Raw genomic sequence first — 130175 nt, 5'->3', positions numbered from 1 at the left:
CGTCTGCCAGATGTCAAAATATCTTACACAGTGCTTTGCAGTGATCCATAAAATCAACATGACTCTAGATAATGTCTGAAACATGAAGTGATGCATTGCATCGAACGCCAATGAACGGTTTTGGTTTTTAGAAGTAGGCATACCCTGCTAACAAAAACATAGCTCCAACAGTTTTTCAGCAGGATACTTTTTTTGAGTATTTTCCACTCAAAATGGGACATTTCAGTGCTGCTACAGTATCTATTATGGAAATGTTATTTACATTATATAATTATAAAATATTAATTTCAGATGCACTTGTCCAAAGCCACTTCCAAGGCCTTTGACATGGATATTTAATTGACTATCATACCTACGCCTTCATGCAACCATTCTTTGGGTGTTTTTCTGCATTGAAGTGCAATAATTTAGTTAATTCCTTACAGCAACATTTCCTGTTGATTTTCTTAAACATAAATGTTGTAGCAGAGTTTTGGGTGGGCTGCAAGTAATTTCCTGACTGCTCATAGAATGTGTGATGGGGTATTGTCCTGCCACAACAATTGTTCTTATGAAAACCTATTGTACGTCTGTATCTGCAGACAGTGACACGATGTTGCTGGGCAACTTGTCATAAGGTAGCATTAAAGGATTTGGAAATCTAATTCTGATCTACAGGTACATTACGGTCATTCTTCAGGGAGTATACCATTGTATGTAGCAAATTAGTTCATATTACATCTTTGCTTAGTTTCTCAGTCTGAAGGGCCACTGTAAATCAGATAGACAGGTCAGTATGGAAAGTGCCATGGTGGGGAAGTTAACCCCAAATGGCACAGGGGATTGTGTATGGTTTGACAGTCCACTGCCCTATGCACTACATCACACACAGTGTGTGTATGAATGGGCGAATGAGAAGCATCAATTGTACAGCGCTTTGGATAAAGGCGCTATATAAATGCCAACAATTTACTTCACCACTACTTGTTTTGTTTGAGGGTGTGTGATTCAACTGTATACTCTGCAACATATTCTGGCTACAATATAAAACTGTCCACATAACGTCAAAAATAAGTTCTAAAAATAGAATATAACCCAAGATATGCCTATACAGTATACGTATATACATAATAAAATCACGTGGTGTTTCAGCCTGTTAAAATCATGATATTGTTAACACAGCATCTCATGTCTGGGCAATGAGGTCTCTGATGCGTCACTTATTTCCTTTGTTTCTACGTTGGCCTGCAGCATGGGCATACTCTGAAGAATACATTAGAGTGTTAAAAATGTATTTAAAACAAATTAAATCATGTTGCAGCCATATGGTATATTTGATAGGGTTGCACAAACAGCCATGGCATCTGTTGGCCTGTTGGCCGGTCCTGACCACCTGGTGCCATCGCTGGTACAAATGTGTCATGAGACAACAGTGTCTGGGTGGTCATAAGGATAGAGAACAGCTTCTTTTGTCAAGTTTACAATGAGAAACCCAACCAGTGACCCAAATAAACTGTCTACATAATCAGATATCTTTTGGCTTGTGCATCTGAGATATAACTTCAATTGCATCACTAAAATATGCATCTGCTACCTGATGGACGATAATAAAAATAGCTTGCCTTGCTTGTTTTATTGCTTCTTTGTTTTTCATTTGCATAGAGTGTCTAACACTTATTGTAGGCAAATGCAAGCAACAACCATGGCAATGGCCTGTAGGAAAGAGCAACATATTCTGTAGTCTGTCCTCAGGTTCCCACTCCAGGTTCTTAATATTGACCCTAAAAAAATAGATTGGTATGATGGGAAATAGACTGCCAAATAATTACAAAGGTCAAGTGTTTGTTGGAAAATAATGGCAATTGAATTCTGGGTTTGTGATTTAGTGGTACACATACACACACTTGGTGCACAAAAATCAGTCTAAAAAGTTAATTTGGATTAGATTACTCTGGGTCTAAATATCTGGTAGGTTTTGTTTTGTTTTGTTTTGTTTTGTTTTGTTTTGTTTTGTTTTGTTTTAGAGACATACAGTTAATTGTACAGTAAGGGGATCATAACCATAATCAAAGTTTTCAGGTAATTTTTTAACCAGAGGATGAAACCCTTGCAATGGCCTGAAGGATAAAGATAAGGTACATGATTTGTGTAACATTGCATTGAACCTTGCATTGTCTCTCTATGGGTATCTATGCTACCAAAAAAAAAACTCAATTTGTTATACAGATGGATATTTATTGAAGCAATTATAATAACCTTGATCCAGGGAGAAAGATTCATATCTTCATTATATATTGATAACTTGTGAAGCATTCATTTGACATATTGTCTCTCATACCCTATCCCATATTATCAATATTGCTAATCAACAAAGTCGTTTTTTATTATTTCATCTTCAGATTAAAAATGGTGTTATTATAAATCATAAATCGTTTGAGTTGCTTGCACAATTTTCAAAATGAGTTTTAGTGAATCACCACAGTTCCAGCAGTTAAAAGTAATTTAACTAAACCAATAATACGGTGCACAGTGTTACATTTTCATTTCATAATGTCTGCTCAGAATCATTGCATGGCTAACCACCCCCACTATAGCAGAATGTGTAACATATTCATTTTTTGAATCTGGACACATTATTAGTAAAGATGCCTGCAGCTGCATTCTTACCATATATTATTTTCCTGTGTATTTTCAAGATTTAAGTACTGGGTGTAATTCAGGATAAATTAAAATATATCTTTTTGTTTCCCATATTCATGTTTTTCAGGTATGAATGTAGTATTACTAACAAATTTTGCAATGTGCATTTCTTACATTTTGGTCATCATCATATTAATGGCTGAATACAAATTTAGAGATTTTGCTAAATGGGTAAATTCATGGTACTACATAAAGATGAAGATATCTTCATCAGGTTTGTAATGTAAAAAAGAAACAGGCTAGGCTAGTTGATGAATAATGGGCAAGTAAAGACAGAATCCTTTCATTTTTTACTGAATCTACTCATTTCTAATGCAAGCTGAATATGTAGTCAGTCAATGGACGAAGAGAGTCCTGGAATATGCAAACTAGACACTACGCATACTTTATGTGGGGTAGGGGTAGCAATTGGCAGAAATGAGACGGCATTTTCCCCTCCTCCATACACTAAACTTTCCTGCGGTTTGGTATTGCAGTACAGCTTGAAGAAACCACAATTAAAAGGTTCACCACTAATGTCCATGAGTCAAAGGAAAAATGCGTTAGCATCATACATACAGGGGATATTTTTGCAATGAAGCCCCCAAATCACCTTCAACCACAATACACAGAGGGAAAAATCATGATTACAGTGTAAAAACAGAATAAATGGAAATTAACAATTCAAAATAATTCAAGATATTAATGTTCTACACTTATGTTGAATATATCTTTTTCTAAATATCACTTGTAAATGTTGTTTTTTAACTCTGCATTATTTTATTGTTCTACAAGCAGTGTTGTCTCTTCATGCATTTACAGTACATACACTGGTTGCTCACACTCTGTACTCCACATCGTTTTTAGTGCAGAATACATAATGTAAATAATAATTCAAGGTGATATGAAAATATTTTAATACTGAAAAACAGTATGAAAGCATGTAGCCTTCTATTTCAGTAAAGTATTATTTTGTTCATGGGGCAAATGGGTCAATAATGTGGATTATATGTAATTAAAGAGTGGGTTTCTGATCACATTAATGGATTATGGAGTATTAAGGCCTTCCTGGGATTTAGTAACAAAATCCCCAAAAGGCACAATAGAACACAAAACCAGTTCTGGCTTTCTCTATTAAATTCCCAATACCCTAATCACTTTATAATCAGGACATCTGGAGGGTAACTAATTACAAGAGGATTGTGCAAAGATATGTTGCATTTTCGTTTATCATTGCATATATTTTGCGCCTCTTGAAGGCTGACATGCAAAAGCTGTAAATTATTTGTAAAGGAAATATCATGTAGGAAGCTTGGATTAAAGCTTCCTTCTAGTTTACAGTAGCTCTATATGGCTAACGACCAGCGTTTCAAAGCTATCCATGACTAAGTGATTGCGCCAGTTCTTGGGTAGGCCTCCCGCTTATTTGAATTGTATGAATTGAGGCAGGAAAGGATGGGGGCAAAAAGAAGCTCATTTTGAAAGACCAATTTCTTTAGGCCAGATCATTCATAGCTCCTCCTCCTCCATCCCAGAAAGCCTCAGACATTGCTGAGCCTGAATATGCATGGCGTTTTCATGTGTAGTACGCACATTTTTGAATTAGGGCTGGATTTGGCTGGGGGAGAAAACAGAAGGCCTCTCGCCTCTCTGAATCAATAGTTCCTTGGCAGCTGAAGTTCTTATTAGCGGGAACAATTTGGAGGGCTTGTCTAAGGGGGGAGCAGCTGCTGTTTTCAGGGCTTCCTCTGCAATCTCCCTCCACCCCCAAAAAAATACTAAAATCCCAGACTGTAAATTGAACCTGGGTGCAAGCAGAATGTATTACAGTGACCACCCAAATTCACCCCCAGCCTCAGGGCCAAAACACCTACATACATGGTATAGGGAAATAATAGTCTTATTAACAGTACTTTTTCTTTGTTTTTCATGTGATGAGTAGAACTATGTCACGCACAGTAGAAAATCATTTTGTCCAATATTACTAATCAGGCGAGACTAATACTAATACTTTGAAACTCATTAATCTATTAATGAGTATCAAAGTATTATTTCCCTCACAAACAATGCAGGTATGAGAAGAACAGAATAAAATATTCATAGTCATAATGTGTATGACAGGAATTTGTTAGCAACCATATATACGCATACACATATAAAATATAGCATTTAGCATTTGTGTACTGAGACATTTTTTATTTGAAAAGATCTGAAATATCGTAAGTTGGGAAAGTCTAACATCATGTAATAAATTTGTCTATGCCATAGTGCATGACATATGGCATCATTGAAAATTCTTTTTTTCTTTTTTTTTTTTTTTAAGGATATTACATTTCTTAAGTAGAGAGTAAACAGGGGTGGGCCTTGGGTGAGGACTCCTAAGAGGGGGCCCCTGTCGTGATTAAACCTCCAGATGGGACCCTAAGAAAGCAGCCTGTTTCTATAAAAGCAGGCACTGCATTAGCAAGCTTCCCTCATCATGGCCATCTACAATATCTGCCAAGGATAACGATATAGGAATATTATGCATATTCCAACCTGGGTTGTTACAATGGCCAGCACAACCTTGTGAAGTGTCCAAAGCACTGTGCAGGGAGTCCTGCAGATAAGAATGGAATTAATGATTTACACATGGTGCTTATTCCAAAAGCAATATGTTATGCAAAAGAGCACCAGCATTGCACTGAGTGTAAATCCACTCACATTTGTGATGGTATGATGGGTCATGTTTCCCACATTTCTTAAATTATGTTTTTTGTTTTTTTTAATGAATTTCTTGTTATATAATAGCTTTCACAACAGCTGTTTAAGTTATGCCGTACAGACAGGACCTCTGCCAATGGTATTTCAGTCTAACTGCAGGGAGCACGGTCTATATTTTTCAGCTTTACGTTGATATACGTATGCCTGCCAATTACATCCTCCAGAAATAGCTGTACATTGCAGGACCAACTGCCAAAAACAACCAAGACTGAATGTGGGAAACTCATGCAGTCAGTAATACCTCGGACTGCATGACTGATTTTTTACATGAATAATCATTCAAACCATTTTTGAATGTACTTCAAAATGAAGACGCAAATTTGTTTTGTTACATTTGTCATTGAAGGCATAGTACTGAATATGTCAGGCAAACATTCCTCCTCTTTAAACTGAGTGAACATCTGAAGAAATATAACTAGGCTACAGCTGTGCATACTGAAAATCAACATAATGTTCAAGTGGTAAAATGTCATATTGTAATTCATTGACAGTAATGACTCATGTGCATGCAACATCTATTTCAGCACATTATCACTATTGTAGATCCCTTAGGGATGCAGTGTGGGTTTGGGGAAGAAAATCAGCATTGTTTTAATATGAGACATATACATGAGATTTAGCTTCAGCTTGCATTAAATAATATAAGGCATGCAGCTCAGTGCTAATGTTGTTTGTGGTGTCAAACATGGCAGGTTCCATAATCCATACTGAACATGCTGCACTTTAGAGGTACAGCTTTGCTAATGCAGCTCTGTGTGTCACTATAGGCAAAACAATATTTGTATTATTGTCCATGTGGACAGGATGCACGGAATTGCATGGAGATTAGAATGTTTTAGGAGCAATAGCTGCGGGATATTTTGCTAATGAAACTCATCACTGGAGTTCGCTGATTCACAATGACTTACAAATTGAATCTTACATGTGGAATAGCTAAATGAAAAATCATTGGCGATACATACTGCATGCTTCATGGTTTCAATCGAGAGACTTGACCATATAATCGTTCAAATGCACCAGAAGTTTTTCATTTATACTAATGCGTCATTCATTTTTCTTTTTCCTGGGGAATAGAGGCAATGAGAAAGAAAAGGCACACAGACTAGCATATTCTGACCACCAAGTCCCTTTGTATTGAGCTCTTAGTCACTGGCACAATGCAGCCTGTCATCACTCTCCTGTCGCCCAGCCACACAGAAAACACACTCCCACTACAGACAGCTGCTTGTGACATCACCAGCTTGTTTTGAGAGGGATCTCTTCAGTGTCAGCTGCAGGTATCAGGCAACAGTTCTGTCAGGTATTCAGTCCTTTTTACATCCTGTGTGCTTCAAAATGAGCCTCATCGTTCAGCCGATTGTACTGTAATATCATAGTCAAGCAAACGTGACCCTTGAGCATCTCACTTTCTCCCTCCTGCAGTAGAAACACTAACATGTAATAATTTAATTTACTTTTTTTCACATTAATTCACATAACTCATCACCACTCATTATACTTGATTTTTATTTCCACTTTTAATGCTGGACTTAGGAAACCGGATAGATATTGTATAAACATGTTGTCTATATCTTGAAACTGAATAGAATGATACAGGGATTTTGATATTGTAATCCTAATTTTATCTTTTGTGTTATGATACATTTTTTAATTAGTCACTGAATGCAGCAGTACATACATATAAATCAATGGAAACAAATTAATTAGCCCCCTGTAGCAATTGTAATTATGAAGTTTGCTTTACAGTGGTTGCCAAGTATGATCATTTTCTTTATTCCTTCCATGGTGCAAATTATTGTTCAGTTGGAAAGTACAGTTCTGTTGGAAGGTCTTTGCCCTGCACAGTGTAGTACACCAACTGCTGTATGAGTCAGGACATGGAGAGCGAAAAGCTCATCCCTCGGTGTAGTGTGAAATGGGGCCTGCCTCCCCCTCCTGTCTCTGGCAGGGCTTACTCTGACTGGATAACCAAATGTCGAACAGGAGACTTCAGCCTGAGAGAAACAGCAGCTTTCCGCTCCAGAACATTCCGCTGGCTGTTCCTGCGAGCCTCTCCAAAATCTTTCTTTTTCAATATAAACCGGAGGACTCCAAAAGCATGGCAGAAACCACAGCACTGTAAGCTATGAAGAACTCTGGCTAATTGCACAAATGACAAAACACCTTCTCATGTAGATTTATCTGAAGTGAAACAATGGGGATGACACAACCAAGCGCACTGGTTATCGGTCTGCTTTTGCACGCCTTGGCCCACTTTGAGTGTTTTTGCAGGCAGCGTTCTGCTGAATGGCTCCTAGCCTTGATGGTGAGGAAATTACACTGGCTCTGTTGCACAGTCACCTCTGAACCCTGAGCGTGAGCCAAGAGAAACACACAGTATCTGACCATCTGGGTCTGTTCCTCTAAAGAGCAGCTCCAGCTTACAGCAACAGGATGAAAGGAAAATTACACTGCACTGCTTCCTGCTCCCCAGTCATTCCTTCACCATTTTCAATCTGACCTTCCACATTTACACAATTAGCTTTCAAGTCTATTTTTACTCATCATGCTTCATTCAACATCAAATATACATTTTGAAAACGAAACCTATAAATATAAATGCATGTGCCTTTTGGAGGAATTCTGTATCAAATCAACCAAAATACATTATTCTCTAACATATAACAGTGATAATGACAATTATGATGATGATGATACAATTGTGAAGCTATTATAACTTGTGATTTTGTAAAGAGAACAGAACCACCAGAGAAAGTGAAAATTTGACTGGGGTCCGATAGTTTTGACAAAAACAACATAACATTAAATGTGACCCTCCCCAGGTCTTCTTGAGCCTCAAACTGTGGCATCAGCTCACACCCAGGACACTGTCTCCTGTAGCTTCTCAAATCCCTTCCTGTTCTCAGGGAACATTTCATTCTGTCAGAATCATGTTTGCCTTTCAGCCAAATCATGTTTGCTGTAAGTGCTTCCATTTCACTCATTACAAGACTTTCCTGATTATAAAGAATGAGTAGGTGGATTTGATGTTATTATTTTAAGCTAATAACCTGGGTTTGGTTTTCACCTTGGAAGGATGTGGTTTTCAATGTGCTTTCATAATTAATTCCCCAGTGAGAAATGAGTTCACTGACAGAAAGGTAGGCAGAAAGGTTCAACAATTATGTAGTTTGTCTAACATCATTCAACAGTTTCTACCTCCAGACAAACAGCAGTTGGAAAAAGGTTTTAAACCTATGAATTCTATGGAAATGGTGAAATGCTAACCAAAAGAAATTTACATGGGCGTTTCATTATAGGAAATAACAGGACTTATCATGCTTAGTGATCATTTTGTGCAGCAAACACATTTCACCCAAGGCTAAATTGAAACAGGTGGAAAACGAGGACTGGAAATAGTGGCAGTAGAAATGGGTAGAATTTGCTTTGAATGGATGCACATACACCAAGTAAGGAATGGAAAAAGAACTACGCAGCTGTGCAGTCACCTGTGCAGTCACCTGTGCCACAGGAAACATGCTTTTTAGCTGCACTTCTTCAACCATGGCACAGTGCATTACGAATGCTCACTTTATTCTGAGCCCGAATACACATCCAAGGCATCCAAAACAGACACCTCAAAACACCTTACACTGTATAGCAAAAATCTATTCTCACATAAGCAGTATGATGAATATGATAATTTTTTGCCTAAATATAATAATATAATGCTACATTGCAACATAAAGTGCCTGCCCAAACAATTTCTAAGCTCCTTTTAGGATTACCTCTAGAATACGTAAAGAAATATGAGATTTAGTATTGTTCATTGTTTCGTTTTTTTGTGGCTACATGTATTAAGAGAGTAATCTTATACGTCATCCTATAAGAATGTGGGAGAGAATGCAATGGGCAATGAATGAAACCATATCAAATAGTGCTTAGATAAAGAAACAGGGTTCAATTAGCAGAATATTCAGATATTAAAGCACGCAAATTCAACACCCTTAGACCTTAGAAAGTGTGAATGCATATGTACTCAAGTGAATATATACTTTACCCATTTAATATGTCAAATATATTTTATTTCAAATGATTCGTAGGCAATTGAATTCAAGTATTTACACTGTATTTTGGAAATGTTGCAACAATATTTAAAAGAAATACTGAATTCAAAATTCATGTTTTTTGCTAAATAGACATATGGACATAGATATCTTTTGTGTACCATGGATTGAAAAATGCTTCGAAAAGAACAATCCTTAAGAATATGGTTAGTTGGTCTGGGTTACAGAAATGTTCCATGACATATAGCGGGCAATTAAGTATGTGTTAATTACACTTAATATTACAAAATATCGAAGCATATATCAGTCACATTGATTGATAGGCTTATCTCATTTTTTGGCTCCTGTTCCTATTCCACTATGTCCATATTATATTTATGCATTTCAGAAACTGTGGGTCAACTACTATGGCCAACAGTATTCCACAAGTGTTTGCAAATCTGTGAGTGATTATATTAGTGAAAAAACCATTTCCAGATGTACTGTAACAAAATACCCTATTCACAATAAAAAAAAGAAAAGGAGGGACATCTTTGAGCCACGCAGAGCTCAACACGCTGTGAAAACAAACCTACCTACAGCTGCTGATCAGACTTGCGTATGCTTATTGGTCAATCAGACACATCACATCCTGTTACAAAGATGTCCCCCTACACTCATCAAACAAAACTATAGGAAGTTAGAGAACACTATTGCATCAGTGTGCATTAGTTGTATAATATTACACTAGCACCAAAACGTCAATAGGTTTATTTAGGTTTGTCAAAACGGCATAATACATTTATAAATCTATCTGGATTTTGATGCGATGTGAAGAGGAATAACCAACCAACCAAGCCACTGTATATACAGGCATGATTGACAGCATATGGATGCTGCTCTCAGCAGCAAAGGCATAGAACTCAAAATGTTGGTAACATGAAACCAAAAAGCCACTGATATGATGTTGGTATACTGACACCTTGTGTTTGGCCAACATGTCCCCCTAAAGCACCTGGCTCACAGCACATCAATAAGACAATGGCTCTCTCAGCAAATGCCGCTCTGTCCCTTTTGCATCCAAGGAAGCAGTCTGCTGAACAAAAGCGATCTGCTGAAATAAACACAGCAGTTCGACAGGAAGCTCGGGAGTTGTCAGTGTTGGGAGCAGTGCCTGGGACAGGGGAAGAGGGAGAGAGGGACAGGGAGAGAGGGACAGGGAGAGGGACAGAGGGAGGGACAGAGGGAGGGACAGGGGGAGAGGGACAGGGGGAGAGGGACAGAGGGAGGGACAGAGAGAGGGACAGAGAGAGGGACAGAGAGAGGGACAGGGGGAGAGGGACAGGGAGAGAGGGACAGGGAGAGGGACAGGGAGAGGGACAGAGGGAGGGACAGAGAGAGGGACAGAGAGAGAGGGACAGGGAGAGAGGGACAGGGAGAGAGGGAGAGGGACAGAGAGAGGGACAGAGGGAGGGACAGAGGGAGGGACAGAGGGAGAGGGACAGAGGGAGGGACAGAGGGAGGGACAGAGGGAGGGACAGAGAGAGGGACAGAGAGAGGGACAGAGAGAGGGACAGGGAGAGAGGGACAGGGGGAGGGACAGGGGGAGGGACAGAGGGAGGGACAGGGGGAGAGGGACAGAGGGAGGGACAGGGGGAGAGGGACAGGGAGAGGGACGACTCGTCAGGTCGACTACGCGCTGTCCGAAGGCACCAGGTTCCCAGTGGTGTCCAGCTGCATGCACTTACAGGTGCAGGCAGAAACGGGGCACTCTGTGTGGTCTCTGTGGGGAGCAGAGAACGGTGCTGTAACTGCCATGCAGCAAAGCCAAGAAATGCTCATTCATGGGGTTTATTTTCTTTTCTTTTTTTTAGACATACTTGCACGTTTTATTTCTGTCCACATTTATGTATCGCACAGTTATTGTCTCAAGTGGCATATTACTTATTTACTGCTTTATTTTAAGCCTAACTATCTACATTTGGGTAAGAAATGAGCTACACACGAGAGGCAAAGTAATAATCCTCACCTGAACCAGCTGAGCATGTGGCCTGCGTGGCCTCCATGGCGACAGTTGTGGCACCAGGTGAACCAGTTGTTGAACTGGGCCAGCTTCTTGTCCTTACTGAGGTCCACCTTTTCGTCGGACTTACCCGTACCTGGACATACGCAACAATGACCATCAGCCTCAGCACTTAAAACGGCGTCAGTTCAAACTTTCATACACCGAAATGCTACGTGGATAGTATTCGTTTTAGCTGTCAGACGGAGAGAAAGCCGTCACACGCGAGTGCGTTCGGATTGGTCGGTACCTGGGCAGCTGGACACGGGCGTGCCCATGTTCATCAGGCACAGGGCGCAGCGGGGGAGGGGCTTGCGGCACCCCGGGCAGCTGGTGACCTTTGACTTGGTGGGTGAGCCGCTCACCCCATACTGGCTGAAGCCACGCCCCTGGTGCGGCATCGCCGAGCAACTGTAGGAGATGGACTTCCCACAGAAGTTACAGCTCACGAAAACCTGCGGGGAGAAACGGGTCACTCGTCACAAAAGAGACTACATTCATTTTCAGCGATTCAATCAACATTTTCACGTACAGTATTAACAAATCTATTTAAAAACTGCAGAAATTCTTCTTACATGGGATTATATAAAATAACCTTCGACTTTTATGGACTATACTGCACTACCATGCTTAAACTCATTACATGTATATTAGACCAAATTTATCATGCATCATTGTAGCTAATCCAACCTGCTCCGTATGTTATAATAGCCTTCATATGCACTACTTTGGATTCAAGCGTCTGCTGAATAAAATGTAATGTAATAATGAAATATATAATATATCCACAGGGCCATGCCTGTGCAAGGGGCTTTGAGCTGGGGTCCAGTTTGCTGCGGAGGATGTCAAACTCGGCTCTCTTGTGCCAGAACCTCCAGGCGTCCAGCAGGTTGCGGTAGTTCTCGATCCAGCACTGAACACGCGGGTCCTTCACCACCTCCCCAGGAGAGCCCTGACAGGGGGAGAGCGTGACAGTCAAATCCCACACGGAAACACACAAAGAAGCTCAATGAAGACCTGGAATGACCATTCGCATACAGAGTGTGACTCCAGAGACCTTGATTGGGAAGTACTTCATCCAGTTTCCCTCACTGAGCAAAGAGAGTTAATGAGAGTTAACTTAACTATTAAATAAGACCGGCTTTATACTAGTACCTACTTCTGTCTTATAACCTGGTACTGTCAATCTCACTTTGCCTTAGTCATTGACCTGGGAAGAGTACTTGCAGTGGTTGTTTCAAGAGAACAGCTGCTTAAATGCGCTGAATAAGTGCCCATATGAACAAGCACCTGGTCAGCAGCAGACAGGAGCTAGACAGATGGCTGTCTGTATCAGAGTCCAGCCCGTTACCTTGAGCATGCAGAAGCTGGCGGTCTGAACGTCCCCGGTGCGGTCTACATAGCTCTCCATCAGGTCCACCCCGTCCTTAGTCAGCCCTGTCAGCAGGATGCCCTCCAGGTTCCCCGCCTCCTTCATCTCATTGGTCAGCTTCTCAATGTAGCGGGGCAACTGCGCAGAACCCACCAAACAGCTTTGGCCTCAAGAGCTGAGGACACTCCCCATGCAATGTTACAGTAAGGCCTCTATTCACTCTGCTTTTTGCTTGATTATGTTTTATTGTCACTTCTTTTTTTATATGAATATTCTTTAATTAGCTGAAGGGATTACCAAAATACTGAAAACAGTATTTTCAAGTAACAAATTAAATAGAAGACAAAGCATACCATCAATGGCATGCCTCTCCATTATGTGAAGAAATTATTATCAACAACTGAAAAAACATGTTTGGAGGTGCGTGGTTTTTTTCGAATGAAAACAGGGATGGTTCTTCTGAGAATGCGAATCTCACCTGGGAGTCACTGAGGAACATACAGGCGAAGGCCACCCTGTCTCTGACTGCCACACTGCTCTCATACTGCAGAGGGGAAAGAAGGACAACATGGAGTCAGGGCCACCAGTGCTACTGCTTCACCGTCTCGTACTGAATTAGGGAAGCACTGCATTAATAGAAGGAAGGGCCAAACAGATACTGCATTTCAGCATCCTGTTATTTGTCCCTATGGCTTCCTGGAAATGCAGAGGAATTACACCCCTACAGTGAGACTCTGATCCTAATGTAACAGCTGCTGTGCTGATCTCCCACACAATATCCCGATGCATACTAACATGTAATAATATGTAAGTCACGTATGTGTGTACTTTCAAAACTGCACACCGTGTTCCTCAAAGAGCCACGCTAATAGACAGAGCTTTCCCGAAAAAGGCTACAGCCACAGGTCTGTCCCAAAGCAAAACAGCCACGTCTCCTTCCCAGAAAGGTTGAGTCCCTGTGCGTTCCCGCCCCGCCCTGTGTACCAGCACGGCGTCATAGGCCCCTGGCTCGCTGGTGAGGAAGGCGAACATCACGCAGAGGTAGGGGTTGTTAAGCTGGAGCCTCAATGAGCTGCACATCTCTCTCCACAGGGAGTTCTTCTCGTCCGTGTATCCCGACAGCGCCATGGCAACCACGTTCAGGTTCAGGTCCCCTGTGAGCGGGAGGCGCAGGTTAGAGTCCGGCTGGTACGGTTCAGAGAGCTGCCAATCATCTGTGACATCAGCGCTCACCTTCATAACATAACATAACCTTGAAGGATGTTTATCACTTACTTATTACATACTGTGTGGTGGGCTGGCGTACAGTACGTCTCTGTACAGTAGCATGTGGGTGACACCAGTACACATACAGACAAATGTTGGACCCTCATACATACTGACAGTCGTATTCCAACCCCCACAGTACAAAGCGGCAGTGCGTGCTGAAGGCGGAGATCATAAGACTTGAATTACAGTAGGGTGGCAGGCAGTGCACTTACAGTCCCTGTGTACACACCTTCTATCTAATTACTACCACTGCCATTCATTACCAGGCAACACTCGCAGAATGTGCAGAGTTGCCATAGGAGCAAGGAGTGGTGCCATATCAGTAATAGTTTGAAAACCTGCCCTCACAGTGAACTTGAGCCACACAGCAATAGATCCGCTTCAAAGCAGTTCACTGCCTGTTCTGTGAAAGAGATCGAGACTTGCAGAGGACATTGAAAAGGGCCGTCTTGTGACACAGCGTCCACCCTGTTGGATGCGAGCACTGGAGTAATCATGGAGTCAGACCCACAGACGGACAAAGAGAGCTGCAGAGCGTGGGCATCTCGTTTCACCTGCGGTATGCTGTTCGTCAGAAGGCCCTTCGGAAACAATGCGCTACTGACGTAACTGTAACTTAAGCATGCCCACGGAATCATCAAATAAAGACAATTATTTTTATTGATGAATACAATGTTAAAAGAGTGATTTTGTACCCCAGTTCCTTCCCAAACTCAAATTATTTGTTTGCCTGGAAAAGGAAACAAAATCCTCTGTAAGACAGTGAGGTTAAAGGTGTCCCGTTACTGACAGACAGTTAAAACTACAGAGAATCCAAGCAGGGTGGTACTGTCGATTAAGAGGGGAATGCCCTCTTATGAAATCAAACTGCATATACAGTCTGTAACATTATGTACATTGTAAAGGAAGTATCCGTGCATTTATCAACAGGAGTCAGAAGGTCTCATTACATAGGGAGTGCCATCAGATAAAGCAGATAAATTACTTATTTGTTGTTCTTTTGCCATCACTGGAAGCACTGACGAGGAAAAAGAGGTGTCAGATCCTGGGCTCTTGATACACACCATTATTGACTTAGAGTGAAACCTCAGTTTAGTATCCAAAACCAGCACACCCGAAATGCTCTCACAATGTTACTGGAACGTTTTATCAGTGTTATAACACAGCCGTTACATTGCGGTGAGAACGTGCTGCACCTCTCCCTGTCCCTCCCTACCTCCCTGTAAACCTTAACTGTTGTCTTTCTGTGATATTTAATTGTGTATTAGGATGTTTAGTTTAGCTAGGTAAGCAGTGTTTGGCTAGGTAAGCGGTTTATTCATACATTTGCGTGTTGCGGTATTACGATTTAAATAATATATATTTTTTAATTAATCTTTTTTACATAATTATTATAATTATTTTTTTTTTTTATCTGATGATCAAATAGGCCCTGGTCCTTATCTTTGTTGTGCAGGTAGCAGTTGTACTTCCCTCTAGGGTCTTATCCCTGGTTATGGGTATGCACTTTGCACTTTGTTGTACGTCACTCTTTGTTGTACGGAGCGTCTGCCAAATGCCATTAATGTAATGTAATGTAACGTTGTAAAGCAACCTTTCTCGGAGGACGCGCCCTTGTTGAGGATCTGGATGGCCCGGCGGATGTCCAGGTTGAAGAGGGCGACGGCGGCCGCACGCTCCCACTCGCCCTCCTGCTCCAGGGACTTGAGGAAGGGCTCCACGTCGATCTCCGGGCCGCGCCTGATCCAGCCGCACAGCTGCAGAGCCAGGCTCCGCTCCTCGCTGTGGAACCGCGCCGCGTCCGTCTGTCTGTCCGAACCGCTCCAGCACCGCCGGCTCTCCGTCGTGCCTGCAGGGGGCAGCGTCGGGGGGCGGTGGGAGAGGGCTTTCGTTGCGCGTCAAATCTCAAACTTGTGAGCCGAGCTCCAGTGGACATTGGGAGTTAAATTAAGCAATGCGGCACTTGGGGCCCTGCTGTATGGGAATACAGTCACGGCTACGGTGGTGTTGTTAGGCACTACAGGAAGTGAAGTGCAGGCAACCCCCAGGCGACCAGACTGTATTCACTATGCAACACTCAAGAGACGCATTGCGTTTATAGGAACAAATATCTGATGACACAATATTACTTTGCTTGGAATACTACTTGTAAGTAATGGTTTGTGTGCAGAGTGATACTGTTTTCAAGCAGTCTGTTTGATTAACTGTATCATACTTCATTGGAGAATGCTTTCTCAGCCATTCAGCCTCACAACAACCCGTTCAATCATGATAATAGATCACAGATAAATAGATCAATAGAATACTAACCAGAGGACGACCTGACAATGTTCTTGATGCCAGAATACACCAGAGGCTGCTTGTTCCCCTGCTGCTTCTGCTCCAGATCCTCAGTGTACTGTTTCATAAGTGATACTCACATAGGAAATTTAACACCAGACCATTAAAACAACTGTGATATTTATCACGGAAGCACAAAACCCTTTTGATTACGCCACCTACGCCCCGCTCGCTTGTACAGTGTACACGTGTAGGAATTTAGAGATGCCTCGAAACACCAACAACAAACAGAATGACAGAACACCAACACCAACAACAAACAAAGTGTGTGAAAAACAACAGATGGCTCACTTTCGAGAGAAACAGCGCTCCGTTCTCGGCTCGAGTTTTAAGCGCAAACGGGAGACGGTGGGGTTAAGGATATAGTAGAGCGTGTACCACAGGGACTTGAGCTGCGGGTCGTCTCCTCCGGCCAGGAGGTGGTTCCTCCACACCTGCATGGTGTCGTGGCCGTACCGGGACTGGGCGCGCTGCCTCATCTTGGTGGCGATGTCGCGCTGGGCCGCCCCGCCCTCCCCGCCCTCCTCCACGCACTCGTACAGGTGGCGCCCGCACGCCCACATCAGCGAGGAGGTGGAGCTCCAGGCCAGCGAGATGCGCTCGAACACGGTGAAGTCGGTCATGGCGCGGTTGGGCGACACGGCCACCATGCGATTCTGCGAGGACGGGTGCCAGGCGAAGCTGCCGATGACGGCGTCGCAGGGCTGCACGCTGCGCTCGATGATGGTGGGCTCCGTCTCGTCTCCGATGGGCGTGGGCGCGTGCTGCATGTCGTACAGACGCACGATGTTGCTGTCGCGCGTCAGCGTGGCCAGCAGGCCCGTCCGCGTGGGGCACCAGGCCACCTTGGTGAGCGGCTTGGGCTGCTCGCTGAGCGTCAGCACGGGCTTCTCCAGCTTGCGCAGGTCCCAGATGGCCACCTGGCCCTCGAAGAAGGAGGCCACGCGCTCGGGGAAGTGCGGGTCCACCGTCACGCCCTGGATGGCCTTGGTGTTGACGAACATCTTCTGGCTGGTGTTGCGCAGGTCGAAGATGGCCAGGTTGCGGTGCATGCCGGCCAGCAGCAGCTTCTGGTCGCGCGGGAGCCAGCAGAGCGACAGGCAGGCGTCGTTCTGCCCCAGCTCGTACAGCGGCTTGGTCACCACCTGGCCCGAGTCCGTGTCGCCCGACGTCAGCCGGATCTTCTCCGTGGCCACGGAAGCCTCGGGGGCCAGCTTGCTGCTGATGTCCCAGATGAGCACGGAGAAGTCGGCCCGGTGTTTGTCCAGGCCGGCTGCCAGCCAGTTGCTCTCATTGGGGTTCCAGGCGAGCGTGTTGCACTGGCGAGCGTGCTTGGGCACAAACTCCTTCCCCATCAGGTCCTTGCACTTGGTGTTGTGGCTCTGGCCCAGGCTGGTGAGGACCACGCGCCCGTTGGCCTGCCCCACCGCCAGCAGGCACTCGGGCTCGTGCTTGGGGTACCAGGCCACGCACTTCATGTAGGGCGTGTCCGAGTTGATGGCCAGCAGCGTGGCCGCAGTCTCCTCGGACAGCGGGAGCACCCCGGCCTTGGTCTCAGCGCTGCCCACAGATTCGATCCGGTACAGGCTGAGCTCCGAGTCACAGATGACAAAACGGTCCACATGATGTGGAGACCACAATATATCTGGCTTGGAGCCACTCATTATGCTAATTAAAAATTAGATGCTATTGCCAGGGAATCTTCATTAAGGCTACATCTTTATATCTGGGAAAACAGTGCAGGGGCACAATTATATTTTCTGTTTTCAATTCACATGCTAACAAACATCAACAATGTTACATGGGCAGAAAGTTAGTAACTAGCTAGAATGTTGCCCGGTTAAATTCCCAAGTGGGGCAAGGCTAATAATAGGCTTACACGTCAGCATAGTAGAAAACCATGCAAGTTTTAGCAAATGTTGAAACATGGACACAACAAAAAGGTGACAGGCATGAATATAGCAGTCTGCTAAGTCAATAAATGTAATATTGATACTAAATAATTACTTAACGACAATAAACAAAACACTATATCAAGGGAAATTCATATCCGATCCATAAGGGAAATATGAGGCTACCAAATCTCTTTATGAGAATCTTCTACCTGTCAAGATACGAATATATTGGTTATATAGCTAACGAGCGAAGTGACACTGAAATAAAAGACCCACATATGATGAGTATTTTCAATGCTGTCAAAAAGAAACACTTGATTTTGTCAACATTGGCACTGTCGCATTGGTTAGTTCATGTTATTCAACCTTACAGCAACTTGCCTAGCTAGCTAGCAAATATGGATTTGCTTCGGACATGAGCTGGCTAGCTAAATATTAAAAGAATATCGGAGATAGAGGACAGCAAGCTAGCTAGCTGCAGATGTACAGTTAGCACTACCAACGACTTCCACTTTTAAAAGAATAATTACCTACAAACTAGACCACAAGTCTGGCTAGCCAACTGAAGGTGAGCAATCTAACCGACTCAGTTGTTTGATGTCAAGACTGACAGGCAAGTGCCCTGTTGACATCCCACAGCTACTTACAAGTGCAAGGATACTATCGTAGCTAGCTAGAAGATATATTGCAGAACACTGTATATTTACCTTGTTTTCGTCTCTGCATTGCAATAGCAACTAGCTAACAGCTAAAAGATAACTAAACTGGCTATTCACGACTAACGTTAGCAAGTTAGGCTAGCTAACACAAGCTAGTCAACTTAGCTAAATACCATTCAGTATATTCGTTCTTAGCATGTAAACAATGCTATGCAGCGCAATGGTATACACACACATATATACATCTAAATTATTACTTATATTATGTTTAATTTCACTTTTTTATTACATCCAGCACTGCAATAAACGGTGTGTTACTCACACAATTCGGGTCAATGAAAAAGGCCTCCACCTGTTGCTGTGCCACACAAAAATAATTCCCCGGAAACTACGAATTGTGTGCAAAAGGATCCTATAATATTTTTCTCAAAATATTTAATGATTTGGCGCCATCTGTTGATTTGGAGTAAAATTGTAAATTCTAAAAGATTGTCCAAAAGGGGGCGGCAAATCGATAACTTTCTGAACGTGGATGTGTGTGCCTGCTTTCAGCGCTATTTATACGTTTAAATATGTTGTATTTTGTACATTTAAAAATGTATTGTTGTTTGTATTAATATTGTATTTATACAATATAGTACTTGATTTGTCCTGTCATTCCTTTTTTGTCTGGGCATCTAGTTACACGTTCAAGAGTATTACTGTGCTTCACGCAGTATGTTTATAGACCATGAGTGTGTGACAATAGACCTGCTAAATATTTGTAAAAATTTGCATGGAACATTGACAATGATTTTAATGATGATGATGTTTTTTTTACTCCGAAAATAAAGATAAAATATTGTGCTGGTTCTCTTCCCTGAATGGTGTATGTGGCAGACAGACTGCTAAAACAACATGCACAGCAGACAGGGAAACGGCAGTCCTGATGCCAGAGGAGCAGGAGAATGGCACAACTGCACATGACACTGCATAGCTGCACATAGCTGAGGAACACCACTGTTCCTGAAGCCTTCCTGATGTGGTGGCTGCTGGATGGTCACTGTCGTGTTTCAAGTGCAACAAATGGGGATCCAGATTGCTATTGCATCCGGTCAGTAGGCACACATGCCGGTAACAGAAATGATTTTGGGCAGCCAAGTTGGAAGCCTACTGTTAAATGTAGTACTCTAATGAAAAAATGAAATAAAATAAATTAAAAAAAAAAAAAAAAAAAATATATATATATATATATATATATATATATATATAAATAAATAATAAAATTAAAAAATAAAAATAAATAATATATATATATATATGCAGCTTTATTAAAATTCTTCTCTTAGCAAAACTACTTGTGTGAAATACACTGACTGAGCACTTTATTAGGTATTTATTAGACTTCTTTTTTAGACTTCTACTGCTGTAGCCTATCCACTTGCGTTGTGTGTTCAGAGATGCTCTTCTGCATACCCCTGTTGTAATGTGTGGTTATTTCAATGTGTGGTCACTGTCACCTTCCAGCTTTGACCAGTCCGGCCATTCTCCTCTGACGTCTCTCATTAACAATGTGTTTCTGTCCCCAAAAGCTCCTGACCCACATCTACATGATTGTATGCATTGCACTGCTGCCGCACAATTGGTTGATTAGATAATGAATGTAGAATAAAGTAAAAATGTTCCCAATAAAGTACTTGGTGAGTGTATGTCATACAAATATACTGAATGTGTGAAGAGGGCTTGCTGTCCTGATGTTAAGGGAGCCATACTGTACATCATACAGTTAGTAAAAAGGCTGTATTTGGCTGTTGGGTCATTCAGTCATTATTGTGTCATCACCCTTCCTCATGGGCGTGACTACATGACTACAGCATTTCAGCCTGAAATCCTTGTTGTGAAAAACCATTGTGGAACTCAAAGAAGCAGACTGACATTCTAGTCACAACTGGATTAGTTTAGACCAGTATCTCGTCTAAGCTGACTCAGTTCCGGTGGCTCCCTGTTTTTTTTTTTTTTTTGGATTCCTGAAGTGGGAGGAAGAAAACCCCTAGCATATGCAATCAGAAATGTTTTTCTGCATGTACCGTTCCTGTAACCTGCTCTTTTACAATGAAAATAGCCAATAACAAACCAAAGACTTGCACCCAAAGAATATACATACTGGGAAAGTTATAAGTAAGCTTGAAATATACTGTATACTGTATGGACCAAATCACATATTTAGACAGCAGTCACTGACTTGTGACTTCAGATAGTGTCTGTAGTATTGAGTGAGTGACAGTTTAAAGTGCTTGGTTGTTACAGAAATGCCGTTGGGGATATTGTTTTTTTTACTTGAACTCAGCAGGTTCGGATAATTTGCTACACATCACTGTGTAAAATGGCAGGAAAACATAAAAGACATTCCCAGCACTGACAGTTTGATGGGCCAGGTCCAGACCCTTCCACGATATCAGTTTGCAATTCATGCTAAAACATAATATGCTGAAGCATACAAAAATCACAAATGCATAATTTAGATTAATTCACACAGATTTTCACTAAATAGTCTATCATGTTCCTTCATAGCACCCAGATCCACTTGAAGGTATTCAGCATTGGTGCTGCATAATTGTTCAAGTATTAGAATTTAACTCATGCAGGTAAGCACAAGATGACAGTGGCAGTGCAGAGAGGAAGCAGAAAGCGCTTAGTAGAAGCCTGCCAGTAACTGAAATGAGTCCTGGGTGAATTGCTGCAGTAAAACCAATTTAATGGTAAATGTTGGCAGTGTATTTATTATTGGAATTTCCCTTAGTGAGTCCAGTTACCAAGTGAATTTTCCTAAACATTTTAAATACGTAAATTGCATGAACAAACATGGTGTTTTCTCCAGAGTAGTACAAATGAATTTCAGAAAGCAGGTCATAAACATGGACCATAAACATCGTCTACATAAACATGACAGGTCTATGTTTTTGATCACATGTTGAAATGCTGTAGGGGTGAAAAGTGTTGAGCTGTGATGCAGTATCTTAGTAACATCAGGATATCAGCTGGTCATTCAGCCTGTTGGTTAGGTGGCAGTTGCTTTGTGGAACTATGTGCAATAAAATCACCACTATGTCTGAACTTGTCACAATACTGCAACTGCTGGGTCAGAAGCAATGTTTTCCACCATGGAGCATGTTTGGAGATCAGGAATGGTGCCTCCTAATCATTGTAATTATTATAATGGCATGGTGCATAGGCACAATCACCAGGAAACAATATTTTGCTCATTTTGCTTTTCATTCATTCCGTCATTAGTTTATAACAGTAAATTGAACCAATATGCTTCATTAGATTCCCCTATACAGTGTCTATGATGTGATAAGATATTTCCCTTTGCATTCATTAGCATTTGCATTTACCCTGAATCTCGGACTTCTCCAAAGTAGAGGCTGCTTCAAATGTATCATTAGTTTATACTTCAGGGCTAGTTGTGAACGGTGTTGGATTCATGCTGCATGGCAACCATTTCTGTCTGATTCAAATCCCTGAATGAAAAAAGAAGGTATCAGTATTTTCCATTCTCATCCCGAGCAGAGGCCTCAAATGTGGAAAACATTCATGTTCCACTTCCCAACAAGGAACATTTTGTAAAAAGACATTTGTAGCCAAAACCCTGCTTCCTCTCAATACACATGAATCCTAAATCCACCCACACAATAGACACACAGCCAGCAAACTTCATTTGTAACTGAATTGCAAACTGTTTAATTTACTTTCACTGAAAGCTTGTCTCAGACACATAATCCACATGAAAGTACCATGGAAAACAAGATGTAAAGTATCACCAGAATGTCTTACTTTACCAGCGGCAAGAGTCTTGCAAGCTTCTAATACTAATGAATCTAAGTCATATATAAGTATATTTTATGTGCCAAATTGCTCACCATTTCAATACTACGTCAGCAAAGCTTCAGTGCTAGGCTACCACATGATTTTCTCAAACATAACACGCAGCGAAAATACTCACACGTAAGAACATAAAGAACTTTGTCTGGTAAAGTATTGCACTCATAAAAGCCCACCCACTCACACTATTTCCACTAGTCAATGCTCCAGTACACGTTTGACACTGCCTTCCACCCTGCTATTACATTTGCCAGTTATGGACAGGGGAAAGGTCACACAACCTTGTACAAAACCAAATGTTTTACTGGAAGTTTCCTGATTGAACTTGTTTATTTAACACGCTTAACATACTTGTGCTTTAACACTGAACCTGTAAATCTGTTTAACTTCATCCATCTAAAGTAGCTTATGAAGTATATTTGATTTCTCAAACAGAAAATCTGATTCATACAGCTCTGTTATATTTTCTAGGCCTATTGAATTGCTTATTTGTCACGCCAGCATCAGTCAAGTAACAATCCATTCATACATTTCACAATGAGGAATATAGCTGAGTAGGTACTGTCAATAATGTTCAATATTCTTGAATCCGTCCTTTGAAGAAAATATGTCCCTTTGGACTAAGTTGTAGAAATGAGTTCTAGCAACTGATATATATTTCAAATTTGGGAAATAACCTAATTCAAACGGCACGCAACACTCTTAAAATAACAGTCTTGTAATGCAGTCTTTTGTATTGTGGGAAAAAACGTCCGCCATCTGCAGTAGACCTTTCCCCCCTTTTTCTTGTTTTCTTGATATCACAACGAAGATAGCTGTCCGAGGTTGCGCCCTCCTTCTGCGTAATGAACAACCTTCATAAATATTCATAGATGTCCATCCCTCCGTGAGAGTTTGAATCGTGGAGCGCACTATTCCAGCCTTGGAACTACACAAAAAGAAAGTTGGTTCATTACATAATGTAATTCACCGATCAGAAGAATTTTCTTTAAAACGTCTTGTGGCTAAATGAGAAAAGAGGTAAGATTTGAATTTGCAAATATGTTATGCTCTCTGTACACTAACTCAGATCAAGGGTATTTTAACTCTTATGATAAATATATATTTTTCTCTATCATAGGCTATATATTCTGATAGTACATATCCCCGCAGACGGTACATTTACATTTTTGAATCGTGTAAAAATAATCAAATTGATTCGAAAATGTTGTTGGTGCTGCTGCTACTGTGCACTGCGCTAGTTTTCAGTTTACTGTAATACTGCCACTAACCCAATAAGCTACACTCTTTTTTAAACAGTGACACAGTTTGCATGATTATTATTATTTTTTTAGTTTGGACATTAGAATTCAATCAATTTCAGTATGGCACTGAATTTAGTTCGGTTCGAAGCTTGGGGGGCGTGGGAGGGGGTTTCAAATTCACCTTTGGGATTGCGCGCATGACCACGTAGTGTTTACCTCTCAGTACTGTAATGGGCACAATTCATTCTCACAGCAGTAGTCTACTTCATGTTACATTACTTTTGAGCAGACGAAGTGTAGCCTGAATCGAGAATCTGAATTTATAGTCATACTAGGCTATCTCATCATCTGATTTGGTGGCAGGTGGTTTCTTGATTTTTTAACCAATTTATTGGCCACGAAGTACATATTTCTGCCTTACACATGGCTGAACAGGAATTTTGTAACAGGCAAAAAATATTTTTCACGGCTCCTTTAATGATGTGAAAATATTTGTTGAGCCCTGTAAAAACATTTAAATTCGATTTGACATTGCACATTTTAAGTTGGCTCAACTTTGGTTATTTGGATTAGGGCCTACGAATTCTAAGCTTTGGTCACAAGCCTTTTATATTGGTTTGGTAACCATACATAAGTTTTATTGTGCTCATATTGTGCTCTTCAGCTAACAAGACTAATAGTTCCGGACAAAATACTTATTTTTGCAATATAAATATTTGTAATAAAATATGTATTTTTTTGTGATACTCCTTTCAAATACAAAACCTAAATGACCAAATTCATGTAACTTAACAATTTTGTACTGGGCCAGCATAAACAAATAAAGGTGTTTATGGGTAAAAAATAAACAAGGCATGGCAAAAATTCCATCCATCCATCCATCCATTTGCTACACCGTTTGCTCCTGGTTGAGGTTATCAGGGCGGCTGGGGCCAAGCCCAGCATGAGCTGGGAGGGGCCAGCCAGGATTTGCCGATGGTGCCCTCTTTCTGTGAGGTGACAGAGCTATTCTCTGCACCACTGTGCTGCAAGGTAGTCCGTTTCTGAGATACTCAAACCACCCTGTCTGGAACCAAAAATCATTCCACGGTCAAAGTCACTTAGATCACATTTCTTCCCCATTTCGACATTTGGTCTGAAAAACAGCTGAATCTCTTGACCATGTCTGCATACTTTTATGCCTTTAGTTGCTGCCACATGTTTGGCTGATTAAATATTTGCATTAACAAGCTGATATACAGGTCTATATCTAATAAAGTGGTCACTGAGTGTATATTGCCATATTAGATATTCACTGTATAATTCCAGGCAATGCATTGAAAATAAGGATTATAAACTTCAAGCTTTGCAGTGTTCTGTTCAATAAATACTATGCTGTCTGCTACAATGTACTACAGTAACTACTCTATGTAATATTTCTCCTTTCAAGGGTGGAGATTGGAACCAGGGGGTAACATGGCTAAAGGTGTGGCACTGTGCCTTTTACTGTTGGCCCTTTCAGATGTGGCCAGCGTTCAGGGGAGAAGAAAGAAAGGACAGAGACCAAACAGCCTCATCGTCAGGGATGAGGGACACAGTAAGACCACCTGCGTTGAGATTTGTTGAGATTAAGAAACTAAATGTCAAATCGAATAAATTCTAGAGCAGTGATTGGGAATGTGATTATATCCATTTCTTATCAATATACTGTACATATACTGACATACACTTCTGACAACTTCACAAAACTTTTCAACCTTTCATGTTTTTTCAGTCTTTAAAGGCATGATGTGCACAATGGACATTGCCTTCATCTTGGACAGTTCGGAAAGTGCAAAGACAAGCCTTTTCAGCAAGGAGAAGGACTTTGTGCTGAGCCTCAGTAGTCAGATCATGCAGATGCAGCTGGCTGGCTGGAAGCTGAGGATCAGAATGGCTGCCCTACAGTACAGCAGCTCGGTCTCAGTGGACCACAACTTCCTGGACTGGCAGGACTTGGACGTCTTCCAGAGTCGCGTCAGCAGCATGGCCTACATTGGCCACGGCACCTACACCTCCTACGCCATCACTAACGCCACACAGGTGTTCGCCCATGAGACCAAGGCCGATAACATCAGGGTGGCCCTGCTCATGACCGATGGCGTTGACCACCCTCGGAGCCCCAGCGTCATCGCAGCTGCCGCAGAGGCCAAGGGCCACGGCATCAAGCTGTTCACCATCGGCCTGTCGGACCTGGCACGGGAGAGCCAGAACAGTGCCAAGCTGAGGGCTATCGCTAATACCCCACCCCAGCAGTATGTCCACAGCCTGACGGACAGTCTCCTGGAGGAGAAGCTGCTCAGTGAGCTGGTGAGTTCCCTTACAGTGGACATTTTTCACTATATACCAAGTCACAGTGCAGGATTCTACTGGACCAATCAAGAGGTCAGCCTAGGTTAGTTCTTATCCACTGGTTTAAATGGCATCCTACCTTTATGTAGAAAAAAGTCCTTCAGCCAGCCCATTCTAGAAGAATGTAGAGGAATGACAGCATAGTAAAATTAAAGTGAAAGCCATAAAAGAAAAGTGTGGAACAGCTGTAAGTTTGTGTTTGATAATTAGTGCTATGAGTGTGTCAGAGGTTCAAATTACTAACCCGTGAGGCGGTTAAGAGGTTAAGTAATGAAACCACAATCGCGAAACATTTCAAAATAAGAGTTTAAATACAGATACATTAACGTTGGAAAAAATGCAAATACATGTATTTGTAAGAGGTGGACTTGTATTGTTGCACTGCTGTATAATTGGTTATTACATTTTATTTATTATTATTTACAGATGGAAATCTTGATGAAGAAGCTGCACTGTTTGGGTCAAATATTTAATTAATACCACTTTTAATAACACATTTTTTTCCTTTTTTAGTTACTTGGTGAAGGCTCATTTTACACATGAAAAATCACCAAAAGAAATTCTGCTGTGTATTTTAGAAATGTGTTAGAAAGGTGTGTTACAAATAATAACCATTGAAGGTTATGCTGTGAGTTGTATGAGTATGAGTTGTCCTGGACACATTTGATTGGGCATAACAAATAGTGACTGATGTTTCTGAATAATGGAAGCAGTGGCCAGTTTTTTATTTATTTATTGTCTTGCAACTTCCTGAAAAATGTATATTTAGTGACAGGTCTAAACAATATTTGCATGTTTTTGCACTGTAGATACTACATTACTTATTTGAGAACCTGACTCAGGTCACTTACTACTGAATGTAAAATTTGAACCCATGACCCACAGGAGAGAAGTAACTTAGCTCAAGGATTTGTTATGGTGTGCAACTCTGAATGTGAAGCTAAGTGAATCAAAGTTCTCTAGTGAAAGTTGGACTGTGTTCTTCAGCACATTGTTACAGTAACTATGTAGGAGTTGGGCTTAGAAACATTCTCCAGCATCAATGCTTGGATTGTGTGAAACTGGAGAGCATTTCTCTTCAGATTATAATTTTCCATAAAAACACTGGACTATCTTGAGATTTATAAGGGGTCAAGCTCTGTCTGGACTGAGACAATAATGCAGACTGTGTCACCCCAAAGACATCTGCATAATATCTCATATCTGCGTGCTTTTTGACTCAGATAACCTTTAGAGCAGGATGCCCTGGATTCATTCAGAATATCCTGAATTTCCAGCAATCGACTGGACCATTGAAATGTGTTGTTTAGTTGACAGTGCTTTTAAGACTTATTTATCTTTTTTTCAGAATGTCCTTGCCGTTGAAGGAGTGAGTATTCAAACATAATAAATATGTTCTGTACAAGTATACTTAATGGAAATTTCACAAATAATAAATGAATAATATTTTGTTTTCATACTTACCATTTCTAAATTCTACCATTTTCCAGTGTCCACAGCCACTGGCCACATGTGCATGTGACAAGGGGGAGAGAGGCCCTCCTGGTAATCCTGTGAGTTTCTCTATGTTTTTTATTTCAGTTTGTAATGGGCCTCTGCCTTCACAAGAAAACAGTTTCATTATGAAAGTTGACAGCAATGCCCACATTCACATAAACACAGAAGCTCATGGAACAGTAAGAGTACCGGTGTGTTTCACTTTAATTCACTTGAATCTGCGCAAACATTTCTTGCAAAGCATCAAATCTATGGAATCTGATATGATGACATACTCGCACACAGATACTCCACTCCACACAGAAAAAACCTGACTCCTTATGGGAAAGCTCTTGAAAGCAGTTCTTAAACGAAGAGGAAGCATTTTTTATTCCATATCCATTTTTTACTCTTATATTCTGGTCACTATGGACAGTAGGACCCCGATTACAGCAGAAAACAAGCTGACACTAGAAGATGACTAAAATGGCTTCCCACACTGCAAGTGTACCATGCCACTGTCCCCTTGCCAACCATTAAATCCTTTATTTTCATAACCCAATTTTTAAAGAAAATAATGCTTTGGTGTATGCAAGGAGGGCATTTCAGTGAAAGCAAAGGTCAAAAACAGGATTAGGAACAGATAAACATGCTGTCCAGTGTTCATTTTCCCACATACAAGTGACAATATTGAACAAAGAGATAAAGGGACGAGCAGGTGCAAACCCTTGTTCGTTCTGACCTGTAGGATGTAGTAGACATGTCATTAAAGTACAGTCCTAAGGTATTATGTTTTTTATTACCATTACAGAAGTTGTTTGAATGGAAATGCATACTGCTTGTAATCATTACAAATTGCATATTTGATAAAGACAAATATGTAAACTAAGCAATGCAGAACTAAATAGAAATACACTGAATTCAGGTAAACCACTCAATGATTTCCAGTGAAATTCCCACCTACTGCTGGCACAGACAACCCTACTAGTGGCTAGTATTGTCTCACGACAGTGGCAGAGCCGCCTATAGCCCAGTGGCTATGGTGCACGACTGGGACCCGCATGGTTGGTGTTTCAATCCACGGTGTAGCCACAATAAAATCACCTGCGTAGTCTAATCAACTGTAAGTCAGTTTAGATAAATGCGTCAGCCAAATAGCAGTATGAAACATGGTTCCTCAGTACACTAATAAAACACAGGGGTTTTGTAGATAGTGCAAATGTGTCAGACGCTAAGATATTTTCAGGAGATTCCTTTAGTTTTATTTTTCAGTAGATTGGCCAAAGTGCTCTTTCTTTGCTGTTTTAACCATTTCAATTTCTCTTTCCTCTAGGGTAAAAAAGGGGATCCAGGATACAATGGCTCTCCAGGTTCAAAAGGATCCAGAGTTAGTATGAGTCTGTGTGATTATCAATATCTACTAGATAAAGCTGCCCTTATTCTCTCAGCGTATTTCTAATGGTTTAACTGTTCTGTTCTGCTCTTTTCTAAAGGGTGAACCTGGTATCAATGGCCGTCCAGGAATTGAAGGCATTGAGGTGCACCGTATCATATGTACACTTTTATGCTTTCCAATGGTTATGTGTGTAGGGTGTTCTATCAAGGCGTGCACTGCACATGGTATGAATGTTCACTCTCGGAATCAGTTTAGACTGTGCAATGATCAATTCAGCAAAACATTCCAATGAAGAATTATGTCAATCTCTACAATATATTATCACTGTATGTGACATCAGCACTTTTCTGCAAATGTCTGTATATAAAAAGAAATCAAATATAAGTAGCATTTTAGAAGCATAAATGGAGGATAACCATGATAGGGAGTTCACAATCTGTCATACATTTCAGTCAGAATTCACGGTAATACAGTGAGCAGTGTGGCAGTTTCTCATGTGATGCTGAAACATGATGCTTCTTATTCAACAGGGAAGGCCTGGTTTTAAAGGTGAAAGGGTGAGATTCATAATACATATTTTGCCTTGTGCTTATATCCTTTGTGATATGTGCTTTCGCTATAGGTGTTACGATTGTATGTATGCCCTGGTGTAAAATCCAGCTCTCACCAGCTGGAAATGACCACCTGTTGAAATGGCAGCTGTTTCAAAACATAGCATAGAGCTGGTCAAACCATGTTGAGTATGGAGCTCGTTGAACTGGTCAATCAGCTAATAGCTGTTTCAAGACGTAGCTGAACCTATTTTTTCAACAGGGTATTGTTGTAATTGTCTGTACAGTGTCACTGTGTGAATGGTGCGATTGTGTGAACATTGTCCCTATATGAGCTCTACCATTGCTTATTGCCACTCATTTTGTGTATGCTGCCACCTTGTGCACTATGTATGATAGCGTACACTGTTACTGAGTGTACACTATCACAGTGCGAGCCCTGCCATTCATTTTAAGTATGTTCTTCCTTTATAATTACTCTGATTGTGCGGGTACATTGTAACTGGCAAACAGGACTTTTAATTGTACAATGCATGACCTGTTTCAGGGGGAAAGAGGTGAATGCGGTTCCCCGGGGATAAAGGGAGATAGAGTAAGTTTATTAAGTCCCCCGAGTGCCCTTACATTGTTCCAGCCATATTGATGAAGGAATAAAACATGTGAATCTTTCCTTTAGGGCCACGAAGGACAGCCAGGGCCACGAGGATACAGAGGAGAGCAGGTATGCTGTTGTATCATGTATTTTTGTGTCTGCATTTCAGGAATATGTTTTTTTTCCTTTTTAATGTTATTTGCCATGTATACTGTATTACATTTTTTAATAAAGTGCAGTATTTTATTTTAGATACTGTATCCGATAGCAACATCAGTGATTTCAGTACTATACTATGTTTTTAGAATACTTTTTTTGCTCTCACCAAAGAAAGTGATCTGAGAAATGAGGTGTGGTAATTGCGAATGGATGTAGGGGAAATGAGGGATTGAAATCAACACAGATTCAATGATGATGAGTTATTAGAACCAACAGATAATGAATACCATTTCCTTGGAGCACGCATAAGAAATATAGTGAAAAATTAAATTGCAGCAAATCGAATATTCAAAACACCACAAAGGAAATAGTGAAACTAACAACTGGAAAGACTGTCATCTACACAGAAATGTAGATGACAGATGTGCACAGAAAATAAATTGTTTCCTGGCGTATGCACTTGTGCACTTATGGAATGTGAATTAGGGATTATAGGTAATCCCGATACTAATGTCAATATCTAAAGCTGTGAAACCAAGCTTGTAGTATATTGTTCTTTTTCAGGGGCAGACTTTGTCCTGTAGGATTAGCCCTGGGACAGAGTTTCTCAGCTGCCTCTGCCTCTTCATACCCTCCAGCATTGGCATGGGGACAATAGCCTCCATTTGTTGCACTAGCATTTGGTCTTGTGGGCAGTGCCCTGTTCCCAGACTCTATAATATCCACTGGGAGTCATTTTTATGTAGACAGGCCATAAAAAAAGAAAAGAAAATGTATTTAAATGAATCACACATTTTATAATGACAATTAGCATTTTTGTAATGCTCTTTCTTTCTCTCTCTTCCTCTTTCTCTTTCTATTTTTTGTCATTAGCATCACTCATATTAAATTAGAATATATGAAAAGATGATTGAATGATTTTTTTAACAAGAATTTACAGTAATGATCCTCTTTCTACTGCTATCCAAGATGAATCTAGACAGTGGTTCAACACAAATCTGGCAGTTCATGATTAATTTGGTTCTCTGTCTGACTCTGACCCAAACTGACCAAACAACCTCTGATTGGATGAAAAAGGTTATGTTTAAATTCGCCTGATGCAAAAGTCCAAACCTGCACAGGATCCAACATAGATCCTATACATCCCCAATTTTAAACAACATCAGAACAAGCTATCAGCGCTATCAAAATACACAGCAATTCTGCAGATTTGACCGCTTATAAAACACATATAAATCCATTATATTGTAATCAGAAGCCAGTTTTTGTACAATGACTGTGATTCCCATTGCCAATGTAAAGACAATTATAGCTTTTTCCCACAATTTCTGTTTTTACTGCAGGGTCCAACAGGTCCACCCGGAGATCATGGTCCTGAGGGACAAGCAGGACCCAAAGTAAGGAATTTTAGTCTGAGTCAAAAATAGACAACATTTAACACTCAACAAGGAAACATATTCACAACAGTCTTTTTGACAGTATTAATGAAATTATTCATGCACAGAAAAATACATGCCAGTTCTTGGTCATACCCGAATATCAAAATGTGCCCAAAAAAAAAAGAAATCCTGAAATCTAAAGAATATTGGCAATGAGTTGCGACAAGAACAAATGCCTATTATATGTTTTTGAAATGTCGCAAATGTCAGCTTTGTAGTTCCATTCCAAAAGGGAATTCACAGATCACCAGGCCCCATTAAGGCTACAAAAATAACTATATCTCTCTTTCGTGAGAATGTCATATCTCCAAGACTGGACTGCAGTTCACTGTAATGTCATTCAGTGCGTTCTTTATGTTTAATGGTTACTGGGAATTCTCATTTCTGAGCTGAAAAGAACGACTATGCGATATTCTTGTTTCAAAATTTGATTATTTACAATTTTCCCAAACAGCACATATAATAATGCATGGCAGTAGAAAATTTCACATAGAAATGGACAGTGGAAGACATTGATGTGTTGTTTTTCATCTCTAGATGCTTATGGGGGCAACATTTTAGACCATGAAACTGCATTACAACTGGAACAGTTTATCGCATAGCTTAGGGGTAACTATTCTACTGTACTTCTAACAGACATCTGCAGTCTAGAAATTTAAATCTGAGGTTTAAACTCCTGGGTTGATTGTAATTGCCTTGTTTTGTCTCATGGCATACTTGATTAATGAATGTGCCTCTTCATGCATCATATCTGTGTGTGAGTGACTAATTCAATCAGGTTTGGATCAAACGTCCTTTACCAATAAGACAGGCTCTATCGATTGTTTTATGCAACAGCTCAAAACCCATTTTTGTCATCTTGCTTTCAATGAATCACGCCTTCTTAATTTTAATGCCAGTGTTATTATAGTTATTATATATTATAGTTATTTTATATTGTTTATACTTGTTCTTCTTCTTAAGCTTTTAAAAATATTTTATTATGCTTTTCATATTTTATTATTATTATTATTATTATTATTATTTTTATTTTTTTTATATCATTATTATTAACCCCTGATTTTGTACCATTACATAGGGAGATCGAGGGCCCAAAGGGGCATCCGGACCACCTGGTGACGTGGGCATCGGATTCCCTGGCCCAAAGGTGACCTGGCCTCTGTGGTTTGAAATACAGCATGTTTAAAACTCAGTGACCTGTGATATGATGGCTTTACCCATGTCTATGACAATACAACAGGGAATTTGAAAGAGTTTATCCAACTGATGCACCTGGTGTGTCTTTGAATCGATGTAGCCCCCTCCCCTCCTAATCTGTGTCTGTGTTCCAGGGTGACAAAGGGAACCAGGGAAGGCCCGGTCCCACTGGCCTTCCAGGAATAGGGGAGCCTGGCCTGTCGGTAAGCTTTCTGTTCAGGTATTCACTGAAGCATTATTATTTTAGTCTCCCACTTTACTATATCAGGCTCATACTCACAATAGCATTCAGATAAAATGTGCATTAATGACCAAATATATTTCAATCATGTGTGTGTATGTGCGTGCATGCGTGTGTGTACATTCATGTTTGTGTTTTTGTGTGTTTACTCATGTCTTTGAGTGTGTGTGTGAACTTGTGTTTTAGGGCCCTCCAGGGCCTCCTGGAATACAGGGAAACCAAGGGGCCCCAGGAGAGGGTCTGCCAGGGCCCAAGGTACAGTGGTCCGCCATTATTATAAGTAGCCTTTATCAATAAGTAAGCATCTTAATAAATATCTTCTAATGTATGTACTTTTTGGAAATATTATCTGATGAATACAACAATGGTGTTCAGTGGTGTATGTTTCAGATTAGCATGAGTATACTGAATAGGCACTATATTTGCATTAATGATCTGCCAGCCAAAGCATGACACAGGTGAGAGCTACAATATACAGGTAGTATTTGTTGTGGATGACATAAACCACTCTGACTACTTCCTCACAGTGTCTGTGTTTCAGGGTGATCGAGGGTACGACGGTCTCAGAGGAATGCGTGGTCTCCCAGGCACAGGATTGAAGGGTGAAAAGGTAACATGAGGTTGTTGAACTGAGAAATTTGTCATCTATAATCCAAAAACACGGTGACTGTAAATACTAAGTACATTTCATGGCATTTCACTGCAGTGCAAGTGAAAATAAATTGAATCTTAGATCATGGGATGAACTGGAGTTGAAAATTATTTGTCTGTTTTTGTCTGTTCTTTTTTCTAAATTGTCACCAAAATATTTTTATTAATTACATTGTTTAACCTTTGGCTTTGTCTAGGGAATCACAGGCCCTTCAGGATTGCCAGGACCAATAGGGTTTCCTGGAACAGGGATTCAAGGAGAAAAGGCAAGATGAAAACTTTGAAAAAAAATTAAGATCAATATCAATTTACAAAAGTCTTCTGAAATATGATTATGGCATGGAATACATAGTGCATCTCTCTCCCCCTCTTTGCTTAGGGTGATCAAGGACCAGTGGGTCCCCCTGGCCACAGAGGAATAACAGGGGTGGGCTTAATTGGTCCAAAGGTGAGTCTGTGATCATTATTTATTTATGTATTAACCTTTATTTATACAGGGAGGGTTGATGCTCTTTTGCAGCAACACCCTGTTAATGCCCACACCAATAGAAACACAAGTAACAAAAAGCCTTTCCCTTCACCCTCACGGTTTCCAGGCAAACATAACAAACCAACACAACAAACTAAAACAACAAAGACAAAAGAAAGCAAAACCAATTCAGCTGCATGTTCTTTCAGAAGACAAAACAAAAACTGATTCGTTCACACAACCCAGGTATATGTGCTCTCTCCGCTGGTAGGCATGACCAACACAAAATCCACTTCACCGGACCAAATACCACACACATGCTTGGAATGTTCTGAGCGAGGTGTGTTCCCATATGCTTTATTCACAGGGACAACAGGGCTTTCCAGGAGAACCTGGTGCCCCAGGAGAGAGAGGAGTTGGAGAGCCAGGACCAAAAGTAAGCATGGCGTTTCATATTCTAAGGAAAAATATCTGAAAGATTATTTTTAAAACTCCAAATCATTTCATCTGAAGCAGTCGTCATTCCCACGTGGCAATATGCTATATACAGTATTGAATATAATAGTTTACATGTCTAAAAAGCTTAGACATAAATTCAGTGAATACATTATTAGGTGCATCTGATCATTAACACAAATGGCCTGCTCTTCCCAACAGTGAATTGTGGCTGCAACTCAGTATATAAAGCATGTAGGCATGGTGTTTAACCAACTATTAAAATGGGCAAATCACCATGGTATAATTTTCACACACTACAGTCTCTAGAGTTTATAGAGAATGGTGCATGAAACAGAAAACATCCAGGGAGCAACAGAAGACCACTCTGGGCTCCACTCCTGCCAGCTAAGAACAGGAAGATGAGGTTACTGTACGTACATGAAACTGAAAGATTAAAGATTGCTAAGATGTTGCTTGGTCTCAATTTCCGCTGTAACATGCAGATGGTAGGGTCAGAATTTTGCTTAAGCTGCATGAATCCATGGACCCATCCAGCCGTGTGTCAGCAGTGGTGGTGTAATAGTGTGGGGAATGTTTTCATGGCACACATTAGGTCCCTTACTGCCAATTGAGTATCATTTCAATGTCACAACATACTTAAAGGAAAACACCAACATTTGGGGAAATATACCTTTTTTCTGACTTACCCACACTTATATGAGATGTTCGATTTAATTTTTGTGCATTCACTGGCTCAATTTCCATGTTAGCGAAACATGTTAGCTTGGCATAAAGACTTGAAGCCTATAGGAGTCAGTAGACTACCTCCTTCTAAGTGAAGAAATACACCTTACAGCAACTTTGAAGCTGTCTTATTTACATGAGGTATCGTGTATTTGGAATACACGAGCAGGATTCTTTTTAAAAAACGAGAGAGGGTGAAGTTAAAACTACCAGAAGGTGCACAGATCACTGCGCTCAACCAATGGAAGACAGAAGAGGATACATGTGTGTTCAGCGGTTATAGTTCCTACCATCTAACTTCTCCGAAAATGTCCCTCGTTTACATTTTTTCACATATTTCAAATACACATGATACTTTGTGTAAATGAGACAGCATCGGAGTTCATTTTGAAGGGGGTAGGCTACTGACTCCTATAGGCTTTAAGTCTTTAGGCTAAGCTAACACGTTATGCTAACATGGAAATTGAACTGGTGAATGCACAAAAATTTAAATGAAATCGAACATTTCTCTGTGTCTTGGTAAGTAGGAGAAAAACAGATATTTCCCAAAATGTTGGTGTTTTCCTTTAACTATATTCATCCCTTTGGCCACAGTCTTTACCACTTCCAGCAGGATAATGCGCTTTGTCACAAAGCATACAGTACATCATCACCAGTTGGTTCCACAAACATGACATTGATTTCAGTTTACTCCAATGGCCTGCATAGTTCCCACGTTTCAATCCAGTTGAGCACCTTTGTCAACAGAAGCGTTTCTGCTGAAAAATCTGCAGTACCTGTGCTGTCCAGTCACCATGGACCATAATTCCTAAGGAATATTTCCAGCGCATTCTTGAATCTATGCCATGAATAATTCAAGCTTCTCTCAAGATAAATGGGGTCCTACCCTGTACAAGAAAGGTGGACCTAATAAAGAGGCCTCATCCTGTTGAGAACACATCTTCCTCCTTGCATTGGTGATTGGTGATGATTGTATATGTTGTAAATGTGTTGATCCGTCTGCTGACTGTTTCCCTGGGGGGGTGTGCCAGGGTGACCCTGGTTCAGCAGGACTATCTGGGATCCCTGGTGTTCCAGGAGAAGATGGCACTTTTGGAGCCAAGGTGGGGATATTGAAACTGTCATACTCAGTAGTCATTTGTGATGTGTTGCAAGATCATTATTTAATGAGCCTATAAATACCATCTTCCCTCAGAACGTTGTTGGTAAATTACAAAATCTTTAGTAGAATTAAAAGCAATATTATGAAAAGCAATACTGTGAATGTGAGTCATGGAGATAATGTTCCAAATAGTAAATGTATAAAACTTTCTAAAAGCTTTGAAGATATTTGCTGCATGAATATGCAATCATTACTGGCCAGTCTAAATCAGGAACAAATAACCATTAGACAAGATGAACACTAGATTTAAATGGAAAGTAATTGATGCATTAATGTGTTTTTTGTTGATGTATGAATGATTTTCTATTTTTATGCATTTTTAATGCATCTGCAATGTATAATTTAAGCATTACTTTGAGACTACTTTGAGTGGATGGTTTTTTGTTCCTGGTCTTTTAGCCATTAGCTTGCATCTCATAACTATGGCAAGGGCAGCAATGAACTGCATAAAAGAGCAATATGTTTTCCTTTCATCAGACAAAAGGATGCATGTCACGTCTGCTACATTAACTGCACTTTACATATGACATGCTTCATTGTGGTGTCATATGTATCGACATAAATGAGATGTTATTAGATTAGTTTATAGGTACTTTCGTTTAATAACCCTTGCAATTCCCTTGTTTCTTGAAATACAACAGGGTGAAACAGGGCCACCTGGTCCCAGAGGCCCAGATGGCTCACCTGGCAAAGGAATACCTGGAGAAAAGGTATCCATATTCTGTGGCAATCCATATATTGTTTGTCAAAATACCTATACAGTATATAAAACCGTTCAAAAATACTAATTACAAATCATACTGTATTTCTGTCATTTCACATTTGGATCTATTTGTATATTTCTCAAATAATACTTTAATTGGTTGTTGCTTTTTTATTATCTTAAAATTACATGGCAATATATCACCATAATATTGCAAGTGTTGCTTCTCTACTCAGGGCGATCGAGGTGACAGGGGTCCCAGGGGCCTGCCAGGGTCCATGGGGGCCGTGGGGCCTGCAGGGGCCAAGGTAAGCAAACAAGGGCCCTACATAAGAGCTACACAAACTTTCAGTTGCTGTACGAAAAACCTTCCTAAATGTCACATGGAAAAATGATTAAAAGGTATCTCAGACTTACTGTAGGCTACATAAGAATGTGTGGCACCACCACTTCATTATACGTTGCCATAATATGTTGATTTGATAGTTTACGGTAATGACATACGTTTGGCAATAGTGTTTCTGAATATTTATGCAAATACATATGAAAGAGACAGGGATGCATTGTCCATAAATGATATAAACAACAGTAACATTATATTCATTGTAAACCAAACAACAAAAATGTGAAGGCTGTCCACTGGAAACAGTCCTGTTTGCTGGAGATATTTCAGTTTTTGTTCCATTCAAATTATTTACATAATTAGATCAATTATTATGTTTTACAAGGCAAATAAATAGCTGTACGAGCTGTTTGCATGTGGTGTTGGGCGGCCTGTAGCATAGTGGTTAAGGTAAATGACTGGGACATGAAAGGTTGGTGGCTCAATCCCCAGTCTCGCCAAAATTAGATCCGCACAGCTGTTAACCCTACATTGGTCCAGGGGAGGATTGTCTCCTGCTTAGTCTAATCAACTGTAAGTCGCTCTGGATAAGAACGTCTGCCAATTGCCATTAATGTATGGAATGTAATGTGGTGAATGCTCATGAAAACTGAAATGCATTCTGACTTTGACCAGCTATCTCAAATAATAGGGATGAATAAAATGTAAATGTAAAAATGTAAACTATAATAGGTTTAAGCATCTCCATAAACAAACAGTAAATTATTGTAAAATGCTAAATGTGTTAGTAAAATGAACAAAAGAAGTCCAAATCAGTTCGTTTAATCAACCGTAAGACATAGTTATACATTTTTAGAGATATTCTGTAAATAACATATAGGATGTTGGATAAACAAATAAGAGAAAAGCCAGACATCATAAATCACGTTGATGTTTCCTATATTTGTTTATTTCAATTGATCTGGGAAATACATGCATCTCCTTAGGAATTGTGCTCATGTTGTCCACATGATGGTGCTGTTAATGTTCTTACGATAGCCTTGCCTCTAAAAAAGAAGCCTGATTTTACAGCAGATTTTCAGATAAAATTAGAGGTATCTTTTAGAAATTAAGAGTGAAGAGTTTCATAACAAAATGCTGTATATTGTTTGAGAAAAAGGCACATTTCTGTTACTAATAATTTGGGGCCTGATAGCTCTATCAATCATAGATGTTTTCACATTGTTATCTCAATTCAAATTTGGCATTTATCGCGTTTTGCGGTGAAACTTGAAACATTTGATAGTTTATATTTAATATTTAAACACTAACACAAAGAGTAAGTGCTTTTCTTGAAGATTGAGTATTTCAGTTGTGCTGTTGCTACCAGTCTAAACACCATGGATACCATATTCTGGGAGAACTCAGAAGGACAATACATTTTGAGTTCAGTATCATGACAAGATACGAGTGAGTGATACAGTTTGTATGTTGTCTTGCCTGTGCTAAACAAAAACATTTAACTGAATTGTGATTGTGTACATGTATAGGGAGAACCAGGAAGCAGTGGGCCAATTGGAATCCCTGGGGCGCCTGGACGGGGCATTCCTGGTGCCAAGGTAGATTTTGTATCCATCTACCAGTAAAAATAGTAATTAGAATGTAATTATGTTGCCTTTTGTATTTTTGTTAATTGTTTCAGTTTTGTTCATCATTTTCCGGGGTTCCACACAAAACGAGACACAGTACAGAGCAGTTAGTCCCCAAGCATCACAAAGACTAAAAACGAGTGAAATATCTGCCCTTAAATTGACTTACTGCATTAATGGTGCCAATGCACTGTATTATGCAGTAAGTTAATGTAAGTGGCAATCTCTGGATGATCACCCAAGAGACTGTAGAACAGTGGTGCCCAATCATGTGCCATGGAGGGCCTAGACCAAGGTTATGCACGTTTGCAGCCCATTGCTACGCCCGCTGATTTCACTGATTAACACACCTTCAATCACAGAGGAGGGAACTAATTAGTGAAATCAGCACTGCCACTGCTGTAGAATAAATTATGTGACAGTAATGTTCTTTAATTTATCATATATATATATATAATCTACCCAGAGTGTGAAGAAAAGTGATAAAACTCTTCGTATCATCATAGCACTTTGGTTCTAATGTAGAGGAAGATTTTCATGAAAGTTTGTATTTTTCCTTAATAACAATGATTAGACTTCGGTAAAATATTATCATCAAAAGCAAGCCAAGCTTAGAGTAGCAGTTCCTCTTAACTGGTGCAGAACATTTGAAAAATAGTCTGAGCATGTGTTGCTTGTTTGTCGATAGGGGGACCCTGGTCCCATTGGACCAGCTGGACATGTGGGGGAACCAGGACTTGGGATAACTGGACCGAAGGTAAATTAACATTGAGGTCACTTCACAGTCACCTTCCCCAAGCAGAAATATAATATGTGATGCTACTCACTTACTGATATTCCTCCTCCTACTGTCATTGTCCTAATATCTTTCTTACCCTCCAGGTTTATTTGACTTTACTAGCTACCTAGTCCTTCATCCACTCTGACTTCAGGCCCCCACTGCTCTAATAGCGATTTGTTTTTCGTTTCTGTATGGAGTCTATGTGCCTGTGTGTGTGCCTGTGTTTGTGTGTGTGTGCATGTGTGTGTGTGTGCCTGTGTGTGTGTGTGTGTGTGTGTGTGTGTTTGTGCACTCCACTGCATTCATAATCACCAGTCTGTACACCCGGTACAGTGTTTGCGCTGTTGAGGTATCATCAAGTTTCATGCTGAGAAATAAAGTTCAATGTTCAATGATGTTAAAGACTGAAGTTGGTCTGTTTTGACCTGAACATAACACAACTGTTATAAAATAGGTTAACAAGAACAGAGCACATTTCAGAACAATTGTACTGTACATCTGTTCAGTGTTTACCACCTATTAACATTTACTAAACTTTTCTTAGGGAGAGCGAGGATTACCTGGACCCATTGGACCACCTGGGGGGAAAGGAGATGGCTACCCTGGTGCACCGGTTTGTTACTGTAGATGTTTTAACCATGAGTGTTGATATACTTAACCATTTGATCATATTCATGTGCTTGGGGATGACAAAAAGGACGTTTTAACTTGAATTTAATTTGAATACAAAAAGATTTATACATACTGTATATCATATGGACATGAGGGCCATAGTTATGTCCCTCCCTATAGCACTGGGCTGGAAACAGATCTCAACCATTCTGTTTGTTCTGTTGAGCTGCTTGATAAGAAATGTAGCTTAATACATTTATTGTGAAGTGTTGGCAAACCATGGATGGTTATGAAACTCTGTGGCTATCACCTTCTGCCCACATAGAAATAAACAGCCCACCCGGAGACATTTAAAGCATTCCTACTCTTTCTCATTAAATACACAAACTAGTAATGGATCAAATGTGTTTTGTGTTTACTCAGGTTCCCATTTTTCGAATATCACATTTTGTGATCCGAAGCCATTCAGTGTGCTTATATGCAATAATAGAGGAAATCATAAAGGGGGCGAATACTTTTTCCAACGAACATCTTTTGAAATGCACATCATACAAGGAGTAAAGGGATGAGGCGGGGCATGATGGAGTACAGCTGCATTAGACTGCCAATGGACGAGATGTCAAAGATGGACATGTGTTCAAGACACGCAATATTCATTGTGTGATTAATAAGCAGTGTACTGTACTTATCCAAATGGACCTTAAACCTAGCCAAGCTAACTGATGGTAAAGACTCAGGTTTAGCATTGTGATGCTGAGCACGATAAATGTGCTAATCATTCAATTTTCATGAGCTGTGCATTCTCATGCTAACCTGCAGGGGAATCCAGGGTTGCCAGGACTACTGGGAGAACCAGGGCCTGAAGGCAAAGGATTACCTGGACCAAAGGTAAGAGGGCCAAGGAGTGTCTCATATGTTTTTGTTTTATGCCTGCAGCTTTTTCTCATTTCAAAAATGTAAATGATAAGAAATAGAGAACATTTTCAGTTGTCAAGTAATTAGCGTTGAATATAATAATGATATGCCACCGGCCTCCTGGTCTTTATATTTTAAAGTGCTTCAGGTGTTTTTCTCCACAGTAATTTTGATATGTGTGCCAATATAGTTGTGAACTCTTACTCTAAGAAGCTGTTATGAATCACAGTAAAATATACACTCTGTATGACTGAGCGGGTAATTCAGTCAAAGCTAAAAGCCCTTCAAATAAAACAAATAAAATCTCTGGACTGAGTAAGCTTCACGAGGTTCAAGTAATGCAAGGTATTATGAATTATTAGTCTTCAGCACACTCCAACTTATTTACCTGTCCTACCCACTTTTATAAAAGTCTTTATTTGTCCATGCATTCCTTTATTACCATCTAGGACTGGGTAACACTTTACAGTAAGGTTCCATGAATTGGCATTAACTAATGTAGTTGTTAACTAACTACTACTGAGAAGTTAATCTACTACAGCTCTGTTAACGTATTTGTACATCATTAATTCATGTTAACAACTAAATTTGTTATTAGCAATTCATATTGTAATGTGAAAGTAAGTTGTATTAGTTAATGGTTAACTAATTATAACTTAACAACTAACCAACACTGTGAGGTTGGAACGGGGCGGAGAGCCAGACGCGACTGAGGGAAATAACCCTTCTAAGCACTGACACTAAGCCACTAAATCCTGGGAGGGAACAGACAGAGCTACCCAGAATAAAAATAATAAGGTCTTCTCCCAGAACAGAGGGAGGAACTAACCCAAATAGAAATGCAAATAGAAATGAAGCCCAAAACGGCTGGAGAAAATAAAACACCCCTTCGAAAACCAGGGCGGATAACCCAACCAAAAGCAAGTGCTAAATGCTTTGCACTCACGGTCGCAGACCGATGAAGAAAATAAAGTACAACTTAGCATGAAAAGGCTAGGCATGAAAATAAAACCATGAGATGCAGCTCAGGACAAAAATTCAAACCAAAATATATACCAGGGACAACGTCCCCAATCCCCGACTCACACGAGTCCAAAAGAAAAGAAAAACCAGAACCCTAGAGGAAGGCGTGAGTGAACACAACACAACCAGCTGCACGCCTTCCTTACCTTTAAACTTTTTTTTAACTGATTAGAGAAATCAATACCAGCACCGTACCTGACTCGTAGATTCACAGAGTCTACCTGGTGCATTACCGGCTTAGTGCAAATTCAAGATTGACACCAAAGCGTAGGTAGACTGTCAGCACAGCCTTTAAATACCCTGAGCCAGCACCTAGTAATTAACGAGGCACAGGTGCAGCCAATGAGGCCCCTGCCCTCTGGCGGCCTCAATCAGCAATTACCTCCTAACCATGACAAACACGTAACGAATATGTTGGTTAGTTGTTAACAAATGCATTAACTAATGAAAAATGTATTTCATGCTTAATTAATGTATTTGTCCATCATTAATTCATGTTAACAACAACATTAGTTGATGCCAAGTTCATTATTGTAAAGTGTGACCCAGAACTGTCAAAGCTTAACTCCGGTTCCTGTAATTCTACAGTAACTGAATACTTAACCCAATAATATCAGCTAATTTCATTATTTTTTATTCAGTAAACCTTGAAAAAAGATTTTCAATGATTGACAATGATCACTTCTATTTATTTTAAGGACCTTGGAATGAGAATGATTTACAGTCCTGTGACTGTGCACTCAGAAGCATGCACTGATCATTGGGAGTATCAAAAGTCCCATGGATGATACTGTTTTTAATAAAAGGTTTTTGCTTTGTTTTCTGTTGTTTTATTTTGTTCATTAGGGAGATCGAGGTTCTCAAGGCATAGCTGGACCCCCTGGACCACCAGGAATTGGGCAGATGGGTCCTAAGGTTGTAGAAGACCACATTCAGTACTAGCAGACCTGTTCTGCCCTCCTAATATGCTTTGATTTGAATTAAAATGTGTTTGCTGCAGAGTTAATAGAAAACACCAGGTTTGAGCGAAGTTCAATAGCTTGGCGATACAAAATAGCAAAATGTTAGCACTTGTGTCATAGACATCAGTTAAAGCAGCTGTTCTTCAGTCATATTCCACAAGGTATGATATGGACAACACTCAATCCTTACTGGTACTCACCATTAAAATAAAATACAACTATTGTTTCACCAATACTGCAAGTTTGTGTTAAACGTGCAAGACGTTTATTTCATACAAAACAGCAAAACAAAATGGTAGATTTTTTTCAGGCAACTATATTTCCCTTTAACAGCATGTTAAACAAACCAAAGCAGTTTGGTAAACACATTTTTCTGCCTGCAAATGCTCATCAGAATTGGCCCAGGTAGATGTGGGAGAATGTTTATGCTAATAACTGAAGTACTGCATTAACATATCCAGGGTTACACTGGGATAAAACATGCTAGCTTGCTGACAAAACCAAAAGTATACACTGTTAGACATTCATTTGTTTAATATTTGTTATCCTGGCTGCTGGACATGTTTGACATGTTTGTGTTTCAGGGGTCTGTTGGCCAGACTGGCCCACCTGGTCCTCAGGGTTTACCTGGAGAGGGAATTCAGGGACAGAAGGTATAGCCTGGTCATAATTTCCTGGCCACAACTTACTGTATACTGTGCAACAATACAAGGAGCCTGGTTAATGTATTTTGCGTGTCTGTGTTTGTGCCTATGTGTGTGTGTGTGTGTGTTTCATAGTTTTTATCCAAATAAACAGTTGCATACTTTTTAAATAATTGGTCTGTGGTTGATGTTTTCAGGGGGATACTGGATTCCAGGGGATCACAGGCCCCAGAGGGCTCCCAGGAGAGGGCCATCCTGGAGAAAAGGTTTAAGAGATCAAGTTTCAGTAGTGATGCTCTCAGATGATGCTCATGACCCTATAGCTGTTACCACACTGGCATAATAAAACAAATCCTCCTTGCTACACAAACAGAAATTGGGCCATAGTTTGTCTTAACCCATCTACAAACTCTGGAAAGTGCTATCAAGAAAATATTTATAGTGTGGTTCAAATGTTGACCCAGTTGAGGAACTTGGCACAACTGTGCACCCAGATGTCCTACAGTGTATAGTAATAATGATCTACCATAGCATCTACTAGTGAGGTAGGGTTAGTCAAATCTTATAATGATCAATGATAAACCATATATCTTACCCGAATCTGAATTCTGCACTGTGATGTAAAACTAATTGTACATTATGTATGTAAGTGAATATCTATCTGTGTTATGTGTACTCAATCTCTATGGTGATTACATATAACACAGGTGTATGTAATATAATACTCAACTCTATAAAGTTTCATTCAGTACAGTACGTTCAGTGAAGAAACTTTCAGGGGCGACATTAGTAGGTAAGTAACTGGTGTTACTTTGCAGGGAGACAAAGGATTGTCTGGTGACACAGGAAGAAGGGGGGAGAAAGGACAACTAGGAGAACCAGGACCTACAGGACCTGAGGTATGACATCATATTTACTCACTAAACACTGATGGTGTATTTGGTAACATATTCTTTAGCTTAAACAGATGGTCAGCTCCAGTGTCCCTTCCATCCTCTCTACCTCTAAATGCAATCACCAAAAAGGTGGTTCTGGTTGCAATAGGAGATTGTGGCCCTCTGATACAACTTATATTTATATTTACAATAGAGATACCGCTTTCAATTTTAATTTGATGATTTATAGAATCTTTGTTGATAGGACCCAGTCTAGTCCTCCAGAAGCCTTGTGGCAAGAGGGTCCGTTGTGCTATCATAATGAAAAATCACCTTCTCCTGCTATGCCACAAGACCTTAGATAAATTTAAAAAATTGCCCATCACTTGTCCTGATGGAGATAGGTTGGGCCCTGCAGTGATCCAGGTATCTCTTGCGTATGAGAACCACAATGTTTCGTGGTTGTTTTAAATCAATGGACTGTATCACTTCTGAACCTGTGACCCGTCTGGCCACAGGCTTCATCTGGCCTCTGGAGAGTGATTGTGGGCAATAATAGGACTCACAATAATAGTCAGTCCAGAGGCAAAATGTTTCTAGAGTTTATGTATCATATTCATAGTGAAAAACAAGGAAGGATCAATTCAATATGTTAACTAAATTGATAATTACAGGGTATGCTTGGACAAAAAGGGGAACCTGGTTTAACGGTAAGTAGCCATACATTAATGTACAAGTATGTTATGGCTTATTTATAACTTTAAAATAATTTTGATTGCCAGTGCCAATTATGATTATTAATGTTTGTTCCCTTTTACACAGAGAGATGAAGTAATCAAAATAATCAGAGCAATCTGCGGTATGATATATTTCTATTCCTACAACATTTAAGTATTCTATCGTCCAAGGAATTGGAATTTCCCAAAGCCAGTTTCCTTTTTTCCTGCTATATTTTGCTTTCCAACTGCTCAGGAACAATCACTAATGGTTTTTCTCATTTCCGTTCAGGTTGTGGCATTAAATGCCGGGAGAGCCCGCTTGAGCTCGTCTTTGTCATCGACAGTTCAGAAAGTGTGGGCCCTGACAACTTCAACACCATGAAGGACTTTGTAAACGCACTGATCGACCGGCTGTCATTGGGCCGGGATGCGACGCACGTCGGCGTGGTGCTCTACAGTCACATCAACGTTGTGGTCCTCAACCTGCAACAGCACTGGCACCAGGACGATGTCAAGGCGGCCATCCGCAGGATGACATACTTGGGTGAGGGCACCTTCACAGGCAGTGCCATCCAGCGCGCCAACCAGATATTTCAAACCTCCCGCCCTGGCGTGCGCAAGGTGGAAATCGTCATCACGGATGGGCAAGCAGACAGGCGAGACTTGGTGAAGCTGGAGGACGCAGTGACAGACGCCCATGAAGCCAACATCGAGATGTTCGTCATCGGGGTGGTCAACCAAAGTGACCCCTTTTACTTAGACTTTAAAGACGAGATGAACCTGATCGCCTCTGAACCTGTTGAGGAACACGTGTACCTGATTGAGGACTTCATAACACTTCCTGGTATGTTGTTCTAGGTGGTTAAATTGTTTGTTTGTGTGATTTCTTGTATTAGCAGGTTATTTTCCTGCTTGTAAACATGTAAGCTAAATGTATTTGTTTTGAAATGAAAATATTTAAAATATATCTTTAAGGCACTATAAAAATGTTCTTCCTCGGAAGGGATGTTTATATCCTTGGCTGGGCAATGGCTTCCCTTTAATAGACCAAACTACTTCTGACAGGCCACAGACATCACAATTAAACCTGTGAGGGTACGTAGGTTCCTAAGAGTCAGAGGTCTCTCTTACTGAAGAGGTTCTTCAAGTTGTCTCTCTCTGTTGCCCAAAGACAAGCTCTAGTGGAGGTTGTCAGTTTGGGGCAGCAGGTGTGATGAAGCTTGCAGGGAAAGAGTACAATAAAAACAGCTGGCCCATGAAATACTAAAATTCAGCCCTCAAGCTACGATAATGGAAGTGCAAAGAATAGTTCCTGCGGTGTGATACAAAACAGCCAATCTCCTACATCTAATACCCTATGCATGCAATGACCCTCTGACCCTTAAAACCTTACCCCTCTTCCACGTCTGCAAAGGATCGAACCAATACATTACTCTGAGTGTGCTGGAATCAATATTAATTCCAAAGGCTGAATGGCTGGTGCTTGTGGTCCTTTTAGCCCTGGAGAGCAAGCTGCTGACCCGTATCTGTGAGCCCGAAGACACCTCACTGTTCAGCTCCGTCCCCAGCTCCCCGCAGCCTCCAGGAACTCCCACCAACTCTGAGCTCTTCCGGGAGACACCAGAGAGGACAGACACCCCGACTTTCACTGGAGATTTCAACAGGCTATATAAAGAGGTGAACATACTATACATCTACCATGCTACTGTAGTTTTAAATAAAAGGTTCAATTTCTATTGGGATATAGAAGAGAACTATTTCAATGTTCACTGCTCACTATCAAACTGTATCACAAACATTGCTCTATTGAAGGAAGGAATCCATGTGAAACAATTATGAGGCAGAAGCGAAGGGGTATTATTTTAATCTGGAAGACTTTAGAATGCATTAGACATTGAATAAGATATCAAATCTGAAATTCTTTCACTGTTAAAATTTAATTCAAATGCATAAAATAGCAGTAAAATTATAAGAGCTCTTTGTTTACAAAATAGTTTGGAAAGTTGGTAAATAGGCTACTGCCTTATATAGAGTATTTGTTGTTTACTTTCAGTGTTCACTTAAAATGCTATTATAGCATCTCTGGTAGTCATTCATGAAGGAGCAGGTAGTGGATTTGTGTGGAATGGGAGGGTTGGGAAGAGATTAGGAGCAGTAACAGGAACCCAAGGACTTGTGAACAATAAGAGTCTGCCAAATGCAAGTGTGAACAATGTCACAAACAATCATTATTGTTCAATGATTTATATGAAAAATAATCCTTGATTAAGATACCCAATGTCATTTTACACGCCACAGTGTAAGCTTTTCAGTTGCAACCATAGCAACACCCAATACTATATTTCTTGCAGCATAGCTAACATTACATTTCCGGATGTTGTGACCTTTGGGTCCGAGAAAATTACTTATGAAGTTTCAGTGAGGGCAAAACAGATTCAGTGAGGACAAGGCACAGTATGATGAGTTTAAAATCTTGAATAATTCTGTTATTCAGCCAGGACACCCAGGGGGACCAAAAAAGCCTATGTTCTCGCAAAAGCCAGACATCAGCAAGAACAGCACCGTCAGCATTACCAGAAAATTATCATTTGACGGAGAACCGATCACCAGCCTGACAGACCCGTATCCTCTGCTGCCGGATCGAGTGAAGCAACACTTACCCAGTGTGCCAGTGACGGGTCCTCAGGCCCCTCCCAAATGGCATTTCACAACAACACAGCCACCCCCCGCTCCACAGCCTGAGCCCGTGCTACAGAACAGACCAGGTAGCCTCCATTTCGCCTGCTCTACAGCCCCACTCGCGTTGCCCCCTTTCACATCTTCTCTCCAGATGTTAACACAAACAAATCATGTTATCACAAAAACTCTAATCTTTGATTAGCATGCTAAAATTAATGGAAGCATATCCAAATAGTTCAAAGACGACATCCACTATTATCCCTGAAGGATCTGGTGTCTTTTTGCTCTGAGAGGTAGGCAACACTATATACCACACTGATTATTGTTCTAAGGGGGCATATTTTTGGTAAATGTTCCAGACATTGCCATCATACTACAGCTAAAAAGACAGTGACCTCCACTATTATTGCAATGTAATGTATGCTCAAAAATGGTAAAATTATATTATTTCATATAAATACATAAAATTGATTTTATTTCAGCCAGAGAAGAGGTTAACAGGCAATGATTTTATTTCCCCAATAAGCAAGGTGTCAAAATTATTGGACCCCATATAATAATATTGTCAGTGCTTGGTGCAATATTTTGTGTACCCTCCCTGTGTAAGAATAAACGGAGTGGTATTCTATAAAGTTTCATTAGCAATCCTGTTGGAGGATCTTCTTCCCAGTCAAAGTATTGGACTGTGCACAACTTGGTGCTGGGTGCTATGGTTAAAATAATTATATTTTAACATATGCCTGTATTTGCTATATTAAATATGGGAAGTACTTTTAAAGCCTTCCTCTCATCTGTAATGTCCCTAGAATCAGAATGTTACACAATCCTTACAAACATCTTTGTTTTTTGTTTTTTAAAATCTTTTTTTCCCTTTCAGATGAAGGATGCACACAGGACTTGGACCCTGGTCCCTGCCGACAGTACGACGTGAAGTGGTACTATGACTCAACAGCAAACTCGTGTGCCCAGTTCTGGTTCGGAGGTTGTGAGGGAAACGGGAACAAGTTTGACAGTGAGGACAGCTGCAGGAAAGCCTGTGTCAGAGTATAATGATGCAAGGAGCCATTAGTAAATATGCATGGGTTTCAGCAAGCCATTTCCACATTCTTGAAAACAGGCTTTTAATAGAAGTCAAATAATGCGGTCATCTTCAGTTTTTCTATAAATATTTGTCAGCTAAGTGTACATGTTTATGGATTACATTGGTTACCAAGACTGATCATTAAATAAGTTTAAGATATGTACAACACTGCGGATTTTTGCACCGCATAACATACTCATAGCATAGTGTTCATCACTTGTATACATTGTCTCCATAGTATTTGTAGGATTTAACAATATTTTAACAGTGCAATTACATTTATTTATCTGTATTGAAGTAACCGGTATATTCCAGGTGGTCAGAATTCAAGTGATCAGTCATGTTATTCATAATATTTATAATTCATTAACAATGGTTACCCATGTTGTAAATATTCAATGAAGTGGGGACATTCAGTTGGTTAGTAAACCATCTGATGATTCTCAAGTTACAATAAAACAAGCCATTGCTTAGAAGTATGCCATTTATTATCTGCTTTCCAACATTACACACACACACACACACACACACACACACACACACACACACAATGACATTTCAGTGACCTTTGTTTAGGTGGATTTCGGTCTTCATCTCCCATTCCTACAAACAACTTCTCTTTATGCATTATCACAAATAAGCATCACCAGTAATTGAAACGGGTCTAAATACTGTAATTATTTTCATACAAAGAAACCTTTTGTCAAAAACAGGTCTTTTCAGGTCAAGGAAACATTGGCTTGCTGGCACTAATGAAAAACAATTAATTGCTGGTTATCCAGGACTATAAGTTTTGATTAAAACAGTAAAATTAACAACACTTTTTTATAGATTTTTTCAAAATCCCAAGGAACAGAATATCTCCTACAAATGTACCAAACCAAACAGAAAACCAATACAATGGTGTTAATAATGGCATGATTTTAGCAAGACATACATCAAATTTGTATTTCATACCTTCGTTTTCTCTGAATTATTTTGTAGTGAATCAGGATTGAATCTGTATTGATAGCCATATGGGCGAAGGTGATAGGCAAAATATTCCAGTACATACATGTCATTTGGGCTTATGTAATGGAAGGACACTGCAAGATCTGAACAGCACTCAGGGCCCTGAAACAAAACAGATCATATTATTTATTAGTATGGACACCGCTTACTGAAAGGTCCATAACTTAATGCAAGAAGGGACTTTGTCAAATTTGTACATACCACAAAGGCTTTAGTATAGACAACTATTACAGACAAACGTAATAAGACCTAGATTTCGGATATGGCACTGTATGATGTAGACCATCATAGCAATGCAATAGGTTTATTATAAATAGGAGTCATGTCGGTTTACTGTGCACCTTTCGTAGAATTACCCCATTTTAATACTTACCTCAACGGAGCGGTAATAGCTATAACCCCAGTACCAGGATTGTTTACGGCCCAGGGTCTTGATTAAGTGCTTTTCTGGAGGAAAAGGGTGAAATGTTTCCCTTTTCTTTTCGTCCCTGGAGTCTGCCGCTTCCACTCCCATCGTCTGCATGCATTTTCCCAAGGCCATGTCCTCAACTGAAGAAAGGTGGGTGCATTTTCCCACGCGGAATCCTTCCACGAACCTCCTGAGCGCCTCTTTGCTCAGAACGTAGCCAGCCCCTCCGCTCATGTAGCCCTGAGGTACAAACGGTCTGAAACGACGGCCAAAATAAATGGGTCGTTCCGGGTCATGCTTAGAAAGGAGATAGCGAAGATTGTCCAGCACAACGTAGGTGTCGTCATCGGCTTTCAAAAACCAATCGGCATCACCCAAGTGGTTCTTGTGAATGTACTGGAAAGCTCTTATCGTCTTCCAGTAGAGTTGAGTTCTGCCCTCGGACACATTAAGCCCCACTGTAGGAAACTCGGTCTCTTGCGAACTCATGAACAGCACTTTATCACATCGCTTGGTCCAAGTGGCACGGACATGCCTTGCCTTCTTCTGCAGATTCTTAGGTGCCGTCATTACCCAGCACAATACTCGCACTTTGGGAAAACGGTCCTTCGTGAGTATGGTCCCTCGTCGGTCTAGAATATGTGTACAAACATAATAAAGCACAATAGTTTAGCCAAATGAAAAAACCAGACACACGCATTCAACTTTATTTGCACTTCAAGACTGGGCTACTCAAAAACCTATAGGTTTAAGCACACAGGCTTAAATTTTTTATTTTTTTATTAATCGATTTTTTGCTTAACATAATTTGCGTTAGCCTACTTTCAGGTCTGTGTCCCCCTTTGTAACAAATAGATTTTGTGCTTATTTGTAACACAAATGTTACTTCGACACGAAATGTATTGAAAGTAGCTACATTTTTGAGAGTATGAACTTCTATTACAGTAGCCTATGCCACTGGCTATGTGCGTGGGGATCTGAAACACAATAGGCATGTTACAATTCCATGATGTGGAATGTATTAAGTTAAACTAAAACAAGCGTATAGTTTGCATTTAGATCAGTGGTGTCCAATCTTATCCTAAAAGGGCCGGCGTGGGTGCAGTTTTTTGTTTTAACCCAGTAGTAACACACCTGATTATACTAATGAACTAATCGTGGTCTTTAATCAAGACCTTGAGGAGTAGAATCAGCTGTCGTAGTCCTGTGCTAAAACAACAACCTGCACACACACCGGCCCTTTCTGGATAAGATTGGACACTCCTGATTTAGATAATTGCACAAGTAGGTCTACCTTCGGTTGGTAGTGAAGCGTCCGCCCTTGGAAGCTCCATGATGGGAGGCTCCGTTATTTGGTTGCTCGCAGTCATCCGAAAATAAGTGTTAGTTTCAAAGTTAGTTTGTAAAACAGAATAACTGACGATAAAACCAAAGGAAAGTCCACAGACAAAAAACGGTAGTGAAGACATCTAAATAATAGAACTGGTTTGATAGTATGTGAATTGAAGCATCCAAGGCTACTGCAATGGTCAGTCGCGTTCTAAAAGAAAACAGAAAGCTTTGTAGACTAAATCCTTTGATGCTTTATTAAATTAATTATGTTCAAAAATCCTAAAATAATTAAGAACAGGTGCCAGTAAATCACAACATTGCATATACCTGCGCTCAACAGAAAATAATGATCTAATTAGAAATACCAATGGCTTACCGTTAAAAAAAACCTATCATTACAGCTTTGGGAAAGTAGCCTGTCTTAAAGAGCCCTTTATGCAGTGTCTTCATTTGGGTAGGCTCAGGTCTGGCGTTTGATCTACCACGCCTTAGGGCAGAGGTGTCAAACTCCAGTCCTGGAGGGCCGCAGTGTACGCTGGTATTTGTGGTTTCCCTTCAATCAGCGTCCAATTAAGTCCTTGAGAACAAGGTGGGTGGACTCTTTAGCCAATGAAAGCCAATGAAATTAATCTCTCGTGCTGACGCACACCAAAATCCAGCAGACACTGCGGCCCTCCAGGACTGTAGTTTGACACCTGTGCCTTAGAGTGATGAATATGAACGAATCTGTCAATAATCAACCAGCCTTATTTGCACAAGCCTACCGGTTGACGTGATTTTCAGAAGATACGACTGCTTTGCATAAAAATAGAATTATTAAGTAGGCATAGGCCTATAGGGTCCCTTGAGTTTATACATAATCCCTTAGGGATAAATTAACGCTGGAAATGTTGCTGGTTTATATGGTTTTGTTCCATAAAATTGCTACAGTACAAACTAGGTGTATCAAGGGCAAAATACCATAATCTATTTCTTATACCTTGAACTTAAATGTACAATTAAACCACTGATGAAATCAATTTATAAAGCATGATTGTTCAGGGGTATGGTCTTTTGTGCAGTCTTCAGATTCCCAACACCACAATTTGAAGAGGTCAGTCACAGATAGGCACCAGCATACTCTGAACTGAAGCATATGCCATGCCGGGAGACAGTGGTTCTTGTCTTTAAGCACATACCCTTTGCAACTGCAATATATCTTCCCTTCTCTTTTCTTTCTGAAATAGTGGTGTGAACTCTCAGAATAAAATTTGTTGTAGAACTTGATTTATAAGATAAATATTAAATAAGATATATGACCTTTGGAAAATAATAATGTGCAATGTGAGATCTCACAACACTATACCCAAGTCGTGTTAGTTTAGTGGGTGGTGGTGTTAAAGTGTGATTGTCACATCCTGTACGACTACGTACATAAAATGGTTTACTCAGTTGAGCTTGGTTCCACTCAAGAAATTTCCAGCATTTGTGCAAATAAAGGTGTGTATGTGTTTGTGTGGCAACTAAACTGGGGATGAATCGGTGGCAGGTTGAGAAAGCTTGGTTGGGAATATGGTCAAGACAGCAGAGATATGTATGGTCAGTGACCACTTTAGTAGGTACACAGCTTGTTAATGCAAATGTCTAATCAGCAACTCCATGCATAAAAGCATGCAGACATGGTCAAGAGGTTCAGTTGTTGTTCAGACTAAATATCAGAATGGGGAATAAATATGATCAAAGTAACTTGGAATGATTGTTGGTGCCAGACAGGGTGGATTGAGTATCTCAGAAACGGCTGATCTCCTCAGATTTTCATGCACAGCAGTCTCGAGAGTTTACAGAGGCTGGTGTGAAAAATAAAAACGTCCAGTGAGCAGCAGTTCTGTGGGTAAAAGTACTTTAATTATAGAGAATGGGCAGATTGGTTCAAGCTAACAGGAAGGTGATGATAACTCGAATACCAACAGTGGTATACAGCAAAGCATATATGGACACAAAACACATCTCTACCCTGAAGTGCATGAGTTACAGCAGCAGAACACTGGGTTCCGCTCCTGTCAGCTAATCACTGAGGCTATAGTTGGCTTAGACTCTGGGAAGTTGAAAATTGGGGTGGCATGCAGATAGGGTGAGGGTCCATGGATCCAATTCTGCCTTGTATGAATGGTTCAGGCTGCAGGTGGTGGTGGTGTGGGGAATGTATTCTTGTCACTCATTAGACTCCTTAATAGAGATTGAGACAGAGTATTTTTGCTGACCATATACATCCCTTTAGGGCCACAGTCTACCCATCTTCTGATAGCTACTTCCAGCAGGATAATGCATCATGACACAGCACACACCATCTTAAGCTGGAGTGTGGCAATGAGTTCAGTGCACTGCAATGGCCTCCATTGTCAGCAGATCTCGATAGAGCACCTTTGGGCTGTGGCGGAACAGGTGATTCACAGCAGTAATGTGTAGCCGTCAAGTCTATAGCGACTGTGTGATGCTATCATGGCAACATGGGGGAGGAAGGTCCTACCCAATACTAGAAAGTGTACTCTGGTCGCAGATCATTTTAACTTAAACAAGGTTTACCACTGGCTTCTCATTGTGCTGTCCTTAAAACCACTGGACTGAAGATGGTGTCCGTGAAACACTTCCTACTTTAATTAATATACTGCCTTTTTAGGAAATATTCTCCTAAAAAACATGACAAATTTAAATAGCATAAATTGGCATTGACCAACAAAAAAAAAATGTCCTAACTTCAAGCTATGAAGTATTCAATGCTGATCCCTTCTAAGCAAACGTTAAGTCCTAATTTAAATAACTTATTTTGGGGAATACTTGGAAATGCATTGTTTACATGATTCGTAAGACAAGTTGTAAATGTTGTTCCTACCTAAGAAAAAATATATAAATATGAGAAAATTGGTGAATTTGTGGCGGCACCGATGGTGCAGTGGGTAGCACTGCCGCCTCACAGCAAGGAGGTCCTGGGTTTGAATCCCTGTCGGCCGGGGCCTCTCTGTGCGGAGTTCTCCCCGTGTCTGCGTGGGTTTCCTCCGGGTACTCCGGTTTCTTCCCACAGTCCAAAGACATGCACGTTAGGCTGATTGGAGAGTCTAAATTGCCCGTAGGTATGAGTGTGTGAGTGAATGGTGTGTGTGCCCTGAGATAGACTGGCGACCTGTCCAGGGTGTATTCCTGCCTTTCGCCCAATGTATGCTGGGATAGGCTCCAGCCCCCCTGCGACCCTGATCAGGATAAGCGGGTTCAGATAATGGATGGATGGATGGATGGATGGTGAATTTGTATGAGTGGCTCTTAAGTGAAGCCCAATATCTTGGTCTTAAAGGGAAGGGACCTTATGTGTAATGTGGGCACTAGATGGCGACAATACATTTGTATACTGTAATGAGCGTAAATATCAAGATGAAAGAATTGAAATATATGAAAAAGCACTATTATTCTTCAACATGTTATGAAGAAGAAGACAACACAACAAAAGACTGAGAGGCAATAAAATACATTCACTCGAACAAGAGATTATTCTAATGATTCCATAATAATAGAAGCTCATTGACAGTGTATAAATCTTCTGGATTTATAGCCCTGCTTACAAAATATGTGAAACATCACAAAAACATCTGTCAAAAATGGATTCATAGGTAACAAAAAACAACAGTTTAGTGAGCACTTTAGTAATTAACAACTGAACCTTTATCGGTTGTTGCATTGTGAAACATTTCTCAGATACAGCTGGATAATTGTGGAAAAAAATGTCCATACCAGTTGTACCTGACTTTGTGCAGTTAGAAGAACAAGAAAATTATGCCCATAATGTTGTACAGTTGTATATTCTCCATCAGTAAAGCCATCTCTGCATGTGCCTAGTAAGGTACTGTACCTAGCTTAATTTCCTGCAGTGAGGCTATGTGCTTTGAATACCATTATAAATTGTGAGGGGGAGGTCATCTCATGTTCTACCTGCAGGTATAATTACTGTGATACTGGGGGAAATAATTACAGCTTCTACTCCTCTAATTAAGTGAGCAAAAATTATAGCTTCAGTTCATAACATTCCCTTTGTCTATCTCTGCGGTGACATTATATAACTGAGAGGAATTCACTTTTTGACAGATATTAGCAGCTTGACGCTGCATTGACCCGTATAGATTTGCATCACAGCTTCTGTAAGAAAGCAACAGTGTATTGGTCTGGGTAGCAAGTGACCCAGGATCATGTGAAGGCGATTGAAAGACTGTGGGTTCAGAAAAGTGGATTTGAAGGCACCAGTATGGATGACTGCATCTGTTTAGACATGAGCTACTAGTCACCAGTTATGTATTGTACACTCACCGAGCACTTTATTAGGTATTTATTAGACTTATTTTTTTAGACTTCTACTTCTGTAGCCTATCCACTTAGTTATAAAGAGTTGTGTGTTTAGAGATGCCCTTCTGCATACCACTGTTCATGTGTGGTTATTTGCGTTACTGTAACCTTCCTGTCAGCTTTGACCAGTCTGGCCATTCTCCTCTGATGTCTGTTATTAACAAGGCGTTTTCTGTCTGCAGAATGGCTGCTCTGATTGTTTTTTTTTTCAATTCTTTACGAACTCTAGAGACTAGTAAGCGTGAAAATGTGCACTTTAACCACCTGTGAATTATTTGATTACAAATCTAAAATTGTGGACTACAGAGCCACACCAATAAAATGTGTTTGTCCGAAACATTTTAGAGTTTCATATATGTATATATAAATAATGTTGTGTATGTCAGCTGGATAGCACAAGAAACCACAGCATGGCATATAAAGTGTGACAGTATTTGCCTGAGTTTCATGGTCAAAACATATTGCCTCTAACCCCACCCATGGCTACACAGGATGTTTGTTACTTTTAATTTGGATATTTAAATATTAAAACTTTTTTTTTTATCTTTGAGCAATACTGGCATGGCCTCAGGATATTATCACTGATGTGTTCTCCCAATGTGTTATTCATGTTGGATTGGCACTTTTGAATAACCTATGAGTTTACACTGCAGCAGCTCCTTCAGGACTGTGTGTGACAGCACTGAATCCTCTTATTTTAATCGGTGCTTCACCCTTAAAAAAGCAAAGACAGCAGTGCCAGGAACAGCTGCCAAGCAGGAACGCAAATCAAATCACTTCAATCCATTTACTGAAGAGCTCCAAAATTTTTGTCATCCATTGTACAAAGACAGGGAAGCACCAGAGGGGAGCAGCCCCATCAGAAGCAGAGCCTGTAGCCAATCACCGCTCTGCATACCGTTTCATCCCTGACGTATACTGGATCAGTGGTCTGAGTGGGCTACATGACTGACTTATAGGCAATGGGGCCAGATGTGAACTGTCCTTCAGAAAATGGTCATCTAGCTTAACCCTTTAAAATAAAAACCATTCAGAGCCTGCAAGTTGCAGAGCTTCATACCATCCTTATATACCAGTAGCAGTCAAATCCAATTACAGGAAGACCAATAATATTATAATATGAGACCATTCAGCAATACACAACTGAATTAATCGATTAAGGCCATGCCTTGATTTTTATTGGCATAATGGCTGTGTCTACTGTAATTAAAATTAAAATGCCCAAGTGACCCTTCCATAATTGTTGTTGTTGCTTTTACCATTTCAAACTCCAGCTTCAACATTGTGTACATCATACTGTGAAGAAGTGACATGAATACAGATGACTGACTGAGATTAGAGTGAATGTGAAACACTTCCAAGAGCAGTTCAATATAATCTGAATACATTGACCAGTTTGGTTTCATATGCTTCAGCACATGATCAGCTGCCCCTTCTATGTATGCAGGCACGAATGCACACTCAAGAGTATTCTGTGGTGTGTCCGTGGCTTAGTGCCTGCCTGTATTGGCTGCTACTTGTGTTGCATTGCACTGGAGAATATGATAAGCAATGGTCTGTAATCCAGTCAGAATGCGAGGTTAGGACAACAAAGCTCCGAAAGGTCAATGATTGGATGCAAGCGGTTTCAGGAAATGTGAATGAGCAGCAGCCCAGCGTGTTACTGGAGTCAACCAAGCCGACCAATTAGATGAACCTCAAAGGGGCTGAGCTTTCAGAAGTGACAGTGGAAAAGAGGAAGGCATTGAGAAGTGACGGACCCGGAGACACTCCCCGAGGCACGAGGAGGATGATTCATTCATACATGACATTAGTCACAGGCTTTCCCTCCCTGCGACACTGCAAGTGCTCTGGTACTCCAGGATAGACCATCGCAATTACATTAAAGTGCTTTTGAGACACAGCTCAGAAACAAATGCCCCTTCAATGTTACGTTCCTTCTCATTTGTTTTAAGGACAAAATTATAGCCTGGTACACAAGATGCTGCAAGGACTACCACTATTCTTTGAACAGTGTACATTACAGTATCACAGGACATGCAAGTAGATCTATCAACCAAACCATTTGATGAAAAAAATATTATGGATGATCATAGCAAGTATTCTGAAATAAAGCTTTATTCAGTTTTCATTCATCATTGACATTTACAATCATTCAAATAAAGAAGAAGGTCATCAGTTTTCCACTAAAGCATTACTTATGGAACACAAGGTAGGAGTACATCACAATATAACCAGGGTTACTTGAGGGGTTGGGGTCCTGCCCTTCATACAAACCAAAGTACAATATGGTGTTGGGTCCACTCATGTCTAGCTGAAAAATAAAGAATAAATAAGCATAAGAGATTTCTCATCCAACAAAGCCTAAATTGGCACAAAAAAACACAAATCCTGTCATTGACAGCTGCAATCTACCAGATTTCACAGGTCTAGCGTATGGAATCTTCTGTTCCTGGCTGCATTGTGCAATGAACCAAAAAAGGATTGAACAGAAACAATGAGGATTTGCATTCCTACATTCCAGGATTGGGGTTTCCTCCTGAACTAGGACACTGGACACCAAAGGGCTATAAACAGACGCAGCAGTGTGAAGAGACTCGACAGCATCAAATAACATAACTAAAGATCAGAACACTAAATATTTCTACATTTTTCTCCTCAATTAAGAGAGGAGCAGTGTTTAAGCCAGTTATTATAACTGGATGTTGAAATCTGGAAACAGAACGTATTGGTTTTACTTCTGAACCTACGTTAAATGTAAGAAACTGTATGAATGCAAAATGTTATTTTTTTAATGGTAATGTTGGGGGGGGGGGGGGGCTTGCTCTTTCAAGAACAAATGGTTCTTTCATCTCCTGGATAATGCAGGCACACTGCAGTCCCTGCTGTTTCAGTAATGCAAATTTCACACTTCTAAGCAGGAATTAAACAGAGCACTTTATTGTGCCTTGGAAAAAAACCATGTTAAATAATGTGTTTGTTTGTTGAGCATCGTTACTGCCCCTGTGGCTATAGTAAATATTCAAAAATAAGACTGTAAATTTGGGCTTTGGAGACTTAGGCAGCTCAAATTCAGTAATGACTCTCCCTGTGCCTCCTAGTTTCTGAAGGACCACTGCGGCTTGACAACTCTCCTATTTTAAAAGGATAATTTCATGCAAATACTGAAGCAAACGGATATGAGCACTGGGTGGAATGTCTCTTTTGTTTGGCTGCAACCCAGTGGGATCTGAATTGAAAGTGAATAATTCACAAGGCCACAAAGCAATGCAGGACCACATGAAGGCCACAGTCATAGATGTATGAAAGATCCTGGTTTCATCTGGAAAAAAAGGCGACTTTACAAGTTTATTTACGATGATTAAGTTTTTATGAGTCCTTTGAGTTCTAAGCAATGAAAAAATGTTTGAAAGCATAATATGAAAATTTCAGAGGGGTGTATCAGTGGGGGAGAGTGGGGTGGGCTGCCACATGTCATATTTCTCCCCACCCACATTGGGACCCACTGCTTTGAAAATACGGTGTTACCCAGCTAATGTCACTCATCACTGTCTTTCAGATCTTATATCAATATGTAGCTAATACCTATCTCTACTAACTACAACTAAGGCATTTCTAATATCTTTCTAATTATGATATCTTCATCCATCCATCCATCCATCCATTATCTTAACCCGCTTATCCTGAACAGGGTCGCAGGGGGGCTGGAGCCTATCCCAGCATTCATTGGGTGAAAGGCAGGAATACGCCCTGGACAGGTCGCCAGTCCATCGCAGGGCACACACACCATTCGCTTTTTCTAACCTTTCTTTAACTCTCATGACTTTGCTGGGCCTTTGGAATTAAAGTTTGCTGATCTGAAATTATATTTTCCTATACCCCCTACACTGCTGTATTCACTCTGGCTTATAGAGGGCTGAGCGGTGTCTCTCCTCTGCCCACATCTTTTCCAAGGCCACTTTTCAAATCATTCAAGAGGAAGTCAAGAATGTATTATTTAAAGTCAATTATTGAACCGAAGATATCATTGGCACTCCACTGCATGATTATTGTACTTTATACAGTGAATGATCGTTTTGCCTTAGAAAAAGCGAAATGATTTAATGTGATTTACTTGGAAAGGAAACTCAGGTGGTTGTAATAGGTGTTTATCTAAAAGCAAAATGTGTTTTGTGCATTGTATACATTTTCAAAAATGTAATTAGATACTCCAATCCAGATTTACATCACAGAAGAGTATTTGTCAGGTGCAGTAAAGATTGGAGTATTTGTTCAGAAACACTATGCACAGAAACCCTCATCTGTATTCAACGAGCATGCTGACGGAGGCAGTGGCAGAGGTTTATGGCTGAATGCACTTGCCATTCATACCGGACAATCTTGTTTTTATGGATGTCAGACCTTAAGGCTGCGAGCAGATCATCTGTTTTATTTCCCTGCGAGTGGAGACATGAGATATGGTCTGCGTGCATGCGGTAAATCCCAATAACCTAAGTGCAGCAGCAAAAGGAGCAGCCCGCTCCTCCTAATTAGGAGTGTGTCTGTTTTACAAAGCTGTGAGCCTCATAAATATCATCTCATTATTGCCATTTTAGCTTGATGTGCCAGAGTGCATTAGGAAATGCACAATACCATTATGGCATAAATCAATTGAAGCGGATTCATTCTTAGCACCAGTTTCAAACATCTGCATTAGGATGTGTCATTTGAAATGGCACCTCCAGTTCCCCCTCGGTCCAGGCCTTTCTCAATTCTACTGATGACAGCACATTTTCCTGACCCTTGAGAGTAAAAATAGCCCCGAGGATCTGAAACGTTTTCAGTTAGAGTACATTCTGCTGGCAGTTAAACACGGCAGACACGATGGCCACTGGATAGTAGCTGGCAGGTACTGCTGCTGTGAAACCATAGCTGTGACCTGCCAACTCTTTGCTCTCCGTCCTATGCAGGACGTCAACATCTCTCATCCAGACCAGAAATATCGTGTCCAGGATCCCCTCCAACCCCTAAACAATTACCCTGTTAGAATATGTTTCATTCAAGCTGACAAATATTCATATATCACACCCATATATAAACACAAGTCGTTGCGGGGAAGTGAACAGGTTGGGTATTTAAGAGTGAGACTTGAGTGAGACCTCATATGTTGGTATGAGGAGGTAGAGTAATGAATTTGAGCACTACTCCGATGAAATAACATGACACTTCAGTTCTACAGGTCTGCTTGCCACAGTGAACATGCAATAACACAAGAGGTCAGCGGGACACCAATGGACTGTCTGCGCCTAATTAGGCAGCTACATTAGTCATGCCCACCATGCTATGAGTGTGAGCATGATTTCCACACAGCAAAGTAAACAGTCCGGTCACTCTGTTCCTGTCACACTCGTAAATACTATAGATTACAAGAATAGAACTAGACTGCTAGGTCCCAGCAGAACTTATGTAATCATTTCTCACAGAAAAGATTATCTCTGATAGCATTTCTCATATGAAACAAGTATAACAATTTTAATGATTCAGCTTCCATTAGTGTTTCCTATTGGGATTTACCTTCCCTCACTTCATTCGAATCTTATTAAAAAATGGTATTTTCAAGCTTGCAAAAATCTCTTGTAAATATTAATCATATATATATATATTTGGTTTTATAAGGATATAATGATTGTAATCTTTTAAGCACACATTCTATAAATTCTAAAACAATACAGTCACTCTGGACAAAATGAACGTTGTGCAATCTTTAATTGCCTTTTCATGAACGTCAGTAGTATATACTGTCGGAGGAGAGATTGACTTAAAATGAGACAGCATAGTAAATGAGACTCGTTAAAAAAGGCAAGAGACAGAACAGAGAGTGAGTGTGATGAATTGCACAACACTTGTCTTACCTGGCCAGTGATGTCAATTCTCCAAGGATTGACCTGAAGCCCATCACACCAGCCGCCACGGCCGTAAAGCCAGGTGCCGTGTTCGTTGGGCACGGCTCCCTCCTGTGCCCGGACCGCACACCCCAGGGGAGTCCCTATGGTCATTCAGGCACGCACTTCACAAAATGTCCGCCGACTGACTGGAATCATTTTTCAGTGCCACAAGAAACTAAAGAAACTTTACTCTCAAACAGGCAAGTATTCATATTTTACATCAGTGAGGGGTAATATAAATGTTAGTTATTTTCTATGAGTCATCTAAATGTCAAGGTTATGCACACTCATGTAGTAAATGCAATCGCCAAGCAACAGGTCATCCAGGCAAACAAGATACCAACCAGAAGTGTTTGATGCTTCTTGATGTTGATTAATTATTGATGCATGAAAAGCTTACAGAACACCAATACAACCTGCAATGGCCCATATCTATTTTGAGAATGTTCTGTTCTGACACTCTGCAGTTACGAGAGCCAATAAACTGTTCTCTAACCTCTGCAAAACACCACTGCAATCCTTAAAATGAGGCTTCTGAACCTGTCCAGGGCAGTTAAGGCAGTTGTCTTTCAGAAAAAGTGCACTTTTAATATGGGCATTTCTCAGTGTCTTACAAAACCAATCATACTCCTGTGCAACACTGCAGCCTGTCTAGGGCACTAAGTAATCAAACTGAATTTAACAGGTGAATGTTGCTAGTTTTATTAGTGCCAATTACTTTATCAATTCAGATTATTGAGGTGGTGCAAAATTGTTTGTGATGGCTTGATAAATAGGCTATTGGGACCTCGAACTGGCGAAGGACTAAAGTACCATGTGTGAAAACAACTGGTGGCCCTACTCATGGAGGCCGCATCATAATATTTCATTGCATGATTGTATGTATTTTGCACAACAGGTTATATGTGCTGTTTTTTATAAGTGTTATTGTGGAGTGAAAGCAGCCAAAATGCCACAGAATTACTGCAGAAAATGTTATTGTTAACAGTTTTGTCTGCCAACAAGGCTTTTAGATTTTTTTTGTATGACAAAAAGCAATTATGTCCAAAGTCTCCCCAGGTTAGGAACATAATTATGTTTACAGCAATTTCCATTTCATGCTAAGAAACATCAAAAAGTAATTAACTTGTGGGAAGTTTAGTGCCGTGAAGGCCATGCATGGCCTGCAACTTTGGCTTCTTTGTCAGTTCCATTGTTATGCATTATCTCTGCTTGCAATACAGTTCCAGCTGAAGTCATCAGAGATCTCTCTTTTCTCTCTTCACTAAGCTGAGCAGACCTGGCAGCCTGCACACTCCAACTCCCTCAGCCCCCTATGCAATATTGAGTCACTTTTTCTACATTCAATTCCAGCAAGTAGTCATTAACCTAACGCTGTTTATTACTTATTACTTAGTGCATTTTAAAGCATCTTTTCTTTTCCAGTTTGGAATCATTATCTGTGAGTCACCACTACAGCACCCGTCCCAGTGAAGTGCACATGCTTCTCTGATGCCTGCAAGCTGGAATCTTCTTCCAATGAGGGAAAGATAACTATATCAAACCACAGCTGACTCCCAGTTACAAATTTAAAGCATTCTGTAGATCCCATATATCTTGGAAAGTGATCCTGATAAAGGATAACATTTGAATCAATTTTCTTCATTTGCTTGCCCTGCTCATATCCTAAGGCCAAAGCTTTCCCTGAAATGGGGGGCTATATATATTACAAAACTAAAATTGTAGAGTACAGAGAGCTTTAAATCACTGCAAGATATAAGCTCAATTTTGAACCTCATAGCTTTTGTATGTTAACAAAAGCCCTTATTCCCTCCCCTCGTGCATGTATTCACCCGACACCTGATGATGACTAATTTAGCAGACTGGAACTGTGTAGGCTGAAATGTTACCAGGCTCACCAGCAGAGTCGAAGATGCGCGAATTATTGACCACGCCATTGACCAGGAAATGATGCGATGTCACACAGAACTCAGCACAGTCGTTCTCATCACTTCCATGTCCGGTGATTACAGCATATATCTCCACCTGGGGACCAGGGAAGAAGATCAAATGAAAAGCCAACAAGCAAAGGATGTTATCACAGCAGCAGGCAATAATTCATTCATGATATTCTGCTAGTAAAAAAGACCCCCTCTCTCTGCCACTGTAAGTTCAATTATTTCCATGAAATATGCTCTATTCCGTTTCTCAATGTGTTGCTGATCTTGTCAGGTTAAATTACAAAGCATATTTGTTCAACTGTTCTTGTAGAAGACATTAAAAAGATTTCACAGATAGAAAGGGGTGCCTTTTTCCCCAGTGAAAACTCAGGAGGGACTGCTGAATGTTACAGTGGCAGATGCATCTTGACAGCCATTACATGGTGTATGATGTCAGATTTTATCTTTATTGCATTTTCTTCATAAAAATGTAAGCATAGAAGGGAGGTTGGAAACAACTGCTTAAGAGTATTAGATGCAATTTACATTTCTATGGAGAGGTACCGTAATGCGGAGGCAATTCCAATAGATGGGGGAAGGGTGTCAGATTCAGTCCAACCACTAAGGTCTTTAATCTGAATTACAAATGTATCCGAGTCCAATTCCTCAGCTACAGACTGCTCATTAAAGGGACTGTATCACGCTGGGTGTTTTGCAGTATTTCAATAAAACATCACTCTAGACTCAATATTCCTGTGTCCTGATGCATATAAAACTATAAACCGAAGATACTGTTGTGTGCCAAGTGCTTTATTGGAAACGCCTTACCCTGTAGGCAGCAGTAAAATTACGATAAATTAGTATTTTTTAATAACATGAAAAGATCCTTATTTCATATGATTGTACATTTGAGTTGCAACTGTAACTGCAAAGGTTGTTTCAGATTTTACCACCATTTATACAGACCCAGAAGGACCACTGCTCCAGGTTTTATGGCCTGTTGCTCAGTGCACTGAATAATGGATCTGAGCATTTCTGAATCAGTACTGTCCTGGGCTGCTGAGGTTTAGCTAAACGCGGATAATTGAACACGTAAAGAGATAAAAGGCACTTGTAGCTGCCCAAATTGCACTCCAGACAAGCGATCACTGAAACTGCATACTATTGCTTATCTAGTTAGAAAACAATACCAGTTCGCTATCAGTAACAATAAGCAAATTAGCTATTACTAGTTAGCTTCCCGAATTTACAAATATCCACCTGAAACACAACGTTTGTGCAATCGCTACTATGTTCGTACTGCTTATATTTTATCGTCAGTGGATATTTGTAAATTTGTCAAGCTAACTACAGATAATTTGCTTGTTGCTACCGATAAATAACTGGTATGGTTTTATAATTAGATATGTAGACTTTGCTTGGATAATAAGCAATAGTATACAGAGTTTCAGTGATCGCTTGTCTGGAGTGCAATTTGGGCAGCTACACGAACAATCTGAATAAGCCCCCATGCCATTGGCTGTGGCAGTTACAACCAATTTTAAACCAATGAACTTGAATTGTTATACAGCTGTACAATGTTTTGAAATAGAGTGACGGCCCAACAAATGTATACTTTGAAACCCAAATTTTTACCTATTGTACCTTTAAGCTCTACCTTAATGTTTCAGCATGTTTCCCGAAATGTTCTTAGCCAAGTATACCTTCTGTAAGTGATACTTTCGAAAGGTTGGTCTGGACCACTCTTTGTTTTGTTGGAAACTGTAGTCCTAAAACTGGAAAATAATGTTTCTTTATTCAGCTCCACGTCCTGTAACAATATCTCAATTTCACAGAAAATTGTGAATTACACCGGTAATTTCATTGCAATCAAGGTTGATTTGCCAGAAGCACAAAATCATTTAAGGCACCATGACAAAAATATTAAAATAATGGAAATAAAACATGACATACCAAAGAGGGCGTATGGCTAGGTGGCATAGCGGGACAAGGTCCGATACCACAATCTGATATCACTAACAATAACCGTAGGCCTATATATAATTTGGCGAAAATTATATATATATATATATATATATATACACACAGTAGGATAATTTAGTTTGTATGTTTTTAATTCTATGAATAAGTTCCAACCAGTCGTGATAAATGCAATATTTTAAAGTGTTTTATTCATAAAGAACACCAATTTCTCTCATAATGCAGTCAAGCAGTCGATGCATGGAGTGAATAAACGAGTCGTCAATGGGCCTAGTAACGTTTCATGTAGAAGCTATGCTTTAAGCAACCTCCAAAGGGATAGTTCGAAAAACAAGCCTAGAAAACAAAATAACTTTAGTAAGGTATACCTTTCAACTCTTTGTAAAATGCTAAGAGACACCGTTATTGGGAAACGCAGCCCAGGACAATATTACCTGTGTGTATTTATACCATCTGTCCCTCTGGAGAAGCCAAATGCCAAAATATAATGTCAATTTTCCAGGCAGATGTATGGAGTAGGCACTGTCATTTACACAGATATGAAAGATATCCATCCATCCATTCTCTTAACCCGCTTATCCTGAACAGGGTCGCAGGGGTGCTGGAGCCTATCCCAGCATACATTGGGCGAAAGGCAGGAATACACCCTGGACAGGTCGCCAGTCCATCGCAGGGCACACACACCATTCACTCACACACTCATACCTATGGGCAATTTAGACTCTCCAATCGGCCTAACCTGCATGTCTTTGGACTGTGGGAGGAAACCGGAGTACCCGGAGGAAACCCACGCAGACACGGGGAGAACATGCAAACTCCACACAGAGAGGCCCCGGCCCGGGACCTCCTTGCTGTGAGGCGGCAGTGCTACCCACTGCACCATCCGTGCCGCCAATATGAAAGATATTGATAAATTGATAAATGATATTGGCTATAAATAGTTCTTACTTTTTTAGTTGAAGTTGGCACAGTGAACTTGATTGGCTGGTAGCCCTGGTTATAGTCCTTATCAAAGGTTCCTCCATTGTACAGGGGCATCAGTGCGAATGGGTAAGGTTTGTCAGAATATTGACCTGGGGAAGGTAAAGTTGTATTACATTACATTACATTATTGGCATTTGGCAGACGCTCTTATCCAGAGCGACGTACAACAAAGTGCATACCCATAACCAGGGATAAGTTCGCTGAAAGACCCTAGAGGGAAGTACAATTTCAACTGCTACCTGTACAACAAAGATAAGGACAAGGGCCTTTTTTTTTTTGAACAAACAAACAAACAAACAGAGCAAAAGTGACCAAAGTTAACTATCCAAACACTGCTTACCTAGCCAACTAAAAATACTGATACACAAAGCAAGTCACAGAGATAACAATTAAGGTTCACAGGGAGGTAGGGAGGGATGGGGAGAGGTGCTGCTTGAAGAGGTGTGTCTTCAGCTTGCGCTTGAAGGTGGGGAGAGATTCTATAGTTCTGACCTCAACGGGGAGTTCGTTCCACCACCGTGGAGCCAGAACAGACAGTAGTCGTGAGCGTGAGGTGGAGGTTCTGAGAGGGGGAGGTGCCAAGCGGCCTGTGGAGGCTGAACGAAGAGGTCTGGCAGGGGTGTAGGGTCTGATGATTTTTTGCAGATAAGCTGGGGAAGACCCTTTAACTGCTTGGAAGGCTAGCACCAATGTTTTGAATTTGATGCGAGCCATGACAGGCAGCCAGTGGAGGGAAGTAAGCAGGGGGGTGACGTGTGAGTATTTGGGAAGGTTGAAGACCAGACGAGCTGCTGCATTCTGGATGAGTTGGAGGGGTCTGATGGCGGACGCTGGGAGGCCAGCCAAGAGGGAATTGCAGTAGTCCAGGCGGGACAGAACCATCGCTTGGACTAGGAGCTGGGTCGAGTAGGGGGTGAGAAAGGGGCGGATTCTCCGTATGTTGTATAGGAAGAACCTGCAAGACCGGGTCACCGCCGCAATGTTCTCGGAAAGGGACAGTCTGCTGTCCATCACCACGCCGAGGTTCCAGCATCAGTGAAGTAACTTCACAATAACAATGAAAGCATGCATTCACTGGTACTCAGTCAGGCTTGTTGTCAGTCATACAGCTTCAAATATGTTGGTGGCCTTTAATGTTTGTGTCAATCCATCATGTTTTGCCTGATATAAATACATGCAGACCTACTGTAACCCACTGCATCAAGCTTCAAGCTTGGAATCACCTGAGAAAAGCTTTCAATTAGAAACTGGCATGTGCATAACAACTTCCTTTTTCATTTAAACATGGAGAGGATGTGATTTTTGCTGTGACTAAGCACAAAACAGGAGACATAATCAGACAAGAAATCAGACTAGGTAACAATGCATGGCTTACTGGAACAAATATAAGATGAAATAATTGTTGCAGGTCAGACTTTACTCCAATTATTCTGCAAAATGTCAAATATTGTACTGTTGTATTTTAGACAATGTAGCCAATTTCATTCCAACTCCAGACTTATTCAATGATTTGGTATTCAGTGCAACCTCTGTAAAAGGAACTAACCTTTCTTTTAGCTAAGTTTTAATGCACACAGTTCCATACAAAGTTTCCTGAATGCAACATTTTACATTCCTTCTTCGACAATGTTTTCTATAACTGTCCTTGCTTCAATCAAGAATAAATGGCTAAAAAGAAAATAATAATTATATAAGGTTAAATGTGCCCCCACCATGCCACACCCTGTCTGGGAATTTAAGTTCAAGGTTTCCGAATTCAGCAGTCGAAAGACAAGTTTCAACTGCCTCATAGCAATCTGCACCTTCAAAAAACGAAATACGTGTTCCACATCACAAAACCAAATCATACAGCGTTGGTTTCTGGGACTGCTTCTAAAAATGCAGATTTCAACTGTCAGGCTTCAAAAATCATGATCTATATAGGCATTACCACTTTCAATTAATGATTTCAATGCATTAAAATTAAAAGGAATTTGTTCCTTTCAGAATGAGGAATTTTGGGTCAGGTTCCAGGGCTCTTCTTCCTAAACCATAGGGTTTATTACTAGTAGTAATTTTGGGAAGGGGCAAGCAGGGCTGGAGAGAATACAGACATCATCACTATGGATCACTTATTTGCATGGACAATCAGCAAGTTTGCAAAAAATCTTTTTTACAAATTTGGGTCTCAAAGTCAATAATCAAAACAATCATCTGACAACTGTAAGAATTATTAACATTTGTTTTGAAGATTGCATTTACATTTAATGTATTACATGTTAAACCAAACATTAAATATGAAGTGAAGCACCAACGTACACAGCATCGCAAACCGATTGTGCTGAACCTACATGTTTCGGTTTTGAAATAAAAACATTAGCTGAGAACAGAGTAATGGGCTTACAGACAAGTCATTCTAATCTGTAAATCAATGGGGGATTTTCACTCTCCACAAAGTAAGAGCACCCTTGCCCTGCTTACTGTAATCTTGAGGCTAGCGCTGCTCTCATGTTCAAAACCAGCAATTACACTTCCTCTGACACACCAGCACAGCAGAGAACAGGTTTGATCTGGCAGTGTCCATTTCAGGTAAATCAAGATGTATCTTATTAAAGCTTTGTCTTCTCAATTATAATCACCTTGTTTGTTTGTTTCACTGATCACAATCCAAGTGGTTTAGATAAATACTTAGACACAGTTTGATTGAGATTAGACTGACCAAGGCACACGCAATTCAGCAAGGCTTTGCTGCAACAATACAGGTCAGGTGAATTTCCAAAGGGCATTAAAGGAGTGTGCCTCTTGGGGAACAGCATTTACAATGCTAGTCCTAAAAGCCCACATTATAGTAAATTGCAATATTAAGCCACACTTTTCTAATGAGGTAGTACTCTTAATGCACACATACATAGCTACAGTAGCTATAAAATAATTTTCAAAGAATTTTAAACAGATTCAAAAGTTTTGCTAGTGTACATTTGCACATTGTTTCCCTGTAGTCCTGCACATCATACCACCTGCACATAATACCAAATGTGCTGTGGAAAAATGAAGCAAGATTTCAACCTCTAGACAAAGAAAGCATGTATCTGGTACGACAGGTTGAACCCTTGCCAGGACATTTTGTTTTAGCTACTACAGACAGATATACATATAGACAGTGAAAGAAACAGTCATACACATAAACAAATAGATAGATTGAAAGATCCTTTAAAATGTAAAATAATCAGCAAACACTGCACTAAAATGAGGATAAATGCTTTCCCATGAATTCCAGTGTAGCACACAAGCATTTCCCCAGATTACAACCAAGTGACAAAAATACAGGGAAGATATTATCTTGTCAGCATTAGTAAGATTTAAATGCTAATGGTGTCTTTTATATAGAACTGCCTGAACAACATTATTCCATGGTGAGCTGTATCTTCAGGTTGCATTATGTAATTAAAATAATCACTTCTGATACATGCTGGCAACTAATGGAAGGCTTCTGTTGTCAGGAGCAAAACTGATTTATGCAGACAGCATAAATGTGCTATAACCTGACGATCACAAAGCCAAAATTAATTCATATTTAACGTGGAGTGAGACTGCTAAGTTTCACAGCGAGACAACACTGAATTCAAATATATATCTGCAGGGTGCTTCATGATTCCTACAATTAAATCCTGAAGCACAGTACTAGAATATGTTATTAGTCATATGCATTTAGGAAGTAAATGAGGAAAGTATTTTTGTATGCAGAGTAGCACCTTCAGAGATTTTTATCTCAAGAGACATTTACCTTTAAATAAAGGTTATTAATAATATTAGAAATAAATTACACATTTTGCACAATTGAAAAAACAAAAAGGCAACAAACCTTATATATACATATATTACAAAGGTACATTTTATACATGTCAGTTCAAATTCTTCATTAAGGCCACCATAGCGCACACATACAGTACCACTGAACACAAAAGAAGCAGCCAGCCACCAGCCCACCTCCCTATTGGCAGCCCATTTCAATGCATACAGTCTCTAAACTCAGTTTCAACAGTATAGTGTGCATCTATACTGACCACATTTCTTTCCCATTCTGACATTTGGTCTGAAAAACAGCTGTACCTCTTGACCACGTCTGCATGCTTTTATGCATTTAACTGCTGCCACATGATTGGCTGATTAAATATTTGAATTAGCAAGCCGGGGTACAGGTCTACCTGATAAACTGCTCACTGAGTGTACCTTAATATGCAAGCCTGTCTTTATCCAAGTTTTTAGTCTTGCTATTAGTCACCTTTTCCTCACTTCCTGTGATATAACCTTTATCTTAATTGAATGCTACTAAGAACAACAAAGTGTCTCATCACTATGGTGACTCGTTCATCACCATTTTGTTCCTTAGAAGGAAATACCAGGCACTTTGACATTGTTAGAATTTGCATACTGGCGATGTAAAACTAACCCTAGGTCCAATTTTCTAATTTTGTGAAGCATTTCACTTTTCTGCAGCTTTTCTGCAGCTAAACTCAACATGACATCACATGGTCATATTGCGACAGCAGACAGAGTACAGTTTAATATGCGAGTGTCTCGCTATGGCAACTGTAAATATCAGATATTAGTTTCGACCCCTTACGGGAACAAGTCAGGGCTTTTACCTTGAATCCCGACTAATCAACTTTTCACAATACTCCTACTGAGAGTAATCAATCACAAGGCCATTCTGATTTTTGCTGTGCTGGCAGCCTCAATTGTCAATTGGGGTATCCCCCTTCTCATTATCACTATAAATTTCTCTCTCACTTTGCTTGGTGACACAGACAGGAGTGAGTGATAAATTAAAATGCATGTCAGATAATAACCCTGGCATGAATTGCACATCACTGCTACACGTTTACAAACAATGTGGATATTCTAGCCTGGGATGTTTTCTTCAACAGAGTAAGTTTGAAGCAGGAATTACACCCTGTCAGACTAAAGTCAAAGACCATGGTTTAAGAAAGTTTAGTACATGGCAAAATGTGTTATCTGAAGTGAAGAACACGGTACAATAGAGCTGTTTCTGAATATTCATAAGAAGCATGGTTGTAAAAAAAAATCAATCCCACACAGAAGAACAATGGGCTCTTAATCTACTTAAAGCTATTCTTAGTACAGTCACCCACCCAGCCTCTGTTACAAAAAGACATTTTAAACAAGACAGGAAGATAGAAGTTCATGTGGATGGTATCTGTTCATACAGATCAACATGCAGAAGTCGAATCTGACTCCCAGCCTGTTCTGTACTGTAAGTTAAATTACAAATGCTAGAATCCTTTTTTGAAAGATAACGTATTTAAATCATTAGCTGAGAGAAAAAGCTGAAAAGGCTAACCCATTCAATCTACCAGCTATGGTGCGTTATTCTGCAGGTTGGGATGAAGGGGGGAAGGACGTATCCTTGTGTAATAGATCATCTGCAGTTAGAGCTGAAACTGGCCTGTGGGAGTCATTCAAGGACACAGGAAGAAGAGGATTCATCCCATCCTTGAGCCTGTGCACGCATACTAATCAGCACTCCCCATCACCTGCTCATAACTGGTTGACAATAACCAGGATAATGATGACGGCGTTTCTCTATTCTCACCCAACCTTGGAATTCACCACCAGGAGGAATAAACAAATCATTACCCAGTTTTGGCATGAATCTACAGTAAATGACAATAAAATAGTAAAATGCATGGAGCACTCAACATTTCATAATAAATAACCATATTTCACACAGCAGTGTGTGGAATATTGAACAGTCCACTGGGAAATTGTGGGCGAAGCATTCCTGATAAAGTTTCTTAAGCTATAATATGGCTCTGCTTTTTTTTCTAATTTTATGTGAATATATGAAGGAGAAAGCAAATCTCTGTGATTTGGACTGTCATCACATATTGCTGTCATTTTCTGTAAATCAAGCATGCACATGGTACCATCTATATTCTACATACTGCATTTGTATTCTGAATATTGGTTTTCATATTCTGAATATTGTATAACAAATATCACTGACCATGTCATATTTGGGATTCTTTTATCTTGGGAATAAATAAATATCCTGACTGATAGAATACTAGGGCTCATGTGAATACAGTCATTGTGGTCATTGAAGATCCCATGGTACTAAAAACAGATTATTTGTATTACCCCCGTTAAACAGGTTAAACAGATCCAGTGTATGATCAAGGACACAAAATGGCTGCCATGCATCACTCAGCCTGATGGTACACATTGGAAAACCGCACTGTCACTCTCACTGCCCTTTCACTGTAGCATAAAGAGCTTTGAGATCATTGGGAAAGTGCTATTTAAAATGGATCCACAATGTAAATAGATACTGCACAAAAACATAGCCAACAAAGTCAGCACGATTAAAGCAATCTCCCAATAAAATATGCAATGATCAATTGCACTAAAAGTTATTTTTTTATGGATTAATTAATAAAGAGAATAATAAATTTACAATGTCATGTTATGACAAAAAAGATTTATGAAACCATTTGAAAACAAATAAAGATGTGCAATAAGACTCAGTAATCATGTAATGAATTATCAATTAAATTGATACTATCAAAAGGCAATGAGATAAAATGAAATATCTGTATGAGATAAAATGATGAATTACTCATGCCTCTTTATGTTTGACAATTACTAAATATGAGTAAAATATCATACTGAACCCTGCAAGAATATTAGGCTTGTGGGTCTGATTGTAAATCTGTAAATAATCTACTGTTATACAATTATTGTGCACACAAAACAATTATTATACACAGTTATGACCCTACGAGATTTAGAAATGTAGAAATGCAGAAAACGTCTTCTTTGGGAAAGAAGTTTGAAAAGGGCTGGCACATTGCACTCTTGAAAGACTAGTCACAGTTGTCACTATAAAGGGCTCGCTGTAAGCACTAGGGAACTGCTGTGAAGAAGAGACTTGAATGGCAGAGAATAATGGGCTGTATCGTTAAAAACCCGACTGAGCCAAACATTCATGAAATATCCAAGGAATATACAGAATTTGTACTAACCTTGGCCATTTAAGTGTGGATTGCAAGCCAAATTTCAGTATAGCCGATTTATCTAACATCAAATACAATTTGCAAAATATACAAGAAGGCCTGTGACTATTGCTCAGCCATTAATACAAGGTTTTCCATCTACATTTTCTGCTGGATTAAAACTCCATCTACATTTAGGAAAGCAGCTCCGTGTTTATATGGCTCACCTGAATGATTGCTACTGCTGAATCGCAGGTTCAAGGATGTTACCCATGGCATTGCCCAAGGCACTGTCTTCATGGTGAAGGCACATTTTCCATTGTTCAGCAAGGGCAACAGCGGGGAGACATCAGTCAGCCAATGCCCAGTCCCTCTGTGAGAACATATGTGTATCCATCAGTTTTCACCCATTCACTGTGCAAATCAATTATCCAATAAGGGACTTTAATTAAATGCATATTCAAAATAAATCCCATCCTCACACAGGATAAGTTAATAGGTGAAATTACATGACTTGGAGAACAAAAGACTCCTTGAATTCACAAATGATTGGATTTTCTTTGCATAGCTGTACAAAATTATTCATTTATTTTTTGTTAAATTAATAAACCAACCAGGGCCATTTACCCACTGTTCAACATCCAGACATTTAGACAACATTGAATTTCCCATATTAAAGTTCAAGTACTTTCAGGTTTTAAGTTTGAACAGTGTTGAAGCTTTTATAAAATATGAATATGCTCAAGGTCATATCACATGTTGTCTTTAATGAAAAGAAATGTGGTAAATGCGATGAATTCAGAATAAATAAAATATACATTATAATTTATATCAGCCACAGAGGCCCTAAAAGCACAGTGCTCACAGTAATTACGCATCATTTTGAGTTCTGCATTCTCTAAGCATGCACTCTTGCAAGTGAATGAGTAAAGTAATGACGAACAGTAAGTTTTAAATTACTCTTTCGTCTGTTTTCATTAAAGTTTTTCATTACTGTAGATATTGCAGTCTCCCAGCTATGTTTGCCACTTAATTTTTGTGTCATCTGGTGTATTACACAGCATTATAATGTTTTTCTTATTACATCCATCAAATAATTTACAACATAGACATAAAAAAACAGACTTTCCCATTTCTTTCTGTGTAGGGTAATTCCAGGGGAAAACAGCTCCCTTTCAATCTTTAAGATCTTTCTCATATTTGCACCCATAATGTAACCTTGGATAATGGCCATCAGTATACTTTTGAGAAAGAAAACACAAACTTGCCTGCCTCAACTTTTGATTCAGAGTTTGACAATATGAATTTAAACCTTTAAAGATTGATAGCAGTTTATGAAACTTTGTTTTGATTGCCTGATGGACTACTTTCAACTTCTTTTGAGCGAACTTTTGAGAGTTTTGGAATGTATTATTCCTGACAGGAGAATCCCCCAAGGCAGTCAATGCGGTGTCCATCCAGTCACCTTGCTCTTCATTACATGGCAATTCTTATTCTGGCACTTCATTGGATTCTTATGTTTTATCTGCTCTACTTGAAGCCTTCTTTCAAATGTCAGAAAGATATAAAAGGTCAAGATTGAAAAGGATCCATGTTCCCCTGGAATTACCCTTGAGAGAAGCTTATTCAAGATGAAAGTACTTTTTTGACTGATGCTGCACTATGATTCAGATGTTTTTGTGTTACCATTTTTTTTTTACCAGAAAAGCAACCTATGACATGTATTAGTGCAAATGACCATTCTGCACTCGTTTCATTGTTTCATTTTATCTTGTTTATCCACGCTGCACAGATGTACAAGCTCACGCATGCCGCAAAACATGACTGAAATGGAAAAATAAGCGCATCTGCCTGACCTCCAGGCCAGCTCTATTAAGCACACTGTGTATTACCTGGAGCTTCAGTTTCCAAGGACTAACTGTAACTTCCTTTCACAGAAACGCACGTTGCTATAATGCTTTGAAACGAACAGTCCTTGAGGAAAATAAAATAGTTCCAATTTCACTGTTCAGCCTTGCTGACAAGGTACACAGTATTCAAGGCATCATCCACTATTACATACTTTCCGTTTAAACAGAATACTAACTGAGGAAGTTCAAGTGAAATGCCTTGCTGAAGGGTACAACAGCAGTGCTTCTCTAGGTTAAAGGCCTAGTTTCTAATAGTTTCCCCTGCCAGTCTCCAACTAAAGACATTAGCGCAATATTAGCAACAGGTTACCTGCGGAATGCCGTGATCCAACGGCCAAGTTCCATGTTGCAGTAGGGACTGAAATAATCGCAGCACACAAACAGCTGCACAGTGTGATCCCAATGAGCACACGTCTCATCCCTTTTCCCAGGACAAGACAGGGATGCATCCAACTCCAGCACATCAAAATTCACCATATCTGCCATGTAAGAATAGAAAGATAGTTGTCTTTCCAACAGGCCAGACAAGAAAAGCATGGTCACAGTTCACACAGCTCTGTCACTGGCCTTCCCACAGTACTAATGGCTGAACACTGCAGGAGATGCAGGAGTGATTATTCACTCCACTGGAAAAGTATTTTCTGGGGCTGCATCTTCCAAATCTCACTCTTTATTTCAAGTAGTACAAAGATTATTAGTCTACTCTTGTATTTTATTTTGATAGATATGAAGTATTATTTATTATCTAGAGGGGTTGACTTGGCAATAGCTTACATTCAGACCTGTATCTTGTAACAGTTCAACATAAATCCTGGGCTTAGATTCAAAAGTTGAATTAACTATGTCTTAAAATATACCGACATCTTTTTAAACACCAGAGTATGCAGGAGTCCTCACGCCGTTGATCCTAAAATATCATTTGTGAATGAATGCCATCTTAAATGCAGTGTCATAACATTCCCCCTGAAAATGAATCCATCCATACCTCTAAAAGGGCTCCATTATGAGAGACATTTTCACGGAAGTGGCAATTACGCCCATTCTCTGACCTTCCTCATCAGGCAGAAAAATGCTAAATGCGGTCTAGCATCTCTTTAAGAAGCCCGTCTCTCCAGGCTAGTGTACGCTCCCTAATAATGATGGATCTCAACATAACTTTAACACTCAGCACAATGTGTTCTGTACACGAAAATGGGCAATGCAGAAAAAGCACATCAACCCAAAGTAAAGTTTAAAATACTAATGGGACCATTATCATGCATTGTGCAGAATGAAGATGGCAGATTTTAAAGTACACAATGCATTTGTTGAATGTCAAATACCTTGTCAAAATGGTCCAATGGGAATGAAATGTGAAGCAATTAGTGGCTTAGTGGAATTAAGAATGCACACAATGCAGTTGTGGATTTCTCCAAAGCTCTTTGAACCCCCACCCCGCCCCCGTATGGTGCACTGAGAGGCATATACTATGGGACGGTAAAATGCCAAATATTCAGACACCATTTCATGTGAGAAACTATAGAATATCAGGAATCCCAGGTACGTGCAGGGAATAAAATACTGCAGAATATAGTTTGCATAAGGTATTGCAAGTTATCCATGTTCCTTAAGCCAGTTTAATATAACAAGTAATAAGATAACACACAATTTAAGACTCTAATTAAGACAAATAAAATAAAATGTGTTCTCACAAAATGTATAAATTAAATTCGAGTAGACATTAATTACGGTCTTTTCATAATCAGTATTAGCATTCAGAAGGCAGTGTGTACTTTCAGAGGACAGTAAGGAACAGAGAAAGAAAGAAAGAAAGAAAGAAAGAGCATTGATGAAATAATTAAATGACACCGCTCCCCCTAACATTCTTTGCATTATTTGCAGGCAAAATGTCTTTGATGTGTGTGAAATGAAAGAGGCTGGAAATTAAAATGGAGGAAGAGAAACAATGTGAGACATATGACCTTGCATTTCCATTAAAAATCAAATGGATATTCAATGTTCACCCTAGCTACTTCTGAAGCACAACAACAGTATGCACGCCATTTATGAAAGAAACGCTGAACACCTTGTAAACATTCCCTCAGCCTTTTCCCATTACTTAGTCAAAATGCCACAATCTTGTAAAAAACTAAAGCAAGAGGAAAATATAAATGGTAAATATGTCAGGGCACTGCTCCTGAAACAGCGCACAGATCAGAGATCAGTGGTCAGTTACAGTACCTGCAGGCAGGTTCACTGTGGCGACAGCCCCCTCCTGACCCTGCATCAGCACATTGTCAAACACACTGAGCACCTGTGCTGGGCTGTGTAGTTGCTCCTGCAGCTGTCTGGAATAATCAAACCTGCAGAGGAGTGGATGAACAGTGAGGAAAAGGAGCTAGCGATAATCATTTCAATAGTTTACATATTATACAAGTGACGATAACTGGAGCAAATTATGTTAAGTGCCTTGATTATTCATCTAGATTTTTAAATAGTTTATTTTATTCATTCATGTTTATTTGAATAGGGACAATGCATAGCATAGCATCATTACTGCCACTTTACACCAGGTTGATGTAGCTAATGTTCTGCATCCAGAGACTATAGCTATTGCTAGTTTCCAACTCCCGTCCCTAGTTAGCCTTTTTTATGGAAAAGTCAATTATCTCAAGTTTCTCAAGAATCCAGCAGCGCTATCCCACCCAAAGGAGCATTTCAGAGGTCTGCTTCTGTAATTACTGCTCAAAACTACAGGCACCAGCGCAATGCCTCTGCAACAACTCACATACTAATGTACAGATATGCACAGAAACGAAGGACCCTACACAACCATGAGTTCTACAGAACACCGCATTTTTAACATTCAATTATTCACATGTTGAAGGATATGCACAAGCGACTATAGGATATTATTCATGTATCTGTTTATAGCTTTTTGTTATTTAACAGGCATACAAATGCAGTTGAAAGAGGGATATGAAGAAGGAGCGAGATAAATATTGCATGTCAGTTTGTACACAGACAACTTCCAAAACATTGATTTACCTTTTCCATAAACCTGTAGTGATGCTTATACATATTTAATTTGTGAGGTTTCATGGTTTCATGGTTTATTATTATGCTTGGAAACCACCCCCTGTAGCAGGATTTCAGAAAGATTTATAACAGGTGTGCACACTTCTAGCTTTACACCAGACCATATAGGGAATAGACCATAAAATATGTTTGCCACTCCCCTGGCACTCCCTCCCTGCTCATTGCAACACTGCCTGGAGACAAAGGGAATGTGTTCCAGCCCTGCCCTCATGGGCCTGATTTAATGATGTCACCCTGTGCATAAACCATTCCTGGCACTCTTTCCATTTGCCACTATATATTTTGCAGCATTACATCCATTCAGCAAGTTCAGTGTTACTACAGAAAGTCTCCATTCAGATTTTTACACAACGTGTCATTTTCAATAACAGTGGTGGTTGAAGATACTCAGTAAAATGTACTGCCCAGGCACAAAGCCAGTATTGGGCCTGAGCAGCATTGGCCCATCCTCATTGTGCACAGGCCCACCTACCCTGGCTTAATGAAAAAATATTTTTGTTTGTTCATCAAATAAACTTTATTTGTTTTGTGTCCTAACTGAATTTGTGTTCGGGATGAGAGGAACATTATAAAATAAGTTGTGGGAAGAAACCAGGATGTAATTGGTAACTTCCTATATTGTACTCCGCGTCCAATCAAAGTACAGATAGGAGGGATTCATCTTGTGTGGTGTGCTACCTTGAAGAGGGAGTCATACCTGCTAAAAAGTAGATATGCTGCTAAAAAGGTAGATATGCTCGTTGACTCTTTTGTTCGCTAGCTAGACCAGTCTCTACAAAAATGGCTAAACAGAGTTCTTTGCGGCATTTTTTTTTATAAAACCAAGAGTACAAAAAGATGCTACACTGCCACCATCAGATGAATCTGCACAGCCCAGTTGTTCTGACCCTGGTTACTTTGGGAAATTGCAAAAATACTAGGGGTTTAGTTTTTACTTTCTGAGCTCTGTTCGATTGTCCACATCCTTGTGTTCATCCTTACGATTAATTTTCTGTATTTTGTAACAGCGTGGTGAGTTTGTTATTGCAATCTCATTCAATCTCCTTTCAAGAACTTTATAAATACTGCCATGAGATAACATCCACAGTCAGTACATGCTGATGACAGAAAATTGCTGATACACACAGCCCCTATAGAATACTGTGGGCACTGTGACTATTACTATTGTATTAACCATATGGGTCTCTCACTCATTCAGTTAAGGCACCACAATATGGCGGTTATCTGCATCGCCCCGGGTATGGGAGGGTGCAGTCTGGTGACCTCCGCTGGTTGAGCAGGAGCCCTCAGACTGTATGCCAAAGCCGCATTTGAAACATCCTCCTCCAACTCGGGTCTGTGCGAGCTTGGCTGTGGACTGAGGTGTGACAAGGAGCAGGCTGATGACGCCATGTGCTTTGGACGGGAACCACTCTCCCAAATTGGCAGTGGAGATCAAAAATGAACCTGGCTATGAGTACTAAATTGGATATTCCAGATTAGGGTTGGACATATTCAGTCCCATGTTTGGTGCAACTTTAATAATAAAAAATAAAACAATAGCATGACAATAGAAGGGCCAGTATGAAGTTTTAACACATGTAATGCACACAGCTGTAGAGGACTGTGCGCAAGGGTACAAATATGGGTTAGATGGATATTTAATTCAGCACACTCACCACTGGGCTTGCCAGCTGATGAATCTGAAGGTGGGGTAGAGGAACCAACCCATCTCAGCCAATGCCCCTTGCTGGTCAATACCAAAGAAGAAGTTTGGAGAAGGGGTGGTTTGGAATGACACGCTCACTTGCTGCATTTTCCTGTAAAGAACAGCAACAAATGTTGAGACCTTGGACAACAGATGTCCAAGAAACTACACTCAGCGACCCCTTTATTAGGTAGCCCTGTACACCAGCTTGTTAATGCAAATATATAATCAGCCAATCACGTGGCAGCAACTACATGCATAAAAACATGCAGACATGGTCAAGAGGATCAGCTGTTTTTCATGTCAGAATGGGGAAGAAATGTGATCTAAGCGACTTTGACTGTGGAATGATTATTGGTGCCAGACAAGGTGGTCTTAGTATCTCAGAAACTGCTGATCTCCTGGGATTTTCATGCACAACAGTCGCTAAAGTTTGCAGAGAATGGTGTGAAAAACAGCAGTTCTGTGGGCAAAAACACGTTGTTAATGAGAGAGGTCAGAGGAGAAGGGCCAGACTGGTCGAAGTTGACAGAAAGGTGACAGTAACGCGCAGCAGGCTAAAATGCAGCAGACTTGCGGTTGCAGTTCGTTGCAGTTGCACACAGAGGACCGGGGTTCAATTCCCGGTCCTGCCAAAAGCCAAGTTTGGTCGGCTCTCGTGGAGCGGCATAATTGGCTCACTGCTCCAGAGGGAGGGACTTGGCAGGGTTACTGAATCGCCGCGCACAAAAGCACCTCAGGCGCCTTGGAATCACGGTCACGAGCATGAGACGAGAGGCCTTGAAGAAGGCGTGTCGCTCTCCTTCGGGCTGCCGAGGGACGGGGTGTGAGAGGTGTATCTAAAACTAACTCTAATTGGATTAGATGGGGTACAATTGGCTACCAAATAGGGAGAAAAATCTGAAATAAATTTATTTAAAAAATATAAAAAACCTCTAAGTGAATAGGCTACAGCAGCAGAAGCAATAAGTCTAAAAAACAAGTCTAATAAATACCTAATAAAGTGCTTACTGAGTGTATGTTGCTGCGTGGTGGAGAGCCAGAAGTCTTTCAACTTTCAGTTGGGAAGTCCTGTCTCCATACAGAAGGCTTCATGCTCTGACTTTACGTACTCATGCAGTGCATATGTCAGGAAAAACACCACAGCAATGCGTGCCATTTCTGGGCATGTCACTGAAAAACTACTTAAATTACTGATTTCTTTTAAGGCAAGATTTGTGGCATTCTCTATTGAGCTGAAAATCTATAGTCTCAAGGGAAAACTTTAAGAAAGGCCATGGAAGGCTGCTGATAGAAACATTGATCAATAAAAAAGAAATATGGCTTGCTGTAACATTTATGTTTTCCCAATAACAATTTCAATAGTTTGGAGGGGAACTTGACTGAATTGGGTGAATTGGAAAGCGCAATTTCCTGCAGCAAGACGGAGAAGGGCAGGGAGCAGTGATTCACAAAGAAACGCTGCCAAGTATCCCATTAGCGCATGGCATACTGCTGCGCTGCCATTATCAGAAGTGGATCGCCTCAATCAAAAGCTCTGAAAACAGCGCTACAGACACTGAATGACTTCCAAATAAAAACCTGAGCTCAAACTGTTTACAAAGAGATAGGGTGCTCTCTGAGTGGTTTCTTGAATAGTGTTTCCAGCTGAGAGCTCCTAATATTAATACCTCAATTCATCCGAGAGGATTGATTGCAGAGGAATCAATCTCTATGATGTCATAGAGATCTCATTGCACTGCAGAGGAGAGCCCATTTTACTAATCAATCCATGGCAAAAACTGAAGTGCAGTCCACGAGCTACAGGTTTGGCAAATAACGAGACACGGCTTTATAATGTGCAAGGACTGTATCTCAGAATTTAGAATAAGCCACTGAATTATGTAAAACCAAACTCTACATTGATACACCTGTCCTCACCAATCAGGAGTAAGAAGACAAACTTGTTCCTTCCACGTAATAAACCTGCCCATTCGGGCTGCTTGGTTCTCTGTCACACAAGCGGTGAATCTGTGCCGACTGTGCGTGGGAACCGGAACGGACGTGAGAAGCTCACAGCAGTGCCGACTGTGCGTGGGAACCGGAACGGACGTGAGAAGCTCACAGCAGTGCCTGTTCCACGGAGGGCTCCAGATGCACCATGGAGGCAGGGATACTCAGCGCCGTGGAACACTCCTCCCCCTCACAATTCATGTCCTGGATGGGGCTTCCCAGTGACGCGTACACCAGGACTCCCACCGCCTTCGAGGCAGCCATGTTCTGCACCTGCAGCCACAACAACAAACTATGAGAGATTAATACGTTAATCAGTCTATTGACTCATTAAACTAATGAGTTGAGCTGTAATTTAATATTAAAATAAAGCTAGACTTAATACATATTAGAAATAATTCATTTTAATTTAACTTACTCTAGATGCTTGTGAAATTTAATAACAGTCCTGCAAAGTTCTGACATACACTCAGTGAGTACTTTATTTGGTATTCATTAGACTTATATTTTAGAATTATTGGTCTTCTACTGCTGTAGCCGATCCACTTAGAGGTTTGACATGTTGCGTGTTCAGATGCTCTTCTACATACCACTGTTGTAATGTGTGGTTACTTGCGTTACTGTCACCTTTCTGTCAGCTTCGAGCAGTCTGGCCCTTCTCCTCTGACCACTCTCACTAACAATGCATTTTTAGACTGCAGAACAGCTGCAAACAGTTTTTAGTTTTTTGCACCATTCTATGAAATCCCAGGAGATCAGCAGTTTCTGAGATACTCAAACCACCCTGTCTGGCACCAACAATTATTCCACGGTCAAAGTAACTTATACGACATTTCTTCCCCATTCTGACATTTGCTCTGAATAACAGCTGAACCTCTTAACCACGTCTGCATGCTTTTATGCATGTAGTTGCTGCCACATGATTGATTAGATATTTGTATTAACAAACTGGTGTACAGGTCTACCTAATAAAGGGGTCACTGAGTGTACATCCAGTAAACATGAAGAATTTTGCTGGTCAATAGAGAGTTAACTACAAATAATAGTTTGATCTCTTCAGACATTATAAACCAAAAAGAAAAATCATGGATAAGGGCTTATTAGTCATTCCTTAATTATACCTTAGTATTATGCAAAAACTGTCACATTGCTTACAGTAAAAGAACCCAATGCAGAACATAAACCTAAACAAAGTATGGGTGCATGTACCTCCAAAATAATTACCGATGTAAGATAAAGACAAAGTAGATGGGGAGAAATATACTTGCACACTACTGAACATTAAGTTTTATTGTGCAACCAAGGACACCATTTTGATTCCTGACACCTAACAACAACTTCTGTCGTCAAGAGGATGTCCTTGAGTGCTCAATAAAATATAATCTTCTGTAGCAACAGCAGTGTGTGAGGACTGGTTCTGATTTTTCACAGGATTGCAATCATTTAGTACCAATTCCATTCAGCACAGGCTGGGAAAGAGTCGACTGATTTCTGTTAGGAAGAGAGCATGCTGTGTGACATCATGAAGCAGTTGTAGCAGCATTAGCAGCAGTGTGCAGAATTGGTTTTGCCGTGCGTGGCTATGTACTACAAATGTCTTGAAAAAGAGTAACGGAGTAAAGATCAGACTGAGGTCATATCAACACTTCTAAAACAGTGGAGAAACAGACATGGTGAATATATGAGTATTCTCCATCACCCCTTTCACTGACATCCACTTTTCACATGGGGCCAGTGGGGGATGACGTATCAATGTCTGACTGAATGAGGCTACCTGGAAAACTGCATGTCACTCATGAAGTCTCCCATTTGGCACCCCTGAATATATTCTGTTTTCTGCTGCTGAGGATGTGATTATTTCAGTGTGAATTAATCAAATCCCAAATGCACAATTAACAGGCACACTTCACATTATGGGTACTTGTGGAATTTAGAATGATATTTTGTCAGATCTAATGTGCTAATTATAAAATATATTGAAGCCCCACTTCATTTAATCAAGGGTAAATGTCTGACTTAATGATGCATTTTAAATACAAATCAATCAATTACAGCCGTGAAGTGGTGCAAACTCATTTTGAACTAATCCCCTACATGCCCTCTCCATTCTCACCCCCACCACATAGACACCTGATGATAGAGAAGTCACCCTCAATCTAACTGGAAGCAAATGTAACAGGTGTGTATTACCTTTGTGAAAAATGAGCAGTTTCCCTCAGATACCCACGCTACTGCCGCAGACACCGTGGCACAGGGCTGACATCCATCACCTGCACCAATCAGGCTGTATGACCTCTGATCCCAGCGCCCCATCAACCAATCATACCTGGCATCCAGTCGCTTGACAACCACAGGCATGTCCCATTCTGTGATACATGTAAGGGCTATACAATCAGTTTTTTTTTTTCGTTTTTGTTACATTTTTGTTTCATTGGAATTTTAAAAAATCATATCTTTTTGCTACACTGCTGGAAATGCTGGTCATCAGGGGAAGTCAGTGCCGTTAATGTCCATAACACCCGTGGGTTTTCATCTCACCACCATATATCACTGTTATGAAGCAATGGAAGCTCACATTCAGGTGGTCAGTGACAATTTACAGCAACAGGAATGCTGCGCCATTAGTAGTGATTGACCTTCCTGGAAATGTAAAAGTGTCATGGGCACAGCTTGTGGCCCTAGTTCCATCATACAATGATGATTCATCAAGAAACACAATTCCTTCATAGAAGCAGGACACTTAGTCACTGGGCTATTTTCTAGCAAAGCCATTCTGCTGCAGGGGTAGGACCCTCACTTCACGGTTGATTTCCATACCAATTTCAAGCATTATGGGGTGCTTTGTGAAACTATAAAGATGAGTAAATGGTGCTTTTTCATACCTGTAGAGGAAAAAGTGACCTGGGCCAGACCACAGTTGTGTCCACTGCACATCCAGGAGTACAGCACACTGGGTATCCAGTTCCCAAGTGCATGGACAGGGACAGGTGAAATATGTACTCTGGACAAGACATCTTTCCTATGAGAGGGGAAAAAAAAGTGGACAAGACTATCAAGACTGCCAGCTCTTTTATCTGAGGGGTTATTTTAATATCCTGAAAATGGGTGAACCTCAGGCATGATATATATAGAGGACATACCAAGGATACATATGACATGTGCATGCAAATCAGCTAAAGTACTAGTGCTTACTATGTCCCCCCTTGAAGCTGACATTTATTGGTCAAAGCATTAGAGAACATTGAGAATGGGCTCTTGAACTGGTGAAACCCCTTAGGTTTTCTGTGACACATCGAAAAATGTTCACGTTTCATTCGTTTGAGGTACAACTTCCTCTTAATTGTTTTGAATATAACACAGGATCTGAATAACTACAACTGTAAAGTTTAGGAGGGTGTGTTCAGACATGAGTAGTGGTCCAATCGCAATTTAGTGCGTACTGAGTGCGGTCAAAAAACAATCCGAGGTTAATAGTTTTCTGGACGGACGTAAGAGTTTCTCACGTTTTGCTTCTGGTTGGTTGTTCACCATGGCCATTCTCATACTGCTGTGAAGCTAACGTACGCAGGACGCAGCACCAAGAGACATGGCAATGGCTAAAACCATATCGATGTAGTCAGTAGTTTTGCTTTTTAAACAGATCTTCCATGTCATATCGGTCCTTGGAGTTGAATGCGTATTCATAACCTGAATCCCGATCAACAATTCAGACCTACCTGTGCGCTGCTGCGCGGAGAATTTGCTCCTGCATCCACAGAGCATCACGTGCAGCTGCGTCGTCAAATGTTAGGAAAAGCACATGACAGCTTTCAGGGAGGTATTGTACCAAGTCGGTTAGTGAAGCTTGCGAAGTCCATAGACATTCCAGGAAGGCTGACTTGTTGGTAAATGCGTGGATAACTAATGAACCATTTAAGCCAAGAGGTGGTGGGTACACAAATTCCCCGTCCAATGTTTTAATCTGGAATGCAGGTGCAGCGTCACCTGGCTGAAACCCTGTATTGTAGATCGGATTTACCTTTTTGTGAGATCTGAAATTAATATGTTTTTTCTTTGTGTGAATGGCATCGAATTCGTCCTTAATATAATCTAGCCTCACCAGGTTAGATTCTATTCTGCTTGGACTTGTGCTCGCCCCAGTTTCAAATACAGACGCTATTATGAGAATATAAGACGAAGCTAACACTGTATGCAGCAAAAGCATGATTCGCCTGTAGTCTATCGAGTGTATTAAATGTGTAAAAGCAGGACAACGAACAGCTAGTTCCTGTACTACCTATCTAGATCACTAAACAAATCCGCACATAACAATGCCGTCCATTGCATCTAATGTATTTAAACAGTGAGAGTAAGGAAGTATACTTTCAAAAGTATGAAGTACCCATTGACGAAAAGCGCAGTTGTTTCACTTCATAAATAATAAAATGGGCGTGGTCATTGTGTTTCTTCTACGGTGGCTCTATGAGGGAAAACTGTCTAATGATCAAATCCGTAGGAGGAGGCATTCAAAACAAGACACCCAACTCTAATTTTGTCTTACGCGCAGATGACAGCTTGCGGTCGTGTATTGTGAGCCAATTCGATGAGCCTCTGAACTTTAGAATTCAAAGCGACGAACGACGAGCATGACGCATGGATAATGTAGTCTACCATGTAAGAATGTCTGGAGGCTGCCCTTAAACCTCAGATCAAGTTAAATGTGTAAGGGAATTCGATTATATCTGACCCATTTTACTATAACACAGGCTATTATGATGACCCGAGAAAAATGTATATGCCCATGTGATAGTCTACTATTCAGCTTATTAGCTACTGATATAATATAATGTTGTTTCTTATATGTAGCATACACAACGTTTTTACTGCGCCTTAATGCGTCTCTAATTTTGAGACACCTTAACGTCCCCAGTGAGACCGACTGTAACGTTCTGATGAACTAAAGTGAACTACGTTCTAGTATCAACTCAGATTGAATATACGAATGGGAATTAGTCATACTGTGCAAGAAAATCACCTGTCAAATTAATACACTTAGGCGAATATCTTTAAGCAAAATAAGACACTTGCCACCTCCCAATCTCTTGCTATATAAAGTGGCGCTTGCTCAAGTGCGCCCACGGAGACGCAGCAGGAGTGGACCGGAAACAACAGGGTGAGGTACTGATTGTATGCTTCAGGAGAACGGAGTTTTTACATTTCACGCGCTTGGAATTGGTTGTATCCAGAGACTGTAGTTATTTGAAGTGCAACACTGTCAACCTTCAGAATTACAAGAATTAAATGCGAATGCTATATCACCATATTTTGGTTAGGCTTGACCATTAAAACATTGTTTTTTCTTTATTATTTTAATCGCACGCACCTGCACCTGAGTTCCCTCGCACAGTTCATCAACTGGAGGCATTTAAAGAAAGGACTTAAGAGTTTTGCTGACCATATATTTCATCATGAAATTGCTGGTGTCAATGTTGGTAGTTTTTCTTGCTTTGGCTGAAGTATTTTCTGAAGAAGGTGGTCATAATGGAGATCTAAACCACTGGACAAATAGTATTCAAATACAGGTAGGTGACCTGTCATTTTAATCTATGTCTTTTACATGACACAATTTATGACTGCTTTGGACAAATAGCCTACAGATTCTGCTCTCACACAAAGTTGTGCAATGCCGTGCATTCGTTCTAATGATGATATTTTAAAAAATAAAAGGGAAAAACCATGTATTTGCCACTTCGCTATATTGTTTTTATAATCCCCCCATAAAGGTATATAGGCTACGATAGTTCCAAGTTTATATTTTTACTTCATGTAAATGCTTTCACTTTCCCGTGTTTCATTTTGCAAAACGGTGGGTGATGATTCCGATATTGGATGGCAGGCAGCTATTGAGCAGAGCAACACTATGTGACATACTCATGCACCCAGCTGTTGAAATACTTCGTTATTTCTTCAGGAAGCATGCAAATCGTCAGGCCTGGATTGGGTACCCTATAAAAAATAAAACATAAACTCTCCATTAAAAAGATTTAGCTATAACTTTAATTCATTATTATACAGGCTTACATTTATCTTTGATACGGTGGTCACATCTAGTGTCCTTTGCTATGTTGCACATTTTGGAGCCTTCACTGTTACATAATATTAGTTTGAAAAGGATCCATGTTTTTATTAAACACGCCTCGACAGCTCCATTGTGCGTTATCGTCTATCAAAGTGTTTTGTTTGGCTGCAAATCTTGGCTTCCAAATGTGGCGCTCGTATGAAATGTGACATAGGGATTGGCACATCATTGTCACTTGCAGCTATTTTCCTTATCTTTCTGTGATATGTACTGTAATGTTCTCACTTAGGACGAGTGGCTTGCATCTGATCCTGTAAACGAGATCCTAAAAAGAATCACAAGGAAACCTCGGCCTCGTCAATTTTTTGGTCTAATGGGAAAGCGATCATACGGTAAGTTACTTCTGCATGGAGGAGGCTGTTGAAACGGATTGCCTTAAATAACTGTCAGCTGTATGTTTATTAAACATACAGCTGAAACAAACAATGAAAACAATTTTGTAACCCTAGACAATATTTCACACATACTGTACGGATGACATTTCATTCCCAAATTGCACATGTGGCCAGTATTTTCCATGTGCTTATGTATCAATTTAATCTTTATTTTTCTCCATTCTCTTTCTCTTTCTCCCAATAGCAAATGCACAGATAACCCGCAAACGTAAGTTAAAGATTGCAGAAATACAGTCAAAATATATATTTCAGAATTTAATTAAGTTAATTCAGTCTCAATTATGTAACCGTTCCACTTCCTTTGATTTGATGCAGCTGAGGACAATATATTGTTTCGCAAATATTGCACCTCATTTACAATAATTTGCTTTCACAAATTCCTGATAAGAATGATGTACCTATGTGTCACTTATGGGGCATTATATAATTATTTACTCATTGCTAATTGGCACTAAACTTCTGAAGGGATGATGTGTGTTTTTTCTTCCCACTGTTCCGAGTCTAATAATTACCCTATCATTATAATTTATTTAGATGTTTTTCCAGATGATAATGGGTAACAGCGGAATAGCATGTCTACACCATATAGGTCTACTCCTAAAATGTGTGTGTAAAATGCACCAATTGCATAAGAGTTTCAAAGAAATATGTATAACATGAAAATATGAGAATGGCCTTCCAGGAATGGAGTTTGGCACATCTGCTGTAACCTAAAGCTCCAATGGTGAGCTCTCCATTTACATATGTATGATGATGTAAACATGGAATAAGAACCTAAGAACATGTAATGATGAAAACAGTCCTTCCAGCCAATCTAGGCTCATGGTTTGCCTACTGTCTAGAGAACATAGAGCACCGTGTCAAGCCTGGGCTTTGAACACCCCAGAGATCTCTACCTCTATTGTATGCTTTATATCGTGAAATATATTGCCTTGAAGTGGGAATGACATGCTTTGGAGGAAGTAATAGTCTTAGACTATACACAATCAGAGGAGGGGAGTGCTGCTATTCTGTTACTTGAAGTGAGTAGTTGTTTTATGTAGCACTGACAAACATTGATTTTAGACCCCCCCAATTGGTTTTTCAAGTTGAAAAATGAACCTATAAATTGGTTTTAAAAGGCACTTAGGGGTGCTCTGTGAAAAAATAAAGCCCTTAGAAAAGATTTGGCTGGATGTGCCAGTTTATAAATCTGCCATTTAAGGACAATTTGCTTGCTGTGTGCTTGGTGCATCCAACTAAATGGTTTAAAATATAAATAAATCAATTGAAGTCATTTCCAGAAAGCTGGAAGGTCCAACTAGATATGCTTTCTGATCAATTTAAAAATACTGAAGACATATAGCAGCCCTTTAGCAAATTTTTAACTTATGGAAATACACTACGCATGTTCACAAAACCTTTGGTCATGGCAGGAGGAGATTTGGCCGGCGTCAAGTAAATTGCATTTAATCTCCCCCTTAACCGTTCAGGCATCCCAAGATTCATAGCACTGTATCCATTTGTGTGGCTGTACGGTAGCCTAAAATAACTGTGTTCCTGGAGTAGCATTCAGCACAACACTAGCAAGATATGTGATATTGACAGAGGAGTGCATAGACACTTTCAGAGTGGGCAGTGTAACCAGGAAAATGGGGATTTTAACACAAAGCAGCTGTGGAAATCTTTCTCTTAGTTACTCACTATATTTGCACACTTTTATCCTGAAAATAATCTGAGCATAGAGTATTATATTTCATTTCTCATGAAAAGATTCAGTCACTGTGGTGGCTGCATGTTATCATGAAAATACGAAGCTCGTGTTCAGTGTTCACAGTCCTTTAAAATCTGCTTTAGTATAAGAGATCCATGGTCAACCAATTTAGTTCCTATTTGTTTTGTGGGCTTTTTGCCTTCAGCAGTCTTGTCTTCAGCAAGTGAAACGCATATTCAATTTGATTCAGGTTGGGTAACTGACTTCCACTTTCCACTTATTGGCCCTGAAAAACTCTCTGGTGGCTTTAGCAGTGTGCTTGAGGTCTTTATAGTTCCTAAGTTCTGCTGTGATCCTTATTCTCAGTACATAGTGTGATTGAAAATGAGTTGAACTTGACCATTCCATTCTACCTATAAGTCACCTTTTGGATACTTTTGGCTTTTGTGAACAGAATTACTGAAAGCCAGCTTAGCCCAGACAGCATTGCAGCTGAGATAAAGATAAGAAATCCATCATAGTAAACATTCCACTGCAAGGGTTTATGGCAATAGGCTCAGGGTCCTTAAAACACTTTAGGTTCTTGAATGTGGGTCAAAGGGCTTTTTGGATAATAGACTATAGTTTCATTTTAGATTCCTTCACTGAAATCTGCGCTAAGAATATTCTCATTCAATTATGGGACAATATCAGGAGGTATTCAAAACACTATTTCCCAATGGTACTGCAGGTGTGCTTTTGTTGTAAAAAGGGCCCCCTCTTCCTCTCTGATTAATGGGACCCAAAGATGACTCTACCTCTTCCTCTCTGTGGAATCTCCTAAAAAGTATGGTTTATTTCCTGAAAAGTGTGCTCCTGGTTACACTCAGGGAAATGTCTGGATTAAGTATATCATCAGGGATTTTGAGTACACAGAGAGAATGTCCTGTTTAGCAACTTTCTCATCCAGGGTACTGTACTCAATAGTAGGCAAGTAAGATTTTTTTGGTCACGGCCCAAGTAAATGGGAGGTAGATTTATGCTAGTATTTATGATCTATTATGATCATTTATAATGCTTAGCATGTCCAATCAAACACTGTTTTGCATCCCTAGTAAACTGTTCCAGTTTCCTTTGAAGTCAAATAATCAACATTTAGTTGAGTAAATCCATAATCACAGATGCCTGAAAGCAGAAAGGCTTATCACTGGTCATCCAGCACAGTCTAAGTCTCTAAATGACTTTTGTAGGGCAAAAACTCAACTCTTTTGTGAGTCTGATGGGGAAACGAAGCCAGGAAGAGCCAGGTGAGTGAAACGTATCATCTGTTGCAATTCCTTCACTGCCTTCCCGGTAAGTGTCACTCAAAGGTCACCAAAAATGGACATTCTTTTATAAATCATTCTAGACTATTCTACAACCATTAATTAATGCCATATGTGCATTCTTAGTGCTTGGAATTATTGTAACACATTCTTCCTTGGTAGAAGAATTTGAATGAAACTGTTTCTTTGTACATGGCATTCATGGACCTGCTTGTAGGTGTTATCTTATCTAAATACATCTATTTTTTTCCAAGCCTCAAAACCTAGTAAATATACCAACATGTTTTGTATAATTCATAACACATAACACATATATAACACATTTTCTCTTACTCTTGCAGATATGTATGAATGGAGAATACAGAACTAGGATCAACCATGTTGGAGACTGTGTCAAACAAACAGATTGTGTCAATGTGTTCAGTGAAGATTCACTCCTTCTGTGAGTGAGAGGTGCCTGGTATTAAATTGATGTTGTTTGAATTTTTATTTCAAATTAGCTTATATAGTATAAATTATGTCCTCATTGTGGTGACAATGACAATTTTAGTCATCAGAAACAAAAAACCTGAAGCAACAAGATGTAAAATGTTACATATCATGTTATCTGTTGTAATGAAGAGTGAACTATTTTATTACTGACCAAAATGGAAAGCTTCACCCAGCTAACCTGGGAAGTGTGTATAGCCAGACTCATTTTATAGTGCTGCATTATTGTTTCTTGTTTGGGTGTTTGTTTGTTTGTTTGTTTGTTTGTTTGTTTGTTTGTTTGTTTTTTCTCAAATAAATTGTATGGTAGTGCAGTCATGTTCAAATGCCACAGCATGCCTGGTTATTTTTGTTAGTGTAGCCTACCATAAAGACTATCTGATGTCAAACAAAATAGTATTATGGTTTGTGAAAGTGAAATGTTATATTAAAATAATTTTTCATTTGAGCTTGCAGTTTGTATGTGTTTCGACTTGCTAAAGAGCTTGGGGTGTGTGGCTCTCTGCTGGAAACAAGTAGAACCAGCAACTGGAATTTCAGAAGTTCACAAAACTATTGGAGTTTTGTTACCAGTGTGTTTTGTCTGAAATGAGGATAGCTACTCCTCAATCTGCTGTAGAGAGCCATAGTTGTTTTTGGAAGAAGGCATATCCTTATATATAGTGCATGCCAGCAAGGACTCTCAAACAAATATGTGTATCTGCAGCAATTATCTTGCAAAGGTGCCACTGCCCCTTTATGTTTCCACATCATAAATGCTTCACACACATAATTTTCAGGTGGGGTCAGCATTCTGAAGCTGCTTGAGTGTAATTGTCACTCTTCTTGCCTAAGGGCCGAAGACCACATGCTGAGAAGCCTTTGGCTTTACTCCATGTAAATGTCAGTTGGATAAAACCTTGTTTTTCAGGAAAGGTGTTAATGTAGTGCCATCTTGTGTTCTTAAAAAATACCACAGCCAAGGACCCTTACCCACATGAATTTTCAATCACACCAACCACATCAGAGCAAATCCACTCAAAACAAGTTAGATGTAGATTTTTAAAAATGAATACAAACCAGTTAAATGTAAATATTTAAATGGGTTTTTTTTTTTTGGTTTTTGTTTTTATCAACCAACCTGAACAAAAGCCGTTTTTAATCTAAAAAGTCACCTTAGAGACATATGCAAAGCAAATCTACATGTAGAGCCACAGCTATGAATTCGCAGGCCTGTGACAAAATATGAAGTCACAGTCATAGGGTTGCCGGTTCGATCTCATTCGCAAGAAACCTAACCCCAAATTGTTCCTGACGAGCTGGTTGGCGCCTTGCATGGCAGCCACTTGCCGTTGGCGTGTGAGTGTGGTGAATGGGTGTGAATGAGAGACATTAATTGTGAAGAGCTTTGGATAAAAGCGCTATATAAATGTTTTCCATTTTTACTATCACTAAAAAGGTTTTTGTCATAAATTCTATATCTTTTGAAGATTCCCACTTACAATTCCATTTCATTCAGTGTGTGTGCGGCGATATAATTTATTGGTCCTTGTCTATAAAATAATAGTGAGTTCTGACTCTGAAACAACTGATTTTTCATTTATTTTTACAGCCGACTTGCAGAAACACCGACCAATTGAAACTATCATAGTGACGTATTACAAGCTCCATGGCAACTGGAGGAGCTCAAACGTCTTGTGTTTTCTGTTCGTATCAGTGGGGGCTGTTCACAATCAAGTCAGCCTTTTCATGCAGCTAGTCAGTAGTTAATTACCTCGAGAAAATATTCCATGGGCTTTGTTCAACCATAGAAATAGATCATCAACAATTAAATATATTTTATTAATATATACACAGTTATTTAAGCTAACTTAGCTAGCCATATCATCATAGGTGGGCAGCATAGCGTTAATAGCGATCGGATAAGTTAGCTAGCTAGCTTCTTCAACTTAGTAGCTAGCTAGAAGCTTTAAAAGGGTGTTCAAGGGAAGACGGGTTGGTCTTGCTGAACAGATCTAAGGAATGCTTGAATCAATTCAAGTAACTGGTATGTATAACCTATTGCATATAAAATATCAAATATGTAACGGCACAGTTGTAATGCTCTTCGTGTTAATGCAGTGACTGTAGCTAATGTTAGTTAGCTATATAGTTAGGCAAATAGCTAGCTACGTAAGCGTAAAAATGTTGCTGACTACCTTTCTAACGTTAACGTCAGCTAGCTAGCAAATTAACAGTAACTGTCTACTGCCATGTCGTCTGTGATTTATCCCGCAATTTTTCTTGCTATCAATCCTGAACATAACAGCCGCACCCGTTTTGTGATATTGTTGCTAGCTTGTGAGTAGCTAGGCTGAAACTTCAGAAAAACACGGGGTTAATGTTGCTGGTATGACAGTAGCGCTGCCTTGCAGTGGATTTTGCTGTTGGTCCTTTTAGCTCACATCACTCCTCTCAGTGTAATTATGGGTGACACTTTGTGACAATGCTCTAGTGAGTTACGCTGTTATGCGAGATGTTATGCGGGAATGTGCAGTGTCTACATTAAAGCCTCTGAACTCTGACGATCCATCCATCCATCCATTATCTTATCCTGAACAGGGTCGCAGGGGGGCTGGAGCCTATCCCAGCATACATTGGGCGAAAGGCAGGAATACACCCTGGACAGGTCGCCAGTCCATCGCAGGGCACACACACCATTCACTCACACACTCATACTTACGGGCAATTTAGACTCTCCAATCAGTCTAACCTGCATGTCTTTGGACTGTGGGAGGAAACCGGAGTACCCGGAGGAAACTCACGCAAACACGGGGAGAACATGCAAACTCTGCACAGAGAGGCCCTGGAACTGACGATAATTCCATCAAATATGACCTATATAGCACCAAAATCGTCAGTCCTTATTAAATAGTTTATGAAAGCTAGCTCTTGCAATAGTAGTTAATAGGATTTAGGGATTATTTTTAGTACTGTATGAAATAATTAAAGGATTAATTTCATAGACACTGGCCCAATCTCTGGGTTAAGCATGCTGCTTGGTTCAAACTACTTTGGTTGTTTGGTTGTGTTATACAATGTCAGAGGATGAATGAGAGACTCCTGTACATCTGTACATCATCTATTTACAGAGAGGCTCCATTGGCCAGAGCTGGAGCTGTCAAAGAAGTACCTTCTGAGTCCCACAGATAGGCCGGTCAGCCTTAGCCAAGTTAGCGTACAGAAGCTCTCATCCAGTGTGCTAAAGGATATCTTCACCACCGGCACCAGCAGCTACAACGTCCTGCTGCAGACTGTAGAGGAGAGGAAGAGCCCTAAGCACTCGCCATACAAGAAGCCCCAGACGCCAGTGAGATGCTCCTCCTCATCTGCGCACCGGAAGGACGGCCATCAGCAGGCTCTGAACCCAGTGCCCCTGGCGGGACCTGAGTGGTGCGGGAGCCCCAAGCTGTCCTCCTGCACTTCGGGGGCCCCCCGGCCCGGCCACGCCATCACGGTGACCGGCAGCACCATGGGCCTGGCGGCCCGCCCGCGTGTCCGGCCCAGGAAGCTGAGCGTCAGCAGCAGTGTCAGCAGCAGCGTCCCCCGCACCAGGCTCCCCCTGCTGGGCGCGGGCGGTGGTGCGCGCGACGGGGAGAACTCGGCCAGGAAGCTGTGCATCCTCACCGCCATCAAACCCTCCAACGTGGACAAGGAGAAGGCCAAGTTCTTCAAGTCCGACTTCACATACAACCCACAGTTCGAGTACAGCAACCCGGCATCCCCGCTCGTGCTGGATCGACACAGCAACGCCTCCGACAAGTTCCTCACACAGGTCAGTTTAATCATCTCAGCCAAGTCCTGACAAAGGGAGGGATACTTAACACTGAAGCTTCATACACAAGGTCCCGGTGATGTTTTCCTGCCGGAGACAGATTCCTGGCACAGGCAATAGTCCTACACAGGTGAGTGACAGTTTCCTGATGTGTAAGAGATATGATACTGATGTAGACAGACTGTCGGTCTTGCCGTAGGTAAGTTACCGGCTTGGCACTGGCAGGCACTGATCTTTATCACTCTCCTGTTTGGCACATTGTGCCAATGCTGCTCACTGGGTTTTCAGTTACCTCTGTCGTTGTGAAGTGAGCAGCCTTTGAGTGTTTCTTCCTCACAGTGACCGGCTGCCAGATCTCTTCATCCCACAGGACCTGGCTGAAGTAAGTTTCTGTTTGACTTTGGCCAGTCAGACCTCGCTAGGTAGGAAGCTGCGCTGTCAGCTGTATTTTTTGCTGAGTGGATTTGAAAATGAGTCCTTAGAGCCTATGTGCCTGGAGTATGAGCGAAGAGACAGCATTCTGCTCTGCTTAATTAAGGCCAGAAGAATGTAATGTCACAGTTCAGCTTCCCGGGTGCCATATTTCCAAAAGCGCTCGGTACAATGCAGTGATGACCCCATTACAGCCACAGTGAACCTTACCACAAGCTGATACGCCTCATTTTACTGCTGTGTCTTTGTTTGACATGCTAGTTACACGCTGTAGGACACGAGTAGTACATATACCGATGGAAAAGTTGGACCTTAGTACAAAATACTCTATTGATGTTTACCACCATGCTAGTTTAATCCATCCATCCATTATCTGAACCCGCTTATCCTGATCAGGGTCGCAGGGGGGCTGGAGCCTATCCCAGCATACATCGGGCGAAAGGCAGGAATACACCCTGGACAGGTCGCCAGTCTATCGCAGGGCACACACACCATTCACTCACACACTCATACCTACGGGCAATTTAGACTCTCCAATCAGCCTAACGTGCATGTCTTTGGACTGTGGGAGGAAACCGGAGTACCCGGAGGAAACCCACGCAGACACGGGGAGAACATGCAAACTCCGCACAGAGGGGCCCCGGCCGACGGGGATTCGAACCCAGGACCTCCTTGCTGTGAGGCGGCAGTGCTACCCACTGCACCATCCGTGCCGCCTGCTAGTTTAATGTTATGGTAAAATGGTAAATGGCAGGCATTTATATAGCGCCTTCATCCAAAGCGCTGTACAATTGATGCTTCTCCATTCACCCATTCATACACACACTCACACACTGACAGCAATTGGCTGCCATGCAAGGCCCCAACCATCTTGTCAGGAGCATTTGGGGGTTAGGTGTCTTGCTCAGGGACACTTCGACACAGCTTGGGCGGGGGATCGAACCGGCAACCCTCCGACTGCCAGACACCTGCTATTACTGCCTGAGCCATGTCGCCCCAAGTCACAAGTCTTCAGCCACTACTCTTGATCCACAGCAATTGCAATTTTGCACTGTAGATTTTTCTGTTTTAGAGTACAGTGTAGTGACTAGCGGGTCATTTTTACACGTGTAACCTTTCATTATGCATATTAGGTCAATTATAGAACATTTCTGAAATTTGGGGAAATGTTGAGCTTTTTTTTTCCCAATAAGACTTTATTTTACGTCATTGTGACAGGGTTACACCATATATTCTGAAAGAAGTATTAATTATAGATTTTGTGCATATTTATGTAAATGGGTCACTGTCAAGGTCAGGTGAAACAAATCCTTTCTCTGGGTTCTGGGCTCCCTGCCTTCATTTTGCCAGCACTGTACTGCACTCTTTACTGCAGACCAAAACATGTATGAATAATGTTTTGGTGGAGTAAAAGTACAAATAAGCTTTGGCAGAACCAAAAGCAGCGATATGAAGTGAGTGTAATTGTGATATGTTCTGGTATTAAAGTTTCACGGTTGTATTGAGTTAGCAGCAGCAAGGTACTATAGGTGTCCTGTTCCGGAGAATTGTTTGTTGTGGCTACATTGTGGCAGAGACGGACTGCCTCTTGTGAAAGGGGATACAAACAGGAAATGAGCAGGTAACTGGATCGGCGTGACAGATGTGTGTTCGGGGCAAGGCTTCTGTGTGCCTGAGCACTGGTGTTTTACATGCAGGCTCTCCATGGCAATAAGACCACTAAGAGTTTTGGTTACGGTTACAGATTTAATTAGGGCTCTCCTTTGTACATTTGTTGCAGTCAGAAATAGACATTCATCACTCTTACCTGAAAAGACCCCACCTCTCGGTGACCCCGAGCATAGATTGCGACTGTTAGCATGGAAGCAGTGGTCAGGGCTTTTAATAATCTTTTGTGATGATCCCTGATATACTTTGTGTTGATCAGTCTACACATTGTCAGCACAGAAATTATGTACTCAGCATATTCTGCATGACAAAAGGTTGCTGGTTTGATTTAAGGGCAGGACACTGCCATTGTTATCAGACAGAAACCTCACTGTAAATTTAAATACTGTAAAACAAGACATTTTTCCCATAGTGTTTATCAGGAGTTGTGGGAGTTCAGCTGCGGTATGCAGTAAGCAGTGCAGCTCAGGCATGTGCAGTCCTCCAATGCCTGTGCTCTTAACTGCACTGGCCAGTGACATTTTCAATACAGTAGGTCGCATAGTACTACAGGAGCGCTGGTATAGGCTGGAGGACAAATTACAACATACTACTGACAACAAAAGCTCCCTTGAGAAACCTTGAATTAAATCCTGGTGAAATGAAGCTGTTTAGACTCCGGGTCTTGTCAGCGAATGACAGAAAGCTCAAATCTGACATGCCAAATATACCTATGCTCACATTGAGAAGAGCCAATATCAAATGTTCCACTGAGATGCCTGTCTGCATTTATGATTTATTTTCTTTTTCTGAATTTATTGATAGATGTGGAACACATTCTGTGGTGGGTTATTTTTTGCTTTGTGTACCTCACACTTCAGCATGACATATTTACAGTTTTTCTGCATTTTTATTTGTTTTTTTTTCTTCACCACACTGAATTACTTCCATACAAAATGAGTTGATATATTTTGAAACATGTTGCTGCAGTACGCTAATGTATTGATCCTCCTTTCAGCAAGTCTTCTGGAGGGACTGGGGGGCAATGCATTTTAATACACATATCAATCTCATGAGTGATTATAATACAGTGATCAGTTATCTTTCAGTTATTCAGTCAAGTGTAGTGCTCCCTCCGCACTGACGCTGCCTCTCTCCCTCTCAGGCTGTGCGGATCCTGGAGCTGGCTGTGCACAAGTACGGAAACTATGAGAAGTTTGAGCAGGCCACAGGAGGAAGCCTGCTCACCAAGAGCCGTATCTGTTACCACGTCAAGAAGTACATGGAGAAGGAGGGCTGTGTGGGGGAGGTGAGATGTAGGAGGCCTGTATGAAGGTGAGAGGAGGAGGTCTGTATGGAGGAGAGAGGTGGAGGAGGACTGTATGGAGGAAAGAGGTGGAGGAGGTTTCTTGAGGTGAGTGGAGGAGGTCTGTACGGAGGTGAGGTGGAAGAGGTCTGTATTGAGGTGAGAGGTGGAGGAGGCCTGGATTAAGGTGAGAGGAGGAGGTCTGTATGGAGGAGAGAGGTGGAGGAGGACTATGGAGGAGAGAGGTGGAGGAGGTCTCTTGAGGTGAGTGGAGGAGGTCTGTACGGAGGTGAGGTGGAAGAGGTCTGTATGGAGGAGAGGTGGAGGAGATCTGTATTGAGATGAGAGATGTAGGAGGCCTGTATTAAGGTGAGAGGAGGAGGTCTGTATGGAGGAGAGAGGTGGAGGAGATCTGTATTGAGATGAGATATGTAGGAGGCCTGTATGAAGGTTAGAGGAGGAGGTCTGTATGGAGGAGAGGTGGAGGAGGTCTATGGAGGAGAGAGGTGGAGGAGGTCTGTATGGATGAGAGGTGGAGGAGGTCTGTATGGAGGTGCTTGCCATTCTTTCCATGCTGCGTGCACATGACCAGTATTTCAAGCCTTTAACTCTAGTAATGTAGTGTAGGGCAGTAGAATACCCACCAGATGGCAGTGTGAACCATTTACAGATTATAAAAGACCTTTTTTTTTATTAAATGCGACATTGGTATGCTATTCAAATGTTTTAGACCTGCCCGACTAGTTGAATATTCAAAGAATCAAAGTCACCCGTACTATGGAGGTCAGAAGCAGAGGAGCACTTTATGGAGGAGAGAGGTGGAGGAGGTCTGTATGGAGGAGAGAGGTGGAGGAGGTCTGTATGGAGGAGAGAGGTGGAGGAGGTCTATATGGAGGAGAGAGGTGGATGAGGTCTGTATGGAGGAGAGAGGTGGAGGAGGTCTGTATGGAGGAGAGAGGTGGATGAGGTCTGTATGGAGCAGATGTAGAGGAGGTCTGTATGGAGGAGAGAGCTGAAGGAGGTCTGTATGGAGGAGAGAGCTGAAGGAGGTCTGTATGGAGGAGAGAGTTGAAGGAGGTCTGTATGGAGGAGGGAGCTGAAGGAGGTCTGTATGGAGGAGAGAGCTGAAGGAGGTCTGTATGGAGGAGAGAGCTGAAGGAAGTCTGTATGGAGGAGAGAGTTGAAGGAGGTCTGTATGGAGGAGAGAGGTGAAGGAAGTCTGTATGGAGGAGAGAGTTGAAGGAGGTCTGTATGGAGGAGAGAGGTGGATGAGGTCTGTATGGAGGAGAGAGCTGAAGGAAGTCTGTATGGAGGAGAGAGTTGAAGGAGGTCTATATGGAGGAGAGAGGTGAAGGAGGTCTGTATGGAGGAGAGTTGGAGGAGGTCTGTATGGAGGAGAGTTGGAGGAGGTCTGTATGGAGGAGGTGTGTACAGGACATTGCAGGAACTGGGCCCTCTTCTTTCCTACAGATTGTAGTCCACCTGACCGATGACCTTCTCTCTAGAGCTTCAATGACCGTGGTGAACGGTCGCCCCACATTGACCATCAACATCTCCATGGCCCGCGAGCACTGGTTGGAGGGCATGCTGAGGCATGAGATAGGTTTGTATGCCAGTCCCTGTGCACTTAGTGCTAAACAAGACTTATTTATCAATACGGCGAAAATCGTAATATTTCAGCCACTTCATATTAACTTTGTAGAGCCAGTGCTGTATGTAAACTAGTCATTCATTAATGTAAACCCTTGTGCTTATTTGTTCATCTTTGTTCATTGTTACATGAAGGTCATCTTGCAGATGGAATAGAGTCCAGAATTCATTCATGCCTTGAACTTACTTTAGGTGTGGTGAGGAAATGGTCTGGTTGTTCTAATACTCAAACGGTTACTTGAAAATACATTCCACAGGGTTCAGTTCAGACCGTAGCGTATCACAGTTAAAAACCATCCTCCCGAGACGTGCACAGCCGTGTTGTTTCTCTACACGGCCCTCCTTGTTGTTACAGGCACGCACTACTTCCGGGGCATCAACAACAGCCAGCAGCCGTGGAGCAGCGGGGCGGGGCGGAAGAAGCACGGGCTCCGGCCCCTGAACCCCACCGAGGAGGGCCTGGCCAGCATCCACAGCGTGCTCTTCCGCAAGGACCCCACGCTGTGGCGCGCCGCCCTGCTCTACTACACCGTGTACCAGGCCAGCCGCCTGTCCTTCTCCCAGCTTTTCCACAACCTCCGCCGCTTCGTCCGAGACCCCAACACCCGCTGGGACTACTGCGTCCGCGCCAAGAGGGGCCAGATGGACACCGGGCAGCCAGGTACCCGCACCTGCAGTCATGCATTCTCTGCCCCCAAGCTCCTATTAGTTTTACTGTTATTTTTACTGTTGTTATTATTAGTAGTAGTAACCACTATCATGTCGTAAAACATTCAGCTGGAGAAGGTTGTAAAATATCTGAAAGAGAGAGGTTAGGACTACAACCAGAACATGTGATTGAATAGGCCTTCTGATGATTGGTATACCTCACCTGCCACTTTTAATAGGGGTTATATTCTCATAGTAGACTCAAGTTGCCTCTTAAGTGATTGCTCATTACTTACTGTTGTGTCAGGCTGCTTCAGTAAGGATCAGGTTTACCTGGATGGCGTCCTGAAGATCCTGAGGCACAGAGACAATATTGACTTCCTGCTCTTAACTGCACTGGGAAAGGTGAGCGTTCACAAGAATGTAAAACACAACACAAAAGCACATGTATTAGGTATTTATAGCAGTTATTGTTTAGACTTATCACGTCTGTTGCTGTAGCCTATCCACTTAGTGGTTTGACACATTGTGTGTTCAGACATTTGCGTTACTGTCACCTTCCTGTCAGCTTCGACCAGTCTGGCCCTTCTCCTCTGACTTCTCTGATTAACAATGCGTTTCTGCCCGCAAAACTGCTACTCACTATGTGTTTTTTGGTTTTCACACCATTCTCTGCAAAATCCAGAGACTGTTGTGTGTGAAAATTCCAGATCAGCAGTTTCTGAGATATTCAAACCACCCTGTCTGGCACCAACAATCATTCCATGGTCAAAGTCACTTAGAACACATTTCTTCCCCATTCTGACATTTGGTCTGAAAAACAGCTGAACCTCTTCACCATGTCTGCATGCTTTTATGCATGTAGTTGCTGCCACATGATTGGCTGATTAAATATTTGCATTAAGAAGCTGGTCTACCTAATAAAGTGGCTCAGAGAGGTTCAGAGATATTTTTCTTGTAATTATGGCACAATTTGTTTATGTTCATGTTACACTTAGGGTTGTGCAAGGCTTCTCAGTTGTAACCCTTGAGGTCTGATGCTTAGAACAAGAGGAGCGAAACTTGTGTTATTAACACAAAGTAGAGTCAGCGGCGTCCGTTTAATGGCTTTTTGCGGACAATGCAGCCCTCTGGGGCTGTAGCCAGGGTTGCCTGGGTTAAATAACGAAGGGTAAAACCCCACCGGGGATGAGCGGTGATACCCTAAATGCACTCTGCCTGGCTGTGCAGGTTTCATACGAGGACGTGGACAGGCTGACGGGCCTGGCTAGCATGGAGCATGTGCGGATCCCCCACTTCCTTCAGGACCAGACACGCTACAGAGAGCAGCTCGACAAGATCATGGAGGTCAACCAGCTAACGGACGAGGAGCTGCAGGCACTCATTTGAGCATGCTCAGAAACCACACAGTTTCCGCACAGTAACTGGCTCTGTAGCTCACGCCTGCTCAGAGCTGCAGGCCACTACGTCAACTGTCCCCATACGAAATTTGTAGTATTTAAAAGATTTTTTGTAAACTGTACCAATATGTCCCTTTGACATTTTATGCTGGAAGTGTACTTTTTCCCTGGATTGTTTTCAAAATTCCAGAGTCTTACGGAGAGGTTTTTCTGCCGGCTTTGATCAGGGAATCACTAATGAAACAGGGTCTCGCTGTTTGCACTTTGATTTGTTGTAAATGACCTTTGGCTTTTGAATCACTTGCTTCTCGCTTCCTTTTCAGATAATGGTAGGTATAATTGCACTTTTTGAATTATGTTTGAAGTTTACACTGTTTAACAACTGAACACTGGCATTCAGTTATGCAGTGCTGTGTTGTTGTACTGTTGTTGTTTTTTTGCATGTATGCTATTTTACCAGTGCTTTCTGGATATGATTACTCTGGTATTTGTTTGTACTGTTGCACAAGCTCCTCTGTTGCTTTTCGGAGAGGTGCAGAGGCATCTTAAATAAACTCAATATCACACCACAAAGTTTGTCTTGAGTTTTGTAGATGTAAGATGTGAGATGTGTTGAGTGAAAAATCTGAATATTTAAAAATTATACAAGGCTACATGTAGGTCTATACAAATTATACAACATTTCCACAATACACAATTATTGGCACTCCTGGTTGAATACTTTGTGCAAAGATGACAGCCATGAGTCTATAATTTGTGTTAAGGTTAGAGAACACATTTGGAGGGATTTTTGACCATTCCTCCACTCAGAACTTTTCAGAATCATTGATATCCTTGGGATTCCCCTCTTCAGTTCAGATCACAGGTTGTCCATGGGATTTAAGTCTGAAGACTGATCTGGCCATTGCAGAACATGTTTCTTTTTTTGCTTGTATTTGTATTTTTAAACCATGAATTTTTCTGAATTGAGAGTTCTTGCTCTTCCCATGCTGATGGTTGCCAAAGGGATCTTTTTTTTTTTTTATACAGGAATGCAATTTATAAATGTTGGAATGGCATAGTTAATTTAGACTGAGATTAACTAAATTTTTTTTCTCAATTTTCATTAATTCTGGAGCCCACTATTATTTTCCCAATTTACAACACAACATTATTTTGTCACAGAAGTGGCTATTACTTATGAGACCTCAAGAGAAAATTGAGCTGGATAAATAAATAAAAAAAGCCTACTATGCTTTGGTATACATTCCAGCTCATAAGCAGCCTCTTTCTGACCACATCTGGAGGCCTAGGCCTTCATGTGGGGTGGTTTTCACAGGGAAACACTACACCTCCCATACTGCCCCAGTGATTGACAACTACAAGCCCAGACATGCCAAACAAAGGGCTGCTGTCTGCTGACAATGTGCATACAAATGACCTCTGTCCTACTGCCTTCTGATCTATTCACTATGTGTGTTTACTGCTTTGTATATGTGTTAACTGAGAGCAACACATATGAAACACAATACTGTTATACTGGCTGGACTGGCTCAGATATCTCATCGCCATACACGGCAATCTAACCCTTTTTAGTTACAGTACTTACGTAAGTGCCACCTACAAGAAACTTGCAGTACAAAACAAAGGCAAAGAAAGTCATGGAATGCTAGCCCTGAAAATGTCTTGAGGGTGTGTTAAAGTGAAAATACATACTTTTACATGGTGCAGCTGTCCAGGATTTGCTGTCACATAAATGTCTTTATAGTGATTGTTACGTAAATGTCTTAATGATTGGAATAAGAATATTTTGGACAATACACATCTCCACAAGAGCTATGATATTGGTGCTGCATAAACTACATGTAGTTTTTAATTCAATACTTCTTTCTGCTATTGAATAAACACTGGAGCAGATGTAATGACCCCTATCCCAGAGAGAAACACGGTCATAAATGTCTTAATGATTGGAATAAGAATATTTTGGACAATACACATCAGTGTTTATTTCTAAATATCTTTTTTCAATGAGTGAGATCATGTGAGCAAGCTACAAAGATTTCTATCCCACAACTTTATCTCTGTATCAGAATGGTCTACATGTTTTTAGGTCAGAAGTAACAGCAGTTCATGTTGTACACAGGGACTTAATGACAGTGCTCGGATAGACACACCAGAGGGCACTCACAGCAAGTAGTTCATGCTGGAAATGGTCTTGGCAGCCTTCCTTTCTGACAGACATTAGAGGGCACTCTCAGTCAGTGGATAATGCTGTACAAGGTTTCCAAAACTACAATAATTTTAGATTTTAGATGGGAACTTCAGATAGTAGATACTACTCAGAGCTATGAGGATTCCAGGAGATAGGAGATGAAACACAAGTACTAGTAATTGTAGTTCTTCAGTATATATTCTTGAACCACCAACAACTGGGTATCTTAAGGACACTGTATTTATGGTAGGCTTGGGTGGTTTTAAAAACACTGATGCCAGTATTTAATTTGTGGTTTTCTCTACTAGCTATGCAGAGCCTGTCCCAGATAATAGATTTTGCTTGGCTGTCACTTAACTAAAGAAAGGCTAAAGAATGATCAATATATAGCCAGACCAGAAACAACTAGGAATCCATTTTTACAACTATGCTAGCAATTTTATTTTTCTTGTTTTTTATAAGATTGTAAATACATCCAAAAACAAATAAAATAAATCTACTAATTGACTTTTGACTCATATAATTTCATGTCTTTGTTCACAATCAGTGAGAAAAAGATACTAGCACTGGGCATTGTCCTCTGGTTAATAACTGAGTCTCAGCAAATCATGAGGACATTTTTATTAGCTACTTTCTACAGGCTTATTTACCTCCAGACAACAAAATTACTGCTTATATTTAATCAATATATGTCCTAAAGTAAATGCAAGTGTAACACTAAATCTTCACAAACTTTGTTTGGCAGGTTAGTTTTAGGCATAATAGAACTCACCAAACTGTATGTGAAAAACAAGTAGTTTTTTTAAGGTACATAAATGATTGATCATGTCCTGCAGTCTTCTCCTATCTCTTCAGCAGCCTCTTGTCCCTCCAAACTTTCAAATCAAGGTGAAAATGTGAAATCTGCTACACCTTCAGTGCAACAGAAGATCCATTACTGTCCACAATCAGGCCCCATTGCTTTGATTGAACACTACTTTCTCCAGCATTTTAAACTCTTTGCCTGGATGACATTCAAAGCTTGCTGAGATAATGATTTGTACTTTTAATACTGTAATGCATATACACTGCTCCAAAACAATATAGGGCTATTTTTTCTTACCGCTGTTTATTGACCCATCTGTGCCCATATAATATGGTTTATTGGCTGTACCCCTCCATCCAGATGGGTGGGTACATTAGTATACATGAAGTATGTGAGGCAACCGCTTTTGTAACCTCTGCATTGCCGTTATAATTCACATATGGTATATTCAGTATAAATCAGACCTCCGTCACAAATCACTTTTTTTTCAGTAATCAAAAACAGAATGAGTTTTAACTCACATGCAACATCCTGCTCCCCCACCCATTTTCTGCCATACCTACCAGTTTTTGGCAGGTTATAGCATTCCTGCACACTGCTATGGCCCTTTGTGCAATATTGGAGTATTACTGTCAGTTTGTCTGTGCTTAGTCATTGGTGACTCATGTAGATGGACAATGTGATAATTCACTGACAAGAACTCTTATCGACCACTTGTTGAGAGATGACTGAACTGCAGGTGAAGAAATTGCCCTAGATCAATGTTTCCCAACTCCAGTCCTCGGGACCCACAAGCCAGAAGGTTTTTGTTGTAACCAGTAACTCACACACCTGATTTAATGATTGAACCAATCAAACCACAAAAATGCCCTTGATTAGTTAAATCAGGTGTGTGAGCTACTGGTTACAACAAAAACCTTCTGGCAAGTGGGTCCCGAGGACTGGAGTTGGGAAACACTGCCCTAGATAAACTGTTCAACAAACTAAACTAATCATAAGCAACTATCATATACTGTATGACATTATTGTTTCTACACATTAATGAACCCAATACAACATGTCCTGCTTTGTTATGTGTTGCATACATAAAAAGAGGTATTGCATGCCAGCAATTTGTTTCAATCGTAACATTTAAACATAAATTGTAACATTTCCATGATGTGTGTATACGTTTATCCATGATTGTTCTGTTTAAGCCAGGGGTCTGGTTTGTCTTTGGTTGTGTATGGTTGATTACATAGAGGTGAACTATGTTCTACATTTACACTCACTGAGCACTTTATCAGGAACACCTGTACACCTACTTATTTATGCGATTATCTAATCAGCCAATTGTGTGGTAGCAGTTTAATGCATATAATTATGCAGATACAGGTCAGGAGCTTCAGTTAATGTTAATCATTGCCACGGAGTTTGCACAAAGTATTAATAATTGTTTTGGGGGACATAATTTTTTATTTGTTGCTTGATTCCATTGAATCGTTAATAAAGCACACTATGCATGTTGGAAAATAAAACATATGTCAATAACTGCATCTTTTTTAGTTTACAGCACATTTTGTGCATATTTATCAAGGGTGCCAATAATTCAGGAGCTCATTGTATATACAGTTCATTATTTTTGGGACGACACCAATAATGACACCATCAATGATAATGGACTGGAGTAAACTCAGTCTGTAGCTTGAGACAACTGTCAGATTATAGATGATTCAACATGTTATTTTTAACTTGCAATCATTTAGTCATTTTTATTTCTCCTTTGTATTGGTTCCTCTTTGTTTTGTGTTTAACTGTTTTTCGCTCTTTCCTTTTTCAACAAATGTAATGCTTTATTATTAAAATAATGTATATTTACTTTTTTAGGTGAGGTACTAGCATAAGCCCCCTGGTTTTTTTTTAAAATTAATAAATAATTGTTAATCACATCACAAATCCAACCTTAGATGAGGATTTTCACGCACAACAATCTCTAGAGTTTGCAGAGAATGGTGCGGAAAAAAAAACATCGACTGAGCAGCAGTTCTGCCGGCAAAAACGCCTTGTTAATGAGAGAGGTCAGAGGAGAAGGGCCAGACTGGTCAAAGTGGATAGGCTTTTTTCAGACTTAAGTCTAAAAAAATAAGTCTAATAAATACCTAATAAAGTGCTCACTGAGTGTATATTTCCACAAGAGCTATGATATTGGTGCTGCATAAACTACATGAAGTACTTTTTAATTCAATACTTCTTTCTGCTATTGAATAAACACTGGAGCAGATGACCCCTATCCCAGAGAGAAACACGGTCTGCTGGATGTTTTGTTCACTAAAAAATCTGAATCAAAATCAAACTCAAGAAACCAGTTTAGGTGAGGTAACTGTGTAATCAACTGCTATGCGTTCTTATTAAAGAATTACCCAACACCCCACCAAGTCAGAAATATCATTCCTCTGATACATGGCAACCATGTGTCAGGTGTCCAACTTTATTGAAAAAGTCCTTCTCCAGGAAAATGTTTACCATGGAAGAAGTGAATCTTTTAATGTCACATGGTCACCTTCATTTTAATGTCCCCTACATCAAAAAATCATGAACATCTTTTTCATGAAAACAATTTAATAATACTATGTTGTCGTTTGTGATGTACAGGGAAGATAAAAGGCACTCTTGGTGCTGTTCACATTGGTAGGTCAAGTTGCACAATTCCATCACATGACATGTGCACGTCCTGCATGACCTGTCAGGTGGTCTGCATATCCCAGGAAGAATAGGTGTGTCACCGCTCGTGTTTGGACATGGGTTCCCCTCGTTCCACCACTGCGACACTGTTCCCGTTTTGGATCGGCTCCTTCTGGGTCCTGTCGATGAAAAACTCAGCCATGACAGGACAGTGGTCTGATGCCACTCCGCCCCATGACCAGTTGTCAGGGATCCAGGGATTGGTCAGACCCTCTCGCACCACCAAGCAGTGACCTGCAAGGACAAGTGAACAGATTATAAGGGCTTCCACACAAGTATCTTTTTCAAGATTTTTAACAATCACACAGCCTTGAGAAATGGTTACAATGGCAAGCTCTCGTGGAAGATATAGTCAGACAGACTATGTTGCAGAAGTTCATAAAAGCATATTCACAGGTTCATGCTAGATTTGATCATGTCATCTCCTGGAGTCAGATCAACCCCACCCATCACATGACCAGACGGATGGGCGGCCTGTAGCCTAGTGGTTAAGGTACATGACAGGGAGGTCAGTGGTTCGATCCCCAGTGTAGCCACAATCCATACAGCTGTTGGGCCCTTGAGCAAGGCCCTTAACCCTGCATTGCTCCAAGGGAGGATTGTCTCCTGCTTAGTCTATATCAACTGTAAGTCGCTTTGGATAAAATTACATGTAATGTCACTACGATTGATACAATAAAATACAGAAAATACAACAATACACTGCAGTTAAAACACACAGGTATAGACACAAACACAAACGCACCTGTGTAGACCTTCTTGAGCGATCGGCTGACCCAGATGTTGTCCAGACAGAGGGAGCCCTGGGGGGTCTTGGTGCTAATGTTGGTGAAAACAGTCGCCGGGACTAGAGCACTCAGCTTCTCCTTCTTTAGAAGATCCATCTCTCCACTGTCTGGGGGCAGCCCAAAGTCTCCCAGCACCAAAAGGTCCCTTTCTCCTGTTCCACAACAACAGCTTTCATGTTCAGAGAGCAAAAAATGTGCTAATGCTTCCAAGGAGCTTTTAGTCTCATTAAAGATTAAAGAGGACCACATTTTTATAAACATTACTACAATATCGTTTCCTAATTTCCTGTATTCTTTTCTCATTAATTGTGCTGTCACTTGAAGAGACACAATAAAAGTGATCTGGAGCCTGACCTCTCAGTTTCTCCAGAGCACTGTCAGCGAAGCACTTGTGCTCATCAAAGTGATTCCTCCCGTTCACTTCCCCCTTCGATGACGGAGCTTTCAACCGGACATTAACAACGGTCACCTCTGACGACCCCATCTGTTGAATGGAAGTCACATTAAGTTACATTACTCACAAATACTGGATGAGTACCAGGTTAGGATTCCATTCCAGCCAATCAAATTGTCCGTAGATTTGTGTCAAATGCTTTTCCCTCAGTTCTGATGACGTCAGTGGTTTAAAGAGAGATTGGACACCTGCTTCTGTAAATTCAGGCCCATCGGGATAGGCTGTGAGTAGCCTTGCAGTTGTATGTGTAGTCTTCAGTGAAGAAAATAATAATAAATTATGGCCTCTACCATATTATCTTCATTAGTAACAGCTCCAGCGCAGGCTGACTTTTATTGGTTGCATTTTGAACTTTTACAAGGCCTATACAGTGCCAGATGAAGTATCCAGGAGTCCTGTGCCTGAACTTCATAAAAATGACAGGGATGCAGTGTTGTTAGCATTTGCATGTTCAAATCCTGAGTGAGACTCTGCTATTATACCATGGCACTTAGCCTTCAGAGCTTCCATAACTGTCCTGCTGTATAAATGGATACTGTGAAAAAAGGATGAAGCTATTAGCACATGCAGTGAGCAGATAAATAACATTAGGCATTAGAGTACACTGTTGTTACATCGTGCCACACCTACATTGAAATGTCCAAGGTATGGCTTGGGATTTGGGTGCCTCCCATTGCCATTGACAACAGGACTCTCCAGGAGGAATGCGTCCTTCAGCTCGATCCCAGAGGTGCTATCCCAAAGGAACCCGGAAAACTCTGCCTGGAAGGGACAGGGAGAGAGAAAATGTCACAGGACACAACAGTTTAAAACATTCAGAAGTGTTTTGCCTGAAAAGGGTGATGAGCTGCTTAAACTGAAGAAAGAATCACCCAGCACATCTGTCAACCACACAAATGATCATTTTAGTTACATATTTTGGACTACACAATCATAACTGTATAAATCTGTACAATGAAAGCTACTTCCTTCAATTTTGGACGGTGGCCACTTGCATGAATATCCTCCAAAATGCAAGCCATTATATTACATTACATTAATGGCATTTGGCACACTCTTATCCAGAGCAACGTACAACAAAGTGCATACCCATAACCAGAGATAAGTGCACTCAAAGATCCTAGAGGGAAGTACAATTTCAACTGCAACTTCAACTATGATTTCAAAAGCCTGTGGCAAAGGAAGGACGTGGGTAAGCAGTGAAGTCACCATCGGCTGACAAGGAGGGGAACACCCAGATAGATCAGACAAGATGAGGAAGAGTGACTTTGCACAATCGGTCCCGTCAGAGATGTAGAAAGAGAAGTCACAACAGAAAGAAAAGGGAGTCAAAATACTTATTAAGTCTGAGCTTAATAAGGTTTAACAAACACACACACACACACACACACCCCACATACACACACACTCACACACACACTACTGACACAGTCTCAGTGAATACAACCCGCACACAAAGCATCCAATCTCACCCTAGCCCCAGATACCATTGGTGGTTGAAAAGCAAACAAAAGGGAATTGATTGAGAGGAAAAAAATACAATCTTAATCAGGGCAGAGGGCTTGCAAAGTTTAGCTCATAATATCACAGTGACTGTCCTGGAATATTGATAATAACTACATATCACAGGCCTTATTCCCAAAAAAAGGAGGCAGATATACAGAATAAGTAGTGTTTTGAGTGTATGAGGTCACAGTGCATTTCTTATGGGTGGTGGCAGGGTATATCCAGTGGAGGCTTGTGCCTTATTTTCAGACTCCATACACACCCCTTCTCTCTCACACACACGCACACACACACACACACCTCCCTTCCCTCTCCTTTTGCCCTTCTGTGGTATCCCAGAGCAGTATGTAATAGGACTGTCTTCGTTGGTGGGGTAGTGGGTGGGTTTTGGCGATAAGCCCCTCGTGGGATTACTTTCTGTACTGGCACTTAGTCCTTTTCTTTCCTGGGGGTGATCCCTACCTTGTGTAGCTGTCCTGTTGCAATTTCAGAGACGAAGCATTTCCACACCCCCTTTGGGCCCCTCCACCTCCGGACACTGGGCAAAGTTCCCTGGTTCAGCTCCACACAGAACTGCAGAGACAAGGGAGGGGTGTCAGTACACAAAACTCTCTCAGGGTCAGTCAGTGCATTCTGCACCGGAATGTCAGAGAAAAAGTACAGTGTACCGCATCAAATCTGACCACTGTAACAATATAACAATGCATAAAGTGCAATGAAACACATAAAAGAACTTATTTCAAATGCAAAAAGACAGTGTAGCCATGTTTCCCTAAATATCAGACACAGGCCACATCAGGCCCCACTGGCAGGGCTCTGCATAGGAAATTAAGGTTTTGTTTTGGAGGCCTGACAACTGCATGAGGTGAGGGTGAGTGCACGGCTTAAATGAACTCATAATCTAAAAACAGGACTTAATTACATAACACACCCCTCTTTGTGTTTCGTTCACAGCACCAAAACAACAGCGCTGTTATTCCAATGAACATGCCGCCCTAATGCACACACACACTGATACACAAGACATCTAAGGACAGGTGCTCCAGAGAGTACTGGAGTTCGTTCTATTCCTGGTTCGAGATCAGTGACTTGTGAGTGTAACCAGAGTTCGGAGTACTGCAGCATGTTCTACTCCTGGTGACTGGTCTGAGGTCAGTGGCCCGCTAGTGTAACCACAGATATGAGCACTGGAGCATGTTCTACTCCAGGTCTGAGATCAGCAGAGTGAGAGAGATTTCAAATGATGAGTGATTATGTTAATGTTTCCCCACCTGAATTAATTATTTGAAAATGCGGCATATCTGGATAAAATGTAACATGCTCTGCAAGTTGCCCTGAGTAGCAACATCTTCCTCGCAAAAAATATAGCAATATGTTAGGAGATCAAGAAGGCTGACCCAAAATCTTAAAACATAAGGTCAATCTACAACTGGCATACATTTAGAGTACAGTTGAGTTGGCCAACTGTCAAATATAAAGACAGAAATATTAAAACTCAAATTCAGACATATTGAACAGCGTAACAATTTGTGTGACGGATTGGGTCAATGGGAAATGACACACTGGAAATGAGATTTTTTTTATATCTGACCATTTCAGTAATTGAGTTAAGAAAAGGCAAGGGCTCTAAATGTAGGCAGAAGAGTTTTTGGAAAGGAAACACTTGGCATATATCACCCTGATGAAGTTCTTTTAATTAGCATTTAAAATAAAGGGTGCTGTCCAAGGGCTGGACCAATACCAGCATGAGGTCATGCATTTCCAGTATGCGAATGGACCCTTGTTCTCCAGGCATATGTAAAAGTTCCACCAAAGTCAAAATTACTGCAAGCAGACTGTGCAGGATATAAATCACCTCGTAGAGAAAGTAGAGAATGTGTCAACCACTGTACACCTGAAGCTACCGAAACAATAACTCATTCACTGAATTAAAATGTCTGGAAAGATTTTGCCTGCCAGGCCTGTTTTTGATTCATTATTATGAATGGGCTTAAGAAATGGATTCACAGTTGTTCATATTTAAAACATCTAGAAGTTTAACCTATTTTGGAGCCACAAGGCAAATGCCATTGTAAAAAACAATTACATTTTACTTGAAGTTACATTAAAGTTGATGATGGTTTTAATGTAAATTAACTCACTGGAGGGTCTGTTAGAACCATTAATCGAGAAAAGAGCACCCTTTCAATTGTATAGACTGATTCTGTGATTAGGTCAAAGCTATTGATTGCTTAAAAGTCAAGATAACAGAACCTCAAACAGATACAGGTACAAATCTTTGCTCGATGTTGCTCCAATCCGTTGTGCTACAGTACACAAGCAATCATACTCTTTGTGGTGCCTGAAAAATCAAAAAATGGCCACTATCTCCAATTCAAAGGTTGCAATTTGTTCTTTTTTGCATTTACATTGCTCGTTTACATCGCCTACTAAGCAGCTGTTGATTTTCATAATATTTATATTCTTCCTCAATTTGAATGCCTATTTACGACTGTATGCCAATCCCGCTGTAAACATAGAAGGAGCAGCAATAATGCCCTGCTGAACATAGTCAAACCCTTCTACTCCACTCCTGTCCAAACACACCAACTGTACAGGAGGACAGAGGAGAGAGTCCATACTGACAAACCAGAAGTGTCACTGCTGAGAAGTGAGGTGGGGAAACCCTTGCTCCCTGGCCAGCCAAAAAGTAAACTATAAGCACACTATGGATTTCCAGCCATGGCTGATGCTGACATGGTCTGGATTTCGTCCAGGTTTTCAGGTGCATCACTGCACTTCTTACACATACTTATACTACATACTGTACCCATCCATCATAGGACTAAGAGAGCAATAAGACCCGTTTCCTGTCATAAGACCTGAGAGTCACCAAGGCCTTTATCACTTTTCATCTGCCACCATATTGATAAACCCCCACACACTCAACACCAAATTACGCCACTGTACAGTTCCCAGTGCTATGAGAAAGAGCTATTTACCAAATGGGATAACAAAATAGTTATTGTTAGTCCAAATGAACAAGCTAGCACAGTCAAGCAATCTTACCAGCTTCTTCATTAGCAGTGCACTGTTAGTCCTAATTGTGTAGATTAGAAAGATAATCTACAAACAATCAATCAAATGTGACACTGTTTGTACTTGTGAGCAAGACATTCAATTCCCTCAAGCCACAACACTGTAAAACTATCTGTGTCCAGTATACATTGGACCATGTCTTTTCTCCAATATAACCATGGTTATAGAGTAACCAGATATTCATATATTGATGTTTCACTCTACTGAAGCCAACACTGCTGTATATTATATGGCATGTACATAAACTGACACTAGGATTAGGTTTCGACTCAAGTGCTTTGGGAGCATCCAGTTAATGCCCCAGCCCTTAGTGCAGTGACATACTCCATGGAGCAGAACCGCATCCTTACTCCTCTCTAAAACCCAGACACAATGCATGTCGGAAGTAGAACTCATAATATAAATGATAATAAATCACTCTCATTACTACCTCACACCATAGCATAACTAGTTAGTGACTACTCCATATGATAGTATAATGAATGGTTAAGGAACTGGGCCATTCTACCCAAAATACTTCTGCTGAACCTGAATTGCTTCAGCAAAATATCCAGCTGTATCCAGCTACAGGCTTAGCTGGTGAACTGTGCAATGAGCCAGACCTGAAAAGGCTGAATATTCAGTACTCTGTCTCAGCGTGGTTCTGCAGTCTGTTCTGAATCCTTACATCAGAACAGCGAACTCCAAGAAGGAGAAACAGCTCCCCTGCCACCTCTGTGCTCACAGCCATGTTCTGCTAAGACGTGGGACAGCATGCACTATACGGTGTGGTGTCTTACATTCTCTCCCTGGGAAAGAGAGTGGCGTACCTAGGCCTCCTCTGCTCCCCCTTATCTCCGTGGCGACGCTGCACCTACGACCGCTCTCGCCCTTGAGCTGTGATTTACTGAATGCGGGGAGGCGGGGAGAGCACAGACGTCCGCACTACATCACAGCGCTTTTTTCCCCCTTGCAGTTTGTCTCACCACTTTCAGACACACCGAGGAATCAGAATGACTAAGATCATCGCCCTGACTCTGCGGCATTCAGACATGAGGGAGGGCAAGAGGAGAGAAGAGAAAGACAGGGAGGGGGTGAGAAGGAGATGAGGCGAGAGAGCTCATGCAGTTATTTTGCCACAGTGTAAGATATTTTCATCTGTACCCAGTAGCATGTAGGCTCATTGGCGTTTTTAAGCCTATTCTGTTGTACGGTGTAGATCTGATTTTAAATCTGAGGGACCTGGTATAAATTACTTAGTCTGTTATAATATAATTTTATAATACATATTATTTCTCTAACTGTGTGTGAGTGTGATGACATTTGTTTCCAGTGACACTTGTTACTAGAATACCCGAGTAAGAAAGCCTACAGCTATTACAGCTGAATCAGGAATCAGTATACGTGCAGTTTGTTTGGTAGTACAAAGTAACAGGGCGCAATGATTCCAAGGTTTCCTTGAGCTGACTTGCACACCAGAGGACAAGGAAAGCCAATCTCACCCACAGGGGTACACAGACAGAGAGAAGAGCACAAGTGAGAACCCCACCCCCTCCGGAGCCGGCCAATCAGAAATGGAGCCCGCATAATTGGTGTGTGAAGGTCAGGAAGATGACGCAGAAGACAAAAGAAAAACTGGTTCACCCATCAGTTCCATTCATTAACCTCAAATTCCTCTCTGCCCCAGTGTTCAAAGGACTGTATCCCACTTCCTGTCATACTGTAACACTAAATATAGCTGTTCAGCTATGAGATCTGCAAGGGTTATTTTCAACAAGCTAAAATAAAGGCAAAACTAAATGATAGCAATGCAAATGCAAAGACAGAACAGCACTGATACATAGAAAAAACACTTTAAAGATAATTCTGTCACCAATAGAAAAGAGGTTACATACATTTAGCATGGCTTTAGCAGCCTGAGCATCAGGGCGCTCATGGCAATGATAGCAGTCAAAGATGACAAGCCTTTATTGAGTGGCCGTGGGAAAATTCCACTCGCGTTACAGTATGCAACCTTTTGCAGAATGAGAATGCGCAAGACTGAGAGAAGTTGAGAGGAGGAGGGGGAAATTAACAGCTGATATAATACCTTCTCCAGAGCCTCTCTGTCGGCCAGGTCTTGAACTGCTAAAAGCTTGATGCTGTAGAGAAAGGGCAGAGAGATACAGAGTGACAGTGTGAGCAGTTAGACTGATTCTATGTCAGGAGATATGACTAGGGGGCCGTATAAAAAAACAAAATGTACAGTCGTCTTTTAAACCCATTTTGGAAGATCTTAAACTCAGTCTACAATGTCTATATGTTCAGTTATAATGACATAATGACAACAATGAAATGTGCATCGTACAGTGGTGAAAATCGCATCAGATCAATGAGAAAATGCTTTTGTTCAGAGGTGTGATTTGCAGATTGGTAGACATAATGAATAGAGAAGAAAAATGCCAAAATGATAATCTAAATAAACTAAATTAGCATGAACCCAATACCAATACTGTTTTACCAATTATAAAGCATGAACAATATGTCTTCTCTGGTAACATAATTTACACTGAAAAATAGGTATTGAAACTGGATGTTATGTCAAAGCTGATGACATATCACTGAATGATATGTCATTCACAAGTGTAATTCTGTAATTAAGTAAAAGCATATCTTTATCACTTCCTGAATAACACTGTTACACAATGTTGAAGCAGTGATGAGCTTCACGGTACCAGGGTCACAGTATCTTTACTTTATCTCTTTACTGAGCTTCATTTACTGTATATTCCTGGAACCACGCATTTACGGTTCCCTACAGTCTCCATTACATAACTCGAACCTGTGCCAGACCTGTGATAGAGACAGCTTCACTCTGCCAAAACAGCACTGAATGTATCCGTCTGCAACATTCCACATGCATTCAAACCAATTCCTTATTATTTATTCCACACTCAACTCAGCTGGTCAATCTATCGTATTAGATTGGTGTAGGAATTTTGTATTGAAATTTGTAGGCAGAGTGACAATGATCTAAACAAGTGTCACATGGCACATGGTCTCAGTTTACAGGACACATCATATGCCCTCGCTTGTTGTATTTCCACTGTGGTAATTAAAGCTGGGTGTTTTCTGTGGATAGTTAAGGATCCTATAGGCTTTCCCTACACATTGACACCTGAGGACTGACCTTGTCCTGTGTAATTGTAGGACCTGCAGGGTTACACATGCAGTAATTACAGAAGATGCAGAGTTCCTGATTGTTATGTAATGGGAAGGGTACAGTTGGCTGTGTGTAGAGGAGGAGTTGGATGTCACCTTCTGAGTGCTGACTTGAATGCAGATCAATATGGTTTTCAAGCCACAACATTTATCATTTATGCCTAGGGAAGCAGATCGATGATGTCCTGATGAGACTGCAGCTATAGATGACTGCTGTTTTTACAGAAAGGAACTGTCAGATGGACCCCGTATGGGAAAGAACTGCATATGCAGAGCGTTGTAGATGCACAGTAACAGAAATATTATGTTGTAAAAATGTTTTAAAAGTGGTAAGGCACTGGCCTACCTTTGACAGCTAAGCCTGGTTATGTTTTTTCGGACATAGTGAAATCCATAATAATTTATTAATTAGGATCTACAACCCGCACTCCGCAAATATGCTCACTTTTCCTCAACAATCTCAAAATTCAAAGACCCTATTAGACATTGGTCTTCATATTAAGTTATGACTGTGATAGAACTAATTGGCAGAGTGCTAAACTGTGACCCTGCAGCAGCAGCCATGGCTGTGCTTATCAGGAGATCGCTGACTCCGAGATGTCTGCACACGCTTGTTTATCTTTACCCAGGGCCTGCGGATATGCCGTACTTCCACAATAAAAATGTCTTGCTTGTGAGCCAGCGAGAAGGTTTCCACTGGAGCTACTTGGTGTTCTTCTGAACATAGGGGTCAGGGGAATCCAAGCTGGTAGTGGGAAAATATTTCAGCCAGAGGGTGAAATATTACATCACTACATCGCTTGTGAGTCCACAAGTTGAGTGGAGTTCTACAGCCTGCATGTGGACAAATTACACGAAAGATCTTAGGCAACTGTAACCCACTCTTACCATGGTGACAACAGGATGCAAACAGGATGTTGTAGTGATAACAAAGACAGTTTAAGGCTAGAAATAAATATTTAAGATTTTAAAGATACCATGACGGAAAACAAAATCTGTAATTTATAGTAAAGATTGTCCATAAAGTTGATGAGCAACTTTTTTCAGTTGCCTTTGCATCTAGTTTGCTTCAGAAAATGTTGACATTTGTTGAAATAATTATAAAACTCCATCAGAAAGAAATCAATAAAGAAATAAATAAAGACTGGAATATAAAAAGATCAGCATAGAGAAGTGTGTTCAAGATAATAGCATCCCAGGTGTATAGTGGAGGGCTTAATTAAGTGTACATTACATTACACTTAATTAAGCCCACTTAATTAAGCGTACAGCAGGATTGGGACACTATCAGAAGACACTGAATGCTCATGGCACTGACACGCGATTAGGATTCAATGCAGTGCATAGCTTTCTGATATGAAATTAAAGCAACGTGTTTTTTTCATGAGCAATGTGACATTTTTTTTGACAACTTTACAAATGAAAAATTTGTGAAAAGGTGACTAAAAAGTTCAATCTAAGATGTGCTACTTCGACCTATGGGTTTAATTGCGTGTACTGCTGGTTGAAACAGGGATTCCAGCAGGTGAGGGTTGGTTTAAAAAGGGCTTGTGTCTGCCTGACAGCCTGCTTTCAGTGAACTATACTGGTGAGGCCCAGGCTGGTGAGAGACAGGTTTTAAGAGGGGATGCTCGAAGCTTTATGTTGTACACTGCGCTTTGTAGCCCATGGCAGGTGAAAAAGAAGGGAAGGGTCTGTAGCAGAGGTCTGTAATTCACGATGCACTGCAAACTGCTGCCTCTATAGATTTTACACTTGGGTAGCTGAAAGGCTTCAAACGATTGAGTCAGCTCGGAGCGGCGGGCCTGGAGCCCTGCCACAGGGTGGGGGCTGGGGGTGCGGGGCCTGGTGCCTCATTCAGGGCAAATTATCACACAGTTCAGAATCTTATCACACAGGACAGAGTCTTAAATGTGTTAACCATGACCATTCAGATCAAGCACCTTTCCTAGCATTGGCCTCCTTGGCCACTCTTTACCTCAGCCAAGAACGCTTAAACCATGCTGTAGTTTCTCGAAGGGTGCAATTCCACAGCAAAGCCCATGACCGCACATACCGCACAATGAGGTCCTGTGTGTCTCCTTACAGGGATCAAAATATTGTATCTGAATCTGAATCAACCCTTTCACTCACTTTCCCACATCTCCCCAAGTTTGGGAGGCCAGTCTCTTCCACTGAAACAGTCACTATTTTTGTCAAGAGGTTCAGCTGTTGTTCAGACCAAATATCAGAATGTTGACAAAATGTGACTAGGACTCGGAACTGTACTGTCCTCTCAGGTCTACTTTTGCACTTGTTCTTGTGATTGATTTGCACTTTGTTGTACGTCGCTCTGGATAAGAGCGTCTGCTAAATGCCACGTAATGTAAAAAGTGACTTTGACCGTGGAATGATTGTTGGTGCCAGACAGGGTTGTTTGAGTTTCTCAGAAACTGCTGTTAATGAGAGGGGTCAGAGGAGAAGGGCCAGACTGGCCGAAGCTGACAGGAAGTTCACAGCAATGCAAATAACAGTGGTAAGCAGAAGAGCATCTCTGAACACACAACAAATCAAACCTCTAAGTGGATAGGCTACTGCAGCAGAAGACTGAATAAGTCTAAAAAAGAAGTCTAATAAATACCTAATAAAGTGCTCACTGAGTGTTAAAGCAGCACAATTGCATAAAATCCTGTGACTTGGTACAGCCCCAGTATGAATGAATACCTATGGTACTGCATTTGACTGGGGCTGAGATTAAAGTAAGCCTTTGACCCACTAACTAATCCCATCACGGCAAACTGCGCTGATTGTGTTTTCTTTCATTATATCACATGTTCCATGGCACTAAAAACAGGAAATATTTAAATGCAAAAAATAAATACTTTGTCTATATAATTCAGCAGATTAATAGCAAAAAAATAGAGAAATAATGTTACAAAAGGTTTTAAAATAAATTTATGTGTGATATCACATTACTTCAACTGAAGAAACAGTGAAGTTAATTATTTTCTAACAGTGTTTCGTCAACCATATTATATTTTCTCCAAACTCAGCTTGCCCACTCATATTTGTAGGCACCTCTCTTCACAGTGGTATGCTCTGTCAATCAGAAGAGTGCAGACAAGCAGAGGTCACGTGCTGCAGCAGTGGTCTCTTTAATCCGCAGCACACAGCTGGGCTTCAGAGGCACGCTGCACCCACTGCAGCAGGCCCAGGCAGACTGCAGGCACCTGACTGACCTGTCACTCCAGCAAGGTGAGAAAAAGGACAATCCCAGCAACTGAAACCCTCTCTCCCTCAGCCGTGCTACAGCACATATACTGCCCTGTAGGGCCATCAGCCACGGTTCACACTGGTCCAATCAGGATTTGATACCTGAAACTCAGGCACATCATTACGCTGAATGCTCAAACAGGACACGCCACCCAACAGCCCCAAACGGGTTATGCTCAAGGAGCTATGGTCTGCAGGTTTATAACACTACAGACGGCAGTAAAAGATTCATTGACAGAAAATGTGCACTGTCCGCGATAGTGAAATACACTACCTCCGACATTTTAAAGCAAAGATGCAGAAACGGACTTTCCATGCCAATTAAGCGTGGAAGGCAAAAAGGCACAAACAACCAGCAGGTCAATTTTCAAAAGAACTGGAGTAAACTCTGACTCTTTGCCCTGCTCTTCCTCCTACATGTCAGCACTCTGGGAGAGGATGAGGATAGAGGAGGGAGAGAAGGGTGAAGACAGGAAGAGTAAACGTGACTGTCTGTTCGCAAATAGCCAATAGTCGATTCCCCAAGCACACTGACCTTTAGTAACCATGACTCAGAAGATTTTGCTGACTTGGAGTTACTCTCCCCTTGAGGGAAGTGAACAAACGCAACAGGGCAAGAGCAACCAAGAACTTGTGACAGCCCAACATCTGACCAAAACGCAAACAATTGCTCATTTTGCCTTAGGTCTGCATAAAATACCAATATCCAAGGGTAACTCACAGTCCCTTATTTCAGAGTCTTTGTTGCTATGCCTATTTACTTGATCTAAAACAGGGTTAGAATACGCTTATAGTCTTACAAGTGACTAATTTTCTTGTTTCTGATATTGCTCATTGCTTCCTTTTTGCCAAACGTTTCCCATAGCAACCAGCAGAGCATCTGATCAGTATAGCTACAAAATGTTCGTTATGTACCTGTAGTGACTAGTGGGGAAAACTTACCCATTTTCAAGTAGTGTCATACATACAACTTCCTTCACGCCGGGGTTGTTTGCCTTCTCAACCGAACAGCACTGCAAGTTCCAGGTTGCCACTCGGACAACCGCTTTGTTGTCACGCATTCCAGAGAATACTTCCACATTGGGCCGTGCTGAGATGATCTGTGTCGGACCACCTGGCGGAAGATCGAGATCCTCACTCTGAAGGCTGAGAGAAGTTGGACTGGCGTGAGACTTGCTAGTGCAGGCAAACCCACCGTTGGTATTTGTAGAAGGCGTTCTAGAGCGCTCCACAAATATCTGGAATCTAATTTTGTCCAGCAGAGTACAGTTTATTTGATTCACTTTCACTAGATCCTCTATGCTTTTAAATGGTCCATACGCTTTCCGGTAGTTGACAATGTTTTGAGCAATTCTCTCTGTGATGCCGCGGATACTGACGAGTTGCGCCGGCGTGGCAGTGTTGATGTTCATCCCGGTGCACGCCAGATGTTCGTGGTTGTGGTCTTTGCGCAACGACGAGGAGGGAGAATGTTGGGACGAACCTGTCCGATTGCTGACACATATCTCGAGTTTAATTGCTTCTAATTTGGCGGCTCCCACCCCGCTCACCAGGGCCAGGTCCTCCACTTTCTTGAACCCCCCGATGCACTCTCGATACTCCACGATGTTTTGCGCAACAGTACGATTTACTCCCGGCAGCGTCATGAGCTCTTCCTCGGTGGCAGTGTTAATGTTCAGTCGCTCCTGGTTGACCATGATGTGACTGAAGTTGCACGCTGCGCTGAACTTGCGCTTGCTGTGACAGAAATCCATCGGATCTTTAGGAATTGAACGATGGCACCCTAAATTCCCTCCCATGTTGGATCACTGACAGTTACAGTGCAAAAAAGAACAGAAACGGATGGACACAAACAGAAATATCGTTGAGCTACGTTCCTTACTACATATCTGGTTTTTACCGCGGAATAAGCTTAATTAGGCTAAATGTATTTGTTATATCAAAACTACATAATGTTGATGTTAACTACGAAAAGATACCAGGTTATATTATCAGGTAGCCTACTGAATCCGAAGGTCCGTGTCCTTCTTGAATTCCATGTAATCTTGCTTGCTTTTTATATTCGTTTACTTTCCAGGCAGGTACATCCTTGCATGTCTGCGAGCAAGCGCGTAATTCAAGCGGTACCTACACTGCCGTTTGCTCAACGCAGCTCTGCACGGCGTTTGCACTTTGCAGCACCACAGTCGTCACGCACTCTCACCACCCTGACAGGGGGCGGGGCGGTAGCACGGACTGACAGAACAGGCAGGACATCATATTACTGCATCGTCTCACTTATGGCACGTCACACGCTGACAGATGCTATTTCTTTGCATTAACAGCGAAAAATTAGTGTGTGAATGTTAAAGAATATTGAAATATACACTGCTCATTCTGACAAAAAATAAACTCATTCCAAATGGGAAGCAAACGTTGCGTATGAAACATGCGACATGCCGATTGTGAGGGTTGTTTGTATTGGGAATATTTCACTTTAACTAGCGCACTTTATTTTCGTATCTGAAATATGACTTACATTAGACCTATTAAATTGTAGTATTATGGCTAATGACTTTCCCAAAGGGTACGTTGCCAATTACTGAAATTAATACATTACTTAACCCCATTTATAATTGATGTCCAGACGTAAGAACCTTTACTCTGCACGCCATGAAGTGTCATGTCAGAAGAAATGTCACCTTTCTCCACAAACTTTGCCTTGGTTTGGGATTCAGATGGAACACGAATTGAAAGAAAATGTAATGTTTCAAATCAGAATATAGCCGGCGGTTCTTTAACTCGGAATTTTACAGTGCGCTTATTTTTAATTACAAAGTGGTGTGTTCACACTTGCTGGAATTCATACATTTCGCAGGAGGCTGACAATTTTTTTTAAAATTAAAAAATCCAACAAAATGATCCAATATTCCGGTCATACAATTTTGGTTTAAAGAACTGGGTCACTACATGAAGCTATATGCATAGAGACGAGTCCAGCACTTTCAATGTAACATAATCCCATCTCGGTCCTCTAAGCCCCAAAACTGGATCAGTGCCTCAGAACAGCACAGAGACAGAGAGTGGAAAGGGAAATGGCGGGGGCATAAAAAGGGTGAAATCTTAGCAACTGCCTTCATGATGTAATGGGATTTTGGTGAAAGGGACAGATTCTATAGAACAAGCGAATAGTGTAAGAATACAGACGACTACCCAGAAGTTGTCCTCCGGTCACACAGTGGAGGTGCTTTGTTTAGTGCTGCAGTTTCTGTCAGGCTAGTCCGTCCTCTATTGTGCTGTAAGAAGTGTCCATATGAAGGAATCCCCTGTGTCACATCCTTGTGGGAGTGCTTGGATTCACAGAACCTGCTCGGTTGAATGAGAGCAGAGATGGTAAGGACAGAGCTGTTTTTCAGACTTAAGTTTGGACAGGCGCCAAAGTTTTGTTAGCAACTGCCAAACAGGCTCTTTTCAATCCATGGTGTGTAAATGAGCTTCCCCTGCAGTGTCAGCAAGGGCACAAAATGAGTTGGGGAGCGTTGAGGGTTCAACCAGTAAGGTAGTGCATTCAGTAGGTTCAGTAGAAAGTAGAAATTCACCAAGGTATTACAAGCATTGGCTGCTTCTCAGTGGGCAGGGTACTGTGGTGACGCTGACCATCTGCATGCATCTTGTCATGCTACTGTAGCCTGAAAGACATAAGGGAGCCTCTCTCAGTCTGCAGAGGGCTGGGATACCTGACCCCGCCTCTAACTATAGCCTGGAAGAGCACATCTTAAGGGGATATTCCACACGTACCAGTCTGAAAATCTTTTCAGCAGATGTGCATTGGAAGGTTAGTCGTAATGTCAGTCAAAGGAATGCTGTACGCATAGCTGCAGTTTCCCTGCTTTCTTGCAACTAATGGAAAAGTAATTTGTCTCAGGAAATAGTCCTTTGAAACCCCCATTCCCCAGCCAGAACATTGCAGGGTATTTTATCCAATGGAACACAGCAGTGAAGGAAAAGAGCATGGCTCCTCAAATCTACCTCCTTTAATATTCAAAAGAAAAATCAGCTAATTGAGCTATCATTATTCCCTCTGCACCCCCATAAAGCACCAAATGCATTGGTTCAAACTCAAACCACTCAAATAACTAAACTCTGCCTAGATTTTAAGGCAATTACATTAATCAATCCTTGATGCATTTCTGTCAGATAAAATAATGAGGCATATCAATGTTGGGCGGCAGCACGGATAGTACAGTGGGTAGCACTGCCGCCTCACAGCAAGGAGGTCCTGGGTTAAAATCCCCATCGGCCGGGGCCTCTCTGTGCGGAGTTTGCATGTTCTCCCCGTGTTTGCTTGGGTTCCCTCCGGGTACTCCGGTTTCCTCCCACAGTTCAAAGACATGCAGGTTAGGCTGATTGGAGAGTCTAAATTGCCCATAGGTATGACTGTGTGAGTGAATGGTGTGTGTGCCCTGCGATGGACTGGTGACCTGTCCGGGGTGTGTTCCTGCCTTTCGCCCAATGTATGCTGGGATAGGCTCCAGCCCCCCTGCGACCCTGTTCAGGATAAGCGGGTTAGGATAATGAATGAATGAATAACAATGTTGGTGTGCATGACCTAGCATACACTGCTTCATACAGGGAAGTCATTCTGTAATCACTGTGGAACTTTCATTTCAGTAAATCATTATTCAAATATAGCATTTCTTAAGTGGTCGTTTTAATACATTTCAGCGAACGAACAAAGGTGTGTAAGAAACATTAAAATATAATACTTTCTGAAAATCTAAGCAATTCACTTACTCAAAACAGCTCCATTAACCCTTTCAGACCCTGTGCACATTCAATGTACACCACTTGTTCACTCTTTATTATTATTTTTTAATACTTTGTGACATTTTTCACCATATTAATCCATAAAAAAAGCAATACAAGTCATTCTGACGTTACATTTTACAACTGACCATGTTTTTTTGATTGAATCTCATTTCTGGATGGATTTGGGATGGGGAAAATGCATATTGTATTTTTCCCATCCCTGGAACATAATTCAGGTGTGAAGGGGTTAAGCGGTCAATCAGGATGAAGGATGGCAGACTCATGAGCTTCACTTAAATCACTTGGAGGAACTCCAGGCTTATAAACTGCTGTCGGAACATTACACTACTCTAAGCTCTGAAGATCATGAACATGAGCACCATAACAACTTTTAATGCCAAGTTTAATGCCCAAAGATCTTATAGAACCACAGGTGCAGACAACTACAAGCACAACAATTTAATGGGATTGTTCTGTGTCATTTTGTTCATCCAGGTAAATCTCCGGAGACTTTGAGGATAGCAGGACTTTCATAAAACAGTTCTAGATCATGACCAGCTGGCTTTTATACGGGTGAATTTCATTCAAAGTTGAGCATGTAATGCTCTGTTGAGGATGCCAGATGAACCTCCTGACTGAAACCAAATCTTTACCCAGAATATGAGCTGCAGCAGGTTGTACAGGGGATGAAGTTTTAAGACCTGCAGACAGAGTAGGTGCAGGTGCAGACAGCCTGGATTGGGTTCAGAAAGCTCTGACCCAGTAAACTGGCTTTAACCCTCAGACCTTCCACATCGCTGCAGCTGAAGCACACCACACACCGACACAGTGCCCTGACCACCATGGAGACCAGGCCTGGCTGGCATCACTCCAATGGCCAAGAAAGTACTGTGCACTATGTATGGGACATGCAACTCAAATGGTTGCGCCTGAAATATGAAAAGAAAACCAGCATCTAAGTCATGCATCTCTGCAGATAATTCAATGTTTATAAATAGAATTTTAAGCAATCATTAATTAGAGAGATCAAACAACATTTTTGGGTGATAGGTCTATACCAGGGGGAATTATCCTGCTGAAAGAGGCTACTGCCATCGGGAATACCGTTGCCATGATGGGGTGGAACCCGGTCCACAACAATATTTATGTATGTGGCATGTCAATTTGACGTCCACACGAATGCCCGGACCCAGGGTTTACCAGCAGAACATTTCTTAAAGCATCATAATCCCTGCCTCTCATGGGATTGTCTTCTTCCCACAGCAGATCCTGGTGCCATCTCTTCCTCAGGTAAACGGTGAACACATACCCGACTGACCACATGATGTAAAAGAAAACGAGACTCATCAGACCAGGCAACCATCTTCCATTTCTCCAAGGTCCAGTTCCGATGGTCGCGTGCCCCTAGTAGGTGCGTTCGATGGCGGACAGGGGTTAAAGTATGGGCACTCTGACCGGCCTGTGGCTACGCAGCCCCATACGCAGCAGCAGCGTGTCGGAATACATTCCTCACATAAGAATCATTAAAACATTCCCTTCTGGCGGTTCTTTGGCCTCGCTCATCGAGGAGCCTTGCACGGCCAACACCCTGTGGCCAGTTCGTTGTTTGTCCCTCTTCTGATCCCTGTCGGTAGATAGTCGCCACTGCTGACCGGAAGCACCCCACAAGACTTGCCATTTCAGAGATGCTCCGACCCAGTCATGTGGCCATAATGATTTGGCCCTTGTGAAAGTCACTCAGGTCTTTATGCCCGCCCATTTCTCTCGCATCCAACACAGACTACGATAATCAGCAATTTGCTTACCGTCTAATATATCCCAGACTTTGACATGTGCCATTGTGACAAGATATTCACAGTTATTCACCTCATCTATGAGTGGTCATAATGCATTGCCTCATTGGTGTATATAAAAACAAAACAAAATAAAATCAAGTGCGTCTTTGCTACAAGTTTTTGTAATTCACCTATGCCCTGGCAAATCCAGTCACTAATAGAATTTGGGTTCTTAGAAGTTCTTAGCTCAAAAACTAAACAAAATGGTCTCTTACAAACAGGCACAGGATCTTAAGAGCAGGGGTGATGGATCCAATGTCCATATTGGACGGCCTTGCTGTAGCCCTGTTACACCGGTGGTCTAACAAAATCAGCCTATGCCACGTCACATGGTCTGGATCATTGACCCATAATGATTGGCAGAGAGACCCCAACCTGACGACCAGCACGTGCCTTTGACCAATGAGGAGAGAGGTTAGGTACACCGCAGGGTAGTGGTGCCCTGCCAGAGCAGTTCAGGCCATGTGTGCAGCCCCGACAGTTTCAGTCCAAAGTCCTGCTTCCAACCGTGCTCATTCTGCCCAGCACGATCCCCATGGACGCAGACCATGTAAATCATCATGCAAAGCAGAAATAATAAAAATATATAATTTTACATTGAAATAATACTTTCAGGGATAATCATTTAGAAGCAGAGTGAATATGTAGTGAAGTTGTAGAGGCAAGTTATCTTCTGAAAATAACAAGGCTCCTCAAGACACTCACAGGTATGAACGCGGGAAGTGCAAAGGTTTACATGTGCACACACAATTCAATAATAGGACCATTTAGGTCAGAGCAATTGGCTGGAACAAATAGCAATTTACACAAAGGCCCCTTTGAAAAATGAGAGGGACTTTTGGGCAGTTCCCTAAAGGTTCCACCCTCTGTAGTAAACAATCATGTAGTTTAAAAGGATGAACTTTGCAGGTCATTTATCCTTAGCAGTGGCCTAAATGTGTGATGACCCAGACTGGTTAAAAACAGGAAATCAAATGGAGGATCAGGATAAGAATTGAACATGAGTGGATTTGGATCATTTTCCAAACCCCAGTTGTCTAACACAAAATAAAGTAATCAACAATAGGGTACAAACTGCTGTACATACCTAATCATTCTCAGGAAAGTCATGTACAACA

At 41.0% G+C, this 130175-nt stretch overlaps 7 protein-coding genes across 10 annotated transcripts; 3 read left to right on the top strand and 4 right to left on the bottom strand.

Annotated features, from left to right (window-relative positions):
* Positions 1 to 9463: 9463 nt before the first annotated feature.
* mios (missing oocyte, meiosis regulator, homolog (Drosophila)) lies at positions 9464 to 19395 on the bottom strand. Of its 2 annotated transcripts, none has more exons than XM_061220131.1 (11): positions 19368 to 19395; positions 16854 to 18215; positions 16460 to 16558; positions 15744 to 15998; positions 13865 to 14034; positions 13359 to 13424; positions 12860 to 13018; positions 12308 to 12460; positions 11759 to 11963; positions 11476 to 11605; positions 9464 to 11229 (listed from the first exon to the last, which is right to left on the bottom strand). In XM_061220131.1, the coding sequence occupies exons 2-11, from the start codon at positions 18151 to 18153 to the stop codon at positions 11139 to 11141; spliced, it is 2628 nt and encodes an 875-aa protein (XP_061076115.1). In that variant the 5' UTR covers positions 18154 to 18215; positions 19368 to 19395; the 3' UTR covers positions 9464 to 11138. The 2 variants fall into 2 exon arrangements, with proteins under 2 accessions (XP_061076115.1, XP_061076107.1); XM_061220123.1 differs by lacking the exon at positions 19368 to 19395 and adding an exon at positions 19092 to 19359.
* A 4409-nt stretch (positions 19396 to 23804) lies between these two features.
* col28a1b (collagen, type XXVIII, alpha 1b) lies at positions 23805 to 50468 on the top strand. Its single transcript, XM_061224725.1, has 35 exons — positions 23805 to 23924; positions 25578 to 25724; positions 25902 to 26476; positions 27867 to 27887; positions 28009 to 28071; positions 29328 to 29381; positions 29488 to 29532; positions 29921 to 29947; positions 30489 to 30533; positions 30618 to 30662; positions 32036 to 32089; positions 33210 to 33278; positions 33463 to 33531; positions 33756 to 33824; positions 34111 to 34179; positions 34418 to 34486; positions 34600 to 34668; positions 35057 to 35125; positions 36903 to 36974; positions 37675 to 37743; positions 37973 to 38044; positions 39609 to 39677; positions 40396 to 40464; positions 41033 to 41101; positions 41920 to 41988; positions 43885 to 43953; positions 44585 to 44653; positions 44842 to 44910; positions 45463 to 45543; positions 46194 to 46229; positions 46342 to 46378; positions 46528 to 47082; positions 47737 to 47915; positions 48733 to 49003; positions 49795 to 50468. Exons 2-35 carry the CDS (start codon positions 25604 to 25606, stop codon positions 49965 to 49967), a joined length of 3561 nt encoding a protein of 1186 aa, XP_061080709.1. The 5' UTR covers positions 23805 to 23924; positions 25578 to 25603; the 3' UTR covers positions 49968 to 50468.
* Positions 50469 to 50487: 19 nt separating this feature from the next.
* Positions 50488 to 53211, bottom strand: c1galt1b (core 1 synthase, glycoprotein-N-acetylgalactosamine 3-beta-galactosyltransferase 1b). Its single transcript, XM_061224846.1, has 4 exons — positions 53127 to 53211; positions 52713 to 52958; positions 51383 to 52050; positions 50488 to 51111 (listed from the first exon to the last, which is right to left on the bottom strand). Exons 2-4 carry the CDS (start codon positions 52885 to 52887, stop codon positions 50950 to 50952), a joined length of 1005 nt encoding a protein of 334 aa, XP_061080830.1. The 5' UTR covers positions 52888 to 52958; positions 53127 to 53211; the 3' UTR covers positions 50488 to 50949.
* Positions 53212 to 59215: 6004 nt separating this feature from the next.
* Positions 59216 to 88014, bottom strand: si:dkey-256h2.1 (uncharacterized protein LOC337520 homolog). Its single transcript, XM_061248817.1, has 12 exons — positions 87301 to 88014; positions 86467 to 86603; positions 85775 to 85950; positions 83697 to 83857; positions 81564 to 81704; positions 79048 to 79169; positions 77138 to 77306; positions 75145 to 75290; positions 67887 to 68011; positions 64938 to 65064; positions 63007 to 63140; positions 59216 to 59429 (listed from the first exon to the last, which is right to left on the bottom strand). Exons 1-12 carry the CDS (start codon positions 87786 to 87788, stop codon positions 59310 to 59312), a joined length of 2046 nt encoding a protein of 681 aa, XP_061104801.1. The 5' UTR covers positions 87789 to 88014; the 3' UTR covers positions 59216 to 59309.
* LOC133132972 (protachykinin) lies at positions 87407 to 94031 on the top strand. Of its 2 annotated transcripts, none has more exons than XM_061248838.1 (5): positions 87407 to 87511; positions 89932 to 90034; positions 90282 to 90305; positions 93020 to 93076; positions 93436 to 94031. In XM_061248838.1, the coding sequence occupies exons 1-5, from the start codon at positions 87488 to 87490 to the stop codon at positions 93462 to 93464; spliced, it is 237 nt and encodes a 78-aa protein (XP_061104822.1). In that variant the 5' UTR covers positions 87407 to 87487; the 3' UTR covers positions 93465 to 94031. The 2 variants fall into 2 exon arrangements, with proteins under 2 accessions (XP_061104822.1, XP_061104813.1); XM_061248829.1 differs by lacking the exon at positions 87407 to 87511 and adding an exon at positions 88676 to 89145.
* A 1236-nt stretch (positions 94032 to 95267) lies between these two features.
* Positions 95268 to 105032, top strand: LOC133109251 (putative tyrosine carboxypeptidase MATCAP2). The gene is made up of 7 exons (XM_061218543.1): positions 95268 to 95609; positions 96694 to 97376; positions 100621 to 100764; positions 102232 to 102364; positions 102767 to 103072; positions 103367 to 103464; positions 104290 to 105032. The coding sequence occupies exons 1-7, from the start codon at positions 95585 to 95587 to the stop codon at positions 104446 to 104448; spliced, it is 1548 nt and encodes a 515-aa protein (XP_061074527.1). The 5' UTR covers positions 95268 to 95584; the 3' UTR covers positions 104449 to 105032.
* Positions 105033 to 109800: 4768 nt separating this feature from the next.
* LOC133137224 (endonuclease/exonuclease/phosphatase family domain-containing protein 1-like) lies at positions 109801 to 124592 on the bottom strand. 2 transcript variants are annotated; one of them, XM_061255368.1, is made up of 8 exons: positions 123630 to 124592; positions 123377 to 123548; positions 118071 to 118122; positions 113387 to 113497; positions 112049 to 112180; positions 111319 to 111448; positions 110922 to 111116; positions 109801 to 110410 (listed from the first exon to the last, which is right to left on the bottom strand). In XM_061255368.1, the coding sequence occupies exons 1-8, from the start codon at positions 124231 to 124233 to the stop codon at positions 110214 to 110216; spliced, it is 1593 nt and encodes a 530-aa protein (XP_061111352.1). In that variant the 5' UTR covers positions 124234 to 124592; the 3' UTR covers positions 109801 to 110213. The 2 variants fall into 2 exon arrangements, with proteins under 2 accessions (XP_061111352.1, XP_061111343.1); XM_061255359.1 differs by having other exon boundaries at positions 123377 to 124592.
* Positions 124593 to 130175: the final 5583 nt, after the last annotated feature.

This window comes from Conger conger, chromosome 1, assembly GCF_963514075.1.
Source record: "Conger conger chromosome 1, fConCon1.1, whole genome shotgun sequence".
In the NCBI taxonomy this organism is placed as follows: Eukaryota; Metazoa; Chordata; class Actinopteri; order Anguilliformes; family Congridae; genus Conger; species Conger conger.
This window is presented reverse-complemented; position numbering and strand designations above follow the sequence as displayed.

Bases quoted from the DNA above. Each gene is read 5' to 3' on its own strand.
- mios (XM_061220131.1), bottom strand. From the start codon at position 18,153: ATGAGTGGCTCCAAGCCAGATATATTGTGGTCTCCACATCATGTGGAC. The intron at 14,035-15,743 runs GTTGCTTTACAA...TCCCGCTCACAG, and splicing joins GGGCGCGTCCTCCGAGAAAG to GGGACCTGAACCTGAACGTG. The intron at 13,425-13,864 runs GTACACAGGGCG...TCCCCTCTGCAG, and splicing joins GGGCCTATGACGCCGTGCTG to TATGAGAGCAGTGTGGCAGT.
- col28a1b (XM_061224725.1), top strand. From the start codon at position 25,604: ATGGCTAAAGGTGTGGCACTGTGCCTTTTACTGTTGGCCCTTTCAGAT. The intron at 41,102-41,919 runs GTTTGTTACTGT...GCTAACCTGCAG, and splicing joins ATGGCTACCCTGGTGCACCG to GGGAATCCAGGGTTGCCAGG. The intron at 43,954-44,584 runs GTTGTAGAAGAC...TTTGTGTTTCAG, and splicing joins TTGGGCAGATGGGTCCTAAG to GGGTCTGTTGGCCAGACTGG.
- c1galt1b (XM_061224846.1), bottom strand. From the start codon at position 52,887: ATGTCTTCACTACCGTTTTTTGTCTGTGGACTTTCCTTTGGTTTTATC. The intron at 52,051-52,712 runs GTAGACCTACTT...CACATATTCTAG, and splicing joins CGCTTCACTACCAACCGAAG to ACCGACGAGGGACCATACTC. The intron at 51,112-51,382 runs GTAAGTATTAAA...GTTTTGTTTCAG, and splicing joins GCTATTACCGCTCCGTTGAG to GGCCCTGAGTGCTGTTCAGA.
- si:dkey-256h2.1 (XM_061248817.1), bottom strand. From the start codon at position 87,788: ATGCTTTTGCTGCATACAGTGTTAGCTTCGTCTTATATTCTCATAATA. The intron at 86,604-87,300 runs GTAGGTCTGAAT...CCCCTCTCATAG, and splicing joins CTCCGCGCAGCAGCGCACAG to GAAAGATGTCTTGTCCAGAG. The intron at 77,307-79,047 runs GTACTGTAACTG...CTTACATGGCAG, and splicing joins CACAGTGAACCTGCCTGCAG to ATATGGTGAATTTTGATGTG.
- LOC133132972 (XM_061248829.1), top strand. From the start codon at position 89,032: ATGAAATTGCTGGTGTCAATGTTGGTAGTTTTTCTTGCTTTGGCTGAA. The intron at 89,146-89,931 runs GTAGGTGACCTG...GTTCTCACTTAG, and splicing joins CAAATAGTATTCAAATACAG to GACGAGTGGCTTGCATCTGA. The intron at 90,035-90,281 runs GTAAGTTACTTC...TTCTCCCAATAG, and splicing joins AATGGGAAAGCGATCATACG to CAAATGCACAGATAACCCGC.
- LOC133109251 (XM_061218543.1), top strand. From the start codon at position 95,585: ATGCTTGAATCAATTCAAGTAACTG. The intron at 95,610-96,693 runs GTATGTATAACC...ATCTATTTACAG, and splicing joins TGAATCAATTCAAGTAACTG to AGAGGCTCCATTGGCCAGAG. The intron at 102,365-102,766 runs GTTTGTATGCCA...TTGTTGTTACAG, and splicing joins CATGCTGAGGCATGAGATAG to GCACGCACTACTTCCGGGGC.
- LOC133137224 (XM_061255359.1), bottom strand. From the start codon at position 124,233: ATGGGAGGGAATTTAGGGTGCCATCGTTCAATTCCTAAAGATCCGATG. The intron at 118,123-123,376 runs GTAAGTTTTCCC...CTTTCTCTACAG, and splicing joins ATGACACTACTTGAAAATGG to CATCAAGCTTTTAGCAGTTC. The intron at 111,449-112,048 runs GTAGGTGTGGCA...TCCATTCAACAG, and splicing joins CATACCTTGGACATTTCAAT to ATGGGGTCGTCAGAGGTGAC.